This window comes from Cydia splendana, chromosome 1, assembly GCF_910591565.1.
Source record: "Cydia splendana chromosome 1, ilCydSple1.2, whole genome shotgun sequence".
NCBI lineage: Eukaryota > Metazoa > Arthropoda > Insecta > Lepidoptera > Tortricidae > Cydia > Cydia splendana.
In genome coordinates, this window is record NC_085960.1 from 30,959,344 (window position 1) to 31,065,558 (window position 106,215).

Here is a 106,215-nt window from a genome sequence, read left to right on the forward strand (position 1 = left end):
GAACGTTCGCACACGCTCTGTTACATACAGACTGTGACCATAATTCTCCTTTTTTAATTCAACAAGCCATTACAATCAGCCTCTTCCGCAATCGTAAAACTAAAGTAGTGGCTTTAATTTGTGAACCAATAGACAGTCGCATTCGCAATTACAGCTGTCCGGGCGAATTGTGTTCGACAATAAAAGCGATACTTTTATTGTGGCTGTAAATTCTGGCGCCGTTGGCCGCTGCGACGACGCTGCGTGGTCGCTGCGTCCACTTCTTTTAAAGGGTTACTCTTTTATTTGAAAGTGGTTTTCCGTAGCGAGCTATTTCTACATTGCGTAGGTATCTATACTTATATACTGTATGTTGCTTATATACAATGGTACTGGAAAACTACCTAAAGGTATATAGGACACTTAATCGGAATTGATAATTTTGCCTTTTCAGCTTACCTTTGGCCACTGCGTCAAATTTCAGTAGAAATGGAATATCACAAAATTTGTTTTAGTTACTCTTTTTTATCTGTGGTTAAATTTAGCCCGTAGCAACATTAACGGGCCCACTGATTAACAGTCTGCCGGACGGTATCGGCCTGTCAGTTGTTCGGAACTGTCAAAATTTTGTTCTAACTGACAGGCCGATACCGTCCGCCGGACTGTTAATCAGTGGGCCCCTTTAGCCTTTTTATTGACCTCACACGGAGAGAAACGGAGGGACAGACGTTCAATTATTTACTATTTAAATACAAACATTTTAAATGTCATATTAGTTACACATTTGAGATGTGGCGGGCAAAGGCTAGAAATTCTATAAGTAGCAAGTACCTAACTATGTCCTACGTGTTAATATTATTCATAAATTTTCTTACCTAACTGAAACTTGTAATTCCTTAATTTTTAATCATTTTATTATACAAGTACTTACCAGATGTTCGTTTTGCTATTAACTTACCTTCGGATTTTTTTAAGTAGGTACAACTAATTAAATTCTCGCTAACACTCCCGACCTGCAAAATTCAGGACATACGCATAGCGACGTTTGAAGCAAACTAGATAATAGAATATAAATAAATAAATACATAAATAAATAAACATTATGGCAAAACAGGAACTCTCTTCCTGCAAATCTATTCCCGGAAATAATCCCACCATAACTTGGATCTTTTCAAATTGAGAGTGATTCACACAGATATCTCTGAGGTAAAGCATGCTCCACCCTAGACCGCATCGGCACTTACCATCAGGTGAGATTGTGGTCAAATGCTTACCTTTATCCAATAAAACAAAGATCCAATAAGGCTTGCTATAATGCGATAATTATAGTATTTATAAAAAAATAGAGATGAATGAAGGCATCTCTACAACCTCACGAACATTATTCTTGATCATCACACAAATATGCCTCTGCAGGGATTTGAATCCAACAACACCAGCTTCGAAGGCAAGGTCACTAGAAAGCTACCAACTACTTATAGAAAGAAACCGAATATATCTGATTGTGGGTATAAGTACTTTGTAAGCTATATAGTCCTACTATCATTTGACTGATCGTTGGGCATTAATTGAATGAGGAGAATCATTTTACAAGCAGCTTTACCTTTAATTAGTTCTTCATAAATCAGATTAGCAACTTGAATTAGTAAATTTAAATAGACAGTTGTACATAAGGTTGGAAGGACGGTGTTTGTGGTAGATCATTTTGAGCGTAGCTACCCACATTTTGTGATTTATTGATCTACCCCAAGTCTCCAAACATAAAAAGTACTTCTTACCTCTTACCTTCGTAGTAGTGATATCCCAATGTTCTTTCATACCTTAACCCTTTTTCGATTCCTGGTAATAACAAATTCTGGTCTGAATGACAATCAATTTTACAATAAACGATAATTAAATTTTACGATAAATTATTTAATTTATCGTCAAATAAATGATAACCATAATTTCGATATCCGGCACTTAAGGGGTTTAATTTATTCTGAATAGCTGTAATTACGCCCGATTTTGATAATGATAAAAAGGCTATTAATAACAACGGATATGACCTCCTTAAATGTTTTATTTCAACGTTCAAAGAATGTTTTACAAACATTTATTCTTACTCTAACATCAGTTCAAATATTAATGCTACTTATTTACAGACTTAATTGCGATAAAGTAATGTGGTTAGCCACTCGGGGCGGGGCTGATGCGGCTTGTACTCTGGCGGGCTCATCGCCAGCGGCGATGCCGCGTCCGCCAGCGCCCCTGAAGACATCTCAGTCACAGCCACACTAGGTTTACCTTTCAAAATTGACCTCAACTCTTCATTATCGACCGCTCTATTCCTCTGCAGATTCTCTCTCGTCTCTTTCATTCTCGATAACTGTTCACGCAACGTCCGATATTCCTCTAGGAACTTCTCAAGTTGTGAAGCACGGAAATCGAAGTCCTCCATGGGCTGATCCATGCGCGTGTAGTCGCGGAGGCCGGACAGATCGAGGAGGGGGGTAGCGGACGGTACGGGGGGCTGCTCTCGGGCTGGAGATGACGGTAAGCTCGGATTTCGTCGCAACCGATTACCGCCCGACGATAAGTCGAGAAAGCTATTAGAGCGTCGTCCAACGTTCCTCGGCTGATTCTTATCGTAGATCCGGTCAAAAAAGGTTCCAGAATCGCCGCCAGAACTGTTTCTTCTACTATTTAAAAGGGGGCTTCGGCTCTCGCCGTCTTTTCTTCTGGGGATCGTATAGAAATAGTACGGGTCGTGCTTCATTTCGCTACGAAGGTATGAAGAGGTGCCTAGAGCGCTCATTTCGATGAGGTCTGGGTAGTTTTTCTCGCTGTCGCTGCCGAAGAGGTCGTTGTCGAGACGCTCGTGGCGCAGGCGCGGACGCGCGCGCGGGTTGTTGTTGAAGCGGTTGGCCGATGAGTGCTCGGCGTGCGCGTTCAACACGCCCGTTGATGTTGAGCTCGCGACAGACTCGGGGGTTTCGTCAGTACTGAAAAATATTTTTTTATGAAGACATTTTTAAATTACTTTTTCGAGTAAGGAGTGCGTGTTACGAATATTTTTGAAATATTACTAACTTGTCTTTTTATTTGTTTAATGACGTAACACACACATTACACAAGTTTTGAGAAGTCTATTAGAAGCCGTCTAAAGGGTAGAAAAGAGTTATGAAAGTACGTTTTTAATACATTCATACATTTCACAATACGATCAAATGTATTATTCTGAATGTGATAGATCTGAATTAAAATCTTGACGGCCTAGCCAAATTTCATGATCGCTGGCGCGAATAGAATGAACGAAACGAATTATATCTGTCATTGTGTGTCTGACACAATGTATCGGTATACAGCCAGGGTCACCATTTTATTGGTTTACCTTTAGATATTTTACACATAGATACATATTTTCATTCACTCATTCATTCCAATCGTGCCAGCTTTCGTGAATCGACCTGAACTTCCGTTGTGGCTATTTCTAGGTAGTTTAGTTCAGAAAATGCATTTAGATGTATAATTCTACATTTGAGCTAAAACTCCGTGCAAGATGCAATGAATTATTTACCGTTTGCTGTAATCCTTCAAGCGGGGTATATGCAAATCTCGCTCAAGTATTCCATTTCTGCTGACCGAGTTATCAAACTCAGGTCTCCGCCACCCTGCGTCGAAGGACAGCGACATGGGGTCTCGTTCCTCGCGCACCTCCTCGCGCAAGTAACCGGCGCAATCGTCCTCTGGGTCGTGCGAGGGGACGTTCCTGTAGTCCCCCCTCTTCCGGCCGCTATCTGCCGGCAACACCCGCGGCACCTCCACCACACCCTTTATAGTAGCCTCTATCTTCTCGTAATTGTCATCGCGGCGATTAGTGGTCACTATTTGTTCGTTCCACCTATCTAATTGTCTTTTCTTACGAGTTTCATACGCGCACAGTCCAACTAAACATGAACTTAACACTATCACCGCGGACACCGCCATACCGGCCATTAGAGCGCGACCGCCGAAACCTTTGCCCTGAGGCTTTTTCTCCACGACGAGGCTCACAACCGCCTCTGCTTTTCCCGCTCGGTTTTCTGCATTGCAGGTATACGAGCCTGTATCTTGCAAATCTGCTGCTTTAATAGTTAAATTACTCGTTTTCCCTTCACTACGTAATATAAAAGATCTACCGGAATTTACATTATGAGAACTAGAATTGGCAAGAAGGCGGCCCGCGCGCACCCACCGCACCCGCGGCGCGGGAACGCCGCTCACTCGACACACTAACGTCACTTCCTCACCCTCGACACTTTTAAAACTATTAGACGCGGCACTGACTTCTGGAGGACAGGCGAACTCTTCCAAGTCCAGACGATCCCAAGACATGGACATGAGCCGCGGAGGCAGGGAACAATCGGGAACTACTGTTGCGGGGACATTTTTCTTAATCATCCAATCCCTCATTGGTCGCAAAGCACACGTGCACTCCCATGGATTTCCAGCAAGCTCTAATCCCTTCAGCGATCGTAATGGCGCCAAAACTGCTACGTGAAGAACGTGCAGTTTATTCTTATCCAGTTCCAAGTATTCTAGTGAACCTTCCAACCCTGTAAACGCTCTCGGTTCTATCTCGGCTATTTTATTCTCACTAAGGCTCAACCGTACTAAATGGGGCACTGCTATGAAAGCGTCATCTTTGACTTTGATAATTGAATTTTTGGTTAGCCTCAGCTCTCGGAGTTCTGAAATTGAGTCAAAAGCGTGTGACGGCACGGATTGTATATTGTTCTTTGATAAATCTAGTTCTACTAGGTTTACTAGAGCGCGGAAGGCGTGCTGTCGTATGAATTTGACGCTGCAAGATGAAAGGTAAAGGCGTTGGAGATTGAGGAGGTTGGCGGAGGCAAAAGCATCGTTCTGAAGGGTGGTCAGTTTATTTTCGGAGAGGTCGAGGAGCTGCGTGGTGGGGTCGAGGCGCGGGGGCACGGCTGTCAGGCCGGCGCGGGCGCACAGCGCGGACTCCTTGCCGCTGCGCCACTTGCACTCGCAGTGGCGCGGGCACTCGGCCACGGCGGCCCCCGCCAGCGCCAGCATCAGCAGCACCCACATGCCACGCGCCTGCTCACCCCGCGCCCCTCTCTTCTTCTCCGCTATACGTCATTCCCGGCTGATCGGCGTTTCTGTAAGCAATAAAATTCAAAAATGTAATAAAATGCATGGTCTAATAAAACATGGTCTTCCATTCCCAGAGTGACACGCGATTACGTCACAATAACATTGCCACTTTATTTCAACATAACATGTTACATGGGTACATAAATGGTACTATGGTTAATAAGTTAAAATATTTCTTTATAATTTTATAATTTTCATTTATATGTATTTTAGCTTAAATTTTACAATAACACGTCATTTTTAATTACTCGTTAGCAATATCTTCCGATTCACGAAAGAAATTTCAGACTTTCGGGTAATTCTGTTTATACTACTGGCAACACAGGATAGCGCTGTGGACATTTGACAATTCGGATCTAGATAACTTCATGCCCTGACCGTCATCCTTGTCGAACGCGTGTTAATTGTTATTTCCTTCTCGCTCAGTGTCAGCAGTCGCAGTGTTTTCCAAACTTTTCACGTCGTAAGCTTGGTAATTAATGTGTAACTGTGAATTAGTTTTTTAAACGTTTGTCTTGTATAGATAAATAAAGTTTAATTTAATACATTAGATTTGTTTTATTTTACTATGTTTCTACATGAATAACTTAAAATTAATGCCGTTAAAATAATTTTCACCGTTGGTTAAAATTCTCCCACATTTCAAAGTTTGAGAACCTGTAAACAGCATGATGACGTAGGCGCGTGTCAGTTAGGTCATACGCGAATCTCGGAATGGAGTACCAGGCGGAGTATATTATTATACCATGATAAAATGTACATATTTATTGACCAAAGCTTAGCGTTAACGTATACTGCATAGTGCTGTACAGTAGATTAACACAATTTCGAGAGTTTATTTTCACATGATCTTATAAGGATAATAATATTTAAGTATAGTGTTTATTACTGAATTTGAATTTATTCAGTCCTTGTTAATGTTCTTATTATAAGTTCCCGGTCTATCTCATCCTATCTCATAGTCTTTTAGTCCGCCAAATAGTGGCTCCCATACAATCGAAGTTTTTGTATGTAAAAACCACACACCGAAATATAAACATACTTGACCTAATTCTTTCGATCATAAAGAAAATTTATAATTATTTGTTTCCTTTCACGTCTGCAAAACAGAATCGTGTTTCGATTGAGAAAAAAAAAACGGAGCAGTCCGTGGATAATAATTAAATACGCAACGCGTGTAATGAATCCATTTCGGTTGTGCGGGAATTATTCATAAATCCATGCACGGCTTATGGACATTGCCTAACGATGCGTTCTCCAATACGGGACCCAATTAGTGAGCTAGCTTTAGGCCGCCTACTCACTTGCTTCTATTTGAGCAAATGTGGTCCGGCTTTTATTTTCTTTTTCTATGAATATTTGGGCAAATACGATTGAGCTTCGGTATTGGATGCGCATATTGGAGCGCCGTGCGACTTCAGCTTAATTGCATTTCAGTGCGAAATTAGTTGATACCGTAAAACTATAGTCTTCCAGTTCTGTTATGGTTCAAAAGTACCTCGAATATCTTTGTTTAGGTGTGAATTTTATTTGAGTTTTGCTGTTCCAAGGCAAAACATTTTCACAAAAGGAAGGAAAAACTCGGGCAGCACCTAAAAACGATTAATATTAATACTCGTACTCGTAATTATTAGTTGATTTTGTTGACTAAAGTTGTAAGTGGACTGTAGTAGTTGGGTGGTTTTACGGTATTTGTTTTAATAGCGATTTTTGAGCATCATGCTACTTTCTGAGCCTGAATTCTGCTGCATCTTTAACAAAGACCCACTGCAATCCTTTGAATGGTATTCTCAACAAGTCACCATGTTTGACTCCCTGTTTTAAGGCGTCCGCTAGCTGGCGCGGGCGCGCGGAGCGAAGGAGCGAGCGGGTTAACGAAAAATTGTATGAGCGAAGCTAACTGGCGCGGACGCGTGCGGCAGAACCTACAATGACACCCGCGTGCGTGCGCCCGCTTCGTGCACCCGCGCCAGCCACCGGACGCCCTTACGCATTTAGTCACATTAATTGCTATTTTACGTCAGTTGGCTCACCGCCTGATCGTATTTATTGTTTTAATGTAATTCAAAACTAATTTGCGAGCGTTAATTAGGTAGGTATGCTTCTAAAACAACTACCTACTTCGATTCCTTTTTTTGCTATTAAACTTGTATTGCCATAACATATTCATAATATTCTCACCTTTATTTCATCCATTAGTTCATATTGCTTAATTAGTAAATGAATAAAAGTTACTAGTAAATTCATCATTCACAGACAATTTCAATACGGCGGTTTGTTTACATAGCAAGTTCCATAGAATGACACTTTATACTAATTCCAAAGCCAAATCATATTAGCAAAATAAATGTATGATGAGTCCACTCATCAAACCACAATAATACAACATAAATTCAAATTAGGTAATCAGCTTGAGGTCCTTATCATATAATTACGACTGATTTTAAATACATCCAAATTATCAAAGTCCTTCAATTAAGTCCAATATCGACTTTATTTATGCTCTCTGATTGAATTGTGGGTTCGTACTGACTTTATTTAACGTTCACAAATACGCTTTACAAAAGGTTCCAATGGAGCGAATGTTGGAAAAATTAAATTGAAGCGTCAATGTAAAAATTGTACAGCTGAAACATGTTTACACATGATAACGCAAGGGGAAAAATACCTTATTGTGTTCGCTGTAAGCGCTGAAATTGATTCTTATTAAAGTGTCGTTAAAATACGTGTTAGGGCCCATGCAGCCTTAATGTTTTAGGGTTCCGTAAAAGATGTGATTATTGTCCCATTTTAGCCTTCGCATTCTATCTACTTTCATTGTTAGTATAGGTATGGGAGCTACGTATTTTGAGCTATTGAATGAGTAAGAAAAAACCAAAAAAAAAAAAGGTTAAGTGCAAGTAGGACTCGCCCACCGAGGGTTCCGTCCGTACAATTTTTTTATATATTTTTTAGTATTTGTTGTTATAACGACAAGAGAAAATACATCATCTCTAAATAAAGCAACTGTCTAGCTATCACGGTGCGTGAGAGCCTGGTGACAGACATGCGGACAGTGGAGTCTAACCCCCTTATTCATAAACGTTTACTAAAGTTGACAAGCCGATAATAATCGTTTGTCCCTTTCCATCATACCAATACGTCGGAAAGGGACAAACGATTATTATCGGCTTGTCAACTTTAGTAGACTTTACCTATAATATGGTGCCCTATGGTCCCCTTGACCTATAATATGGTTGAAAGATTTGCTGGCTATGGATGAGGTCTTGGTGGCTCAGATGGCAGTGCGCTGGAGTATCTATCCAGAGGCCGTGAGTTCAAGTCTCACCCAGGACAGTAATTTTTCCACTTTTAAATTTATTCAAAACTTTAGTAGACGTTTATGAATAAGGGGGTTAGTAATTAGGGTCCCGTTTTTACCCTTTGGGTAATAACCATAGAAAACGTTGAACTACAAAAAAGGTCTGAATAAGAAGTGTAGGTATTTATGTAGCACACCTCTAACTAAACATGACCGTGTTGACCGACCGATTGAAGAAATCAAAATCCCAATAACATTAAAGGGTAACAAGGAGTCACGCTTAACCTACATGTAACCTTATTCACTTTAGTTGTAATTTTTTCAAATAAAACCCAGTCATGTGAAAAGATTATTTTATTTTAGAAAATCCTTTTTTATCGTACCTATTTTGAACTTAGTAAGTAAATGTTTGAAATCGAAATTAATTTTCCATCCTTTTACAAATATTTTTGAGATAAGTACTTATATTATGTGAGAATATGCATCTGACGACACAGCAGCAATTCGCATATAATATTTATTTTATTTCTTGACATGGGGATAATGATTGATGTTGCGCACCTACATATACCTGAGTATACCTAATCTTAAACATTTAGGATTATGGCACTTAAGTAGCAATTTTTGTGAAAATAGCGCGTTATTAGTTCTTTGCACGTGTGCGTGTGTAAACAATTTTTTTTAATGTCGTACAATAAGTACCAACAACGTGTGTAAATTAGAAATTGCTTCGCATACTTTTACAAAATATAATATATTTACATAAATCCACATTCATTAGTTGCTAGCTTTGGAATTTGACAAAATTGAAATTTGCATTAAAAACACTGATAAAAAATATGCAGACACGAATAAAAAGCGACTACTCTACTTCCGCTAAAGCGTACTAATTTACCACCATTTTGTACACAAAAGCACTCTGACTACCTTCATTTATGGGGTAAATTTCCCTTTGAATACATCCCGAGCTTAAATGTCCCAATTATTTACGACCACGGTCTCGCACTTCGACCTTTCAAGCCTCGAGGAAAATGTTAGCGCCTTTTTATTGTGCCTTTGGTGGAACGTTAAAATTAAATTGCACCTATGGCAGTGGGTCCGGCGTCGGAAGGACATTCCAATTTTAAATGCATGATCTTGATTTTATATTGATTGTAGCTTAGGTACAGGTACCAATATTACAGAATAATTTTGGCATACATTACCTATACCAAAGACTTACTTATACTGTAACTCCATGTAAGATGAATAAAGTCCAAGGAAAAAACGTGCCTCGGAAATCAAGAAAAAGTCATTCTCGGATAGATGGCGCCACACCTTTTGGCCTATGCTCGGCTAGATGGCGTTGAGGACACCGTTTGATATTTATCAATTTTAACACATACCAGTGAAAGAACATGGGTCAAAACGTATAAAAAAAAAACATAAACCCTATATATATACAGGGTTTATGTTTTTTATAGACAAACAATTTTTGATATTTTTAAATTTTTTGTCGTGTGTCGATAGATGGCAGTAAATTTACCGTGACTACAAAATGTACTATGACAGTAACCCTCTAATATAAGTCTATACTATCCATTCTCTTTGCCTATACTGAGCAACCTTGACCCTATGATGATGTATATTATGAATGAAACCTAACCCGAAATTCTAAAAATAAACACCCGCTGTTCTCTAAAACATCACCATGTAAATTCGCTGAAATGTATGAAACAGCAGATGGCCTAGGCTAGCTAAGATGCCAATAGCGCCGTAGCAAACGAAACGGTAATCTCTCTCTCTATCATCACTTTTCCATATTAGTGCGACAGCTCTAGACATTAACGTTTCGTTCGCTACAGGGTAAACCATTGGCATCTTGGCTAGGCACCCCGATCTATTTTTGTTTTTAGATTTCGGAGTTAGTCCATAGTAAAAGTTGTTCAGTATGACCTTTATATTCACCTCTCTGACATAGACATAACAATATCACTAAATAAGCGAGCGAGATGCACTAAGAGGAATATCAAATAGATATCATATTTTTGAGATAGGAATGCGCCTCCCGGCCCTGGCGACGTCCAAGCTAGGACGGGAGTCAATTCGCATTTAAAGCGACTTTAAATAATGGGGTTAAAAACTGCCAATTTCTCACTCTAGAGAACATTTAGGCCCAGAAATAATTTGGGTCGCATGAAAACTGGAAGCGTTATTCAAAGTATTTGAAAGTAGGTATGTAACGTTGTTAAAGAGTGGTTAAAAAGTGCTAAATCGATGACGAGAGGCAAGAGGCAAACAAACGTTGTGCGCAAAGGCAAAAAAAAAACACTAATTGCAAAACAAGTTCAAAATTAAACTTGACACTAAATACTAATACTTTTAAATATGTATTGCGTGTATTGCAGTACATTTCTTCGTGTAGCGTGTGTGTCAGTGCATTGGTTGAATTGCTTTGCCAGGTGACAAAATTAATTTTTGCGCACAGCGGATAAGCTGCGGGTAAAAATATACCCAGCAACGATTTGTTATACATTACACGTACTGAATTTGTAGTGGCTCAAAGTCGCTAACAATACTTCTAAACAATTTGTCAGTGCGACGTGGGTACTTATATTTAAACCGAACTTGTATTGTGGGTACCTACTTATAATACATATTTAACTCCAATAAACTAGTGGAGTGGATAATGATAATAAATAAATACTTTTAACTGATACGATATTGGAAAAAAAATAGGCACTCTTCTTTACATTCTACGTGCATATGCATAAGAAATTGTGGCATAAAAATTTGTCAGCAATGTAACAACTCTTATTTTCATACATAAATTGCTTGTAATAAAGATATAAAGATAAAAGGGAATAATATAACCACCTGTTTACAGCTGGATACGCGTAAATTTTGCTTGTCACCGGTACGTGGCACAGCGTCCACAAAGAAACAGAAGGCGAACTCTTTAATACAGAAAATCTAGTACCTACTTACTTAGGCCCAAACGTATACAATCGTACACGAAAACATACATAGGTAGGGAAACAGTTCTACCCCGGACATAGTTGTAGCCCACAAATTGTAGTTACCTAGTTAACGTTTTATAGAAAGTCATTAGTTCTTTTAAAACATTGTGTATATACGGTACGCCACTTCAACTTGAACCATTTCTATGTTGAAAACAAACGCTTTGCAATCAGCGAAAGTGGTTGATTAAATTTTTTATTTCCACTCAAAATCACGAGCCCTATCCTATATCTGTCGATCCTAGTGTCCCCAAAATTTCGTACATGTTTTGTTCGTCCGTTTTGTTACGGTCATAGAAGGTTGTATTGAAAACGTAACCAAATGGACCAACAAAATTAGGGAAATTTCTCCCCAAACCAACCCAAATTCTGGGGATTTTTTTTAATTTCTCGGCAAATATGGAAAATAAATAATAATTTGGTACAATGGTAAATATGGTTTATGGCTCGTGATCCGGTAGAATTAACCTCTTTGTTTTGCTCGACTTGGCGGGGGCACTGCCGTGCCTCCAGATATGAAAGTTCCCAATTCTAACACAAAAGTTAAAGGTAAAACTTTAAATAGAAATGCCCAAATAGCATAAGTTGAGCTACGGCTCGGCTATGTTATACACTGCGGCTCCGGTAGCGTGACTGGAACGCATATTCCGGACGTCATTTCGCTCGCATTCTTAACATATATCCTGAAACCTCCGCGTAATTTAGCTCCAACAAGCCACATCATTTCGGCTCTTCCTTTGACATATTTTTAGTCTACGGTAACTTCGCGTACCTATTTAAACTCTGTTTTGGCGAAGAGAGATTTAAAAAAAATATATACTTGTACTTGAATAAATGTATTTATGTAAAAATAAGTAAAAGTACTTTTTTAAATCGTAGGAGTAAAATTACCAATAAATCAATTATCTTAGCGTGTTTATTTATAAAAAGGAATTTACTAATTTAAAAACAAATTATTGCAGTGGCAACATTGTCTTACTTTTTTTGGAATCTAATTATGATTTAGAGTATAGGGGTTCCGACGCGGAAGATTTAAATGTCACTGTCATCTTGAAACTTAAGTCATTGTCAATAGAGGTGACAGCAAGGTGTCATCTATTGGGCATTAGCATGTCGAGCACTAGTACGTTTACCTTACATATCTATCTTTCATTTTGATTCTATTTCAGAATTCAACCACACGCATTCATGAATAAGATATATATGAAGTAAAATAATAATCGCTAATTGATGAGCGTGTTTTAGCTAAATAATCATTCACATTCATACTGATAAATATTCCAATCCAACATCAGAACACATTTCGTAATTCAAAATGTGTGTTATTTATTTTAACTATGTTTGCCACTCGCAAACATACGTTTCAATAACGTAAATGTTACTGACATTTCAATCAAAAACCATCGGGAAATAAACCCATAATAGTTTTCCTATTACGGCATAAGCCTATGTATTATTCAATGTAAAAATCAGGCGAAGAGGAGATAATCTACCGGGAGAAATAATGTACCTTCCACTTGTTCAAGACACACACACACACACAGGCCCCTCACACTTCATGCACACACTTCGTGCGATACCCAATATACACATAATAATACACATGTATTCGCCTCAGATTATATAAAAAATTGATACGCCACGAATATACATACCAAGGTGAAATATTAATTAATATTGTCTCACCAGCTCGCGTTTTATTTTGACAAACCTAAACATTGTTCTCGGCTATAAATAATTTTAACCTGTACCTTCCTGTACTGTGGGTATACCTGTAATAATATTCAACGAGATTCGTTTTATATTTTGAAGATTTGTTTTAGTTAAATGATTGAAGTTTTCATTTTTAATTACATTGTGTTAAATAGAAGTCTTAAGAAAAATGTTCCTAAAAATTATTTGTGAACGTATTTTTGGGGCAACCTGTATACTAGTACAGTATAGTATCTACATTTTGTTATGTAATCTTCACCTCACGTTACCTTTATGACATGTATCCTCAGCGGGAATGCGGTGACGAAAGCGACGTTTCATTACACTAAGCCACGCTTTTTTGCCTCGCTGAGATGTACGTCCGACGTTTTGTTGATGGTACTGACGTATTTTTTATATAGAAATGTGGTTTCTTTTTGTATTGCAGAAGATATAGAAATGGCAGGCTGAATGCCAAGATGCCATTTTCTGCCGTCGATAAGCCTGCAAGGCTAACAGATTTAAGAGTCCTACTAGTAAGTATCAGTTAGTTTAAGAACCGGGAAACCACCTGGTTTTAACACTATATTTTACTCTTTTACACTTCATTACTTATTGAACTTGTGGAACATAGTTATGGTCAGTACCTTAACTATGGTTTAGTGACTATTGCTATAGTTAGATGGTTTTACGGAACATGTTATTTTGTTGAGAACAGACGATTTGTTAATTGCCCAACATTCTCAAATAATGAGCATATTTTAGATTTATTTAGCCATAACGTTGTTTTCCGTTACAGCGACGTGACTTACATGTAGTTAGTTCGAGTGTTGTCACACGAGATAACTTGATTTTTACCTACATTTAGTATTCGTCACTCTTCGCATACACGTGTTATTTCTGACGGGTTCTCTTATCGGATTTTATAAAGATTTCGACCTTCAAATGTTTATTTTTGCCATAGCGTAGACTAATACACTTATAGACCCGTACCTAAGTAAGTATATACCTACCGGTGGCTTTGCTTGACAGTTGTTATTCGCAACTCGCGCTGATACGAGCTTGCCAAAACACTCAAACGTGCCTATAAAACGCTGGTCCCATATTGCGCCAGTCTGACTGTACGCAGTAAAACCACTACTGCCGCAACGTAACTTAAGGACCACACGTGTTCAAGCAAAGGGATATAAAAGAAAAAATGCTACATTAAATGTCCATTAAGGGTTTTTTATACCCCAACGTGGGCACAGTAATGGATGATAGACGTCTTAATTTACCAACTCACCTCAAATTCTCATTATTCGCGGCCTCAGAGCGTTCATCAGAATCTGTAACGGTACAAAACATAAGCTTATAATTTCGTCGTAACAAAGGAATAAGGAATAAAGCATACTTTCATTGTTAAGAACCGAGATTTGGTTTGGGAAATTTCATTACTCGAATTTAAACGCTCAAATACTTTGTGACTTCGTGTTCACGCGGCAGTATTATAAAAATGGAGGGTCCATTTCGGGTAAAAGAAATAAAATACAAGAGAAGCGATATAATAATGGAGTTTTCTTGGTAGTGGATTGTGGGGATTTGGGCGCTCGGGCCCGTTTTCTTAAGTTGCCTTGTCACAAGCAATAGTGCTGACTTACGAAACTGAACGAAGGGTACATTTGTACGTGTTCCACGCGACTCGGGTGACCATGACCCGTCGCCGCTTTTCCTGTTATGTCAGGCATTTTTAGTCGTTTGATGAATGCGGTCGGAAAATAGAGATGTCGGTCATTTTGAATCTAAGTGAAGTTATTTTATTGTGTGTAGTTTTAAGCAATAGTGCTGAACCGAAGAAAGGCTACAATTGTACATGTTCTACGCGACTAGAGTAACCATGACCGGTTTAAAGTCATTTTAATATGCTCGAGTCTCACGGGAGTTTACATCATAGTTAGCATTATTAGTCGGTTTACGTCAGATGAGGTAATAGATAAATTAAAAACAATTTTTACCCGTCATGGCATACCTGACATTGTTGTTTCTGACAATGGTCCGGAGTTCAGTTCATTCACATTTGAGCGTTTTGCCCGCGAGTGGCATTTTAGTCACGTGACTTCTTCACCGAGGTATCCCCAGTCCAACGGTCAGTCCGAAAGGGCTATACAGACAGTTAAAAACATGTTAAAGAAAACGAATTTAGCGCGAACGGATTTTAGACTAGCCTTGTTAGAATACCTAAACACGCCCATTAGTAATACATTACCATCTCCGTCGGAACTGCTTAACAGTAGGAAATTACGAAGTATAGTGCCTTGTGCTCCACGTTTACTTAAACCTAAAATACCTACCAATGTTCGTAACGAAATCAATAAGCGTCAACAAACACAGAAAAAAATCTATGATAAAGGCGCTAAGGATATGGCCACGCTGTCCGTCGGGCAGCGGGTTAAGGTGCGCGTAGATAAACGTTGGGTCAGCGCTCGAGTCAAAGGTTTGGTAGGTATACGATCTTACTCGGTACAGATTGATGGAGGAGGCGTTATAATTAGGAATCGTCGACATTTAATTATTGACCACTCTGAAAATGTAGGCTATGATAGTAACCATTCCTCTAGTTACCTTTACGATGATATCGCCGTCCCGAATGCTCCCACTGTGAATCATGCCATTAATACACGCTCGCTACCAGTAAGACCTGACCCTTATGTTACTTCTTCCGGCAGGGTGGTGATTAGACCTGATCGGTGGGGCTTCGATTCTTCGTGATTGTATTAGTAGTAAGTGAATGCATGTTAATTTTAACTTTAGGCATCAAACGTCATTAAAATTGTGTATTAATTTGTACTGAATAATTAGATTACATATAAAATGCACAAATGTAATACACTTTCAATTTTAATCCTTGTAAATTATCTGGTTATTATGAAATGAGCTGTAAATTCATTTTAAGTGAAATTACATAATCCTATCATTATTACACAATCCTATAAATGTCAAATATATAGGTACATATTTATATTTTAATTCACTAAATTAGGTAGATACCTAATTTACTTTTTCTTTCACAAAACTTTGTATTTATAATATTTTAAAATTACTCGTAATGGATAAGCGAGATTAACAAAAAAATAATTGTAATCTTATAATAATACTTGGTTCTTATTAAATAAATAATAGGTTATTATCAAGTGAATGTAATCAAATGTTAATATAAGCACAATTATGCATGTGCCGTAGGCAAATATGTTATTTAAGTACCTAGTGTTAAATTAAAATTTTCTTTCAAATTTTGTAAAAAGGGGAATTGTGGGTATAGTATGAATTGATATATGTGGGTATTCCCAGATTTGAAGAAATCAGTCTTTGTCTCGAACTTGTGTTTGACTTACGTGTCCCAATACATAACAAGTCTGCGGCCGGAAAATAGAGCTTAATTTTGAAGCTTAATAAAGATGTTTTTATTGTGGATAGTTTTTAGACTGAGTTCGTGTTATTTCAGAGTTTTTATACACCGTGAAATTTAAGTGGTTGTTTTCCCGCAGCGAGATGATTTTGTATTTTTTTTTTCACATTTCGACCTATGTTCCTTGGGGAAAGTTGTTCAGTATCATGTTCAAAATCATCTCGCTGCGGGAAAACAACCACAAAAATTTCACGGTGTATATAAAGCTGCAATCGTGTCTACGATTACTTACTATACATGGCATTTGCAATGGCAAAGTGTGGCAATGATGACAATTTAATATGAAAATATGACGTTCATAATGACACTACCTCACTTTGTTGTGTTTAAATTAAGCATCAACAAGTTTATTTAAACTAAAACAAGGAAAAAATACATATATGAAGAGAGTTGGTTAATGGTAGTGGTTGGTTAGGGCTAGGGCTGTGGTAGGACTGCCCCGTCGTCGAAGCCTAGGATTTTTTTTGTGGATTTAAATCTATGCCGTGTTCCGCGGATGCACATGCTTGTGGCTCTGATTATCGAAATTGTGATTTTTAATCTAAGCCAGCCCGTTGTGTGTGTGTGTGTGTGTGTGTTGTGTTAAAAATCGGTGCAAAGTTAGATTAGACAGACTCAAGTATTATAATACTTCAAAAATCGATATTACAAGTTACAAATATTAACAAATAAAAGCAAGAATTTTATTTTTATACAAAATATTCTTAATGAGCGATTTAACAAAAAGCCGTATCCCCCTCTGCTTAAAAATATTTGGTCATCCTACATGCAACAGTCGTTTAGTCATAGAAAATATATTATTCCGTGATGGAATATATATATATTATTACCTACGTTAACAAGTACGCTCGTTTGATACAAAGTTTTAATTAAACCTGTTTAATTGGAGTGGCGTTTGACGATAATGACGTCACGTAATTATGTATTGCTATTTATGTTAGTTAGGTACAATTTCCACATAAAAGGGATTGTCATCAGGAACATTAATTACTGGAAACTTTGAACGTCGTTTACGCAAAATTTTAGTTTTTGTATTATATTTAATTTTGTATTTGTTACCCTTTAACAAGTATGTAAGTGCGAAAGTGACAGGCATAGTGACAGGCGATAAAAATAGAACCATGCTGCTCCCGCAGTTGTATAGGTAGGTATATCGTTACCATGCATACCATCGCAGTATAATATTAGTATAAAATAGCTAAGTGAGCCTATCGACAATTGTCTAGACAAGGTTGTCTAGGCACCCAAATTGACGACCGGTCTGTAGTGACCCTGCCTGTGAAGCCGATGGTCCTGGGTTCGAATCCCAGTAAGGGCATTTATTTGTGTGATGACACAGATATTTGTTCCTGAGTCATGGTTGTTTTCTATGTATTTAAGTATTTTTATATTATATTTACAGGGTGATTTCTGGGTCGTGAGCCAGAACCACTTTTTCTGACTCTGTAAATGATCCCCATTATCATATGGTAGTATTTGATTAAAATAGAATTAGTTAATTTTTTCTTATTCTTCAAATAAAATTAATGTTATACAAAGTAATTTTGGTCACCCTATGACTTTTGACATACGCTGTATGGAAAGCGACAAGACGTCACATTGAGTAGGGTGACCAAATTGTATGCCTAAAAGTTTTTTCCTACTTGTAATCTGGAAAATAATCATCATTATTGGTGATAAACAATAATTAACAACATCATTAGGCTCATCTTTGAATTCTGTATGATGTCTGGCTCGCTTGCTCCTCGACCCCGAAATCACCCTTTATATATCGTTGTCTGAGTACCCACAACACAAGCCTTCTTGAGCTTACTGTGGGACTTGGTCAATCTGTGTAAGAATGTCCTATAATATTTATTTATAAAAATAAAAACAAAAAAAAATGTTTAAGCCCCGAGCAAAATGGATGTAGACGTCCGAGTCTCGTCCCTGCCTCGTCATTAGGAATATAGGTGGGAACATGGTGTCACCTATTGGTCATTACTACACATCGGTAACTCGTGGCATTTAGGTAGCACTTAAAAGATTAGTGATGAGCACACATCGGTAACTCGTGGCATTTAGGTAGCAGGCACAGACTAGTGATGTGACAATGTTCTTCCTATACGAGTCGAGAAAAAGAAACCACAAAAAAAAAATTAAACTAATCTTTTAAGTGCTACCTAAATGCCACGAGTTACCGATGTGTAGTCATTACTATATCAAGCACGGGTAAGAATCGAGTCACCTTAAGCTTTTGTGCAATAACAGTGACATTTCTAAATAAACAAAAATCTTGTTAAACTTTTAAGGTTTCATCACTTAGTCTAAGCTTTCAAATAAAACTTTACTAAAGAAAATGGCATTAACAAGCCTTCTATTATTTTGTAACTTTTATCAATTGAATTTCCGGCAGACAAATCAAATTCAACGACCTGAATTTTTATCCTTTTATGATAAAATTTTACCAAAGTAACATAAAAGGTACAATAGAGAATAACGAGCCAAATTACTTTTGTCTTAAAATGTATTGTTGAGATAAATTATCCTGGATCCCGACTCAGATATATATCAACTTGTTACGGTTTTGACCTTGAAGATCGCTCATGCTGAAATAAACTAAGAAAAAGTGACCAAGGCCTCCAGTGCCCCAGGCTGGAATCGAACCAGCGTTCTCTGCTATCGCGGCAGGTGCCTGTGCCATTCGGCCACCGGTCCACAGCGGGATAGGTCGATTTTTTTCCAAGTACGCACTATGCACTTCTTACTGAAGGCTTATGGCGCCCCCTGGTATTATAGTAGTGTGTCTACATGAAATAAAAAAAATTCAAATATTTTCTGAAAATAATTTAATTTGTTCTAATACTTCCTAAACCTGGCGCCTTCGTACGAGGAGGGCCGACCCCAAATAACGGGACATGGCAAAGAAGAAGAAGATGAAGAAGACTTCTAATAGTATCGCTCATGCTGATTGGTGCATGCGAAATGAAGTGTCGTGCGTGAGGTGCACTTCACCAAGACGATCGGCAATGTCAAGTCAAGTATCAAAACCAGTTTAAAAAAGGAACAAGTTGTTGCATCAGAATGGGCTCCTGCAGCGTGACAATTTTAATCTTTGAGTATTTAGTAACTGGAGACGCCATGGCTGTCATTTTCTGTACAAAACAGTCTGCCGATTTTTGCGGGGGAGGGGCACGTCAAATGTATGGCTATTTGTACATGATTTGTACGTAACGTACAAATAGCCATGTCAGATTTATAAACGTCAGTCCATACAAAAGTTTGCACAGTTGTGCAAGGTTTTCGGCAGAGGGGTAAGCTCTTAAAGGCGACTCCGGTTATTAAATGCTATAAGATTTTAATATTAGATGATGATTGTGGATTTCAATAAAAGGTTTTTACACTAATTTCTCTAGAATCTTACGCTATAACTTCGTGTATTTATTTATATATTTATTTATGAAGTCTAATTTGAGGCGGAGAAATTCTACTTCGCGCTTATATATTCTATTAATATCGTTTTAGAGTTATATAAACCCGCACTTACATCTAATCAACAGAGGTTTGTTAGGCACCTCAACCTCGTCGACGTATATCTAACATCAACAGTAGGTACACAGTATTTAGTTAAGTACCCGTTCGACATAACATGTTAACACTATCAAATCCCTCTTGGCACAATGGCCAAGTCTCAGCAGCACGGCGTAGGCCTTGTGAACAATGGCTGGCAGGGTAGGATAACGGCGTGTATCGCCATAGGTACCGGATAGGCTTAGGGCAATCGCACACGAAACCACTGCACCGTCTCGGCTTATCTGCTTATCTATGACATACTTAGACAAAACCTGAATGTAGCAATTATTTTTTACTAAATTGTTTACCTATTTATTGTTATGTCGTTATATTATGTTCAATGGGTATTTCATATCTAATAAACTCAAGCACGTTTGTGGTATATTCGACCGAAATGAGAATGGGATTTATTTCAATAAAGCCAACTTTAACATTTTAAGGTTTTGGTTCGAGTCTGCGCTTGCAAATGTAGTCTATAGTTTGACCCAGAATTGTCTTATTTCAAAGATAGACTGGGTTTTTATTTGTCTGGTATTTTTTCTGGGACTGACAAGTTGTGTTTCCGTGTAAATATTGTCATGGTATTTGCCCTGGATTAAAACCTGTAAAAATCAATATAAAAACTACAGTTTTGCGTAAGCCCCACTGAATGGAAATCGTCCACATGCGATGATGATGATGATGATAATTCCGGCCAATGTTCGGCCATGGCGACCACTTCGACTCCTAGTTTGCTCGGCGCTCGTGCGCCCGAAGATGGCTGACGTAGCCGATGTGAACACGCGATACAAAGGTAGACACAACTTAAATATTTAATGAGGGTCTATCGACCTGTATATGTAGGTCCGGACTACTTCCAAGGAAATATTGTACCGGTAATTAAATACATATTATACTATGAAGCTTTAACATAATTATAACGGGGGCCTACCCTAATCGAAAGTTACCTTTCCTGGTAAAGTGGAGGTTCTGGGTTCAAGTCCCGGAGAGTGATTAGAACTTTATTAATCTTGTTATAAAGTGTGTGTTCATTGTTGGAGTCGCTCCCGGTAAGGACATTTATTTGAGTGTCCATCACGTATATTAAATTTGTTCCCGAGTTATGAATGTTTCCATCTATCCATCATAATTATAATATCTTCGTCTAGTACACAAAACACAAGCCTAATTTAATTGAGATTACTGTAAGACTAAGTTGAATTGATTCTCTAATTTGTTATTTTTTTATGTTTTTCTAAGGGGGATAATTTTTTTGTTATTTTGTCCCATTAGCCAGGCGAAAATAGTCCCAAAATTTGTTGAAATGTTAAACTGTGGTCTTCTAATATGCTAAGATAACCCAACTTCTAATATGCATAGATAGGGAGTTATAATTACCATAAAAAAAAATGGTTTCCTTAAATACCCTAAATCCAGGGTTTTTTAAGAGTAATCCAGGCGACCGTAACCATGGCAACGAGTAGGTACAAGAAAAAGTTGATTCACCCGTGAATAACACAGATTCTGTTCCTCGAATTTATTGATGCGATTGAACATTGTTATGTGAACGGTATTCTTTACGTGAATCTTAGTTCCAGTCTCATGTATATATTATTGTGATACGCTCAACAACCGCACTGTTAAGCCGAATACTGCAGTACACGTGTTGGGGCGAATGTAATCCGGGGCACCTACAACTAACTCCTGTCCTGGTACACAATGTAATAGTGCTGGGATATTTACCTGGAAGGCCACACTAATCAGATATTGAATTTTTGGGGGGAAATTAATGAAAGGTGGGAATGGGAAAGCATCGATACACTAGTACCTACAGGGGTAGCCAATAGTTTCTTCAGGGGTGCGGTTTTTTAAAAAATCGGGCAAGTGCGAGTCGGAGTTGCGCACGAAGGGTTCCGTACCATTACGCAGAAAACGGCAAAAAAATCACGTTTGTTGTATGGGAGCCCCACTTTAATATTTATTTTATTTTATTTTTAATATTTGTTGTTGTAGCGGCAAGAAAAATACATCATCTGTGAAAATTTCAACTGTCTTGCTATCACGGTTCTTCAATTATTGCCTACTGACAGATAGACGGACGGACGGACAGACGGACAGCGGAGTCTTAGTAATTGGGTCCCATTTTTACCCTTTGGGTACGAAACCCGAAAAAGAATACTTACTTAAACCAACATCTAGCGTAGTACCCTATCTCTTTCATAAAAACCGTGAGTGAGAAAGACAGGGCATGGTAAGTGATGTTCCGTGCTTAGTCACCCAGACTACTCAAGTACTCAAAGCTATACGGCACGCTTGGGTGCGCACATTTAGCCCACTGAAATCATAACCCCTTAGTGTTACATCTGGTATGTCTACGCACCTGAACACAAGTTTTGGAGTGAAATAATAATTTACAATTCCCGAGACATGTACAGCAAAATGGCGTGTTGTAAATGAGAGCAAGTGATGGTATATTAAGTACTAGCGACCCGCCCCGGCTTCGCACGGGTTAACAAATTTTACACCTAAACCTTCCTCAAGAATCACTCTATTGATAGGCGAACACCGCATTAAACAGTTCAATTTATCGCGAACAAACATACAAACGCACAAACAGACAGACGCGGCGGGGGACTTTGATTTATAAGCTGTAGTAGTGATTTAAATGGCGATGTAGATGCTTGATTTTCGATTTTACTGTAGTCAGGCACAGTAATACAAAAAACTCAATAAGCGTACCTAAGTATTTAATAAATCATGGTCACCATGATTTTTGACACAATCTGCCGTATTCGAACTTCAAGATATTCACAAGAGATGACATAAATCATAATCATAATCATAATCTTTATTGCTTGTGAGAAATGGGTTACATTGCCAGTAATTACTATTGTAACAATATTTCACGGACTCACCAAGACTCTACCTTTACAGTACGGCTACCACCAGTTTTGACATTGACAGATTAACTCGCGTCTACGTAAATTACTTTCTATACATCTCGCTTGCACTAATATGCGAGTACGAGCGAGATGCATAGAAATTAAGTTACTTAAACGTGAGTGAATATGTCAATGTTAAAACTGGTGGTAGTGCTTCTGGTGTACAAACAAATATTTCCTATGTTACCTACATAACAAATGATGTCAAGTATTAAAGTATTAATACAATCATAAATCACAATCTTAAAGTCTTATTAACAACTCATGCAATAACAAAACGAAATAAAATAAAATACAAATAAAGTCAAAGTCATACACAATCTAATCCCATTAAATCAACGCTGAAGAATCTGACTGAATTAACTTATCAAATTCCGGTTCTTATAAAATGTATTCAATTTAGCTACATTCAATTCAGACAATAGAATACTTTAATTACAATCTATTATTTTATCAGATTTGAAACAGGATTAATAATTGTTTTGATTGAAATGGGGTTAAACAAACAACTGACTAATGACAATGAAACCCCTGTTTGCTTGTTTACTGAACAATCGTATCGTAATTATTTTCTCTTCTGTTGTATAGCTGTTTTTATCATCGGACGCAAAACTCTAGAAAAAGTAGTACCTACATAATGGCAGTGAAAATTTTTTCCTTTTATTTTTTCATTTGATTTTATTTTTAACAAGCTTTTATTAGGTCGACCTGTATGTAACTATATATGTAATGGAATCTAAGGTAACTAATTTAACCATCTTCCAAGGATCGTAGCGTCATGAAAATTGGCAGCTGTATGTAGTTCTGATGACAATACAATAATATGGTACTGTCGAACTGATCTGATGATGGAGACAGGAGGTGGCCATAGGAACTCTGTGATGAAACAACTCAACCTAATTGTGTTAGGGGTTTTTAGAATTGTCTCGATGAGTATTAGCTTTTTCGTTCCTTACTAAACTTGTCATCATATCTTTGTTGTGTATTGTTCTAGGGTGTAAATACTTTGATTGATTGGACGATTGATCACCGTTTTCAGTTCAATTTTAAAGTTTTGGTTGGAGTCTGCCCTTGCAAATATAGTCTAGTCTTGCAAGTGTGTAATGTTTTCATGGTATTTGTTATTGATTAAAATGTGTAAAATATCAAAATAAAATATAGAATCCTGCATAAGGTCCCACTTAAAATAGGATTTGGGGCCCGATTCGGATTTTGAAATAGACATCTATTAGACATCTTTTAGACATTACCAAGAGACGATAACGATATGTTTAAAATCTAACCTGTCAAATTTTACATTTGCGCGATTCTGGAGATACTGTTGAACGATTTCCACAGGATATGACTTAGAGATCCAATTCACATCTAATAGATATCTTACTCTATCTAACGTAAAAGTGACATTGGTTGCCCGAATTGTGCTGCAAAAGAGAACTAGTTGATATGTAAACTATAACGTATCTAGAATGGATCTAGTACGTATCGTCTCTTGTGAATATCTTGAAGTTCGAATACGGCTGTTGGGCTGCAGTCCCACGGTAGCCCAAAACAGGTTAGTATATTTTACACACATTTAATTTCCTTCCAGGTAAAGTATGTACAGCTGTTCTCGCGATATATTTTCTTTCACCAAAAAAATAAGCTGTTATCGAGTGTTCGATGAAAATTATATATTCTCAACCATACAATAATAACAAATAACAATTATTCTATGAAACAATGACATTGTACATTACACAATAGATACCGTAAAACGGGGTGAGTAGGTTTCGCGGGGAGAAGTGGGTTATGAATGGGGAGAGAAGGTTTGAGAGGGGGGTGAGAAGGGATTTTAAGGCTACTGCTACAAAAATAATGTATTCCAATTTAAAATGGAGCTATAGTTATACGCATAATAAAAAAAACGATCCAACAATCTTCCAAAATCACCTTTGTATGAAAACCCCTCTCACCCCAAATACGAGGCACTACGGGGAGAGGTGGGTTTTCCTCTTTATCGTCAAAGTTATGAAATGGAACTACCCAAAATAAAATAAAAACTAAAATACAAACGTCCGGAACACTTATTATATACACCATTCAGTTTTCATATGTAAAAATAAAATGTTATCGAGGTTTGAATTTCAGTTTTCACCATACTCACCCCATTTTACGGTAATCTGAACGCTCGACTCGCCTGCTTTAATAAGCGATGGCAATACCAGCCCTGTTCTAATCATTTCTTGTTCCATCTCTCTTCATTCCAGCAGCTAGAGAGAGCTCGAGAGCGCTTTACAATTTGCTTGACAATTGTTTTAATCAAAATCTTGGCGTGTGAAATTATTTTCACTTGAGAGCTTAGTAGTACAGTCAGTCACCATCAGAGATACCGGAGCGACCAAGGTGTTCACAATATCCGAACACGCACTCTAACGCCTTGACAATAGAGGCGTGTTCAGATATTTGTGAGCGCCTTGACCGCTCCGATATATCTGATGGCGACTGTACATCTCTCAAACAAAGGTTTAAGTACGTTATTCATTTAACATTATGCAACTATATAGTTGCAGCGTCACTACACTTTATAAAACAAAGTCCGCCGCCGCGTCTGTCTGTTTGTGTGTATGTACCTATACTATGTATACTGTTCGCGATAAACTCAAAAACTACTGAACAGATTTTCATGCGGTTCAATAGAGTGATTCTTGAGGAAGGTGTAGGTATATCATTTGTTAAGGATTTTTGTAACCCGTGCGAAGCCGGGGCGGGTCGCTAGTAATATATATTTAAACTTCCTACTATTATAATATTTATAATAGAGCTAAACTACAAATAGGTGTCATAAAATTTATGACACATCATTTAAAAATATAGCATGACACTCTGTACTTGTAATTATATTTAATATAATTACAAGTACAGAGTTACAAGTACAAGTAGTAGTGTCATGCTATATTTTTAAATGACGTGCCCCAAAAATGTTTTGACACCAAATGGCTCGACGCATAAAAAGGGTAAGAACCCCTGCTGTAGAATGTTTTTATAACCGACGATAGCCTGTAAGCTGAATATGTAGGTTTATACTAAACTTTGAGCCACATTGAAACCGCAAAGATTGCTGTTTCATGTAAAACAACGGGAAAAATATATGAAACATTTATTAGCCTTTTGGCACAGACATAAGCTGAGCCACTTTCCATTTCAATTAGTTTGTAAGCATTATCGTGTACTTTTATTATGTACCTATGTTCAAACTTCTTGAATAAACGTCTTTTATTATTATTATTTGTATGTCTGTTCCATATCTCGGGACCATGGGGTCCCGGACCTTTGGGAGGCGTACGTGGGGCCGAAGCCAACAGCGCAGAGCCCCTTTAAGACACTTTAATCTAAAAGCAAGGGATACACGTGGCGGATACCATCCCCGAACGCACAATGTGATACATCCGGAGATGGTCCCCGCCAGGTGCAAAGACTATTGCAGTGCAGCACTTTTGTGCTGCGATGGAAACTAAGGTCATAGGCTATTTGATTTGAATGTTGGATGGACTGGATATAGGGCTATGGGAGGAGACTAGCGGACACCTGCCGTGACAATCAGTCTCAAAATTGTATAAGACAGGTGGTGACTCGCCAACTCATTGAGTGGGCCCCGCAATGGCCGCACGCACAGTGCGACAACAGGGCAACACTTTGGAGTGGCTGTGAGGTTGTCGAGAGGTGAGTCTGCGGTAGCCAGATCCCGGTAATCCGTTCAGCAGGCCGCCGGCGTTATGACATTTTACACTTCCAACCTGGAGCATAGGTCCCGCTCTTGCGACTCCACTCTGGCCGGCCAATCAAGGCAAGCACAGAGGCGAGGGCCAGATGAAAGTGCCCTCTGGAATAGGGGTCCGCGGTGTCGCCACTCACCGTCAGCTCGCCACAAGCTGCCCCCGCGGGGTTATTATTATTATTATTATTGTTTCCGAGATTTCAAGGTTTCTCATGTGCTAAATAATAAAAGGGGCATTCCAGAAAAGAAGAAAAAGGAAGAAAAAGAAAATTTCGGGTACATGACGCTATTTTTTTAACACTAAGGGCTCATTTAGACGATGCGAGAACTCGCATGCGAGTTTCATTACATTGCGGGTTTTGATCGGTCGGTTGAATTGGACGTAACCATTAACCAACAGTCCGCAATGTAACTAAAATCGCATCGCGAGTTCGCGCGCCGTATAAATCAGCCCTAAGAAGCTGATATTTAAGGATGACTCACGCTATACCGGGCCGGGGCCCGGCCGGAGCTTCCGGCGCTTCGTTTTCTATGGAAAGGACCACGTGATCACCGATTAGCCGTCATAGAAAATAACATGTCGGACGCCCCGGCCCGGGCTCTGCCCAGTCTAGCGTGAGTCATCCTTTATGCGTGATAACGTCTGATTACTTAGTTTTAAATTCAACGTTATATAATAGGATACGTGTCGGCCCAATTCGAACTTTAAGATACGTCAGTTAATAGATCTAGAAACGATATGGATATTAACTGACGTATCTTAGGCCCCATTTTACACGAGAGCTTTTTCAACGCGCGTTAAAAAAGCGTTTGAATGACACAAATGGATAAATGTATTATTCACACGATAGCGTTGGCGCTTTTTACAAAGCTGGATTTTCGACTTTAAGCCTTGGCCATTAAATTCAATTTATCATGCAGACAGATTCAAGCGCTTTTTTAACGCGCGTTGAAAAAGCGCTTGTGGGATGGGGCACTTAAAGTTCGAATTGGGCCGACAGACACAGATTTGTGCAGGTTATTAAGGCCGCTGCCGTACGCGTCACATCACCGACAAAGTGGACCTTTTTGTGGAATGCCCCAAAAGTACCTATTGCAGTGTGGCCTAAATATTCTGCTTGCGGATTATTACCAGTCACAAAAGAGCTTACCGTATTTAACTGCCCTTTGCGCTTCAATGTTGCATTAAAAAAGTTGCATGTAAATCGGCCCGATCAGAACAAAGGAACAGAGTGCCATTTTTACGGCAAGTTGTGGAATAATCAAATTTAAATTTTACATTGTACCGTATCGTTATTAAAGTAATCCAAGTTTACGATATTTTTACAACGTCCATCGCACGATCGGATTTACGAGCGAAGCCGTCGGATCGCCAGTAGCTTATTTCTAACCAGCCACGTTATTTATTTTACATCCAGAAAATCCCTGGATTTGTCCCTTCTGTTTTAATTTATCTTATTTTGAGCGGTGCTCGCTGTTGTCGCCGTTTCGTTTCACAACTACTAGTATATAAGGCATTTTATTTCAAGTTCTAGTAAGTTAAGTAATTGGCACATTGGTAGCTAAAAACTATGTTATTAATAGCATAGTAATAAAATAATGTAGAACAGAATAAGGTCACTGGTATACATAAATAGTTGGAGCAAGTATGACGGCGCTCTACTTGAGTTTACCGATAACCACTCCGACCTAGTATTTAGTGAGCAGGCAGAACAAGCTCAAGCTCTAACCAACAAGCTGAAATTAGTTATTAATATTATAAGACTTTTACATTAGATGAATTATTTTAGGTCAATGCTTGAGTTATTTTTTACTTATTCCGTACCCCGTCTTTTTGGGTGTGGGAATGATTTCGTGTGTAAACTTTGTTTATTGTAAAATAGTTACCAAACTGTGAATAAAAAATAGCAAGGAATTTTCAAACGGGCTTAGAAAAGTTCAAATAGTTTCTTTTTTACAGTTTTTACCTATTTTTTGGCTAGCGTAAAACTTTCCCGCACCCAAAAACTTAACAATTCTGTATAAACGCGAGTTGTCACTAAAGAAAACCAATTTTTCACGTTAATTTATAAAATGAATACAATATTCACATAAATACATTTCGTGGTTTAGATAAAATTAAAAAAATAATAAAAAAAAAAAATCCTCTTAAGGGTATATTCAGATAGCAACTGCAGCACCATTACTGTTGCAGTGTTGACATGGGTAGATAGTCACAGTAAATTTCCTTGACGAACCTACTCGTAACTTTCAAAATGAATGACACTCTAGCTCAAGTTACTTTGAGTCAAGTTTCAAAATGTACCACAAACTCAAGGCACGACGTCTTCGTCTTCGTCAATAAGCGTAACTTACTTATGCGCTTACATACTTCACTTGTTACAAATTAAGTAAAGGATATGCTACAATGTAGGTAATCACATTAAAGCGGAAACACGGATATCGTCCTTGTGCAGGTGTGTACAGTGTATACCAGAACATTACTCTTTCACTTTTATCAAATATTCAGTAGCAGTCTAACATTTCATACTGCATGCTACAGGGTATTTCTATTTAAAGTTGTACCAAAAATATTTGTGTTAGAATTGGGAATTTTTATATTATTTCTACTCAGAATTACGAGCTTTTTCCGTTTTCACTGAGTGTCCCCATAATTTTTGGTCCGTTTGGTTACGGTTTTCAATACAACCTTCTATGACCGTAACAAAACGGACAAAAAAAATTGCATGAAATTTTGGGGATACTTTTTTCTTGTATTAGGATTGAAAGAGCTCGTGATTCTGAGTCGATATAAAAATTTAAAAATCTAAAATGCAAGTTGGGGGTACAACTTTAAATAGAAATGCCCTTCAACGCCAACACTCCCCTTTTGAATAAGATTATCGACAGAACTGAGGTTGTTAAATTGTGGAGCACAAACTTTGCCGTAAGTTTTTCACCAAATACGATGAAGTATATACTCGCCATAATACACACCTGAAAATAGAAACTTAATTGAAGTTTAAGCAGAAGGTATGATTTATAAACTGTATAGTGTATACCCACAAGAAACACTTGAATGTTTAATAGATACCTAGTTTTACCTTGGTAACTTTGGTAGGTATGGGTACTAGTTGCTTATCCGCACGAAGATTTGTTACCTAAATGGTGTCCTTCCAGACGAAAGAAGAAAATTAATAGGTATTTACATGGACCTAGAATACTACGGACGTAGTTTTGCTAAGACAAAAACTGTGATTCCATCATCCACCAATTCCCTAGTATTTACGCGTAACACACACACATTGACAGTTATCTCAATGCCCTCATCCACCAATTTGCCGTCAGACGGATCGAAACGTCAGTGAAGTAAATATGTCCAAGAAAAATGTAAATTTTGCCGGCATGCGTAGTTAAATCCTGCAAGAATTGTACCGATCGAAAGAAAAGAGTGACGGAATAACTTTTCATAGCTAATTTTATCAATTATCACGGTATAGTACATAAAATCTCCATATTTCATTGTTTATAAATGCGAAACAGGAGTGTGACCAGTAAGTTGAATAGGGTAATTTCCCGAAAGTAGGGTAATTGATGCCCTTCTTATTAAATCATAATGTATATAAAAGAGATAATTTAGGATATTTAGGTAAATAGCTAAATTAATGATTTTGCATTTCAAACTAGGTCGGTATGGTAATTTCCCGATAATAAGGAGATTAAAGACGTTTACATGAATAATGTTTGATAGTTAACGTTTATTTGTTATGTAAGGTAAACATACTCATGGTGCTCGACGCGGTCCCAGTCCAGTACATGTCATCTTGAAACTTAAACCATTGTCAATATAGGTGACAGCAAGGTGTCATCTATTGGGCATTAACATGTCGAGCACTAGTACATTTACCTTATATTTATTTTTTGTTTAAAACCAGATGTGTTACAAGTTAAATATCATTAGGTATTGAAAATAATATTTGCACAAAGTAATTTACAGGTAATGCGCATTTTCAAGACCTATAAAATCAGTTAGGTACACACAATTTTATTGTCTAACGTAAAACTGTCCTACTTTAAACAATATTTGAAAACAAGGACGATATTGAAAATAATTGTTTCACCATTAGGGGAGAATTTGTGTTACATGGTATCACTCGTCTACTCGCACACTTTCAAACCGTCCGCCATTGCAGTGTCACAGTTTGTTTTAAGTGACATTCCCTCTGTCAAATATATAACTCTATGGGTATTTAATAAAATAATTTAGATTTAGGCTAGTTTTTAAGATTTGCATGCTGTGCAAGGACGGCTAAGAGGATGGACTTTCATACAAATATAATGTACCTACCAACTTTTGTAACTCCTTTTTTTGCAAATAAATTATTATGAATTATGAAAGTCAGGTAATTGTCAGTTATTAATGATCATGGTTAGTACCTTTAATCAATATATAGAGTACAATACACCTAGAAGTGACCTAGGTATGAGCATGATTATCAATCGTGCAACTATTTAATCTATTTATGCCAGTAGCACTATTACACAGGTGGCCAAAAAATAAGTGTATTCCCGTTGCCAGGGAGGTTTTGGGATTATACTGAGCAACCTTTCTTTGTTTCTTTGGTGAACAATAATGCAGTGTATTATGTTAACCAAAGCAGCAAAGTGGTTAATTCTGAAAACTACACAAATAAACTCACAAAAATACCAAGGCTATAACCAAACTACAGCCCAACGGAATTAACAATTTAGAGATACTTATCTACAACGCGCTTGCGGAGCGGCGAAGTAATAAATAATAATTTGCTCCTTTAAACTTCCTACGCCCAGTCAAGGCTGAGTTTCGATATTTGTAGTAATAACGCCCCTCATTACCCGATTTTTATTCCAGTTACAGTAAGTAAGTAAGTAGCTTTCTTTTTAGTAGGAACATTTGCGTGTGAAATGGCCGCCGGCAGCACGCGATCGCGTGTCGCGGCCTGACGGCTCGGCGAATTCACTTTCCTCAGCTTACACGAAATGTCCTGATTTTAGAAGTACCAGTTATTTCTGTCTTGCTCTCTTGCAAGTAAAAGTATGCGTAAGTCGGAGGAAAATCTCTAGCTTTAGCGGTTTCCTTACTGCCCCCCGTAAAAAGACACGGGTCCAACCGGATACAATAATCATGCGACTGCCCGCGAGTCCGCGTCGCGGTCGTTACACGCAGTCCCGTATAACCTTTTACGCCCCTGCCGTGGCAAGGTATAATTTCAGGAATAAAAAGAAGATATTCTATGAATCCCGTTTAGAACTTTTCAGTACGTCAAATTTTATCGAAACCCATGTTTTTTGCGTGATTAAACAACAAAAATCTAAATTATGCGTAAAGTACATTAGGGTAACTTTGAAAGCGGGAAATATAAAATATTATCAGCTATGTCATCCACATATTCATAACAAAGATCGAAATGACCTAATAACAAAACGCCACAACCCAAGCTTGGCATTTCCCCGGCACCCCAAATCAATCGAATCGCTTAGTTCCTCGTATCCTGAATCAATTCCCCGCTGATTGCTGCCGCAGGACTTGCTATCTAATGTTCCAGCCATTTCGTGCCGCCTGATAAGACTAGACTTGAGCGCTAGTTCAGCTGATGTGGTAATACAATTACATAGGTACTTATCCTAACAAGGATAATCTAGTATCGGATAATAACTGGTAGGGTGACTGCTATTGGCCACTCCATAGTAAGGCAGAAAGAAACAAGGCAATAGAAGCCAATGTTAAGAGTAGCCAATTACTATAGACTATAGAGGGGTCAATAACTATAACAGTCACCCTAGCAGAGTAAGGGCTGATTTAGACGGCGCGCAAACTCGTATGCGATTTTAGTTGCGGACTGATGGTTACGTCCAATTAAACCGACCGATCAAAACCCGCAATGTAATCAAACTCGCATGCGAGTTCTCGCATCGTCTAAATGAGCCCTAAGGCATGCGATTTCTGAATAGAGGACAGAGGCCGCTAGCATAGAGAAATAAGAAAGCTTATATTATAGTATTAGACCAAAATAAGTCTGCAACGATTTTGATAGCACACGCAGTGCAAGTGTTATTTTAAAAGTCAAACATCTATGAAATTATGACGTATAACTATGACGTCTAACTTTAGTTGCCTGTGCCAGCGATAAAAGCTTGCACCAAAAAAGATTTTTTTTTGCCAAAAACTTATGTTTTTCATAGATTAATAATTGATTGTTTTATTCGCTACTATTTTTCGATAAAAATAGAAAGAGACAGCTTTAAATATATTATTATCCTAAGTATAAGTAGATCTTATTTGTCAGTTATGTTTAATATACTTACTACACTAATTGGTTAAAAAAAACGCGTCTCTAGCCACCTTTGAGAAAATGAGGAAAAGGATCTCTTTTCTCATTTTATTCACAACTAACCTCGAGTAACCGAAGTTCCTTGTCGAACTGACCTCTATGCCGGGGTGTCGTCAAGTTTCTAATTTTTTCTCAAAAATTAAAACGTTCTACGATCTTTTGCGAGCGATCTTTTTACTGAAAAAGGTTTTTAACGAGGGCTCTAAGTTCCATGACGAGGCAAGTTCGGTAGGCACTTTCGCCAAGATTGTTTTTGACTCAAATTAAAAAGTTTGTTACAGACATCCCTAGAAACGCCTTTGTGTCAATTATGTGAGTTGTTGCAGTTTCATAAGGTTTTAGTAGCGGCGTCTGATGCATAGCAACATAGCAAGTGTAGGTATATAGTTCATTGTATGCAAGAATATGTGTGCCATCAAAATCTTTGCAGACCTGTCATGGTCTAACTCGAGTATTAGGGTCGACTTAACTTCGAGTATCTAGACAATTCTAACAACGCCAAACACAATTAGTTTCCTCCTGTCTCCATCTGGGACATTTTGGGAAATATGGTGGAAGTTGTTCAGCTTCATGTACTTTACCAGCATACCATTTTTTATAGAATTAATTAAGATGTAATCGAAATCTACACACTTTTTGAGAATTGCTCAAATAACAATTATTCCTTTATATAAATTCAGCTTTCCTAACTCCATCGCATATGATGCGCTATTTTATTAAGTTTTCCTACTGCCAGGTGTTACTTGAACAGGCGACAAAGTATATCTTTAACTTTTTAACAAAGCGTAAGAGAGTAGCAAGTTAGAGGAGCCAAGCATCTCGGAGTCAAACTTTATATTGTAAGTATTACAGTTATAATGTAACGAGCTGTGAATAAATAAGGTACGGAACTGTGGCCGCAGACTCGTATGCTGTGTTTTATAAACTTTCAGGAAACAATAACTGTAAAGTAAAGTAAAACACCTGAAGATTGACCTTAAGTACAAGGCAGACCGTCTTGAAATTGCATTGAAGGGGATAGTAGTTAAATCCGTTTTTTTTTTCTTTTTTTAATTTTTTATCTACTAGATCAACAAACCTGGGGCCTATTGCATAATAAAATCTAAGCTAATAATATTAGTGATTTTGTCTGTCGATCACTAATAGTATTAGCTTGTATTTAATTTTGCAATAGACCCCGTGGACAGCGGCTAATATAAGCGCCAAAAGTACTATCTTTCATATAACTACTATCATTATCTAACACCATAAAAAGAAAGTCTACGTATGTATATGTATTCATCACGTATTCATCATCATATCATCATATCAGCCTTTTATCGCCCTCTGCTGAGCATAGAACCTTCGTGTACGCCATCCCGGTCCTGAGCCTATCACATCCGGGGCCTATTTCTCGTAACTATTAGTTTATGAGTTTATTAGTTATTAGTTACTAGTGTAAAAATTACAAGTTTTAATATTTTATGTTTCTCAAATAATTTTACTAGACTAGTCACTAATAGTAGCGGACTAATAATATTATTGGTGTACTTTGGCTTAATGCATCACCACCCTTGCCATTTGGCCAATTAAAAAGAAAAACTTACCGCGTATTGTTGCTGTCGTTTGACGTGCACTTTTGCGCTAATAGCGGGATAACTCAGTAAAACATAATATTATAATAAAAATGGACCTAAAATTGACGGTATAAAGAAATGATCCATATTTTCTGTCCATTTAACCAAATCTGGAAACATTTCCTGCACAATAGAATTCACCACTGAGTTTACAGCACGACATACACTACTTTTCGAAATACCGTGCATATCGGCTACTGCGTGGTATTGGGCTCCAGTGCCCATCCAATGTAAAGTAACAGGAATCATTAACTTCGACGACAAAGCTTGATTTCTTCCCGTAAGTCTTTCTAAACTAGGCCCAATGGTTAAATCTGCTCTTCCAGTTTCACACTAGACAGCCGGAACTCATTAAATGCAAAGGCCCCTTGAAGTATTTCGTAGTTATTCCTCGGAAGGAAAACTCTTCGGCGACGAATAACTATTATTTCGTCGTCTGAACTATCGGAATCAGACCACATTTTCACAAATTGGTTACTAATAAATTTAGCTAATAGTTTTTACAAGCCTTTTGAGCATAATAGCGTTACGCATGTAATGTACAAGTGTAATTATTAGCGTACTCTTTTGTGAAACCAAACAGTGTTTACTCTTGTTATTATTAGCTAATATTTATTCGTTGGTGACTAGTAGCTAATAATTTACAAGTGTAGCTTCGAGAAACGCAAACTTGTAAACTTGTAAAAAGTATTAGCTCATGGACCAATATTATCAGTCTAATAACGTACGAGAAATAGGCCCCAGAAGTAACTATAATTATGTATTGGTAAACGTGAACTGTTGTTGTTCATATATATTTATATGTGAAACAATTAGAGGATAGCAGATACTTAGTCAAATATCAAAATTAGGATTGATTGATGAAGAAAAATGTAGAACATCTCAACCCCTGATAACTTTTTAATAAACTTAAATTTTGTTTGATTGTAAAAATAAAACAGTAACGGCCAACTGAGTAATCTAGATATTATCTCATTAGTGTTTTATACAATACAAAATCATCTAACATACACGAACCATAAAACACAACCAAAGGATAACGCACACATACGAAACTTTACATTTCCTCTGCAATCTCGGTAGGTATTAAGTATACCGGGATCACGCGTGGAAACTAGTGAGTTTCGGCCAGGAAACGTGACCCGACGAAACGAGGCGCAAACACCTTTATGAAAGCACATGTATACCTACAACCACACAAGCGGTACATGTAGGTACTCTGACTGTAGGTGTACGCGACCGTACCAACCAGTATTTACAAATTACTTAAATGGTAGTCACATTCTAAATAAAATTGTTTATTGGAAACGTTTAATTGCAATAAATTGGGAACGATTTGGGGAGCGTCGAGATTGATCCAATTGTTTCCTAAGCGGCTGAACATTGATTTGTGCCGATTTATTCGATGTAATAACGGGTTTAAGGGCCCTGGTCTGATTGAGGTCGAATAATGCTTGGGGATAGGGTTACCAGTTGCTAGGATTTTTCTGTAAATTCTTAGGAATTTTGTCACTTATTTAAGGTCGCAATACCGATAAATTGGGATTGTTGAATTGTTAGGTAAATCAAACAGTTTATGGTATTTGCACGTTTTTTAAAGAATATTTACGACATTGAGATTTAAACATGGGCCCGAGTTTACTATATAGAGACACTGTTTTATACCTGATCTATGATACCTCTAGTCTAGTGCATATTGAGAAGGCCCACAACAGGTCACTATGTTTCAAAAAAGTCTGGTCAAGAAACAGGGTTTTTTAAGGTTCCGTACCCAAAGCCTTAAAATCGGGATCCTATTACTAAGACTCCACTGTCCGTCTGCCTGTCACCAGGCTGTATCTCATGAACCGTGATAGACAGTTGAACTTTTCACAGATGATGCATTTCTGTTACTGCTATAACAACAAATACTAAAAAGTACGGAACCCTAGGTGGGCGAGTCCGACTCGCACTTGTCCGGTTTTTATTTGGAAAATTGTTTCTGGCAACCCTAGCAGGGAAGGCTTGTATTGGATTTAATAAAGAAAGCAGGCGTTCGCTTCGGGCTACAGACGATTCTAGATGACTTTTTCTAGCCCAAAGACCGGGCTTTCAGCATGGCATGCCCCTAGACTGGCACTGAAAGCAAACTATTTACCTAAGCGACTAAAGAAAAATCAGTCTCACTTTGATTTACTTATACAATTTTAATTTTATTTAATACTTGTTTTGTGTTTGATCTACCCATCTCTAATTAATCAAATTTAGCGCGTCTTTGAAATTTAATTTGCTTTAAGTTCGTTTCCGATCAACAATGGAAAGTTGTGAAACGGGATGACTTCAGTAAAAAATGGGAATATTCAGGTGTATTTAGATAATGATGATACATGGTTACAAACGCAACATTCATTTAATTTGTGAAGTCTATTCAAACAAAAACATTTTCTAAATTGTTACGTACTACTTGAAATTAAAATCTCCGCCAGAAGATATTTTTAAATAAAGTCATAGATATAGTGCGACATAAAATAGTAGAGATAAAATGGAACTATGTATACAATTTCCATACTGAATTGTTCCCATGTTCCATTTTACATCAACAATATGACAGTTACGTAGAAAGTGGCGCCCTCAATAATTTTCCACAATTTCTTGTCGGAATATGAGGTAAAGGAGTTCTTAAGGTCGCCTCTCTATTTCAAAGCCAACCCATAACAATTAACACTGATGACTGTATATGTATGTTGCGTTAGCATTGGCAATTTGTGTCTAAAAAATGAACAAAAAATAAAATGTTAGCTTATCTTTTTTCGTGTCGATAAAGTCTGACACCGACTTGATTGATTAACTCTGCAATGCTTGTACATAGAGAAACGATTGAGTTTTAATGGACTATTTTTGAAGCCATTCAAGTAAGATGCCTTGTAAGTTTGAGTTGTAAAGCATGAAAAACAACGAGTGTTATATTGACGACCGGTCTGGCCTAGTGGGTAGTGACCCAGCCTGTTAAGCCGATGGTCCTGGGTTCGAATCCCGGTAAGGGCATTTGTGACGAACACAAATATTTGTTCTTGAGTCATGAATGTTTTCTATGTAAGTATACAAGTATGTATTTATCTACATATATATAGGTACGTATTTATATCGTCGCCTAGCACCCAATAGTACAAGCTTTGCTTAGTTTTGGTCTAAGTTGGTTTATGTAAGATGTTATTTATTTATTTATATGTATATATGTACAATCATCATCATTATCATCATCGGAAGTGGTTCATATTTAAGTTACAAGAGTTTAAGCAGGCACACATTATACAAAAAGTGTGTCGAAACACATTTGGACATTACATTTATCAAAATTATTACTTATTACACTAAACAGTTTCTTTTTCATGCAGCATCAAAAAAGTAGCTAGCTTGAGAAACTAAGCCAGATTGTTTACAAAATCCAAGGGTTCGTTATGATAATAAACTATGTTTCCGCTCCGTGTAAACTTTTTTCATTATATCTGTTTCACAAATTTGAGGAACGGCATTGTAGCTATCCGTTTATATGTAATAACAATATGAAACGACTCTGCACTCTTGTTGGTGTGTATTTCACGGAATGAAATAAAACGATGTTGAACAGTTCACAATTATATTGATAATCAATTATATTTTACAATCGACCGTTAGGATTCTAAACCGTCATACGACTGAACTCGTTTCAAATCCGATGCCCGTTCATTCTTCAATCCACCCTCAATAATCAAATAATCAACTGTCAACTTATTAGGTCCGTCTACCTACAACTAAAATGTTAGTGGGTGATTACCTTCACTATAAATTAATGTTAATGTTTCGGCCATCCGATTTTAAAACGAGTCCCTTCGTTTAAGAGACAACTCATTGAACAGATATCACTCAATTATACATCATTTAGAATATTCATATATATATATTTTCATGAGATAATATTTGAGCAAACACAGATCATGTTACTTTTTCATTTATGATATTACGTTAGGTAATCTACATGATTTTAATCTAAGATAAATAACAAAAGGAAACAACATTTAACCTCCAGAATATAAATCAGTCTTAAAGCTAAGATGTCAAAGATCCGTCTTTAACATTCAGACATAACTCATTATGAGCTATGTTCAGTCATGATAACCTTAATCATGCTCCAAACGATTACCGGTATTGATTCAACATCTCATCCTAAAGGTAATAAATCTGAATCTGTCTAGTATGTAATCTACTCTTCCGAGGAACTGTCATCAGTAGAAGATTTGCTAGTAGGATCATTATCATAACTCATCCACGGGAATATCTTATCAAGCGAGACTATACCTTCATAACGTCTACCTTTCTTCGTAAGGGGTGTGTCTTCAATTACAAAGCGGTCATGGGGCAAGACTTTTTTGATTCTATAGGGCCCTTGACACTTGGACTCAAGTTTCTTCGACTGACCTGTTCCTCCAACTATAGCTCTAACCACCCTAACTAGATCTCCTTCTTTATACTGAGTACCCTTCTTTCTACTCCTATCAAATCTTTCTTTATTCTTTTCTTGGTTTTTCTCTATGGAATCTCTTGCCTGTTCCCTAATTTCTTCTAAGTTTGGTTCTACTACATCTCTATCTATTTCCTCTATCACCTCGCTTAAAATTCCCTGAGAAGCGTTGGTCGCTTTCATGCCAAAAAGTAACTCGTTCGGTGACTTCTTCGTTACCTCATGCACCGTAGAATTAATTCCAATTTGAACGTCTTGGACATATTCATCCCATTTATCAGGGCTTTGGCCGTGAGACATTGTGCTAAGGGCAGACAAGATGGTGCGATTATAGCGCTCCACCTGGCCGTTTGCACGTGGCGTGGCCACTGCGTTCAATATATGTTTGATTCCTAACTTTTGGGTAAACGTTTTAAACTTTTTACTCGTAAAACTTGTACCCCGGTCAGTCACTAATCGCGTAGGGGGTTTGAAATAGCTAAAGTAATTTTTGAAGACCTTTATACTTTCCTTCGATTTAGTGCTACGGACAGCAGTTAGATTGACGTATTTGGTAAACGCGTCCACAATCACAAGTAGGTACGAATTTTTGCGCTTACTTCGTACGAACGGTCCTAAATGATCGGCATGTACCGTGTGAAATGACACTTCGACTTTTGGAATCGGGTGAAGTTCTCCTTCTTTGGCCCCAGCCGGAATTTTGTGGTGGGCGCATTCTAAACAGGCCGACACATACTTTTTGGTAAACCGACGCATCTTGGGGAACCAATAGTGTGATTTTAGCCGCTGCAAGGTTTTTTCGAAGCCGAAATGACCCACGTCATCGTGGTTGGCTTTCAATATTTGCCAACGGACGCCTCTAGGAACCACCCAACGCATCGTGTTCTCGTCAATGATACGATATACTCGACCGTTTTTCAATTTATATTCTTTATGTATATTTACAATTTTTGTAGTTGAAGGGTCTTGTAGAATATCTTTAATATGTTTTATTTCCGTATCACTAGATTGGACAGTCGTGATCCAGTCTTCAAGGTTCACTGAAAGGACATCGAGTACGTGTGGTGGCTCCTCATTGTCGTTGATGGGACTGCGGCTAAGCGCATCAACGTGCGCCATTTTCTCTCCTGCTCGATATTCAACTTCACAATCGTACTCTAAAAACTGTATCCACCATCTTGAGATACGAGGAACAAGGTCCCTCTTTGTGAATGTCGAACGTAGGGCATTACAGTCGGTGACGATTGTGAACTTGACCCCGAGCAGGTATACCCTAAATTTCATAAGTGAGCTTACGACAGCTAATGTTTCAAGCTCAAAGGAATGTAGCTTTTGTTCGTCGATAGTCGTTTGTCGACTATAGTATGCTACGGGGCGCCAAGGGTCGGAACCTGAACGCTGCAGCAAGATGCCAGCTAAGCCCATTTTGCTTGCGTCTGTATGGAGCTGCGTTTCAGCAGTATGATCATACAGAGCAAGTACAGGCCTTTCGACGAGACGTTTTTGTAGGCTCTCGAATGCATTAGCCTCGATTGAAGTCCATCTCCAAGGGGTGTCCTTCTTCAAAAGACTCGTCAACGGCCTAGCTATTAATGCAAAATCCTTGACGAATCTTCTAAAGAAGCTTGCCAAACCCAGAAACCTTCGAACGTCATGCTGGTTAGTCGGAACAGAGAATTTTGAAACGGCTTGCACTTTTTGCAGCCCAGGCTTGACACCCTCTTTACTTATTTCAAATCCCAAAAATTCAATACTCTGTTGGAAGAAGTTACATTTTTGCTTCTTAAGAGTAAGACCACTTTGCTGCAGTACACTAAGAACTTCTTCCAGCCGAGTCAACCCCTCCTCAAATGAGGCCGCTGGGATCAAAATATCGTCCATGTAGATAACAACATATTTGATTTTGGCCAGGACCTTATGCATTACCCTCTGAAATACTGCTGGTGCGTTTGCCAGGCCGAATGGCATCCGAGTATACTCGTACTGCCCATCCGGCGTGACAAACGCAGTCTTCTCTATGGATTCTTCTGCAATCGGTATTTGGTGGTACCCTGACGCGAGATCGAGCGTCGTGAACACCGTCTGTCCAGATAACTGGTCCAGCAAATCTTCAATCCGAGGCAGGGGGTAGTGATCGCGTTTAGTTTTATTGTTGAGTGCGCGATAGTCGACGCAAAGTCTCTTATCACCAGATTTCTTGTGTACCAAAACAATTGGACTGGCATAGGGTGATTTGGACTCCCGAACTATCCCGCACTCAACCATGTCATCAACCATACCCTGGACAAGTTGCCGTTCTGAATGTGACATCCTATATGGTCTATAAACCACAGGTTCTGAGTCTTTAAGCTGGATAACCATTTCAGCTTCGGTTGTGAACCCTAAATCACGTAAACCAGTTGAGAAACAGGTTTCATATTTATCCAGTAATCTATTCAGTTTATGCTTTACATCGGAAGGCAGATTGTCTCCACATCTAATCGATTCATCTGAAATGTCCTTCTGTTCAGCTGTAACTGACACATTCTGCACATGCTTCACCGCATTCAAATATCTGGCGCGAGTAACGAGTGAACCCTTAAGAATGATTAAAGGCTTTGCACCTAAATTCTGTATGAGTAGCAAACAAGTGCCTAAATTGATTTCATACTCACCCGGCAAAAGATAATATTCACTACCAACACCCCCCCTAACCGAGCCACTAACGTAGACAATTCCGCTGAATTGTTTATCCGCGATGACACGAACTGCACTCATTGAGCCTTCAGCGATTGTTACGTCTTTTTCCGCTTTAAGTAACAGTTTTGTGTCATTGTCTTCATCTACTCTCACAAATCTCAATTCCGATGATGTTTTGATAATGCAAACATTTGGTCGTTCTGTATAGGAGTGTCCTAATAGCAATGAACAGTTAATAAGATGGTCGTCAACTATATAAATTTCTACTCCCTTTTCAGTGACGCCCTGAACATCAATTATGGCTTGGGTATGCCCCAACGGAATGTATGGTATTAAACCTAGCCCCTTCAAAACAGTACCATTAACTGTTGTCCACTCTAGTCCTAACGTTTCCGCATCTGACTTACGGATAAGAGTAGTCTCAGAACCCAAATCTACGAGACTAGCTATCGGTTTGCCATTAATTTCAATTACCATCTTATATTTACTGCTGGTATTGTCATTTGATGAGTCATGCAGATTCTTGTCATCTTTGTTCACATGGATAACTCTCATAACACTTTTATCCTTTACTTCAGGTTTAGTTGCCTTTTTGGGACAGTCATTAATAGCATGACCTATAAAATGGCAATACGAGCATTTAACAATGGGTTTTGGGCATTTAGAACACGGGTGTCCCTTCTCTTTGCAATTAAAACACACCACACTATCTGAACTTTGCCGTGGTTTAAGAGGGGTTGCGTCGCTACTGCTAGTTCTGTAACTTTGTTTACTAAACGTGTTATTATTATTAGAAACTTTTCTATCTTTCTTCAGGTCTGTGCTGTTTTCTTTATTCTGAACTTTAATGGTTTTAAAGAATTGCAAAACTTGTTCTGTTTTCTCAAAATGTGCCGCTTGAGCGCCTACCCTGACCCCTCTGTCGTCTACACCATGTATAATGCAATCTATAGCTTCCCTACCGAAAATTTTGCAGCGATTTAATAAATTTATTTTCGAGAAATAGTACAATTCTAAGGATTCGCCGAAACGAGCCCTCTTAGCTAGCATCTCTGTTAATAAATCTGCATAATTCTCGGTTGCAGGGAATGATTCCGCTAGAAGAACTTTCCATTCGGGCCAAGTTCGTTTCAGGGATGGTAACCCTTGGTACCATAACTTAGCATGACCAGTAAGCTTAGGCAAAGCATAGTGGATAGTTTGTCTGTCGTTCCATTTATACATTTCGGCACATTCATCCACTTTGCTTAGCCAAACAGTAATTGGTTGCTCCCTACTCAATGGGTCAAAGTCCGGAATAACATTGTTTAAGACAGGAAAACTGTTATTTTGCTCATTATTCTGTTTCTTCATAACCTTTAAAAACTCTTCAAAGAAACGAGATGTTGAATCATACCTGACCTCGTCGTCCCTTCCAGGGCTCAGTCTTCGATCACGAAGCTCCAAGTACCTCCCGGTACTCTCATTGTCCCTTGCAGGGCTCCGTCTCCGATTTCGGAGCTCCATGGACCTCCCGGTCTCCACACTGTCCCTGTCCGGTGTTCGTCTCCTAATAACAAGCTCTGTGAACCTCCTGGTCCCCTCACCTTCTTCAGGGCTCCGTCTGGAACTGCGTAGCTCCGAATCTCTATGACGTGCGCGTTCCTGAAGTTCCTGTCGATCACGCTCGTTCCTCAATTGACTTTCTAAAACACGTAAGCGCTGTCTCTCGAGCTCCAGCTCCTCCCGTAGCCTATCGTTGCGCAGAGAACTACGACTACGAGTACGACTTCGCGTTTGATCATGTCTCCGATTGTGAAGGTAATTTTGGTCGTCGTTAATCATACGACTACGACTCCGACTGTGCCTTCTGACGATTGAGCCAACACTAGGGTTTCGAGTTCGACTGCGACTCCTAGCCGTTCGAACACTACCAGTACGGCTACGGTGACGACTCTGCCTAGGAGTGGATAAGATTCTCTCTGACCTTATCTCTTCTCGGTGACCGGCAGTCGGCACACGGTGTGCAGCAATAGTAGTCCTTGGTCCTTGTAGCACGGGGCTGCTTGGAGCTGGCTGCCCATTGTCATCATCATCCTCCATTATTTAATTTTGTCTGAAACTTGCAATAAACACACTTGTATATGTTATCGTAGCCTTGTTAGAACTAAGAAAACTAGAATAGTTTCTTTAGAAAAATAAGTAATAGTTTAATGACTCAATGTTCATAGGTTCATAAAAGTATAAGGCATAAATTTGACTATTACTGGAGGGTCAAACATGTAAATGTTCACTTTATCTTAACATGGGATCATTCAACATTATAACCTACATAACATTTTATTAACAACAATATTTTGTAATAAGTAGCCTAATACTACAGCGTTTCAATCACAATTAGGCAAATAAAGTGTCAAATCTTATGTAGGTACTCCACAGTAGAATGAGTATTTTTTTTTTATAATTTGATATCCGTCAATTGCGTCATGCATGCACACGTCTTCGGGAATAAGGTAGAAAGTGACATGCACCCTTACTGGTAAACTACGATCGCATAATTCGGTCTCTTTTTGTTTTATGATTTGGCTGTGCATTAATTTGACATTGTTCTATTCCGAATCCATTTATAGCCATACAAAATGATTTGACAGGTTTGAATTCCCATAAAAGAGTTCACCAAGTCAAATTTAAAACTAAATCAACAACAGATATGAAATATAATGAAACCCGCATACAGTAAACTCGCAATTAACTCACTTTTGTTTTGTTTTAATATGGTTATCATTATCATTTACAATTGAAAATTGTCGGTAATCACGTTCTATTCACGACATACTAGATAGACTATGTTTTATAAATCTCTATAATAATTCTTTATAATTCTAAGTTTAACAAATCTAACTTCCAAGTGAAGTTACATATTTTTGTATAGCCGTTATAAATTACGAAATTCATTTCATTTGAACGAACAAAGGTATCTATCAATTATTATCAATCATCTTTATGGACTATTTACTGTCGTGAAACCACTAAATACCTTTGATTATGACCATTTGTTATCCAAGCGGAAAAGAAAAAAAATCTAACCGAATTAACGGTAATTTACCTTTTCGTGGGCCTGTGTTTTTATCCCTTCTTCTGAAGTTGAAACGACTCTGCACTCTTGTTGGTGTGTATTTCACGGAATGAAATAAAACGATGTTGAACAGTTCACAATTATATTGATAATCAATTATATTTTACAATCGACCGTTAGGATTCTAAACCGTCATACGACTGAACTCGTTTCAAATCCGATGCCCGTTCATTCTTCAATCCACCCTCAATAATCAAATAATCAACTGTCAACTTATTAGGTCCGTCTACCTACAACTAAAATGTTAGTGGGTGATTACCTTCACTATAAATTAATGTTACAAATAATGTACTGATAAATTTGAAAACTTTAGAAAGTTGGGAGAGAATGATTTTGCTTTTTGGTTTGTTGCGGACTAAAGTCTTAGAAAAATAGGTACTTAAATAATATTTAAACAGTTTCGAACAACTAGGTGCTTTCTGTTTTGAATATAATTTTGTCCATCGGTATTTTACAAGTATGATGACGAACGGCTTTACAATATTTATATACAACCTTCAAACTACATACAATATGTGAGGAACATTAGTTAGCATTGGAAAATAGTATAATTATAAATAAATATAAATACACGCTAGCTAAAAAATTACTGCATTTCTGTTGCCAGGGAGGTTTTGGGATTATACTGAGCAACTTTTACTATAGGACCAACCCCGAAATCGCGAAAAAAAAACAGACAAAATTTTTCGCCACCTGTATAACTAAATCCAGTATCAAGGAGTTTTCAGTTCACGACATTTAATGTTATAATACTTAAAAATATAATAAATAAATAAATAAATATTGGGGACATCTTACACAGATCAACCTAGCCCCAAACTAAGCAAAGCTTGTACTATGGGTGCTAGGCGCGACGATATACATACTTATATAGATAAATACATACTTATATACATAGAAAACACCCATGACTCAGGAACAAATATTCGTGTTCATCACACAAATAAATGCCCTTACTGGGATTCGAACCCAGGACCATCGGCTTCGCAGGCAGGGTCACTACCAACTAGGCCAGACCGGTCGTCAAACTGAATAATGAAACTATTTAAAGAAATAATAGGTATTTCTTTAAATACTTTCATTAAATAAACGTTATTCATTATCTAAATAGGTGATCGCTATATCATTGACCGGTAATGTACCTAAATACCCATTGCTTCCATTCATTTGATTTTGTATGATATACCAGTTTTGTATCACAAATTTATGAAATAATGTATTCTGTATAATTGTCCCATTGAACTAACCACCCAATTCATCTTAGTAGCCTTATCTCTCGTAATGGACTCCTTACGGGGCACCCTTCGGGCCTGCGGGCACTTTTGCGTAATTGCCCTCGGGGCTGTTACTTCATAACTTCCTTTGCCGCTTTGATACTACGCTCTATTAATTTACATTGGAGAGGGTGTTATACAAGCTAGAGCTACGAATTCACTAGCAAACTACAGATATTTCCAAGGTAGTTTCGGCTTGACAGATTGTATTAATCCATTTGATTTTCTACCTTAATAGAAATAAAATACATATTTAAATGACCAATCTTATTAAACAAAGGGTCAAGCAGGCTAAGCGAACAAGAAGTGCCCCCAACGACGGATTTGGTCATTCTTTCAGGTGGTGTACTGGCAGGTCCTAAGAACTCTCTATGCTTAATATCAGGCCTCGATCTTCTTTTGTTTTCGAGTTATTCAGGATAATGTAAAATCATCAGTGTATCATTGAAAGTGTCATATTTTGTAAACCGTTCAAGTTAGATTAACCAAACAAAATTATATTTGACAACAATAAAATAGACTACAAAATGAATATGTTTAACCTGCATCATGTCCTTATACTTCATTATAAAAAAAAACATTTTATTTTTCTTCTCATTATTTTTTATACTATTCGCGGAGGTACACCTACAAAAAAAATATGCATGAGTAGCCACTAATACCCACTATATACACATATAAAAATATTTGCATAAATCTTCGTGCGTCATGTCAAAAAAAAACATTATCGAACAAGGATCTCGGAAACGGCTCTAAACATAAAAAAACTCAAAAATGCGCGTTTTCCCAGAGATAAGACCTAGCTAAATCAATTTATCGCCCCCGAAAACACCCATATAGCAAATTTCATCGAAATCGTTAGAGCCGTTTCCGAGATCCTTGTTCGATAATGTTTTTTTTTTGACATGACGCACGAAGATTTATGCAAATATTTTTATATGTGTATATAGTGGGCATTAGTGGCTACTCATGCATTTTTTTGTAGGTGTACCTCCGCGAATAGTATAAAAAATAATGAGAAGAAAAATAAAATGTTTTTTTTTATAATGAAGTATAAGGACATGATGCAGGTTAAACATATTCATTTTGTAGTCTATTTTATTGTTGTCAAATATAATTTTGTTTGGTTAATCTAACTTGAACGGTTTACAAAATATGACACTTTCAATGATACACTGATGATTTTACATTATCCTGAATAACTCGAAAACAAAAGAAGATCGAGGACTGATATTAAGCATAGAGAGTTCTTAGGACCTGCCAGTACACCACCTGAAAGAATGACCAAATCCGTCGTTGGGGGCACTTCTTGTTCGCTTAGCCTGCTAGACCCTTTAGTAGCTTGTGGTAGAGATTGTTGATTATGTTGATTTTCTACCTTGATTTTAATCCAAGCTACATGCTTCAAACTTACCGTATATAATTTAATATAATTTTCAAAGTTACCACCACTTATTATTAATCTCGGCTGCCAGACATATGTATTTCTATAACGGGATTTTGTGCCGTAGCATAAGTCTAGTCTGGTGTATTTGTGTGTGTCTAGGCTTAACACAAACGTTCAGAGTGTCGGGAATCAGTAAAGCGTAAAATTCAAAGCTCCCGTCTCTAGTTCCTTACGACATAATGTTATGTCACTGCACTCATAGAATTGTCAGGCGAATTATAGGTAGGTACCATCAAGAGGGGTCATTGTAGGTAGGGACCGTCAAGAGGGGTCATTGGGGACAGATGGGATAACTTTAAACAATATAGCTAATTGAAAAATTGTCCCTAAGAGCGTTTTCACATTGTCCGATCCGATATCGGGTGTCGGAAGGAAGTAAAATGTAAGATATATGTGTTTCTCTGTATATATATTTCGAAACGTATATATATATTAAAAAACGATGAATAACAAAAAAGGCGGAATTAATGCCAATGGCACTCTCCTGCAGCTGTTTTTGTCATTGGCGCCTTCAGATAAATTCAGCCATGTCGGAGCCCCCCGTCAGCTGTCGGACCGATAATATTTATTTTCTCAAAAATGGACGGCAAAGTCGACTTTGACGTTTAAAAAATTGGTCGCGAAGCGCGTAGTTTATGGTCAGTCAAAAATTAAAAAGTTAAAAACATTGCAGTCTCGATTTTGGGACTGCAATGTTGCATACAAATTCCATTATTTGTCGAGTTCCAAACTTTTTAAAAGTTGAAATGGTCATATCAAATGAAGGCACAGGCCCATTAAACAGCCAAACAGATGATTAGTACCGCGACTATTTAGCTGTCTCAAATAGGTTGACGTATTTTCGGCAGAAAAATACACTTCTATTTTTTTATTAAAAAAATAAAAAGGCGGCAAAGCTAATTTTTTCAATTGTTTCTACTTTTTTCTGTGAAAATATATACGAAAGAACGTTGCTTTTGTAAAATATTTCTATGATATTTATATTTCTTGCACCATTTTTGAGAAAAGCACTATATATGACTCGGCTGGAAAGCTACTTGCTGGCTTCGGATTCAATTAAACGGACTCCCAAGGTCGTCCGTTTAAAACGAATCCTCAGCCTGCAAGTAGCTACTTCCGAGCCTCGACAATAATGTATTATTGTGTAGGTATAATGCTTGTTGTAGTGACCGCAAAAGACGGTGCCCGGGCGCGCCCCGCGGCCTGACTACGCGGATATATGCAGGATCTTACATCCGATATCGGATCACACAATGTGAAAACGCTCTAAGACTGGTTAATCCTGATACAAAGATTGTAAAAAGTACGCTGTTGTATATAACGTTCATATACTTCTAATTGGGGAATATTTGCTTTATCTTAACGTGTGTCTGTCTGTCCCCAGTTACTACACTTGACGGTAATGCAGTTACCAAATATGTATTTAGTTTACTCTTTAACATAATTAAATTTCAGTACCAGTTCATACCTTGTAACATTGAAATTTTCACTGCGAGAAGGTGCCTAAGAAGTGGCAGAGAAATAATTTTCCTTGACTCCACGTTGGTATGATTATTCAATAATTAAATAATAATCGTACAGGTACGTTGTTGATAATTTGGCTAAAAATACATAGCTACGGCGTCGCTCGGGGAAATACAATATTTATTTTATTTAAAATTTATAACATAATATAACGTTCAAGGGGAAATATGGCGATCGCATCTCGACGCAAGATTTACCACAAGCTACCAAAACAATACAAAATTACGCCGTACAAATAATAAAACAAAATTCCCGCCCAAACGTAAGAATAGCGAAGCTACGTTGAATCTCGCAATATCAATAAAATGGCAGCCAACAACTAACCGTTTAGTTAAGCCGGTGCAGCCAATCAGGGCGTTCCATTCCCTGGGAGTGGGTCACTAAATCCCTGTAATGCGAGCCAGGGATTGAACTCATTACCTGGCCTTCCTCGTATTCCTATCTCACTTACGGAGCGTTGTGCTACAGCGAGCAAGGTACTTTGTAAAGTTTTGAGTCAGCAGCATTTCTGCAGCAGTATTGCAGCGCGATATTACTGCCGCAAATTTCAAAAATTCGGGTAAAAACAAAGATTTTGACATTTGCAGCCATAATGCAGTCGGCATGTATCTTTTTTAAAGCTACAGTTACAAGAGTGGCAGACAACATTTGGCTCAGGCTCTTAGCTCAGTTTGGCGAATGACTAAAGCATGCATGCATAGTTAACAACGAGATGGGTTATGTTATGATTTATTGAGTAGTCTTTTTATGTCGGTATCTGAGTATGATGCTGTTGTGTTCCATCGTTTTTAGGATTCCGTAGCCAAATGGCAAAAAACGGAAGCCTTATGGATTCGTCATATCTGTCTGTCTGTCTGTCTGTCTGGCGTGTATGTCACAGCCACTTTTTTCCGAAACTATAAGAACTATACTGTTGAAACTTGGTAAGTAGATGCTGTGAACCGCATTAAGATTTTTACACAAAAATAGAAAAAATAAATTTTTGGGGGTTCCCCATACGAACTGAAAGTCAAAAAAATTTTTTTCATCAAACCCATAGGTATCTGGGGTATCTATAGGGATATGTCTTCAAAAATGATTTGAGGTTTCTAATATCATTTTTTTCTAAACTGAATAGTTTGTGCGAGAGCACTTGGCCGCTTTTAGAAACTAATATTTCGGTGATAGAAAGGTTTTATTTAATTGATTCGTTTTTATAATGCGGGTAACATACGCACATAAACTTTATTTTGTCGTCTTTGAAAAAAAACAGTGTTGTTCCACCGTAGCCAGGTTAAACTTTTAAAACTTTACTCTTTTTATTTACAAGTATTGCCTCAGACAAGAGCCTGATTGAAATTTAATTTCTTGTTCTGAAACTGTTATGGATTAATTTGATCTAACAGGTCATCAGCTGGATCAGAAATGTCATTATTGACCACCATAGTATTTTTCAAACAGGAAGGGACAGATGTTATCTAATTAAAATAGGATTTTACGAGATTTATTATTTTAAGGTTATAAAATGCATGGAGATGACACCTGTCACCCCACCCATCGTGTTAAAAATACTTTTAGTCTAAAATTGTGTAGAGTTATAAGCAGACATCGTAAAGTTTATAGCATTTTCGGTGCAGCGGAGTTGTGTTAACGGAATTGGTATAAACAATTTCAACACTAACCCTAAATTAAGTTTAATATTAACGTAATATTAACCTTAATTTACCATTTCAGTTGGAATTAGGTATCTTAGATACCAATTCCGTTAACACCACTCCGCTGCACCAAAAATGCTATAAAGTTTACGATGTCTTGTGATTTCTTATTAAGTAAGAAAATTCAATGTAGTAAATCTATAGCCTCATTTCTGAGACAACACAATGTGGGTCAGACTGGTCAACTCGAGGCCGTAACTTGCTCGTGGCCCCCGATAGGAATGGCAGGTTACTGGTTGTTCACGAGCTCCAAGACGTCAGATGTTCGGATATTGTATTGTGAACGAAGTCAGAAGGGTATTGGGTTTCCTTTTACTAGAGTACTAGTATTGAAGGAGCGATCTATATTATTTAGTTACTATACTGTATTAAAATAGTTCCGTTACTTCATACTGAGGTGTGAAACGTATATTCTTCAAATGGTGTACAGTTCCTTGAAGAAGGTGCAAATGGTTTATACGCGGCTAAAATCGCAGGATACATAAGTATTTTATTTGTTAATCAGTACTAGAGAATGACCTAAAGATTTGCCACGGCTCATGGGAGCCTGGGGTCCGCTTGACAACTAATCCCAAGAATTGACGTAGGCACTAGTTTTTACGAAAGCGACTGCCATCTGACCTTCCAACCCGGAGGGGAAACTAGGCCTTATTGGGATTAGTCCGGCTTCCTCACGATGTTTTCCTTCACCGAAAAGCAACTGGTATACGAGTATCAAATGATATTTCGTACATAAGTTCCGAAAAATTCATTGGTACCTTACGAGCCGGCGACCAGCGACCTCCGGATTGAAAGTCGCACGCTCTTACCGCTAGGCCACCAAAGTTTTGAACAAATCCATTGGGATGTTATTGGGCATTTATATTTAAAGTTGTAGGTACCCTCAACTTGCATTTTAGATTTTGGAATTTTGATATTATTTCCACTCAGAATCACGAGCTCTTTCGATCCTAATACAAGAAAAAAAGTGTCCCCAATATTTCATTTTTTTTTTTTCTTGTCCGTTTTGTTACGGTCATAGAAGGTTGTATTGAAAACCGTTACCAAACGGACCAAAAATATTTGGGACACGTTTTTTCTCAGTAAAAATGGAAAAAGCTCGTGATTCTGAGTAGAAATAATATAAAAATTCCCATTTCTAACAAAAAAAAATTCTTACAACTTTAAATAGAAATGCCCTATTACGAGCTGGATTTGTAAAATAAATGCATTTGTTAAAATGTACTTATTGTAACAAATTCGTAGCCCATAATAACTTTGCAATGAAGCAAAGAACAACTTATGTATGAAGAAAATAAACGCGAGGTAAAGATATCCATTTGGTTGCTGTTTTTCGTATCAAGATACTAAGCGACAACTCAATTTTAATGTAAATTTTGTTTATCCCGGTGGAAATTGTCGCAACCATTAATTAAAGTGAATTTCGTTGAAAGAAAACCATAATAAATATATCCATGGCGTTACAACGTAACTTTGTAAGAGCGAAAAGAAATATTGACATTACCGCACCGCTTTCAACGCCTGAATCAACAGAGCTGGATAAAGCCATCGGTGGCAATGTGTTTCAAATCTAACGTCCTATGTAGATACTTGTTCTGAGACCGTTGAGACGTTCTTCGTTTGAAGGAGCCTTCTCAATTGCAATTAGCACTTGGCTTTTGCCCTTATGGCAATCACGTACATTTATCTGAGAAACGTTTGAAAAGTCGGCTGAAATACTGCGGGGCTCTTTGACTAAGAAATGTTACGTTTCTGTCGATGAACACTTTTCAATGAAATCATGTGTAGACGTATTAAAATACACGCTGTATTTATAATGCCACTCGTTTCAAACGTAAAATGTGCTCTACACGGAAATGAATCAAAAATACCACAAATCAGCTTAGACATGCCTCGCCTTAAAGGAGGCCTCACGTTAAACCGGGCAGTGACGTGAGTCATCCTTAAAGACGATAGTAGCCGACCGCTTCTCCATACAACACGTAGTTCCCATTTTCCTCTCTGGATATTGACAATAGGGAAAATATTTCCACACAATTTAAAGTATATAATGACCATAGTCATATTATAGTTAGGAGCAAGTAAAAATTTGTACGTAATTAGTTTTTCGCTCCTAAACTCTTATAATAGGCCCCGTGCATGAACTATAGGGAGCAGCACATGAGCCGTCAGATTTTTGGCTCGAGGCGTAAATGTGTCGTTTATGCTTCCGATGTAGCCCACAGGATGGCAGAATCTACTATGCACAAGGAAGCGTACCGACGAGAACGGTCGGTAGATGGTAGCACTTGCTTTGTACATGTGCACATATGTTTCCGATTCAAGCTACAATATGGCAGACCCTCCAATGCGCACGGTCCCTATAATCATAAAATCGATAAAAATCAAACGAACTGGCATAAATAGCTATAGTTAATATACATCAAATTTCATTAAAATATTTATACATATAATGTCAATATCCAGAGAGGAAAATGGGGACTACGTTTGTACAGAGAACCGGACGTCCCCTTTCCTCTTAAACCACGTTAGCCCTAAAGCACAGAGAAACAGGTAAGGTGTATTCGGGTATTACCGAATGTCGGATAATTCCGAAATTCAGATGAAAATCACCCTTAATTCCATCATAATAAAAGTCTCTTTCGGAATTATCCGACAGTTTTCGACATTGGGAATTACCCGAGTAAACCTTAGTGGAAAGTTTCCGCAGCCGCGAACAGTTGGGATTGATTTCGTTCAAATTATACAATGGTTAATGGTTAGGTGTGGAATTAACACAAAGTTTGCGGTCCAAATTTACCATAGTGATTGTCGATTCGTGTAAATTGTGAATTTAGTTTGGGTGTAGGTACCTAATGTATAACAACCCGCGACATTACGTAACTAATCGATTAAACAACACTTTGGTGATCGTCGCCTGACTTTAATCAAGAAGGATATACATCATTATATTATAATACAATCGATTGTAGTAACAACAGGGACCAAGTTGTACATGAAAAGTGTCACAAGACGCTAAAAGAACTACGGAATATTTTTTTATACAATATCGCAGCTTATCCTGAAAAAATGTCCGTTAAGGTTGCGGTTTCAGTAAAATTACGCTTATAAGTATTGTACAGAACAGGGGACTCTTTCTACCCACCTTATATCGGAATCTGACGAAAAATAAAAAACAACAAAATAAAAGTCGGCCGGTATTTAAAGAAAAAAAAGTACCTAATGTCCGTTTTCTAATAAATCCCACAAAAATCTTACTTTATCCACCGTTTACAAAGCGATGCTTTAGATAACCCAAGATATCCCACAATCGTCACTGACGCAGCATACACAGATGGCGAAACAAGTAAACCGCTTTTTCGTATACCGACATCTATGTAGACCCGGCCGCTATGCATAATACTAATAGTGAATTTACATACAAAATCACTAATAGTACCTATTAGCTTGTATTTCACTATGCAATAGGCTCCAGGCAACAAAGTTGTGTACTTACTTCATAAATAATTTCCCGTCGTAGAAAATGTTCAGGAAAAGTAAGAGGCAAAATTATGCATTAAAGATAGCGATGCAGAAGATAAAGATTACCTAACTCTAAGTACTCTTTAGATATGCAAGGATGATACATTCGTTAGATTATAATTCTTAAACAATGTTACAGGAAATAAAGGGATTATTCAAGAGGTTTAATGGCATCTCACTTTGCCGATTTTTGGCTTTGGCTGCAATGGAGCATCGAACTTATTGAACTGCGCGTGAGTGTTTGAGAGGTTTAGTTCGAGAACATAATATAGCATTTTTGTAATTAGGATAGGGATAAGAGAAAGGATAGAATATGATATTAAATAAGTATACTCGTACCTAAGTACTATGATGATATGTCATTTTTTGCTACATAAACATCGTGATTGACATGTTTACCGAACCGCTAAAGGGCGACCGATTGGGCGTCGGCTGTCATTTGTCAGGTCGGATAGCTCGCCTGACTCATTAGGAAAGGGATAAAATGAAGGATAGAATATGATTAAACAAGTACTGAGATTGTATGAGCGCTATGTTGCCTTTTATGTCACCTTTTTCTACAAAAACATCGTGATTGACATGTTTACCGAACGGAGCTCCTCATGTTTCGGGGTAGCCGCTAGCCCCTAAAAGAGCAATATTAGATTGGGCACCGATTGTCATTTGTCAGGTCGGATAGCTCACCTCACTCATTTACATCGGTTGAGGCGGCGCCGATTTGTTCGCCTTGTTCGAATTCATTCAGCCGAGATTAGGGTCACCAGATGCAAATTTCAAAAGTTCTGAAATTCACTGAATTTGGTAGATTTTTTATATCAAACGTGCGATGTGATGGTGCAACTTGGTATTTATTTGTTCTACAAAACCGTTAAATAAATCGAAATAAATCTCTTAAGATCACAATTGGTCAAAAGTGATCTGTTATATTTTCTGAAGGATCCTCATTCATCGCTATCAGAGACAGCTGCCTATTCGAACTTGATACTAAAATGAAGACATTTTCTAATCATTCGCGAATGATAATAAAATGACAACATCAAATGTAAGTTTGAATTGGCGTCCTAGTACTTACATATCTAGCAATTTTTATTCTATTCAAAATCCTAACATTTCTACTTTCCTATTGCATTCCTGGCAAATCCCCAAACTCCTGACATGTCGGGACAAGTCCTGATGTGTGGCAACCCTATCCGGGATAAAATCTGCCCGCGGTGGCTAACCGTTCAGGGATTTGCGGATTTCTATGTATACTTTGAATCGTGTAACGATCGCGCGGCGGTCGGCAGTTGTTTTGAATGTAAAATATTCTCAGCGCTGGGGATACAAAATATTCCGATACAACTTAGGTGGCCTTACGGCTTTGCGAACATCGCGTCCTCGTTTGAAAATCCTTATATTGTGTAGCTCTATAACTTAATGTATTGTTACGTACTGAGAATTTTAAAATTTCAATTTTTCAATGCCATGGAACTTTGCTTGCATTTAATGTTACTACATATATTGTGTTGTCTGTTGTGTATTTGTTTTATTATGGTTTATAGCTTAAAGAGGATGAAGACTTGAGTAGGTTTTAATTTCAACTCGATACCTCCCGTTCCCGATAAAAAGCCTTGACAGACAGACAGACGGACGGAAGGACAACAAAGTGATCCTATAAGGGTTCCGTTTTTTTTTCTGAGGTTCATAACCCTTAAAAGCACAATAACGAGAAATTTCATCAATTTTTCGTTTTCATAAGTTCTAATATTTTAAAATACCTACTACGCACAACAAATGAAATAATCTCTCTCTAAAGAACTACGATGACGTTTTCGTGCTACCAGCACCTCTAGCACATCTTGCATCCGCGACTTAGACCGCGACTCGAGTCGACATTCCCGCGGCTGTCAAATCTGTCGATTTCCGTAGCACAACTTGTATCCGCGACTGCAACAGCCGCGTAGAGAACTCAAAGTCGCGGCGCGACTCATCAGTGTTCCCCGATGGAATCAAAGTCTAAACATAAATGCTATTTACATGTGACAACACTGAATCGGAAACAGGGTTGCGCTATTTCATTCGTTCTTTGGTGGTAAAAAATCTAGTTTATTGTCGATGGTTAAGTTTTTCCTGTCAAAGTCAAGGAACTTTCAAATTTTGTCAACATTTAATTACGAGAAAAAATATGAAAAAAATGTAAGTAATAGAGCCTTATATACTCAATTTTGATAATATTCCTTAAAATATATAATATATAGTTTATTAATTTCTGTTTAATAAACCTTTTAAATAAAATATTTTTGTAAATAACTATAATTAATGGAATTGCTATTATTGGTTTGGTTCTCATATTCCTGTTGTAAATTGTGTTTTTTTTTTTCAGAATAAGTCCCGGACCCGGGTATGTTCTTAAACTACGTCCAAGACCACCGGTGGACGGGCAGTAGCGTCCCTCAAATTCGGTGTACTCGACTGCGATCGCCAACCCGCCTGCCAAGCGTGGCGATTATGGCATTCACCCCCCATCATGATGAGCACAATAAAACCACGGCCCCGAGGTTCCGGCGACTCCCGGTGCTCTGGCTATGGTAGCGGTCAGGGCATTAGCGGGGTCAGGGGTGCTAAGACTTACGGCTCCGAAACGTGGTCTTTCACTATCGGCCTCATCTCAAAACTCAAAGTCGCTCAACGAGCTATGGAGAGGGCTATGCTCGGAGTTTCTCTACGTGATCGAATCAGAAATGAGGAGATCCGTAGACGAACTAAAGTCACCGACATAGCCCACCGGATTAGCAAGCTGAAGTGGCAATGGGCAGGCCACATTGCACGCAGAGAAGATGGCCGATGGGGTCGAAAAGTGCTCGAGTGGAGACCACGGACTAGCAAGCGCAGCGTAGGACGTCCACCCACAAGATGGACAGACGATCTTGTTAAGGTCGCCGGAAGACGCTGGATGCGGGTCGGTTCCAACCGGCACGTATGGAGGTCCAAGGGGGAGGCCTATGTTCAGCAGTGGACGTCTTATGGCTGAGATGATGATGATGATGATGATGAAGTCTAGCATTATCCTAGACACAATTGATATCCCAGCACCCAAAGGAAAATATTGTTAACAGGAATGTGCCAACGGGACCCGAAGTGGAGAGTCAGGAAAAGAAACACACTAGGCAAGCTTGTAGGTTTCAAACGCGGAGCTGTCCGTTTCTAAAGTCACTAAGATGTGAGAAGCGCTTTAGCTTTAAGAACATCACCGAGGAAGTGAACTATTATAATAACCATAATGGTTATGGCGTACCTATCTATAGTTCATTTTTTTTAGCATTAGAAATAAGGTAAACAATCTTGATGTGTCTTTTAATTGAAAAACACATTTTAAAAATAAGTTACAGCAAATATGTAACAATTATGAATCTAATACAATCATTTATATTTTTCTGCTTTCATAAGCAAATATTGTGCCAATAATGGATGGCATGTGTGTGTACTGTGTAACTGTTTATGATTTGACAAATTGATATGAAAAGCTTATTTCATAGTCCTCGATGAAGTCACGACCATATTTTATTTTTTTGTTTACAAACCAATTTTCTTTCCAGGGTGATATTTAATTGTCCTACGCCGCATGTCGAATAAAAAGGAAGAGAGAAAATACTTTTCAAGGGTAATAAAGAAGATTCTTACAATTTCTCTATTGTGGTTCTAGATGTTAATAATATATTAGGTTTAATAATAAGAAGCCGAATATTGCAAGAATATATAAGGCAAAGCAATATACTATTAATTTAAATATTGCTTTTTTTTTCACTCCTGTATGTTTTACCTGAAATTAAACAAACATAAAGTAGGTAGGTACCTCCAACTCCTAGAAGCCATGATTAGCTCCCCAAGGCCCACTTCATACCTAATGCTGACAGCAACGTATCATAGCATGATCGTATCAGGCCCTGTCAAACATGAAGTGAAACATCTAGAACGCGGGTATGATCTAGAGGAGTTTCAATATGGTAGACCATGTGATAACCGTACCTATGCTACGCAGACTATGACATGAGCGTAACGACTCCTTCAAAATATTGTTGGTCGGGTCGGTCCAGTCACGTCACGGTATGGTGTTGGCAGGGGACGGAATGGTTTAGTGGGTGATGACTGATAATATTTCATACAAAGCATGATTTTGAGCCGGACATGATCCTGTTACAGCCACGTATTACATCATTCTGTTACAGTACGATGCAGCGGGCACAGGCCACATGTAGGTATGTTTTGTTGAAGTCGAGGAAGGTTCCAAACGGTACCTAAATAGTAAGAGATTGTTGAAATTAGACATCTAACCGTGATCCTAAATACTACTACTAAGACTATGGCTTACTTAATAAGTTGGATAGTTTGTTTTGAACATTTGTACCTACCCACCTCATCGGCTTCGTTTATGTACAAGCAAGCGGGCTCCGTTGTTAGTTGTTAGGTTGATGAAAGTTTTGTGTAAGGAAGTCTTAGGATTACTTTTACAAACTTACGAACCTGAATTGAAATTTAAAAAATCCTACATATGTACCTATTTACTTAATTGAGTACCTACAAGCTAGCTGTTTGAAATTAAAGTTGTAAACATGATGGGTGTGTTGTGGTACTTGTAGGTATCACCGTGCATAATCGATATAAGAGTGCGTAAAGCGCATTTAGTGATTGTTCCATACTTCCTTATCCCTTAGGGCAATAAGTAATTATACAAATTATATTATTACATAATATATGAAACTTGTTTTTAAGTTATAATTATCATGAGTTCAGTTAAAAAAGTACAAGCAAACCACCCGCGAGAGCGAGTCGCGTTATAAAGTCGCGTAGACTTCAACTCGCGGATTGACATAAAGCCGAGAGAATATTTTGTCTCAAAATAGGCAGTTGTGCTACGGATTTTAGTTCAAAGTCGCGATCGTTGTCATTTTCTGACAGTGACACCTGATCGCGAGATTGTCGCGGCTCTCGCGCGTGAGTTGTGCTGCCAACACGCGACAAGCCGCCAAGTCGCGCCGATCTGTCTCTTCTCGCGCCTGTCGCGGCCAGTTGTGCTAGAGGTGCAGCCTTACTATCTGCTAATAAATAAATAAATAAATAAAATAAATATTATAGGACATTTATACACAAATTGACTAAGCCCCACGGTAAGCTCAAGAAGGCTTGTGTTGTGGGTACTCAGACAACGATATATATAATATATAAATACTTAAATACATAGAAAACAACCATGACTCAGGAACAAATATCTGTATCATCATACAAATAAATGCCCTTACCAGGATTCGAACCCGGGACCATCGGCTTCATAGGCAGGGTCACTACCCACTAGGCCAGACCGGTCGTCGTCGTGGTCGTCGGTCGTAAGCACCTAACTAACAAATAATTTGCATCACTAGATCTAAAATAATACATCGATAACAAAGAATTACCATAAACTTAAGAACCGCTCTTGTCGGACACTGATTTAAACTTTCACGATTTTTAAACATTATTAAATTGCACAACGGGACTTAATCGCCTATTAAGTTAAGTTTTACCTCCGACGTTTCGAGGACGGCGTTGTCCCCGTGGTCTCGGAGAAGACTGGCTATAAAGTTGACATCAACATCTTCTAGCCGCGCGAGTTTTTCAAACTACTCGCACTTGGTCTTGTTTATCAGTTTGAACGTTGAGGTAAATTTTAAAACTTAAATACGCGATCCCATTGTGCAATTTAATAACCCTCTTGTCGGTGAAGCAATCTCAATGTTTTTCGTTCCTTTTCCTTGACAGCCTGATCAGTGATTTCACTACGTTTACTTTCTCATTCACTTGATCAATGTATGTTGTATGCGCTTCTTGGCTTCCCTCTCTTCCTCTTTCTTTCGTTTTTCCCTTCTATAACGGTCTTTATGAATCCCTCTTTTTTCGACGGCTCTAAAAGGGCCCACTGATTAACAGTCCGCCGGACGGTATCGGCCTGTCAGTTAGAACAAAATTTTCACAGTTCCGAACAACTGACAGGCCGATACCGTCCGGCGGACTGTTAATCAGTGGGCCCCTTTAATAGGCACCGCTTTCACACTACTTCATACTTAATATTGAGTATGTCTAAAATTATTTCCTGACTACGCACGTGTATGAAATTGGGGGCCTAGAAGTTAGCATGGGAACCGTTGACAACTTAGACAAAGTATCTTGACCTTTTACCGCGAATACCTGCTACGAATTCGGAGGTCAGATTATAGCAGATTCGAGTTCAAAGTCAGCGTAATCAGCTTAAACGTACGAGCCTTTGAATAATTAAATAATAGTGATTGGAGCGTTGCAGGCAAATTATTACTAGATAGTATTATATTAATTCAGCTATACCTACCGTTACGTCATTCACATGTTTACTAGTCGAAAAGATCAAAATGGTGAAAAGTAGACATAGTGCTCCTAAAAATACGTGTGAACCCGCATTGGATTCGCAAAGCCGTCAAAAAAAATGTATTCTTACTGTTTTTAGAGTTCCGTACCCAAAGTGTAAAAACGGGAACCTCTTACTAAAACTCCACTGTCCGTCTGTCTGTCTGTCACCAGGCTGTATCCCATGAAACGTGATAGCTATACAGTTGAAATTTTCCCAGATGATGTATTTCTGTTGTTGCCGCTTTAACAATAAATACTATAAAAAGTACGGAACGTTCGGTGGGCGAGTCCAACTCGCACTGTTCCGGTTTTTTTATATAGCACATAAAAAATTGCATCTCGCGCGCTCCAATAGGTGCACTTATTGGAGCGCAGTCGTATTATATCAATATCAAAAGTATAACAGATTATAAAATCTGAATATCGCCCCAGTTCTGAACACTGCCCAGGGTAACGCAGTAGAACAACGCTGCGGTATTGTAATAAATCACAGGAACCGTTGTCTAGCCGCTGAAGAATGGGTTTACACAAAAATCCCCGCCTGAGAAACGCTTCTGTCGTTTGTGTAGAAGGCCCATTTATATTTAGGGCCCTTTTAAATATATGTGGGAAAATTTCGAATTCTTTGCAGTTCAGGTTACAAAACTGTTTTAGTAATTAATTAAATATATTTAAACTAATTTATTCTCATTTTATTAACTGATCGTTCCCTGTAATACACCTAAGGTGAGATGGGGTAAGACTAACATAGTTTATTTTGCTCGGGGCAAGACAAACAGTATTTGGATTCCATACAAGTGATAGTCTTACCCTGGTGATAGTCTTACCACACTTTACCTTATACGCATATTATCTGTAGTCTGGCAAATTAATTTATCATATCGGTGAAGAATAATTCATACTTTCTGCCGTGCTGTGAGTCAAGTCAAAGGAAAAACAGATTTACTTACAACAAATAAAACATGACTCACGTTAGAATGGACCGGGTCCGGGTTGAGGCGTCTGACACTTCGTTTCCTGTAGAAAGCGTTACGTGATCACCGAGCCTCAGAAGTGACTATCTATAGAGTCAATCGCCTCTGCCTGTCCGGACCCGGCAGTCGTGTCATCGTCTGAGAAGAATTTTTTCATAAGTGGCCTGCAATTAATTTGAAGATGACACTGCGCATAAATAACGTCTATATGATAAGCTAACTCTATGCCTTATTAAGTTATTTATATGTTCCAACTAGATTTCTAATGACACATATCACACATACGGTTGTTATACGTGGCTGGCATCATTAAAGGCCCTTCTTAAACATACCTAGAGGTCCTAAATGCCGTTAATCTGAGGAGATTGTCGGAACGACCCTTTTATCTCATTATCTGCTGTCCAGTCGCAGTGGTCACGACAAATCCTTTAATACCTTCCTCGGATCGCCATTTCACGCGACTTTCGCAAATTACGCAAAAAGTACGTACAAGTTTTTGCGTAATCCCTCTTATTACTTGATTAAGGTAGCAAATGGAAAGTTTGACTTTGTATGCTTTGTTTCTACATTGTTTTAGTCTAGTAACGACACTTAATGAGTCAAGTTTTGCCCCGCCTGGCTTGACAACCGTAAAAGATGATAAAGTTGTTGTAACGAGAAAACTACGCGTGATACGGTAAATATTTGATGAGTTTTCGAACGTCGTAACGTTCACATAACGTTTTTGTTGATGTGTTATTTTATGACGTCTAAATTTAGATTTTTCACGGCCTATGCTAAGCGTCCAATTAGCTGGCTAATTTAACCAATTCGCTGAAACATAAATACGGCTTAAAAATTGGTATATTCTTGTGGGAACAAAAATTATGTTCTCACCCTTTAGTTATTACATACTTTATGTCCCTTATTGAGCCGTTTTCGCCTATTATTGGTTCTTTTAGCCTCATCCAATTTTTATTTTTCATGAAAAAATGTATATCGTAAACTGGTTTCTGTTTTAAATATTAAACCACAACCACTAAAATGACAAAAATAATTCATTAATTATTTATTTGTATTGTTTAACAAAACGTTATTTTATCGTTACAGCGGTACTTTGTTTTCGATGAATAAATAATATGGAATCAGATAATTAACTCAAATTACAGCCAATTATATTTGATACATGACATTAATATTAACTGTGTTCTTATCTGATAGTGATTATTAAGTATAATTAACGGTTATTAGGTACAAATTATAACTAAAATTATAGTACCTAATCCACGAAAGGAGTGGACAGAGGGGGGTTTAAAGGGTTTAAAAGTGGGGTATTAATGGTGGAATAACGGTGAGTTTCATCAGTGGTTACTCTCATAGAGTACGTCTGACACCCAACTCCACACTGTCATGTCACAATTATTGAAACCACTGTAGCCCAGCTCAGGATTTGGGTTCTAATTCCATTAAGGTACCTGTTTATTTGCGTGATGCTTACGTACATACTTCCTTGGGCGCGTAGCCAACGTGCCAATCGTTAACGCTCCGCAGCGTATCGTAGTCATCCCTCTCTATCACTTTTCCCCGCTAATACAACAGTGACAGTTGCGTTGAGCGTTAACGTTTGCACGTTGGCTACGCATCCTGAGTTATGGCTCTTGTCTATGTATTTGTTTATCTCTATATTATATCGTCTTCTAGTACCTACCTAATACAATTTCAACTTCTCAATGTCTTATTAAGTGTAATGTCGAGTTAGGTTAATTTGTGTAAGGTTGTAAATTTATTCCGATTACTATCGTAGGTACCGTAAAATGGGGTGAGTAGGGTTCGCGGGGAGAGTTGGGTTATGAATGGGGAGAGAAGGGATGAAACTGGGGTGAGATGGGATTTTAAGGCTACTGCTACAAAAATAATATATTCCAATTTAAAATGGAACTTACTCATAATAAAAAAAAACCGGGCAAGTGCGAGTCGGACTCGCGCACGCAGGGTTCCGTACCATAATGCAAAAAAAAAAACGAAAAAAAAAGGAAAAAAAAACGGTCACCCATCCAAGTAAGTACTGACCACTCCCGACGTTGCTTAACTTTGGTCAAAAATCACGTTTGTTGTATGGGAGCCCCATTTAAATCTTTATTTTATTCTGTTTTTAGTATTTGTTGTTATAGCGGCAACAGAAATACATCATCTGTGAAAATTTCAACTGTCTAGCTATCACGGTTCGTGAGATACAGCCTGGTGACAGACAGACGGACGGACGGACGGACGGACGGACGGACGGACGGACGGACGGACGGACGGACGGACAGCGAAGTCTTAGTAATAGGGTCCCGTTTTACCCTTTGGGTACGGAACCCTAAAAACGATCCAACAATCATCCAAAATCACCTTTGTATGAAAACCAAACTCACCCCAAATACGAGGGACTACGGGGTGAGGTGGGATTTCCTGTTTATCGTCAAAGTTTTGAAATGGAACTACCGAAAATAAAATAAAAACTAAAATACAAACATCCGGAACACTTATTATAATTATACATACACCATTCAGTTTGCATATGTAAAAATAAAATGTTATCGAGGTTTGAATGTCAGTTTTGCGCCTACTCACCCCATTTTACGGTAATCTGAACGCTCGACTCGCCTGCTTTAATAAGCGATGGCAAAATAATGGGCACATTATATGATTTACCATGTATTTTATTAAATAAATAAATGAAAACCACAAACCAAATTTCGTATAAATTCCCTATCTTACATTTCTCATGTTATTAACTACGCAAATACAGCAACGTAGATTTATATTTCAGTAGTTGGTAACCGAGTTCTAGCGATTTAATGGACGCACTCATCAAACCCTGGGAGAGTAGAAAACATTAACTAATAACCCGGCTCGTGGTTAAGTGCATTGGGGTAAATTCGGCAACGGCGATCTGTGTTTGTAGGCAAGGCTCGGAACCGGTTTTTTCTTCATACAAAAAATAACGGTATTATTACGTTCTTTTTAATTCTTTGGTTTATTATGTAATTTTTAATGGGACAACCTCATAATACGAAGTTGTTACCTAAATACATGATTCAATCCTATGTAAAGAGCATAAAATAATTAAAAATTTTGGGCTATTTCGGGGTTTTTCAAAAAACCGGTTCCGAGCCCTGTTTGTAGGTACTTATGAATTTCTTGTAGGTGAATTTGGTTCTTGGATCTGCCTGAATCCTTTGTCGTCTGATGGGGTCTGATAGCCTTTAATAACGCTTAACCTGTCAACACAGTGAAACCTTGCAGATTTATCTTTATACTCGTAACCTTTTGGTCGGGAACGCGCTTTGACACCGCTAGAGTTGCACGTGTCTAATACAGATTGCGGTGGACTTATCCACAGAAGTACCGTTTTTATTTTGCCGCCATGTAGGTATGATAAAGTAAATAAATAAATGATGCTATCGAGCGGTCGAATTTAAAAAATCGGCCCCCTGATTAGGAGTTATTTAGGGTCGATGTTCTAATTATTATATATCATCCACATGAACGTTTCTCTGAGTTCAAATTTATCTTATATATTTGTTGTATGACGTTATGACGTAAGTCATTATAATTTTTTTTATAGAGGTTATTTTACTTTATCAACAACATAATGCAAACGTGACATATTTGCATATAGACTAAGTATTTTATAAATCATACATTTTTAAGCATAAGAATCTTACAATATCTATATCTACCTACATAACTCGATTTTATTTGATGTCTTTTACAAATTACCTTTTTTGCTGCACCAATGGCCATCCTAATACCCTCGCTATTAGACTAATTTCAGTCATAATTACCTGAAACAAATAAAATTTGATTAAATACATAGACAAAATAAAATATTTTATTGTCAGTTCTTGAAAATAAAAGAAGTATTATATAATTAAGTTAAGGGAAGTGTTACGTGCATTTGAAATACTTGGTTAAATCGTCCACGTTTTATAGAAGTTCCATTAAACATAAACTACATCAAACGCAAGACAAACTTCATATTTTCGACTTTAAGTCCAATCACGAACACACCCACCCAAAAACTTTTCGTAGTTACCCTAATGCTCCAAACATAAGCCATATTCCAGAAAATCCCTCTGTCCACGTTTACTGAATATGTGTTCTAACAACCTTATATGTATAACAGTGAATACCTACTTACTAACACTCCAAAGGGATTCGCCGAAACCCCAAAAAGTTACATGTAACTTAATCCAATTTCCACCCAATCTGTAGCTGAAATGCCTTTTAAATTGGTTCGACGCCTTCGGGTAGGTATATTTATCGTATATTTCTTTTCGTTTACTTTTTACGTACGGGCAAATGTTAAATGAAGTCGCATAAATCATTTACGCGATAAAAATATATTTCGGGTGCATTGGAATTACTTCCGAAAGTGCAAATATATGTTTGATTCGAAGCGCTTCGACTATTGTGATCCTAGTTTAGAAGGTATAAATAGATCTGTATCCATAGACACTCTAATGTACCTTATCGAGTTAAAAGACAGAATTTGCATGTAAACGCAGTATGTGCGTGCAAATATGTTACCTTTAACCGCGCGAGTGCATGTTAAGCGCGCGTAAAATAGTTTGTTGAGTACATGACATAGGTAGTTCACGTATAGCCGTACGTACATACGTGCAAATAAATCAGGCATGTAAAACACCCAAAGAGACGGACGATTAACTTCGACAATGTCCAAAAATGAGACTAAAAGTGAGCCTTCCAACTTAACATGATTTATTCGATTTGAGTGGCTTCGAGCCACGGATCAAAGACTAAAGTACCCTCTCGCCCTCGCTCGAAATGTTACGCAGGTCGGTATTATTAATGGTGAATAATAGCTGAGCGGATCCTTTGCCTACAAATCCCCGTATTTTATAAAAACTAACGGGATTTTTTGAGGACCAAATCAAGCCCGCTTTGAGCCTAAAACCGACGAAGCGCGTATTGGACGCACGAAGGGTCCCGTCTTTTTCAGAATTTAGTTTTCCATTTGTCTTTTTTATTTGTTAATTCTTGTATCGTCAATCAATGATTTGTACTTTCAGAGGTTTTCATGCAAAATTTAAAAATTCTAATTGACATATTCAGGTGCTTCTGATGCTCTCTGGTTAAAGTGGTATTGGAGGCCGAAACTACGATATTTAGCAACCTTTCTCCTTTCTGCCTCTTCGGCAGCTGCCCCAGCCCTGATGAATTTCTTGGTAGATGGGACGGTGATAATGTATCGAAGCACGTGGCGTCCCAAACCAGCACCCGTCCAATCTTACAATAATAGGCACACAATTGAAGGGTTGTTCCTTTGTATCTTTTTTCTGGCATGTATTGCGTTAGATCCTTTAGGGTACATACGGTATACGAAAAACTCACCGCTTTTAAAACATCAGTCCGCTAAAATAAGCCGGCAATAAATAACGCAAGCTGAAGCAAGCAGATCGGTTGCAATACAGGTCGGACAATCAATAACTAGCATCCATAACCTTTATTCGTTTTGTAAGGAAAAAATATTAAAAACGTTAGATTTCCATTCGGGCCACGCATGTGAGGACGTGCCTGGTGTGCCGATACTTGAAACTATGCCAACTTTGACGGCGAACGTATCAAACTGTACTCGGATACGACTTTAACTAGAATGTTGGATAAATGTTACTTGAATTCTTACTGGTGATGTGAAAAAAACCACCGTAAATCACTTTAGGCACTTGTTTTATTATTTTTTCTTCTTCCTCGCGTAATCCCGGCATTTAGCCACGGCTCATGGGAGCCTGGGGTCCGCTTGACAACTAATCCCTAAAATTGACGTAGGCACTACTTTTTACGAAAGCGACTGCCGTCTGACCATCCAACCCAGAGGGGAAACTAGGCCTTATACTCACGATGTTTTCCTTCACCAAAAAGCAACTGGTAAATATCAAATGATTTTTCGCACTTAAGTTCCGAAAAACTCATTGGTAGGTACGAGCCGGGGCTTGAACCCGCGACCTACGGATTGAAAGTCGCACGCTTTTACCGCTAGGCCACCAGCGCTTCTTTGTTTTATTATTATTTATTGCTATAATTAGCTCTATTGTGTCGCATTTGTTGTGTAGTTCGGCTAAAACGAATAAGTCCAAAAAAACTGAAAGAATTCTGGGGCCGTAGCCAAAATGACAATGAAATTCGTTTATCGAAAAACTCCTATTGAAAAGTATAAAATGATTGTGATGAGACATGCGACGAAATGTCACGTCGTCAATTCGATACGTTATTTATGTTTCGATTGGAGTTTTCTAAGAACGATAGTCACTTATCTAAGCCCCCTGATCAACTAGAAGAAACCTTAAATCAAACCAGAGAACCTTAGAGGAAAAAACGAGAAAAAGTGCGTTGTGTCATTGCGGTAAGCAATACAAACACTATTTTTCATATTCTTCGTGAGAAACATCCCATTGATTGAGGACAGACAGACGGACACTGGATACCAAATGTCTTCCACACAGCCTTACGGCCTAGCTACCCATGAACCCTTGGAGGTTCCCGAGGTATACCGAAACTTATGTCAACTTTGACGGAAGCAAATCAAACTGTACTCAGCCAATGGGGCTTTAATAGATAGAGAGTTGGGTGGTAGCTAGTTAAATCCTCATTTGCCATGGAGCCAACTCTACCAAGCTAACTCTACAGTCTTTGCAAGGGCGTGCTAAAACGCCCCGCTTGAATGTACTAAACAGGTACAGGTTAAAGTAGGTAGTAAGAAATGCGAAAAACATAATTTGAAATAAAAGGTACTGTTCAAAAAATCACGAAATCACATACCTATTAAGAAGTGGTCCAGTAAAAAAGTAGCTGTGAATTATAAATGGTATTTTCTGCCAATTATGAAGCAGTTTTGTTTTTTTTGTAATTTAGTTAATATACTATAAAATAAAATAATATCGATAAATATGAGATTGTTCAAATGAGATTGTTTGAGTGTTCTCATTTTTATTGCAATGTATTTTGTAACTTTTTGAACAGTATACAATTTGATAATTTTGTTGGCCGTTTTCTACAATGCCACAAATGAAGTTCCAGTTTCATAACTTTTTTTATACATTTAAGAACATCATCTAACGAATAAGCTATTCCAATAAACTGGAATTTATCTTGGGTAGTTAGGAAGTCTCTCCAATCTAACCTATGACAGAGGTTTTTCTATGGAAGACAAATCTCTGTAAAAATGGCAAATATACAAAAGTAGAAATTCCATGAAACTACCTCAAAGTGAAATCAAATAAAAAAGTTTTATAGAGAACGAAAAACTATTTAATAATGTATTAATTCGCTTATCAAACTTATAGAAAAGACGATGTGTGTGCGAAATACCTTATAATTTCCTTCAAAAGACACTGTTCAAAAAGTGTCATGAGAGATGTAATATAAAACGCGAAAACTCTAATTCACCCTTTTTAGGGTTCCGTACCCAATGGGTAAAACGGGTCCCTATTACTAAGACTCCGCTGTCCGTCCGTCCGTCCGTCTGTCCGTCCGTCCGTCTGTCCGTCCGTCCGTCCGTCTGTCACCAGGCTGTATCTCACGAACCGTGATAGCTAGACAGTTGAAATTTTCACAGATGATGTATTTCTGTTGCCGCTATAACAACAAATACTAAAAACAGAATAAAATAAAGATTTAAATGGGGCTCCTATACAACAAACGTGATTTTTGACCAAAGTTAAGCAACGTCGGGCGTGGTCAGTACTTGGATGGGTGACCGTTTTTTTTTGCATTTTTTTCCGTTTTTTTTTTCATTATGGTACGGAACCCTTCGTGCGCGAGTCCGACTCACACTTGCCCCGTTTTATATTAAATACGAGTGTATTTAATTGTAAAGAATAGTATCTACAGATCACTATAGAAATGAACTGCTTAGAAATTATTACAAAATAAAATGAAAATTCCACATAATGTGCTGCTACTTTTTTTCCGGACCATTCCTTAATTTCGAATTTAATACCTATACCTATATCCTTCAATTACACTTCACATCATTCCAATTTTCTTCGCGCTTTTGATCTTTGACAAGCAATTTGGTCTGCATTTATTTTCGATCTGTGAATTTCTAAATTGTTTCGGTGGCGTGAAATCCTATCGTAGTTGTAGGCGTAGGTTTTTGATTAAAAAAAACGTTTACTAACTCAGTCGAGTCGACGGCTAACAAACCGGAAACCTGATCGCATTGTGTGTAGGATTTTACCATTTTTTTTTCTTTCTGTTGACCTAGTGAATCTATTTGCAAATAGGCGCCTTTCCGAGACTAGTTATTACACGTCACTCCTTTTTTTCTCCTAACTTTTGATTTTATATTTTTTGATTTATTTTACTGCGCGATATCATGGGCGCGACAGCCATATAATTAGGCGCATGATATATGATGATGATGAAATATGATGGAGATAAAAAAACCGGACAAGTGCGAGTCGGACACGCCCACCGAGGGTTCCGTACTTTTTAGTATTTGTTGTTATAGCGGCAACAGAAATACATCATCTGTGAAAATTTCAACTGTCTAGCTATCACGGTTTGTGAGACGGACGGACAGCGGAATCTTAGTAATAGGGTCCCGTTTTACCCTTTGGCTACGGAACCCTAACAAGCTGTACGGATATGATGGTCGTTTTTGTCTACGTGACATCGTGATAAAACAGTGTTCGTCACTTTCTATCCCGCGGTGTTAAAAAGTGACAGTTATTTTATCACGTGGATAAAGATGGATAAAGCCATCCATAATACGCCGGCTGGCCAATATAGGAAATTCCTCGTGCTAAGCATCTGTTCTTTAGATATGAGTAGTTAGTTATGTGCAGTGATCGTACATTTTCCAGCATTTTTGGTGGGTGTTAACGGAATTGGTATAAATAATTTCAACCCTAATGATTAATTAGCGTTTATTACGTTGATATTAACCTTAATTTACCATTTCAGTTGAAATTATATATACCAATTCCGTTAACACCACTCTGCTGCACCAAAAATGCTGGAAAATGTACGATCACTGGTTATCGGCTCGATTCGGAAAATGAATTAGATTTCTACTAGACTTCAATAAGTTACGATACGGATAATTTAAAGATATTTGTAAGATAGACATGTCAAATTTGACGTTTCCGTGATTCTGGAGGTCCTCTTGAACGATTTCGACTTAGATATCCAAGTCACATCTAGTCGATATCTAATGTAGATCTAGTTCATCTCTAAATCGTCTCAAGATCTTGTGATTATCTCGAAATCCGAATAGGCCTGTATGTGTTATTAGTTCATGTTAAATTTCATGTCATTACAAAATGTCGTTTTTAAAATGAGAGCATAACTTCGATTTTATGGTGGCGGCTAGGTTCGTATGACTCTTAAAGGATGACTCACGTTAGACCGGGCCGTGTCCGGGCCGGAGCTTCCGGCGCATCGTTTTCTATGGAAAGCATCACGTGATCGCCTGTCATGTCATAGAAAACTAAACTCCGGAAGCTACGGCCCGGTCTAACGTGAGTCATCCTTAAATCATCCTAATCTTGAAATATCTGCAATATATTAAGCTATACACCGTGCTAACTAAGCCCAACTATCTCTCGACGGCTTTTGTTGTCAAGTCACGGAAATGACAATGGGTTATCGCATATCCTCACGTACACTACATAATGTACGTCACGTGTATTAACGATATGGACTATCTCGAATAGACTCAGCAAGTTAAGCCCTATTTAGGCGATGCGAGAACTCGCATGCGAGTTTCATTACATTGCGGTTTTTGATCGGTCGGTTGAATTTGACGTAACCAACAGTCCGCAATGTAACTAAAATCGCATGCGAGTTCGCGCGCCGTCTAAATCAGCCCTTAGTCCAAAAATACGTCGACAAAAATGAGATAATTTCGTACCTACTTACACTTCTTTTACGAAATGTTATTTAAATTTAAACTACAAGCATACAACTGAAATAAAACAATTTACCTTCAAAAGGGATTAAAACATTTATTTACATACAATATATATACAGTGGTACTACTAAACGAAATTAATAACTAGCTTAAATCTAAAATAGGCCCTTGAGGCATTGTACCAAGGATGCTGGCGGCATTTCCTCGCTGTATCGCAATGCTGATAGAATATTGGCTTTAATACACAAACGCAAAGCTTTGTTAAAATTATCAACAATATATACATTTTTGGGCCACGCTGTTTGAAGCCACTACACATTAGCAGCAATCAATTATATGCATCCTACAACCTCCAATTTATACAATTCAAGTAGGTACCCATATTTACTCCTAGAACTCTTTTTTGGTAAGTATAGCAATAATAGCTTACAAGCCTTTTATGGACCTTTACGCATCCAATGACTGTACGTGGACGTAGGTACTGAAGTTCCCATAGTTGATTAGTATTTAGTATGTTTGGTACCACAAGTAGTCTTACATGCTTTGTCTAATGGGTAAGTGATCTGTGACTGGCGCGAACGTTTTCACCGGCACTATAGGTCAGATAGCCTACATAGATTGTACGTGACTTAGATTCGAAATAGCTTAAACAAGCCAGGTTACTAACTTAGTACACACTAAACTAATTATTTTATCAAGCAGGTTTTATCTACGAGCGACGATTCAAATTTTTATACTAAAAAAATGGTGGTAGTCGCTATGCCTACCTAAACGATGACTCACGTTAGACCGGGCCGTGTCCGGGCCGAAGCTTCCGGAGCTTACTTTTCTATGACATGACAGGCGATCACGTGATGCTTTTCATAGAAAACGATGCGTCGGAAGCTCCGGTCCGGACACGGCCCGGTCTAACGTGAGTCATCCTTAAAGGGGCGGCCGCCAGACGGGCCATATTTTCACGTAGTGTGGGTGCAACAGTGTGGCCAGCAACATCAGCCAGCATTTGCGGCCAGACTATGCTATACCCCGCCATATTTTTAGTATGGCAAAGATATATTGCCATATATTTTTAGCGTGTGGTCTAATAAAACATGGTCTTCTATTCCCAGAGTGACACAGGCCTACGTCACAATAACATGGCCGCTATATATAGCGCTATCGCATATTATCATATAGCGCTGTCGCATGATGACGTAGGCTTGTGTTAGTTAGGTGACCTAGAAAAGACGGGAATAGAGTACCAGGCGGAGTATATTATTATACCATGCGTGTATGTGTGTATACGGAAAGAAAGAAAAGATTCGCACGCTTTTGGTTATGCTTCGATAGCTCAGTTGGTTAAGAGCGTTGGAGCGGTCGGTGTTCCGAAAAGTCGCTCTTGCCCGAAACGGTGAATTTTTCCATTAAACAAAGTTGTTATTACTTACACACTATTTTAGAAATTCTTATTTAGACATCATCTGTTACAATATAAGCATATATATACTCATATACGAGTATGTATAAGATCGGATAAAAGGTTGTACCTAATACCAAAAGTAAATATTCAAAACATTCAATTTGTATTATGTATATTCATATGTATTTTTTCTTGTGGTTGCTGGCTTAAGAGACAAATCCGACGAAACACTTAACGCTTCTTTATCATTTTATTCATTTTCTTTATATTATTTAGAAACTCCATTTTGCTTTCGAGCAGCGGTCGGCAACAAGCGGCCCGCGGGCCGCATGCGGCCCGCAAACCTCTCGCATGCCCGCGAGCCTCCCTGGCTATTTTGTATATAATATTGACAAACGTCATAGTCGTCAACTTCGTTAACTACTATGTGGCCCTTGGCTGCTAAAGGGGCCCACTGATTAACAGTCCGCCGGACGGTATCGGCCTGTCAGTTAGAACAAAATTTTGACAGTTCCGAACAACTGACAGGCGGATACCGTCCGGCGGACTGTTAATCAGTGGGCCCCTTAAAAGGTTGCTGACCGCTGCTTTAGAGCATACGACTTCCTGAAAATAACGTGAATCAGATTCAGTTGCGAATTAGAACTTTAAAAACCTACTAGTATCGCATCTCGTTCGACCATCAGTGAGTACTGATGCGTCGTCAAAAAGTTTTAAAAATTGCAAAATTTCCATTTGGAAAAATTTCGGAAATTTCTCATATTTTTCTGCAGCAGTGAAGTCGGCAGCATTACTGCCGCGCTACTGCTTAGCGATTTAGCTGCCAACTGCATTGCTGTCGCAAATATAAAAAATCATGTTGGTGCCCGAATTTTTGACATTTGCAACAGCAAATCACGCCGCAATGCTGCAGAAGTAACGCTGGTGTAGTCAGAACCAGGATACGAGTATTAGCTTTAAGCTGCCTGTCCACTGAGGCGGAGATGAGCGGAGATGAGACGTGCGGGAATCAACCAATAGCATTATAAACTGAAATAAATGTCATATATGTACTAAGAAAAAGTGACCAAGGCCTCCAGTGCCCCAAGCTAGAATCGAACCAGGCCGCGTAGCAAAGATGCCGATCGCTTACGCTCCGTAGCGATCGAAACGCAACTGTCACTGTCGCACTTATATAGAAGAGTGATAGAGAGACATAATGCTTTTCGTTGTCGAAGCGATAGCGATTGTAACCTTGGCTAGGCCGGGAGCGTCCTCTGCTATCGCGGCAGGTGCCTGATATATATTAGTGTTTATACTTAAAAAAAAAAATTAAAATATTTTCTGAAAATTATTTAATTTGTTATAATACTTCCAATAGAACCAATAGCATTGTTTTTAATCCAGCGGATCGGAGAAAAGATGCGGATTACAATCAACGCTATTGGTTGATAGCACGTCTCTTATCATTTCCGCTCATCTCCATCTCAGTGGAAAGGTAACCGTAGACTGTCGCTTATTGGTATTCGCGAAATGTATCAAATTATTAAAATAACTTGCCCTCCCTATTTTGCGACGCATGTTGTTGTCTACGACGTAGCGCGCTACGATAGAACTTCGTAGCAAGTTAGCGCTAGTATTGGATTTGCTACGAAGTTTGTCGTAGCAAACTATCATTTTTCTTATGATCGCGATACGATACTTTTGAGGAGAAACATACGGCCCAATTCGAACAATGCTTATAAGATGTCACAGCGATACGGTACCAATCTGTCAGTGTCAAAAGTGACGTTTTTGGTTGAAGGTCTCCTCTCCGCTTGGTTGAATACGCACGCCTTCTCTATCTCCGCTCATCTCCGCCTCAATTGAAAGGCAGTTTATTGAAGTGAAAACTTCTTTAGCGGCGCTGAGCACTTTTTGTGATGAGGAAAAAATGTTAAACTCGCGAGAGCGTAAGACGTAAGACGTCACGTCACGTGTGACGGACACCGTTACAATGTCATTGAGTTTTTTTTTTTGATTTAAATGCCATCTAGTGAGTTTCCCTCAAATTGGTGTAATAATAACAAACCTAATATAACTCTAGTACTCACAGTGATGTGCTTAGGGGTTTCAAGTAATGCGACGAAATAACGCCAGATGACGTTAACCTCAATTATACATAGTGCTGCAGACATTTTGCACTAGATGGCGCTGTTATTAAAATTTTGAGTTACAATGTCATTAAGTTATTCACTTCTGCCGGCACTCCCGGAGTGCAACCCGTTGTTTTCATATAGAGATTATGTAATTATTTGTACAAAACCATATTAATGTCACTTTTTATGTAAGTATAGAAAATAATCGTATTGCCTAAAGTTTATGAAACAAATAGTTTTGTTGTAATTTCAGGGTAGGTTCCGTGGTAAAAGTTATTCTGTAGGCCCTCAAAGTATTATAGAAAATGTTAGGCAGGCTTTAGTTCACCAATATCCTGTATATAATATCCAATATAATAATAATTATAAACTCGATCCGAAATACATTTTGATAAATATCAAGTTCAGTTAGTCGTAGTCGTTTAAAGAGAAACTGAATAAGCTGGATTGGATAAAAGTAGATAAACATTGCCTGGATCGTGAAAGTGATTAAGAGAATTAATTATCTTAAAACTAAAATTTACGAGAATTTTCGTATAGATTTCGCTACAGAAACAGAAACTAAAGATTAATTCGATTTATATTACTTTTGTTTGTTGCAAAGTTCCTGGTTTTTATTACGTAAAATTTGCTTTTTATAAAAATGTGCTTGCTGTTGCAGATTACAAAAAATAGATTAAGCAGATTGAACAGTAAATATTGTAAGAAATAATGTTTTTTTTTTTAGAAAATAGCTATGATGAATTAAAATATATATGTGGGACGCAATTCTGCAAACGGGAACCAGCCCAGACTTAAATCTCTATTCAAATTTTTACTTAATGTTTCAACACTAAGGTTCGATTTTTTTTTATTGTGGAATTAATTCCTATTTTCAAAATTAAGTCCATTAATATGAAATCAGGATTCCTTAGAATACTTTAGATTATTGAAAAAGAAATGTTCGAATGCCGCTAAAATTCATAGGTATGTGAGCTAGAATTTTTGTTAGAGGTTGTTTTCGACTAAAATAGGAGTGTGCGTTTAAAAAATTTTAAATACTTTTAAAATATTATTTTTTCTCTTTTACCACGAAGTACGGAGTTAAACGACACTAATAACGTATATTTTGCTGTACCTACGTGGCCACAAGTCACTTAACGTAATACGCTTTAAGCACGTTGTTACGGCGAGACCACTCTACTCAGTCACAGGGTGTATACTCTAAACTATCGCTACAAGGTTTAAAATTGCTCAATTCCACTGCATTATATTTATGGTTCGTTTCCGGTTAGACAACGTTATTAAAACGTGCTTGATGAACTTTATGACATTGGTTTAGCGTCTGCAGTTGCTTGTATCGGACGTATTTGTTTGTGGTCGTGGTATATGCGATATGACACGTTCGCTGAAGGGAGCACGTGTGAGCTATATTAAAAGAAACAGCGACAAAATAGTTGTGTGCCGTTTTTGCAGACTACTAACGCCATATGGCTTTATCCAAAAGAGCGTAAGTCCATTTGTGTCGTTCCGTAAGAAAATAAACCTTAAATTTAAAAGTGGAAAAGTTACTGTCGTGGGTGAGAGTTGAACTCACGGCCTCTGGATAACCCAAGACAGTAATTTTTCCACTTTTCAATTTATTCTAAGCTTAATAGCATCGTTCGCAGACGTTTCTGCTTGTTAAAAATTAAAATAAACCTAATTTTGCGTATTTTCAGTTGGACGCGAGATTTGTGAAGGAAATGGGAGATTACCTGACTTATTAAGTACATATGGTGCTACTTTACCGCACTAGTGCAGTAATTAGCACTTTACGTGATTATGTCGAAAGTTTGAAGGGGCATTACGTACTGTAAACGTTTGCAACAACTCGTGTCGATTTAAAACACTCCCTTCGGTCGTGTTTCAATTTATTGGCAAAAGTTGGGAATTCCCTACTTTTCGCACTTATATTTTCTTATTACTACCATTTTCTTTTTAAGAAAGGTACGTACATAGTTTGCACTAGAACATAACTTAATATTGAACTAAACTTAAGAAGTACCCAACCCGATAAACCCTTTTAGAGTCGATTGTTTTATAAATAAAATACATTTCAAAAATTATTTAATTAATAACTCAAGTCTCAAGGCGCATTGTTTAAGCTTTATATATTGAATATAAATAACAGTGGCTATGCAAACTTTGTGTGACACACGTCCTTTCCATTTCAATGTGCACATATTTCACAACGAACGTCCGCCATGCACGCAAACTTATTATAATGGAGTTGTCTAACACGAATTTAGGTCACGTACAAACATAGTCGTTCTTTTTAGCCACCAATGGGGTTGGCAACTGTCAAAGGTTTGCATAGATGGCGCCATCATAGCTTGCCCCTTTTTCTATGAGATTTGGCTTAAAGGGCTGGCATCCAGGGTATTAAAAAAACAAAAATTTGACACAATTCTAGGGATTCACAGGGCAAGCTATGATGGCGCCATCTGCTAAAAACTTCCACCGGCCAACCCCATTAACTATATACATGACTAGGGCGCCTGCATCGTGTCTAAGCGCAACATCATGTGTTTTACAGCCAGCCATTTAATATAAAAGACAATTAATGATGATTCATATTTGATCTTAATTCGAAAATAGTGTTAGTTTAGTTGTTAACTTGTTAGTTTAGGTTAAGATTTTTGTGATTTTGTGATTTTAAGTTAGTTATAAATTTAGTTGGGATTCGAAAATGTCTTGAAAGAACCTGCATAAGTTGCAGGGGAACAATTTACACTGCGGGGTACTGTACTTAATTTAAACTAAGCGAGATATCTTCCATGTTTTACATTATTAACTAGAGTGCCATATATGTCCAGATAGCGAAAAAGATGTGTTGTGTGTTGTAATGTAAAACGTGGAAGATATTTCGATTAGTTTAAACTACCCCGCAGTCTAAATTGCCCCCGTGAACCTTACATTTGTGCGCTTACGAACAGAAACACCGCCTAGCGGGTCGCTGGCAGTGATTGTGTTAAAAAGAATTATAACTTAAGTGAATAAAGGTCAGACCTGCTAGCATGAGTTGCGTTTTCGCGCACGACTCCATAAATCTACCGCGAATTCAAGGATGGATTCGCGCGCGAGAACGCAACTTATGCTAGACCTCCAGATGTTCCCTTAAGTTATAAAATTTTGGAAAATTCAGTTGCTCCACTCTACAAAGTTAAAGATAATTTTTTTCACCCCTATCTAAGTATAGATACCTATTATTTATGCGCTATATGTAGGTAAGTATATATGTAGGTGGAGCTGTAGTGATAAATTATCACTTAGATAGGATTTATTGAATCAAATTTATCTAGAGGACATAAATTACGGCCTGGCCCTCGATTTAAAGGCTTTGATTTAATCTTAAAGGGGTACTCTCGGTGTCAACGGATCTTGGTTTCTAGCCAGTAATTTTTGCTATGGTTTTAGCTCTCCGAGGTGCTTGCGTAGATAGTAATTCTATAGAATGGTATAGGTGGATTATTTATATTTATCACTTAATACCGTAAAATGGGGTGAGTAGGGTCAAAACTGAAATTCAAACCTCGATAACATTTTATTTTTACATATGAAAAGTGAATGGTGTACGAGTATATAATAAGTGTTCCGGACATTTGTATTTTAGTTTTTATTTTATTTTGGGTAGTTCCATTTCATAACTTTGACGATAAAGAGGAAAACCCACCTCACCCCGTAGTGCCTCGTATTTGGGGTGAGAGAGGTTTTCATACAAAGGTGACTTTGGAAGATTGTTGGATCGATTTTTTTTTATTATGCGTATTACCAAGTATTACTATAGCTCCATTTGAAATTGGAATACATTATTTTTGTAGCAGTAGCCTTAAAATCCCTTCTCACCCCCCTCTCAAACGTTCTCTCCCCATTCATAACCCACCTCTCCCCGCGAGTTATAATTATACCTTTACATATTCATCTCATGGTTTCGACTTTCGACATATTTAGTCATTCATCCAAAAATTCATTCACCGATTTATATTTTAGGTATTCATTCACTTTTCTGTAATTCATATAGGTTAATTCATCTAGCATTCGCATCATGCACACTACAAATAAATTGTGACATCCAAACAGTCATAACAATATTACAAAGTTTAATTCAAGAAGAGAAATCCTCAATACACAACAAATATGCATGACTAGTGCTCTTGAGAAACCAATTGTTGAGTCTGATATGAATAACAACTGACTGGAGCGGGTGACGGAGACAGAACATTGGGACAGCCATGAGGTAGACAGGGAGAATTGACTTTTCAATTTAAAATATGGCAGCATTTGTAGGGGTACCTACGGCGCGCGTCTAGAGCTATTACCGTTATTGACGAAATGGTTTATATAATGGTTATGGCGTGATAGCTCTAAAAGTACCTAGATAAATATCCGGAGGAAAATTACTTGTTAAAGTGGGTGCCCTGAAAACTCATTAAACCAGCTTATTAAGTATTACTAGGCACTTAGGTAGTCTAGGTAGTCTGTGCCTGTTCCTTTATCATAATTTGGGCAATTTTTTATGCTTCAGTTAACTATCATTGAAATTTCCAACGATGCAACTAACAGACAGGTGATGTTTATATATGTGGATATGTATATGTCCATAAGCCCTATCCGAACTTTAAAAGTTTCAGCTTATAGGTAGGTACCAATATCAAATTAAATTGAAAGTTTTCAAGTCTTAATGCCACTATGTCAAATGATATGAAAATTTGAGTGCACACACATTCTCACTTCGGCTATGGCATGCCTGTTTTAGCCAAGTACCTAAGATCCAAAACACTTTACCTAAGTTTCTATTCATTCCTACCATAAATCTTCAGGATTTCCCTATTTTCGTCAAGAATTTGCTCGCATATGTTACGAGGCAAGTGACATGTACAGTAATAAACACATGTTACGATATAAACGTAGGTGTAGCTTGAAATCTGGTGCGGAAACATGGCTGCACGGAACTTAGGCCTATTCCAATTGCCAATAAGCACAGAGTCAAAATGCTCAGCGTGACCAGTATAACCACTAGTTAGGTCGCATTATGACCCACTCAAATGTGGCTTTCCATCAGAGAAGGGTACTTATGCTTCATGTGCATAAGAACCTTTCCATCAGAAAGGAGCGCAGCATAAGGAACCTTCTCTGGAAAGCCACAATAAATAATTTATCTTTGCTCAAGTCAAGTCACTACACGTCCAGTAATCAAAACATTATTTTAGCTTCTCATCCCATTTACGATACGCCCCATCTCAAAATAGGTATCCCACATTCCCTGAAGTCTCTTCCTTCCCCACAATTAACTTTTGCAGAAAGGTTCATTTGGGTACGTACAGCATCACTCTTTGACAATTGGTTGAGATTATGGGCCCGATTCGGATTTTGAAATAGACATCTATTAGATATCTTTTAGACATCACCAAGATAAGATAACGATATGTTTAAGATCTAACCTGTCAAATATGACATTTGCGCGATTCTGGAGATACTCTTGAACTATTTCCTCAGGATATGACTTAGAGATCCAATTCACATCTAATAGATATCTTACGCTATCTAACGTAAAAGTGACATTGGTTGCCCGAATTGCGCTGCAAAAGAGAACTAGTTGATATCTAAACTATAACGTATCTAGAATGGATCTAGTACGTGTCGTCTCTTGTGAATATCTTGAAGTTCGAATACGGCAGCTTGTCTCAACAACAATGCCTTTTATAATATAGGTGACAAACGAGCAGACGAATCGCCTGATGGTAACTAATTACCGTCGTTCATGGACACCTCCCACACCAGAGGCGTTGCAACGGTTGCAAGTGCGCTGGCTGCCTTTAATATTGACGTCTACTCTTTTCTTTAAGGTAAGAAGATCCGGAAATACTGCAGGCGAGAGTTCATTCCACAATTTAGCTGTGCGAAGCAGGAAATTTCTGGAGAAACGTGGCACCATCAGTACCGTCTTTACCATAAGGCACACGGGGCCCGTGCCCAGGGCCCCATCCTCAGGAACCCCGAAGGACAGACAGTAACAGTATATTTGATTATCCATAATAAATAGAAGATCATAGTAGAAAAATGTTAGTTTAATTTGCTTTCTTTACTTTCCAAAAGGGCCCCAAATTCTTATGTGCCCAAGGGCCCCAACATAGTTTAAGACGGCCCTGGGCACCATCGCCCATACTGTTAATCATGTAAATCAGTGGACCTTATATCTTAATTCTTATGTAATAAGGTCCACCGATGTACAGTTAGGAGTACTGTTTGTACCCTAAGTGGTGGTGGTTTACGGACTGTCAGTTAACAGAGTTGACGAAGGTATGTTAGTAAGGTCGAGTCCGGACGGCCGCTGGCGAGGTTGCGGAAGAGTACTTCGGCGTTCCTGGGACCTCGCCATATAGCAGCGAGGCGGCAACAGAGGGGTTTTAGTGGGTAAACCTGGGGTCTCATTAGCCCACAACAGGGAGTCCCACATAACCATCCCGGCCCGTCCCCGCGCCGGGTGGTATGCGTAAAGCATTTCCCCTCTTAAAAAAAAAAAAAAAGGTATGTTAGTAAGGTCCCTTTATTTAATTATATAAAACGAAAACTTAAAGTTCACAATACTACACCCGACAAATCTTGCCCAGGATGAGACATATTGTGTAGACGAGACGTTTTAGATAAAATCATTAAAATTTAAAGAAGTGACATTGTTAATCAACTGTGATCTTATATTAAAACAGAGAGTAAACAGTGACATTTAGCGAAAGGGATATAAGGACATTTTGCAAATTTACTGGTACTACTGCCTGTAAAGCCCCGATGGTCTTGGGTTCGAATCCCGGTAGCGAATTTACAAAAGCTATACTATTTCAGTCACGACGCAGATTTTAATAGGTGAGCTTTTGTTTATGCATATTACTTGACAATATCTATACCGTTTCGGTAAAAAGTAGTCACTGAAATGGATTAGCTTTTTGCATACATATTTTCAAATATTATTCACGCCAAAACCTAGTCGGGTTTAGTAAGTTCAGGCACGTTTGAATGTGATATCTAAATTTTAATAATACTCATTTACTCAAATGGTTTAGATTTTGTCGCGATATATTTAAACATTAATGCTCTCGCAATACCTAGTCGAGCGGAGTCTCGCCGTCATTATTCAATATTATTCATCGAGTATTATTTTTATGACACTAAAGTTCACTGAATATTGATTTCAACAATATTTTTTTTACTAAATTACTTTACACCTAGTATTCATGTAAATTGCCAAAAAAGTAGTTTAGGTTAGTTTGATCTGCAACCTCCAAGAAAACGAAATGTTGCTGGAAAAGTGGGTTAGGTTAGGTTAGAACTGCGACCCCCAAGAAAACGAACTGTTACCAAAAATGTGGGTTAGGTTAAGTTAGAACTGCGGCCCTCAAGAAAATGAACTGTTGCCAGAAAAGTGGCTTAGGTTAGGTTAGAATTGCAACCCCCAGGAAAATGAACTGTTGCCAGAAAAGTCGTTCTATGTAAAAAAAAAGTCGGGTCGCTGTTTGGTCGCAGTTCACCTAACCCGCTCTTCCTCGCTTCGCTCGTCGTCGCACCTATCTTGAACTCCGTCAAATGACTAGACGATATCGTATTAATAAATATCTAGCAAGTTGAATGATTTGACCAAAGAAATGTACTCCAAACGTTGTACTATGTAGTAATAATCTACTTAACAATAATTCTATAATGTAAAACGTTGTCATGATGAAAATTTGGCGAATGTTGGTTGCCAAAGTAAATCATCTGCGAAAAGTTGTCTGGCAAGTGAAATTCGGACAATAAAACTTCGGAGAAAAGGCAGAACACCGTAGTAAATCTTGGTCCTTAAATAAATCATCTACTTCGTTATGTACCAATGTATTATAAAATACAGTCGACTTATAATTGTATTACGATTTCACATTAAACATGTCCCAATAAGATATCTCACCTGATATAGTTCTTAAATGAAAAAAAAAATTAGGCATTTTTAAGTAATTAGCACGAACGGTTAATTAATACAATACAATCGGAGTCATTACTAAAATATTATTCAAGTTTAGATCGCAACAAACTAGCATTTGTAGCAACAATATCCATATTAATTTAGCCAACAAAGTCTATACGATTTCAGTAAATTTCTGTACTGTAATGGATTAGGGTTTGGTCAAGTTTTGTCCAAACAAAAGCTAATCCAGTTCAGTTCGCATCTGGACCTTATCAGTATAGGCTTTGTAAATTCGCATCCCGCGAAGGGCATTTATTTGTGTGATGAACACAAATATTTGTTCCTGAGTCATGGATGTTTTCTATGTATGTATTTATCTATGTATATAAGTAAGTATATCGTCGCCTAGCACCCATAGTACAAGCTTTGCTTAGTTTGGGGCTAAGTTGATCTGTGTAAGATGTCCCTTAATATTTATTTATTTATAAATCGAGATATCACTTAAACTGATTTGGGTGTGGAGAAAGCAAAGAGAATACACGGAACAGGCATGCCCGGCCCAGTTAAACCTTTGTCCTATGAAAACAGTTGTCTTTGCTGTAGCCTAGTTTACTCCAACTACGTATTACAATCACGTCTTATTTTGTTATTTTAGGGCAAAAGTAGGTTATGATAGAAATTCATATCGGATCAATTTTGATCCGCTTATTTATTTATATTTTATTTATAAGTAGTACCTAAGGAAAATATTATTTGTTGGTTTCATTTTTTATAAAATTTTAACAAGAAACTACCTAAGTATTTCACGAACTGAAGTAATAGACCGGCAGACAGTGACACATTTTACTGGGTCATTTGTACCAGTATGGCGGTTCGTCAGGGGTCTAAGTAAGTAAGGAAGGAAAGAAAAATGATGGTCATAGCGCTGGTACCGGCGGCCCAATCGCGTGGGCGTTAGTTCAGTTTGTTCCACAAAAATCCTCGTATTTTCCGATACTCCATAAAAAAGAAGTAGGCGGTTTATCCGACACGTTCGACGCTATGACCATCATTTTTCTTTCCTTCATTACGTACTTAGACCCCTGACGAACCGCCATACTGGTACAAATGACCCAGTAAAATGTGTCACTATCTCCCGGTCTATAAGTTTTTTCATCAGAATTTGATATGATGGAAATATAGATTTCTCTATTCTAAACAATAGGTTTAATAAGCGCAATTTTACTATAAATGTCCTACACAACCTTCCTAGTAACGAAGACTAATGGTATTTTTTTATCTCAACGAAAAATTACATAGGTACATATTTTTCCACGTTGGGGTTCGTATTTATTCCGTTCAGAATTTGGACCTCTTCAAATTTGCCAAATTTTATTAAAATATGCCAAAAAAAATCGGCCAACCTACAGTTTTAAACTTTATGGACAATGCTGACATTCCGATGGGGATTGCAGCAACCTTTATTATTGCGGCCTTAGGTACTGCTATGTATTAAATGAATCACATTATCAAGGAAATTGTTGGTAGGACGGCAACTTCAGCTGCATTACACGACATGCAGCTGAAGTTGCCATTCGAATGTCACCTTTAGAGCGTTCTCACATTGACCGATCCGATATCGGATGTAGGATCCTACATCCACAATGTCGGGCCGCGGCCCCGCGGGGTGTACTTGCAACGCTACAACAAACATTATGCCTAGGCACACATATACGCACACAAACAACAATTATCGGTCCGACAGCTGACGAGGATCCGATTCATTTATGTTTAGGTACAGGTCAGATCAAACAAACTAGCGATTACAACAAACAGCTATTCCTAGTTAATTATTTTTAAATTTCCAATTACTATAAAACCACGTCACACCTCAAAAGTATTTCGTTCCAGTTTCTGCCCAGAATTAATAATAATAAATTAATAAACCGCAGGGCAGCTTGTGGCGAGCTGTTGGGGAGTAACGACCCCACGGACCCGAGTGCTCCCGAGAGTCGGTCAGGGTCTCCGTCTAGCTTTAGAAGCAAATGCTTGAAAAGCATGAGAATGACGATGGTAGGCCTCTACTCGGTAGGCGATAGCAAGAACCCTGGCTATGACCGGTAATGATCGTTACAAACTTCGCTCAACATTTTCAACGGTAAAAACAGCTTGGTCATTATCCCTTTTGACAAACAGTTAATCCGGATCGCGTGATGCGCAAATACGGGTACAGTTAGAACCTTGCCGCTCCGGCCGGCAGGCGTTGTGGAATAAGGATCGTGGATTATAAATATTATAATGCTTTAATATTATTATAAATAGGTACTTTATGGCTTAACACAGTATAAACCAACGCTATATTATGATTAAGAAACGTTTTCACAGAGGGTTAGGTCACCACACATACGTAGGTGCAGTTTTACTTGTATAATACTACACCGCTAATAGCAATACTGAGTTGCATCTTACGTTACTACGCTATAAAAGCCCATGTTCATTATCCAGATTTTTTTGTATAATAATAATCAAACACTATCTTATAATAACCGTACAATATTTGTCGTAGGTATATAGCTTATAACACCCTGACATTGGCTAAATAAATAGTCCCACTGGACTGAAACCATTTAATAAAAAAAACAACGGGTTGCACTCCGGGAGTGCCGGCAGAAGTGAAAACTCAATGACATTTTAACTCAAAATATTAATAACAGCGCCATCTAGTGCAAAATGTCTGCAGCACTATGTATAATTGAGGTTAACGCCATCTAGCGTTATTTCGTCGCATTACTTGAAACCCCTAAGCACATCACTGTGTCGTCATTAGTACCAGTTTTAGGGAAACTCACTAGATGGCATTTAAATAAAAAAAAAACTCAATGACATTGTAACAGTATCCGTCACACGTGACGTCACGTCTTACGTCTTACGCTCTCGCGAGTTTAACATTTTTTCCCCATCACAAAAAGTGCACAGCGCCGCTAAAGAAGTTTTCACTTCAAAAAAACTGAACCTGTTATTACAATACTAATACGCCTCCTGTACGGATATGATGGTCGTGTTTGTCTACGTGACACATCGTGACAGCGTGATAATGACAGTACCCATCTCTTTCAATGTGGCACTAAAATGTGACATCTTATCACGTGTAAAAAGCGGTCCATGATACTCCTACTGGCCGTAAATGTGGATGCAATTTCAAAAAAGCGATGGAGGTCCCATACAAAATCAGTAAGGGGGCGTCTGTCTGATTACCGTGAGTTATATTCTCTGATTTGAGTTTTTGATCTGGTAGTTAAGGCGATCGATCTGTGGATTGTCTTCTGGCCGTGTGGAATAGGTATCTCGAGACGAAAAAAAAATTGGTTGTTTCTTACATTTCGACTGGTCCATTTTCTATGGGAGGTTAAATTTTTTTTCTCGATTTCGGGGTTGGTCCCTAAAAGTTGCTCAGTATAATCCCAAAACCTCCCTGGCAACGGGAATGCACTTATTTTTTGGCCACCGTGTATATGTATGTAGATAGTAACTTTATGTAGGTATAAAAGTGGAAAGGATTGAAATATTCGTGAAAAAGCTGTGAATAAAATTCTACAAATAATGTTATCAACTTATCAACTCATTTTGTAAAAGTCAGTTTTATAGCCCCACCGGTGGCAGTAAAAGAAGCCTCGAGAGACATGATATCGCTTAATGTTTACTTTACCGCCCTTGGTGTGCATTTCATTGCTTAGAACATTATTATATATTTTAAATGTCTAAACTTTAAATATTTAAATAATCAAACCCTTATTATTATACTTGGTCAAGCAGATCTTGTCAGTAGAAAAAGGCGGCAAATTTGAGAAATGTAGGCGCGAAGGGATATCGTCCCATAGAAAATTTGAATTTCGCGCCTTTTTCTACTGACAAGATTTGCTTGACCATCTATATTTATCTACTTTAATGGGCCATATTGTAAAGCGCAGTTGTAGTCTTTCTCCGAGACGACGGCGACACTTTTAAAGCTTAAGTATACGTGATTAGGAAAGAGGGCGCCACCGTGCCACTGTTTACATCGAGTCCGTATTCAACTCACAATTAAAAATATTAAAAGTGTTTTTACCTGATATAAAAGTGTGAAAATAAACTTTAAAGACAATGTACAACCGAAGTAAAATGAAAACCACCAAATTGGACTAATAAAAATAGTGATTTTTCAAAAATACGAAAATAACGACCAGTGATATTTACGGAACATTCACTCAAAAATACAACACGCCGGACATAGTGTAACAGTGAACCCACAGGACAAATGTGTTACAAGCGAATCTGTGTTGTGCATCAAGTGCATTCTCAACAAGAACAATAATATATTATCTTTTAAGGTTATGTTATTGACTGCAATTCAAAGGATGACATGTATTATCGATAAATGTTTTGACTTAAACGCCGTCTAGCGATCATCTACAACAACTAAAGGCCTAACGACTAACTAAACTTGCCACAGCGAGAGAGCGCAATCGCGAACATCACCTACCGAGCGACTACGAGATACGAGCCTGTATTTAACCTTTGAAAATAGAGGGCGCTAGCGGTTCAATAAACATGGAGGAATTAAAACAGCTATTGGAATCGATGCAATCGGATCTACGACAACAAAAAATCGATATGATAGAAATGAAAGAGGACATAAAGAAAACTATTAATAGCAATATAAATGAAAAATTTCAAATTTTGGAGAAGAAAAATACTATTCTAGAGGAAAAAATCGAGGAACAAAGCGTAGCCATATCGAGGTTCGAAAAACATATTAGACGTAAAAACTTGATCATTTTCGGAGTAGAGGAGACAGAAAAATCTTACCACCAGCTAGAAAACAAAATAATCACAATAATAAACACGCACTTGAACTTACAGTACGACACCCACAGTATAGAATGCGTTAGGAGAATGGGGCGGAAAAGCGAATCAAAAATAAGACCCATAATTATAACATTTAGTACAGTTGGCCAAATGATAAATATAGTTAGAAACAAAAAACAACTGGACAATACTCCATATTATATTAAGCAGGACTTTCCTCCAGAGGTCCTAACTAAACGCAAGGAGCTACAAACAGAGCTAAAAAAAGAGAGAGACCAAGGAAAAACGGCGTACCTCAGATACGATAAATTAATAATACTTAACGAGAAAAACCGAGCCGTTTCCCGAAACCATTCAAACAAACGAAATCTGTCTGAATCACCTGAACATAACAACCAAAAAATTCACACAACACAACATTATAAAAATCAACCATGGAAGAAAAATAAAACAACTAACATGAAGGATTTCGTCATAACGCAGCCTAGATTCGCTCACACCTCTAAAGAAAACTCCGAGCCAAATGAAACGAACACGCACGACAGCACGACATAGCAATCACAGTTGGCCCCCTTATCTCAAGATCTCCCCGTTCGGCTGGTGACCGGGGGAGAGCTCCACCACAACCCTCCAAAGAATACTGCTAAGAAAAAAACAAGAAATATCTATATTTGCTCACTTAATGTCAGAACATTATCTTCGGCTGAAAAACTATTAGAATTAAAAACCGCTCTACAAAATACTAACTGCGACATATTAGGACTGTGCGAGGTCCGACGATTCGGAGAAAATATTATAGAAGATAATGAGCACATATTGTACCACATAGGACAAACCAAGGGATTACACGGCGTAGGCTTTCTTATCAAAAAGCAATACAAAGACAATATAATCAACTTTACGGGCCTATCGGAACGAGTCTGCTTTTTAGAAATAGAACTAGAAAATAAACAGTTTGCTATAATACAAGCTTACGCGCCGACCGAACAATCCTCGCAGGATGATATAGACAGCTTCTACAAAGACCTAGAGACTGCACATGACATGATAAATACAGATTATGTTGTCACGATGGGTGACTTTAATGCCCAAGTAGGGAAACCTTTGAACTATGAAAGCAAATTTATTGGAAAATACGGCTACGGTCAAAGGAGTAACCGAGGGGAGAGACTAGTACAGTTTGCTTACGAAAGGAACCTGACAATACTAAACACCATGTTTAAATCAAAAATAAAGGACAGATGGACTTGGATCTCGCCGGACAAGAATACAAAGAACGAAATCGATTATATATTGACTACAACACCAAAATTATTTTCTAAGTACGAAGTTTTAAGATCGTTTCAGTTCGGCTCAGACCATAGACTAATAAGAGCAACGCTAAATCTTAGTACTAATAAGAAAAGTCGGCACCACTACAGAAACGCAAATGCAAAACTTACTAGTATGGAAGACCAAGAAACATATTGTAAAGAGCTCCAAGAACGCATAGAAAGCTTAATAACTACACACGAAGCTTACACAATAGACGACTATTACCAAAACATAATATTGTGTATAAAGGAAAGTTTAACGAATATTAAAGGAAAACAAAAAAAGAAAATCCTATCTGACAAGGCTTTAAATCTCATCAAAGAAAGAAGCACACTGCAAAGTAAAGAAAAATTGACGAAAGATGACAAAACTACACTAAAGAGACTCTACAAAGAGTCAAATAAGGAAATAAAAAAATGTTATGAAACTTACAGATTGGAGACATTACAAAGGCATCTTGAAAACTCGAGGAGCGCGAAAAGGGCCTTCAATGAACTAGATAGATCAAAAAAATGGATCCCGTCTCTACAATCTGGCTCTAGTAAAACTAAATCACGCACAGACATTATGCACATAGCGACAGATTTCTACACAAAGCTCTATAGCCTACCGAATACAGTACAAGAGCCAACGAATACAATACTATCAACTAATCCCTCACCGCCTGTAGAAAAGTTTAGCGAACACGAAGTTCTAAAACATATAAAAAATCTAAAACTAGAGAAAAGTCCGGGGCCGGATGGGATTTCGAATGAGCACCTCAAGCACGCTAAAGCTCTACTATTAACGCCACTTACTATTTTATTTAATAAAGTACTGGACTCCGAACAGGTTCCCCAGAGCTGGACCGAGTCAGAGATTGTATTGCTTTATAAGAAAGGAGACCCAACCGATATAGGAAACTACCGCCCTATAAGTCTCATGCCAAGTCTATACAAGCTATTTGCTTCCTGTTTACTTCACAGAATATCTCCAGTCATAGACATGCACCAACCGTGTGAACAAGCCGGCTTTAGAAGAGGATTTAGCACGATTGATCACATTCAAGCGGTCGAACAAGTAATCGAAAAATATGTAGAGTATCGCAAATGTCTCTACATAGCATTTGTAGATTACAAGAAAGCGTTCGACTGCATTTCACATAACAGCATCTGGGAGGCTTTGAGAGAACAAGATATTAACAGGAAATATATCAACATTTTAAAAGACATTTACTCAAATAGCAAAAGTAGAGTCAGGTTAGAGAAAACGGGAGCCTGCATCAACATAGAACGGGGAGTACGACAGGGCGACCCAATCTCGCCAAAGCTATTTATAGCGGTCCTACAAAATATCATGAAAGACCTGCCCTGGTCCAGAAAAGGAATTTACCTAAATGGCAGATACTTAAGTAATTTAAGGTTCGCAGACGATATAGTGCTGTTTTCCGAAAACCCTACTCAACTAAATGCAATGATAAACGAACTCGAACTAACGAGCAAAAAAGCAGGCCTTGAAATGAATCTCGAGAAAACTAAAGTAATGACAAATCATAAGCCGTCAACTATTCTAGTTAATAACACACCGCTGGAATATGTTAATGATTATATCTATCTCGGAAAACTAATATCATTCAAATCTGAAAGAAACACAGAGGAAGTGAATCGTAGGATAGCTATCACATGGAAGAAGTTTTGGGCACACAAGGAAATACTGAAAGCACGAAAATTACCTACTACAACAAAGAAAGTTGTAATGGATACTTCCATCCTGCCTTGCCTGACTTATGGCTGTCAAACCTGGATATTTGACCACAAAATTAAAGCACAAATCCAAATTACACAAAGAAAAATGGAAAGAAGTTGTTTAGGCATCAAGCTCAGAGATAGAATAAGAAACACCGAAATACGTAAGAGAACTAACTTTAAAGATGCTCTACATTTTTCTCAAAGCTTGAAGTGGAAATGGGCCGGCCATATTGCAAGATACAGCGATGACAGATGGACATCAACTGCAACAAAATGGGCAGGACCTCATGGCTCTAGGGGCAAAGGTCGGCCAAATAACAGGTGGCAGAATGAAATAGTCTCAATTGCGGGCCAAAATTGGATAAATGCGGCAAAAAATAGAGACAAATGGAATTCTTTGGAGGAGGCTTTTACCCGAAGGGGGTCCATATAATATAAGTTACCTACCTAACTCTTGTAATTAATATTAGTTAAGTAATTTAATTATTGTATGATAATATTATTGTTTAAATTTCACTTCTGCACGACATTCAAATGTACTAATATTTATCTTATGTTAATGATTTTTTTTTATTGTCTCAATTGTAACTTATTATTTTTATGGAATAAATAAAGCTTTTTATTTTATTATTGTATGTCTTTCCCATCACGGAACAATGGTGTTCCGGACCTTTGGGAGGCGTGCGCGGAGCCGAAGCCAACACGTAGAGGCCCTTTTGACACTTTAATGAAATGTAAGGGGTACACCGAGCGGAGGCTGCCCTTGCCCGTGTCATGGGACGCACGCAGAGGCAGCACCCGCTAGGGTGTAAGGACTATTGAGAGTTGATGGAATCTAAAATGAACTAGGTTATTGGGTGAAAGCGATGGACTAAGAACTGAGCTATGGGGTAAAAAACCGGACGCCTGCCTAATAAAACGGTATGCAATTTTATTTCCGGCAGACGGTGACTCGCCCTCACAAGATGGGCCCCCACAAAAAGCGACATCTAGGATGGCTCAAGGGCAACACCGGTGTGAGCGGCTCAGGGGTGTCGAGAGGTGTGCGCCGCTTTCTACCCAGTGGCTGTTAACAGCCACTGTGCCAACTCGCGTCTTATGCATATTTCACTTCCACCCCTGGAGCTTATAGCTCTAACGACTCCACTCTGGCCGGCCGGCTAAGGCAAGCCAGAGGCAGAGAATCCTGTCCCACCCACCCTCCTTGCGGGTAACAGAACTCTCCAGGAGCACTCGGGTACGTGAGGTCGCTAATCCCCAACAGCTCGCCACAAGCTGCCCTGCGTTGACTGATTGCACTGGTAAAACCAGCGGGCGATGGGGTCGTCACATCCCTACGCCTTATTTTATTTATTATTATTATATTTATTATACGTGATTAAAGGTAGTGCTAGGTCACCCATGTTTTTTTAGGTATTATAATAGTTTAGTAGGTAGTTTTAATTTTAGGTTACATTTTATTCTAAATTTGTAAAAAAAAAATTACATCTACAGTGTACACTTCCCAAAAACTTGACATCGCTGTACCAAATGGCGCCACAGCAAGCCAGGCAAAGGCTACATGCATACTGGATATCCCAGCTTACATCTATGGTAATTCTGTGCCAAAACGTCACTCAAATATTACGTCCACGAATATTGAAAAGAATTCAAGAGCAAACTTTTTCGGATAGTGAAAATCTGAATTCAATTTTTTTGAGAAATTGCTTGTTGGTTCTACCGTTGCTTTAAAAAGTGCATATTAATTATACTCATATTTACAGTCTACTGCTTTAGAGTCTTAGAAGTTGTAATATGACTCTAAATACATACTTTATTTGTCTACCTTTGGTGGAACGGAACGAAAGTAGGGAATACAAAGTTAAACGGTATGTATATTAACTATACTATCTGTCTCAGGAGAATCCTCGGGTTCTTTGGGCACTTGGCCCGGCGGGAACCCGACAGTCTAGAGAAGTTGATGATCGGTGGCCAGATTGAGGGCAGAAGAGGCAGAGGCAGAATACCCACACGCTGGTTTGATGCCATTGAGGCAGTCACACGCGTCAAGTTCCAGAGCTCTATGCGGAAGGCAGAAAGACGGCCAGGTTGGAGAGCAATCCAAGAAAACGCAACTTATGGCGGTCACGACCCTCAGTCATGAGGTTACGACGAAGAAGAAGAAGAGATATTAACTATGAGAAATACAGGTAAATTACTGTTTTACCGGCAATTTCTTTACGAGTTTCTACCGGTATGCATTTCCTACTTCCGTTTCGTTCCACTGAAGGTAGATAAAATAGATAAACCCTACAAGTCATTTGCAGATTACACGCGAGCGAAGTCGCGGGCACAGTGTAGTACTAAATAAATGACGCTGCCAACTATAGCCAGGCGTGGCTCACTCCGCGATTTCGCCACGTCGCAACAAGTACATGCGGCCCACACCAATTTTGGTGTCTAGCCATAGTAGTTGCCGCCGCACCGCTACGGAACGGCTCGCGCTTGCGCCGCCTAGCGATCACATCTGTCGTAATAGACGCGTTTTGTTACAGAGTGAACCTTCTGTATGTAGTCATCATCATCATCATCATTCAGCCTATATACATCCCACTGCTGGGCACAGGCCTCCTCTCACTCGCAAGAGGGCTTGGGCTATAGTCCGCACGCTGGCCCAATGCGGATTAGGGACTTCACATACACCTTTGAATTTTCTTCGCGGATGTATGCAGGTTTCCTCACGATGTTTTCCTTCACCGAAAAGCAAGTGGTAAATATCAAATGATATTTTCGTACATAAGTTCCGAAAAACTCATTGGTACGAGCCAGGATTTGAATTCGCGACCTCCGGATTGAAAATCGGACGTCATATCCACTCGGCCACCACCGCTTCCACTGTGTGTAGTACTATTATTTATTCTGTGCTATAGCTAACACATGCATCTAGTACGTACCGGAGCCAGTCCGGCGGCATGCAGGTAATCCCTTTAGTGGCTAACGAACTGTCGGTACCTGCTGCGTGTGTTCGCTGGCTTTTTAACCGGCACAACGGATAGGAAATTTATAAAGCGTTTAAATGTAATATAACCTTTTTGTTCTATTATTCCGTTATGCTCTAGCTCGTAAAAGCTTTAAAACATCTAGAGAGAAACTAAAAACTTTTGCATTTTGTGCACAAATCGATTTATGAAAAGAGTAAATAGAGAAGAAGAGGTAGTTCGTCATCAAGATAAGAACGATACTGGTAAAGTACCAGCAGCATCAACATAGGGGCCCACTGATTAACAGTCCGCCGGACGGTATCGGCCTGTCAGTTGTTCGGAACTGTCAAAATTTTGTTCTAACTGACAGGCCGATACCGTCCGGCGGACTGTTAATCAGTGGGCCCCCAGACTACGCGTCAAAAATTCTCTAATAAGAAAACGAGATAAGGTCAGGTGGAATAAGAGGAACTATGGGGGAAGGTGGACACTTGTAGGGAAAATAAACAGCTAGAGATACTTAATAATATTAAAAACTAAATTAAATGATAATATTAAAAATAAAGCTAATTTATAAAAAAAGTAAATTAACTTAAAAATATTTACGTAGATGGACTTTTCTCATACGGTTTCTCTCACCTCGAGAAAAATAAAGTATGTTTCCCTTACCCCATTAGGTTGTGACAGATACTTTTGAATGCAAACTGTAGAGATATATCTCTATATGGAAAAGTATTCTAGAGTGGCAGATACTTTTGGCGTGTCATTTCATTCGCTAATATCGATGCTGATTGTACAAGACTGACTTCATTGATTAATAAGTATCCTTGGTAAGTACTTCCTACGTGTAGGAAACCTGCATACATCTGCGAAGAAATTCAAAGGTGTATGTGAAGTCCCCAATCCCCATTGGGCTAACGTGGGGACTATAGCCCAAGCCCTCTCGCGAGTGAGAGGAGGCCTGTGCCCAGCAGTGGGACGTGGGAATTATTTATTTATTTTACGTGTAGGATGTACTTTTCAACATTTTCCTTAACAAGAAAAAAATATTTCTGCTAGCGTAGCGGAAGGCAACGAGTGGAATTTTATTAACACATTCAGGGCCAAAACCCGATTGTCGGGTACACTGTTCGTAGCGACTACGCACTCCATACGGCGAAACCGAGGCTACGCGCTAAGATCGTAACCCGTAGCACTTAGTGGCAATGAATGTGTTACTTGATATTGGATGATTTTTTATGATAAAGGAATGTATTGGTTTTCAAATCTGAAGCGAAAGGCTGCAGCCAGAATACGCACACTGATGGAATCCCGCCTTAATACATAGTATTTAAGAAACATCAAAACATTTTACTGTATTTTGATAGACTTTATTAAAGGAATACTCGTAGCAATTCCGGAGCTCATCACAACAATGGGTAGGTAAGTAAATAGCCCTTAGAGAAATAATGGCGCAGGTATTTTGGTTATTATATTCATAGTAGGTATTAAAGGTATTAATACTCATTTGTTTTACTAAAGGTTCGACCCCACTCCGAAACGGTATTCAGTTCAGACTTTGAAATCCCTCATGGTTTTGATATTGATGTCACTCGCCGTTATTGGAGCGTGAAATGCACTGCTAGTCATATTATTATAATAATGTGTAAGTATTAGTACATCGCTTTCACCCGTGTTGCCTTTGGCTCCGCGCACACCTCCCAAATATCATGAAACACCATTATTAGGTGATGGGCAAGACATTATTTAAGTACATAATTACATTTATTTAAAATTTACCTACTACGCCCAAATATACATTAAACCATATATCATATTAAACTAAATTGAGAATTTAAATTTAGTATCAGCCTCTTGACACAGCTTTTGCTTACCTATATTTAGGTTTGAATAACAAATGACTAACACGAGTAGGTGGGTTTATATATCGATCACTTCGTCCAGTTGGTGCGGTATCAGACTTACCTAATGGTCATTAATAGGATTATCAAACCTAACCCACACTCCTATCCTACATAATCTACCAGTAGTAGGTATTGATGCCTAAAGTATGACAAACTAACAAAGTCAAACGTCTCTATGACATTAACATGACCTGTGCCTATTTTTTTTATTCATAATTTTAGGAGTTTAGTCGCTTAGCGTTTACGTCGCACCATTATAGTATTTTTGAAACTGGAAGGGTACGCTGACAAATGTCGCAAAATCTTGCGTCTTCACTTACATACTTGTTAGAACGTGACAAGCGATAAAAACGCGACCGTGCTACGCCGCCTGGACGATTCTGACCCATAATTCCCTCCCCATAAGTCCCCATTCAGTTAAATTATGATATGTGTTCTTTATTAGGATATTCTTTATAGAGTCAGCGATTACCATCGTCTTCATTCACGTGAAATTCATTAAATTAATCCCCTTTTTGCCTCTCCTATCCTAGTATTAAATGTTACCCACTTCACACCCTGGGGGAAAATTCCGAGTATACTTAGAAGAGTTTCCATAGTTTATCTATATTCGTTTTCTGTTGGCCAAACACTTGAATCCGTTCAGTCCTTTCAGTGTTATGCAAAAAAAAACATTCTTTCACATTTATTAATCTTCTAAATATATAAAAATGAATCCCTATTTCCCTTGGCCACGGCATCACGCGTGAACGGCTAGACCAATTTCGCTGATTATTTTTGTGTTGTGTTTGTTATTGTCACGAAAAGGTTCTTATGAAAGAAAAAAAACAAGATAGTGCAAAAAAATAGATAGATATAAGTAGTATTAGATAATATTTGACCAGCCATTTTTCTGCCAACACAAACTCCGTTAACTACGAAAAATAAATATTCAGCAGCGTAAATTCCCGCAATTGAGTGACGGGTTTTAGTTATTCGTTATGTAATAAATTTGCTTAAGTGAGAAGAGTTTATTGTCGGGCAATGCGTGAATATTCATCGCGTTTTAATCAAATCGCTGAGGACAGCAAGCGATGGCACAAATAAAATAAATGCTGTCCAATTCCCACTCTAATTATTGAATCTGCGGCTTCTGTGAGTGATTATATTGGCTGTATGCAAAGTTACTGGTGGGAAAACGATATATAGGTAAATGCGATCATTCCGCTCGACATGACTATAAGAATTTATAACTAAAAGATTTTGATATCTACTTTAGCAAATCACGTCACCCATCCTATATATGTTCCCACGCTGGAACTTTATCGAGCGCTATGTATGAATAGCCTTGATTTGTCAAGAATAATGACTGTTTACGAAAACAGATTTACGTACAGTAAGTATAATCAAATCAAATCAAATCAAAGCATTTATTTTCAGAACCAACAAAATCTCGGTGCCAACTAATCAAAGCACTTTCTTCTGCATCCTGATTTGGATAGACAAAAGGTACCATTAAACCTTGAAATGTCAGTCTTAAGCTATATTATGTTTTTACGCGGGATTATTGACAAACAGTAGATAATCTAACTAGTTAATAGAGACAGTTCGAGTAAGTGGCCGCAACAAAACTAATATCAAATTAACCTCATTTCATCGCGTACGCGATACACGGCCGTCGTGAACGCTGCTCGCACTGTTAGTGCTTGAGAAAGGAGACCTAGGCTCTCCGAAACATGTCGCGCGAGTGACTAAAAACAAGTGAGTCTAAACCGTAAAATTATTCAATGTTAGTATGTCTCACAACAGTTTAAATTCGATAACCTCATTTTGTTTCGTAAAGTTACTTATACTTACTTAATGTCCCGTACACGTGTCTGAAAATAATTAATGCTAAAAAACAACCGATAACTTTAACGAAGCGTTAATTACTCATACTCATAGGATCTTAAATTTAAGAAGCCGTTCAAAGCTCAAGGCTGACAGGCTTTTGTTCATTTCGAAGTAAAACAAAGTTGATCTTTATTAATAGAGCTCATTTATCTCCCCAATTTACGGTGAACACTTTAACGTTTTTATTAAAAATATACGATTTTATGAAGACTTTCAAATTTACTCAATATCTTCATATTTGGCATGAGTGGAGCATTTTTAACAGTTATTTTGTAATATAATTTGAGGATATAAGTAGTTATTTGAATGAAACTTAAATGTTTATAAAAAACATCTGATATTACTAGTAAACATCAGGTTTAGGCTGTTTTCGAACGAGCGAGCGAAGCGATGTCCTACAGCCTTCTTCGAGGCTAGGGGCATTTCGTAGTTCTTATTTTTATTTTGTGGGCTGAATGATTTTGACACGCGACATTCCTCCTAGAGGCAAAAATAATTTTAAGTTGCGATAGAATGAAAGGACCATGGGCAAATTTGTATGGGCACTGTCCCCACCCACCAACAGAAATGAAACATGTCTCATTTAATAGATCTTGGCAAACTGATGATTTTTTACTATGACGAGAATCGCCCTATGTATGGGGTTTTTTTCTGTCCCTAAGCAGTTATGTTTTCATGGCGGTGTTCCGGTTTGAAGGGTGAGACATGGCAGTGCAATTACTGGGTATTGTGGCATAAGATCTTTACGTCACATGGTCGGTAACGCGTATTACGTGATAACCATGAGTTGTTACATCCGTCTATAGGCTGCGGTGACTGTTTACCATCACGCAGCCCCGCATGCTTGTTTATCAATCAACTAGTATAATAAAAAAACAAAAACTTTCAATGAAATGAGCAAAAAATATGTAAAAACAAAACACGGTTTTCCAAGAAAACCCCATACATATGGCGATCCTCGTCATAGTAAAAAATCATGAGGTTGCTAAGATCTATTAAATGAGACATGTTTCATTTCTATTGGTGGGTGGGGACATTTCTGCCCATGGTCCCTTACACTTCATTTTGATGTAGAGCAGCTCGTTCCGACAGATACCTAGATAAAATGGTATTCTGAATAGAGTAAAATATTAACTAGTATGAAAAAGTACATATCTTATAATTCAGTTTTTTAAGTAATTGGGAGTAAATTACAGTAGGTAATTCATAAAAAAATACTATAATGCGATACTGTCACAAGATTTTATAGATGGGGCCAGCATAGGCATGCCCTGTTGCGAGGTTTATTGGTTGGGATTTGGCGCATCCGAGCCATAATATACAAAAAAATTAACATTTACAATAGTGGTAGGATTGACAGGGGAGACCTACTATAGGGACAGTCAGCAGCAGAAGTTGCTAAGCGGGCGAGGTGTTGTCTCTTTAACAATAAAGTCGCGTCAAGATAGATAATTTTGAACACCTCGCCCGCTTAGCAACTATTGCTGCTGACTGTACTGACGCCATTTTTGTAAAGCTTCGACCATCCAAACCCATTTAAAACGCTTGCAAATTACAGTACTCTAAGCAATTCTAAATACCACTTCTGGAATATTCCGCTCCCGATTTGTACCCTACTTAAAGTTCCTAACTGCGATTACGAGAACAAATTGAATGCAAAACTACATTTCATGCAGTAGGTTTTTGCATTATTGCGACGAACTATAAATTATTAGAACTTGGAGAAAGCTTTCAATGCTTTGAGGTGCCAGAGCATAAAATAGCCGTGTGACTTTTCATTTTATAAGATTAAATATTTTTCGATACAATAGTTTTAAAGAAAATTATAAGAAAGTTTTATACAACAAACAATTAAGGATAATAGTGGAGAGTGATAATTATAACCGTGTTTTTTAGGCAAACAATATATTGATAGTAATTTAACTAATTTAGATGTAGGAGCCGACAATTTGATAACTTTCTACTTTACTTTTTTATCGACAACTCATGCTTAACACCGAAAACCGAACTCAAGTTTGCTCTGGTTTCGGCTGAAATCGAAACTTCGGCCGCAACATGGTTTTTATGCCGAAACCTGTCGAAACCGAGACCGAAACTTCGGTTGGATACTACCTACAGCCATATTCGAACTTTAATATACGTCAAATAATAGATTGGATATGTCAGTGTCAAACAAGTGTCAAAAGTGACGCTGTTGTTTGTAGAAACCTCACTTTTGACACTTGTTTGGGACTTCCGGTTCGAGCGCCATCTTGATGGCCACGCGTCGTGATCAATTGCTTTGTTTTTTGCTCATGAATATTGTTTAAAGTGTAATATCGATAGCCTATTATACAGTAAACTAATGTGGTAGTGTGCAGTAAATGGAGAATTAATCTTGAAGCACGTTTAACCATAATTTTGGAGTCAACGGCCGGTTGTCCACGTGTTTCTTGTAAAGCCCGCTATCGCTTTACAAGAGCTAAATCACCGTACACTGTCTTGTACTAACCGTACAATTTCAATCGTATTACCCTGCTACTACGACCTTGATACTGGCGAAATAGCCCCAATGGGCTGAAGCCATAATTTTAAAAGAATGAATGAATGAATGACACTTGTTTGACACTAACATATCCGATCCATTTCGTTTCCATGTCTATTAAGTATGTGACGTATCTTAAAGTTCGAATATGGCTGCTACTTACAAACTAAACATGCCATGCTGGGTGCTTAAAAATCATAAACACTTGAATTACAAATGTCGTGAGCTGGTTGCTATGCGATAAGATATGTAATATACCTACATATAATGTTGTGACACCATTCCATATAAGGTGACTCCTATAGTTATTGGCCACTATATAGTAATTGGCCTTACCTAACAAATCAGAAAGTAACAAGCGAAATGAAGTCTTAGTGTTAAGAGTGGCCAATTACTAAGTAGTGGCCAATAACTATAGGAGTTACCCTATATGGAATGGTGCCTCAACATAAAACCTTTACACATGGGTCCAACACATTCACCGTTTTATCGCACCTTTGTAGATAGGATCGCGACCCTGCGTGACCATGCATTTTATAACTGGGCTTTGCTCCGGTGCAATATACGCGTGACAGTTATAGAATCGCTCTTGTGCCTACTAGTAGGAAACAGGAAGGGAAATAAGGTCGAATTATATATGTGAGTATGTAGTTCTAAAATAAGATCTTGATTTGGTACCTATTGATTTCTCATCAGTCTCGGTTCGCCTCCCTTGAGTTTGTAGGTACTTATATCGATGTTGTGCTTTACTCAGACCAGTATCAAAATATGAATAATTAATATTTTTATAATTGTTACGCGCGTTCATAGATATTTACCAGTCACTTTTCGGTGAAGGAAGACATCGTGAGGAAACCGGACTAATCCCAATAAGGTCTAGTTTACCCTCTGGGTTGGAAGGAAGGAATGGCAGTCGCTTTCGTAAAAAACTAGTACCTACGCCAAGTCAAGGCTTAGTTGCCAAGCCAACCCTATGAGCCGTTCCAAAAATGCCGGGATAACGCGAGGACGAAGAAGAAATGCGTGACATTACTAAATGATTTTGATTACACAATACCTAATAATACCTACATAAAGTTTGTTGGAACAAACATCGCCCGGACGTATTTTCCACCGAAGACATTAAAAACCCTTTCTTAGCGGAATTTAGACATACCTATTTACAAGATGTGTTGCGTTGGTGGCCCATGGCGTATTTTAAGAAGCAGTTTAAATTATGAAATAATTATTGGTAAATACAAATATTTCTTATAATAATAAGTTCTTGTATGTATGAATGGTACTGAAATATAGTTACAAATATTAAAATCTGCACAGTCTGTCATTCTAGTATGTAACCTTTACCTAGGAAAAGTAATGAAACTATATATAGGTATGACACAGCTTTTCAAAGCTTTAAATTTAACTTCGGTGTGAACTTTCTGTAACAAAAGGGTAGTCGTTTGTTCTTTATTCTGATTATGACCCAAACCGTCTGTAATAAAACGAGATTTACCGAACCCAATTGGATTTCCGAATATAGATTCAATTTGTTTTCGACGTGAGGATCTAACGAAGGAACACCTTGTACGGAAGAGAAGTCACTCGTACCTTTCGATATACTCTATTATACTGATTTTTTTTAACCTAATATTTTTTTGTATGATTCTAAATAATAAAATTATAAGATGGCCGAAACGAATCTAGCGTGAGTCATCCTTTAATAACATAAATAATAATAATTTCACCATTGTTCCGTGATGAGAAAGACATACAATTTCATTATTTATTCAGTTTAAGTAGCTTCACTAATTACAGTGTTTATGTACGTTTTAAGTAACAAATACTTGTGTTAAAAGGCATGATTAAAGGTTAAAAGACGACACATCTTTTTTCTACTTATGATTCTGAAATGCCGTGGTACAAACCTATTTTTAACTCCTTGGACCGTAAGTAATAGTTCAGCATTTTGTGGTTGTCACAGAATTATTTTAAGGTTTATTCAATAGGAGGGAACGTCGCTGGTACAATAATAGCATACTCACTCTTACTTTGAATGGAGTTAGGTCGTATTTGTTAGGGAAAGACGACGCAGCCATGCCTTGGCAATTCGTATTTGGAAAGAAGAGCAAATCGATCCTTGCAAATATATGGTAAACTGACAACTAAAGAATGAAACCGCTCCCAACGCCTGGCGATAGCGCGGCATACAAAGCGGCAACAACATTCTTTGGTGTAATCTGACTATTCACACCACACCAGTGCCTTGTTTATCAAAAGCTTGTAACTTGTAATACAAGGGGATGTCCCTTTTTGACAGCTTTTGTTAGAATGGGACTAGCTTTCACTTGTATTACAAGTTATAAGGCCAATTTGAAACAAGTCAATTAAATACATTATGTGTCTCATAGTAACAGAAAATGTACTAGAATGGTAGGTTGTATTAATTAACTAAATAATTGGTGTTGGGCAACAATTCAAAAAACAAGAGTGTAATTACATTTTTCATGTCTGTGACATGGCCATCATATTTTATTCCTTTCTTGTAATGCTACGTGAAACGGAACTGTCGAAAAAACAAAAACAGCGCCTTCATGTTTGCCATAATTCAAACATGCATAAGTAACAAACACCCACGTCAATCTATTTTCTAATTTCCCATCAATGACCTTTTATTAATGTAGACGTGTGACGTTCATAGTTGACAAAACTAAAATTTGATCCAACGATTTTGACAACTTGACAGGTTGGCGTCACCCATACGACTAACTAAATATAGGTTCCGGAACCTATATTTAATGGCTCACGATCGTGCGCCTGGTACCATATCTACCTCAATTTACTTACATCTATGTTTCCCATTACTTCCCATCGTACGTCATCACATATACGAATGACGGATAGCCTATACTATACAATACAGCGCCCGCTATGATGAGTTTAGCGATAGCGGTACAACCTGAAATTCGGGAATCAGCTGCAAATGGTGTTAAAGGTATGAAAATCGGCAAGATTAATCTTTAGGCCATTTGAATCAATTTGACCCGTAGCACCAAAAAAAAAACGGAAAGGAGTTATGACGTCATCGTTTTTTTGTATGGAATGAAACAAATTTTTGTTCAGAAACCTATCGTGTGTGGTATTAAACGAAAGGGCATTTTGAGCCGGTTCTAAAAATATATCATATTATATTCATATCATTATTATATTTCCGCCACTTGCCTTCAATTAAAATAAAAATAATTTTCAAAACATACCAAGTTTGGGCTCCTCCAGATACGAAACCGTTGAATTATTTTTTGTAAAATATAGCTCAAGTAATACACAATATCCTCATATCTAACCCCAAGAAATTAATTTCGAAAATATTTAGTTGTAGTATTTTTTATTATTTTTTTATTATTACACATTGTGATCTATCAATCTATCAATGAAACGGCCTCCTAGCCTAGTCAATAGTGACCCTGCTTGTATATATGTGTATATGGGCATTTATTTGTGTGGTGATGATGATGAACACCAAAAGTAAATGCCCTTACTAGGATTCGAACCTCGGACCTCCTGCTTCATAGGCAGGGTCACTATCAACTAGGAGGCCGTTTCATTGATAGATTGATAGATCACAATTTGTAATAATAAAAACATAAAATAAAAATACTAAAACTATATATTTTCGAAATTAATTTCTTGGGGTTAGATATGAGGATATTGGGTATTACTTGAGGTATATTTTACAAAAAAAGGGGCCTATTCTAGATTTAAGCTAGTTATTAATTTCGTTTAGTAGTACCACTGTATATATATTGTATTTACAAAAAATAATTCAACGGTTTCGTATCTAGAGGAGCCCAAACTTGGTATGTTTTGGGAATTATTTTTATTTTAATTGAATGAAAGTGACGGAAATATAATAATGTGATATATTTTTAGAACCGGCTCAAAATGCCCTTTCATTTAATACCACACACGATAGGTTTCTGAACATTTTTATTTTATTTTCCATACAAAAAAAAGATGACGTCATAACTCCTTTCCGTTTGTTTTTTTTTTCGTGCTACGGGTCAAATTAATTCAAATGGCCTAAAGATTAATCGTGCCGATTTTCATACCTTTAACACCATTTGCAGCTGATTTTGGTCAACCGCTAGTACTAGTTGATGAGACCCTAAAAACACGCATTAAAGTACCCGTGTTTTATTCCTCAACAAAAACAACACTTTGAAAGATGACGGTACCAACATACGTACTCCATTGTACGAACCAGCGCTACCCGCATATTTTATAAAAATGTTCTCTCGTAAACGTTTGTCGAAAAGGTTTCTTTTCATTAAAAAAAATAAGCGCGGAACGAAAACGACCTTTACGTTATGAGAGTCCCAGTGGAGCGACATGGAGCGTTGATGCGACCCGCAACTAAACTTTTCGGCATCGGTTGAAATGGAGATAATTAATGGAATCCTCAAAAGTTGCGTTCGTTTTAATTTAAATAAAAAAATGCAAGTGCACCTTAATTTATTAACCTCTTGTCTGTGTATGAAGAATCCTGACCAAATTTTTCATATTTTTGTCTTTTTTTTTAGAACGTTTTTTTCTGCTCTCTACATCAAATCCTTGGTTTGAACCCACGATTTTGGACTACCACATATACCTGACCTACATCCACATAACATTTTATCTAAAAAGTACTCTCAATTGTGTTAATGAATTTTTGTACGGTCTGCACACATTGTTAAAATGGAATTAATGGCGCAACAACCTAAATTTGAAAATTACCTCTAACGTTTCGGACGTTTCAATTTTCCGCATTCCTCCGGAACCACAAGCACAATATCGCTTTCAAAAATTTATTTTTATATTCTGTCCCGTCCAGTCTTAAGATCTCAATTGTTAAGCTTATGTTAAGATCTCAATTGTTGACTTTATGAGTGGTTTTTGTAACATAATACTTAGGTATAATATTACCCATGCTCAATTTATTTAAAGTATCAAGCAATAATTTTATGGCAAATAAATGGTTTCATGTCAAATCACGTATTTAGCAAAAACTAACTATAATTACTAAGTTCTCACCTTAATTGGATCCAAGCTCCGAGCCGAGCGAGTCATATTTCCCGCCGTAATTTAGTTTCAAACGTTCACCAACCAATTCCACTACAAACTATAAAACATCACTCCCTATCAACAAAACATTTGCAAATAATGTTATACGTTTACTTTCCGTGGTGTATTGAACGTGTCCACTCAATTGTAAAATGTTTATTACAATAGTAAATGTGAACGATGTTCCACATCAGCGAATTTTTGCGTGGAGTCAGTATCCTCCCTTTCCGTAGACTGAAAGGCCGCCCGCCTAAGCGGCCGAGTGTCGCCGAAAGCCTCCGATCTCACCCGAGCGCGTACGATTCATGAAATCCACTCGATGAAGTGGTAAATTTTTAGGAATAGGCTGCCTCGTCCTCGAGTACGGCGACGGATGCTGAGTTTGTTTAACACTTTCACGTGATTTACCTTGGGGATTTCGCACCGATTCTTTGTTAAGGTAACGTAAACACTTGTGTGAAAAAATTGTGATGAACTTTTTCGATGTCGCCCTGCGAGGAGGGTTTAGGGGGGTTATAAGATGTTAGCCATAGGTACATGTCCACTTCAACTTTCTGTAGTACCCAGTTAAAAAAAAATTGGGTATAGTTAAGTTTGCGTTTATTAATGTATTAAGAAATCATACCGCCCATATAACATTTTAAACTCTCGCGTTTTGTACAAATAATTAATGTCATTAACCGGGTCTAACGCTATTTAATATGAAAAAACCAAAAATGTATATAAATTAATGTCGGGTAGTTTAGTGTAGTTTATCAATAGGTATCTCAATTATAATAAAATTTTG

The 106,215-nt window shown here is 37.9% G+C and overlaps 1 protein-coding gene and 1 long non-coding RNA gene across 2 annotated transcripts; both read right to left on the reverse strand.

The window, feature by feature from the left end:
* Nucleotides 1-2,021: 2,021 nt before the first annotated feature.
* Nucleotides 2,022-105,834, reverse strand: LOC134793242 (uncharacterized). The gene is made up of 4 exons (XM_063764812.1): nucleotides 105,399-105,834; nucleotides 14,402-14,444; nucleotides 3,539-5,129; nucleotides 2,022-2,963 (listed from the first exon to the last, which is right to left on the reverse strand). Exons 3-4 carry the CDS (start codon nucleotides 5,056-5,058, stop codon nucleotides 2,126-2,128), a joined length of 2,358 nt encoding a protein of 785 aa, XP_063620882.1. The 5' UTR covers nucleotides 5,059-5,129; nucleotides 14,402-14,444; nucleotides 105,399-105,834; the 3' UTR covers nucleotides 2,022-2,125.
* LOC134803871 (uncharacterized) lies at nucleotides 98,335-98,800 on the reverse strand. Its single transcript, XR_010146054.1, has 2 exons — nucleotides 98,709-98,800; nucleotides 98,335-98,457 (listed from the first exon to the last, which is right to left on the reverse strand). It is a non-coding gene; the product is annotated as an uncharacterized LOC134803871 (long non-coding RNA).
* Nucleotides 105,835-106,215: the final 381 nt, after the last annotated feature.

What these genes read in the sequence shown, in the direction of transcription:
- LOC134793242 (XM_063764812.1), bottom strand. Translation starts at nt 5,058, where the DNA reads ATGTGGGTGCTGCTGATGCTGGCGCTGGCGGGGGCCGCCGTGGCCGAG. An exon ending in TTGAAGGATTACAGCAAACG is followed by an intron (nt 2,964 to 3,538) that starts GTAAATAATTCA and finishes AATATTTTTCAG; the next exon opens with TACTGACGAAACCCCCGAGT.